Source organism: Ostrea edulis, chromosome 3 (assembly GCF_947568905.1).
Source record: "Ostrea edulis chromosome 3, xbOstEdul1.1, whole genome shotgun sequence".
Classification (NCBI taxonomy): Eukaryota; Metazoa; Mollusca; class Bivalvia; order Ostreida; family Ostreidae; genus Ostrea; species Ostrea edulis.
This window is the reverse complement of record NC_079166.1, coordinates 75,325,480-75,469,658: the sequence shown is the minus strand read 5'-3', so window position 1 is coordinate 75,469,658 and position 144,179 is coordinate 75,325,480. Positions and strand designations below refer to the sequence as shown.

General features: G+C 35.3%; 6 protein-coding genes and 4 long non-coding RNA genes across 18 annotated transcripts in view; 6 read left to right on the top strand and 4 right to left on the bottom strand.

Moving 5' to 3' along the window:
• The window catches only part of LOC125673342 (uncharacterized), a 28,574-nt gene extending 3,695 nt beyond the window's left edge, over nucleotides 1-24,879 (top strand). Inside the window, exons 2-3 of the long non-coding RNA XR_007369439.2 lie at nucleotides 22,888-23,112; nucleotides 24,609-24,879. This is a non-coding gene — a long non-coding RNA (uncharacterized LOC125673342). The remainder of the gene's footprint in view (nucleotides 1-22,887; nucleotides 23,113-24,608) is intronic.
• LOC125673338 (diacylglycerol lipase-alpha-like) overlaps nucleotides 1-46,494 on the bottom strand; it is a 71,132-nt gene extending 24,638 nt beyond the window's left edge. The window contains exons 1-8 of one of the 7 annotated variants that reach the window (XM_048909881.2): nucleotides 46,231-46,485; nucleotides 30,177-30,397; nucleotides 24,591-24,692; nucleotides 22,941-23,109; nucleotides 22,457-22,489; nucleotides 21,089-21,151; nucleotides 19,672-19,716; nucleotides 13,363-13,447 (exon numbers count right to left, since the gene is read on the bottom strand). In XM_048909881.2, the coding sequence (XP_048765838.2) occupies nucleotides 13,363-13,447; nucleotides 19,672-19,716; nucleotides 21,089-21,151; nucleotides 22,457-22,489; nucleotides 22,941-23,109; nucleotides 24,591-24,692; nucleotides 30,177-30,397; nucleotides 46,231-46,325 (813 nt within the window). In that variant the 5' untranslated portion in view covers nucleotides 46,326-46,485. Of the gene's footprint in view, nucleotides 1-13,362; nucleotides 13,448-19,671; nucleotides 19,717-21,088; nucleotides 21,152-22,456; nucleotides 22,490-22,940; nucleotides 23,110-24,590; nucleotides 24,693-30,176; nucleotides 30,398-46,230 lie in introns of all 7 variants that reach the window. The other 6 variants (XM_056161114.1, XM_056161113.1, XM_048909882.2 and 3 more) reach the window with 6 other exon arrangements.
• On the top strand, nucleotides 206-10,330 carry LOC125646390 (uncharacterized). The gene is made up of 12 exons (XM_048872635.2): nucleotides 206-627; nucleotides 1,158-1,280; nucleotides 1,500-1,619; nucleotides 2,156-2,242; nucleotides 2,574-2,865; nucleotides 3,048-3,330; nucleotides 4,593-4,826; nucleotides 4,945-5,021; nucleotides 5,134-5,238; nucleotides 5,400-5,617; nucleotides 7,178-7,342; nucleotides 7,906-10,330. The coding sequence occupies exons 1-12, from the start codon at nucleotides 431-433 to the stop codon at nucleotides 8,153-8,155; spliced, it is 2,151 nt and encodes a 716-aa protein (XP_048728592.1). The 5' UTR covers nucleotides 206-430; the 3' UTR covers nucleotides 8,156-10,330.
• LOC125646391 (P2X purinoceptor 7-like) lies at nucleotides 10,127-11,922 on the bottom strand. Its single transcript, XM_056161116.1, has 4 exons — nucleotides 11,654-11,922; nucleotides 11,182-11,352; nucleotides 10,749-10,988; nucleotides 10,127-10,633 (listed from the first exon to the last, which is right to left on the bottom strand). Exons 1-4 carry the CDS (start codon nucleotides 11,663-11,665, stop codon nucleotides 10,370-10,372), a joined length of 687 nt encoding a protein of 228 aa, XP_056017091.1. The 5' UTR covers nucleotides 11,666-11,922; the 3' UTR covers nucleotides 10,127-10,369.
• Nucleotides 46,495-63,577: 17,083 nt separating the features above from the next.
• Nucleotides 63,578-90,018, top strand: LOC125673340 (sushi, von Willebrand factor type A, EGF and pentraxin domain-containing protein 1-like). Of its 3 annotated transcripts, none has more exons than XM_048909887.2 (14): nucleotides 63,578-63,752; nucleotides 63,832-63,932; nucleotides 65,521-65,615; nucleotides 68,199-68,278; nucleotides 68,707-68,962; nucleotides 69,721-69,793; nucleotides 72,460-72,579; nucleotides 75,593-75,656; nucleotides 80,445-80,538; nucleotides 86,038-86,232; nucleotides 87,680-87,850; nucleotides 88,681-88,851; nucleotides 89,476-89,646; nucleotides 89,821-90,018. In XM_048909887.2, the coding sequence occupies exons 9-14, from the start codon at nucleotides 80,460-80,462 to the stop codon at nucleotides 89,958-89,960; spliced, it is 927 nt and encodes a 308-aa protein (XP_048765844.2). In that variant the 5' UTR covers nucleotides 63,578-63,752; nucleotides 63,832-63,932; nucleotides 65,521-65,615; nucleotides 68,199-68,278; nucleotides 68,707-68,962; nucleotides 69,721-69,793; nucleotides 72,460-72,579; nucleotides 75,593-75,656; nucleotides 80,445-80,459; the 3' UTR covers nucleotides 89,961-90,018. The 3 variants fall into 3 exon arrangements, with proteins under 3 accessions (XP_048765844.2, XP_056017090.1, XP_048765843.2); XM_056161115.1 differs by having other exon boundaries at nucleotides 68,199-68,387; XM_048909886.2 differs by lacking the exons at nucleotides 63,578-63,752; nucleotides 63,832-63,932; nucleotides 65,521-65,615; ... (3 more) ...; nucleotides 72,460-72,579; nucleotides 75,593-75,656 and adding an exon at nucleotides 76,054-76,242.
• On the bottom strand, nucleotides 67,166-69,375 carry LOC130053700 (uncharacterized). The gene is made up of 2 exons (XR_008802065.1): nucleotides 69,094-69,375; nucleotides 67,166-69,005 (listed from the first exon to the last, which is right to left on the bottom strand). It is a non-coding gene; the product is annotated as an uncharacterized LOC130053700 (long non-coding RNA).
• Nucleotides 90,019-96,729: 6,711 nt separating the features above from the next.
• Nucleotides 96,730-109,312, top strand: LOC125673343 (sushi, von Willebrand factor type A, EGF and pentraxin domain-containing protein 1-like). Its single transcript, XM_056161016.1, has 7 exons — nucleotides 96,730-96,900; nucleotides 98,580-98,670; nucleotides 105,501-105,725; nucleotides 106,840-107,010; nucleotides 108,311-108,481; nucleotides 108,798-108,968; nucleotides 109,139-109,312. Exons 2-7 carry the CDS (start codon nucleotides 98,592-98,594, stop codon nucleotides 109,210-109,212), a joined length of 891 nt encoding a protein of 296 aa, XP_056016991.1. The 5' UTR covers nucleotides 96,730-96,900; nucleotides 98,580-98,591; the 3' UTR covers nucleotides 109,213-109,312.
• Nucleotides 109,313-112,972: 3,660 nt separating this feature from the next.
• LOC125673339 (uncharacterized) lies at nucleotides 112,973-117,504 on the bottom strand. The gene is made up of 6 exons (XM_056161112.1): nucleotides 117,195-117,504; nucleotides 115,824-116,039; nucleotides 115,598-115,730; nucleotides 114,717-114,796; nucleotides 114,315-114,523; nucleotides 112,973-114,108 (listed from the first exon to the last, which is right to left on the bottom strand). The coding sequence occupies exons 1-6, from the start codon at nucleotides 117,463-117,465 to the stop codon at nucleotides 113,965-113,967; spliced, it is 1,053 nt and encodes a 350-aa protein (XP_056017087.1). The 5' UTR covers nucleotides 117,466-117,504; the 3' UTR covers nucleotides 112,973-113,964.
• An 11,975-nt stretch (nucleotides 117,505-129,479) lies between these two features.
• LOC130053698 (uncharacterized) lies at nucleotides 129,480-132,328 on the top strand. Its single transcript, XR_008802063.1, has 3 exons — nucleotides 129,480-129,701; nucleotides 131,666-131,836; nucleotides 132,221-132,328. It is a non-coding gene; the product is annotated as an uncharacterized LOC130053698 (long non-coding RNA).
• On the top strand, nucleotides 132,324-136,353 carry LOC130053699 (uncharacterized). The gene is made up of 3 exons (XR_008802064.1): nucleotides 132,324-132,356; nucleotides 134,577-134,747; nucleotides 136,222-136,353. It is a non-coding gene; the product is annotated as an uncharacterized LOC130053699 (long non-coding RNA).
• The last annotated feature ends 7,826 nt before the right edge of the window (nucleotides 136,354-144,179 follow it).

The following is a 144,179-nucleotide window of genomic DNA, read 5'->3' as shown; positions in this document are numbered from 1 at the left end:
ATAATATCTGAACTTACTGACATACCAGAAGGTCGTTGCTTTCTAGTGTTGTGATGTGATTTAATAGAAAATTAAGTAATGTTTTATGGACAATTTCAATTTGCATATGTGTGTGTAAATTGTGTTATGCGTTCAATAACTTAAAATAACACAAGGATTTATATTTAAAGTTAATTACATTAAAGCTGTATGGTCCGATGTTCATCCGTCATAAATGTATAGAAATATTTTAATGCAGCTGAAATAATGTTAAAAGTTATTAACTTTCCCTTAATTATATGCTTAAAAACATCTGCGTATAAAAGAAAACAGTACCAAGATTATTTATAATGTAAATAAATGTGGTACATATATAATAAAATTTGCCGCCAGGAGGCTTCCGTGTTGGGAACTTTGCGCATGCGTATCATTTCGATGTAAACAGCGAAGCATGGAGTCCGGTAAGAGAAAACGCGGTCGTCCAAGTTTGACGGAGTCAGCACGGAAGAAAAAGAGGAAAGAATCTGAAAAACGACGCAGCCAACAAAGAATTTCTATAGGACACCATCTAGAAGAATGGAATCGGCTTCGTGTTGCACTTGGCCTACAATCAAACCCACAACTTGCAGGCGTTCTCCTCAGGCAACAGTAAGTTTGCGACCTCGGCCCATGCGATGTAAACGCTAGTTCTAGTCAGTTACAGTGTGTTGAGTGCATTGAAACGAAAAAGATATTGGCAAGATATTGAATGTGTACTACAGATGTTTTCCGTCTCTGTGATTTCGGGAAGATGAAAGCTAAATTTTCTGTAGTAAGTTGTGGGGCCCACGAAGGGATAAATTATCTCTGCGCCCCGGCTGTTAATATGTATACATTGAATAGGGCTGATTTGGTAATTATTCTTGGCATATGCATCAAATTTCGAATTTGCCAATTAGAGATTTATGAAGTTGTAATTATCATAATGCAAAAGTTGTATATTACAATTGAAAATATAAAATTAAGTTACAAAACTTTGATCTATAACCTACATATATATACGAGTGAAGATGGTAGACTACATCTTGGGAAAGGTTTAGTTTCTTTTTATAGGCCTATATGATGTGTAAACATGTTGCATTGCTGAAGTGAAATACATTAACAAAGTACATTAACAAAGATAAATTTATTTTATTCAGCAAGCACTATGAAGGCCGTACTAGACGTATGTCAACTCCTGCAAAACAGGGCTTGCCAACAGGTCCAGAATTTACAGTGTCTGAGATTTCCTGTACAGACACAGGCAGTAAAGACAGTGAAAGGTGGATATTATTAGAACTGCTTTCTCTGTTTGTCTGTTTTATGTAGTTGCATTTTACATACATGCATGTTTGGATATGATGCAAATTCTTAATTCTTGAGAAATTTCATGTAGTTTTCATGATTATATTTATCCTTAGACTGTGTAATCAAGATGATAGATATATTTTTTCATCTTTCATCTACAAACTTTTAATATTTAAATTCTTTGAAATCCGTAGCACGGAAACAGCAGTGTCAGGAATAGAAGAAATGGAAAAATCCTTTGGGGATCAGCCAACAAGCAGCCATGTTACATTTCAGAAAAAAGCACTGTCATCCTCCTTCATAGACCCATTCAGGTATTTCATTGAACATAACATGTTCTGCTATCACTCCCATCCCCTTTCCAGCTAAACTGCAAAAGTTTGATTTAAGATAGTTGAAAAAGAAGACAATGATTAGTTATCATATTCATTAATTACAAAGAATACAAAATTGAAAACAAAGCATACACATACTCTGGAAATAGTAGGTACCTAGTTGGAGTAAGCTTCCCTATTTGACCACTCACATCTAACATAAGCCCACTATATTGATATGGTAAAAGATGAATCTTTACTCAATAAGTATGGGGGAAAAAGGCCTAACAATTGGTATGAAACATGTCAAACAGCATTCAAAGTAACAACAGACTATGCAAATGAGATAATGTCTTGTCTTTTAAAAAATCAAATGTATATCCAAGTAATTTCCCTAGTTCTTCATATTTTACTGATGTGCTTTTTATGATTTCAAAGAGATCTGTCAATAATATGGAAATTTGTAATCCTTGACTTAGAATTTGAATACTTCGAATTGATGACTTATTTATTTATTATTACTTTTTGTTATACAGTTTAAGTATTAGTGTTACCAAGGATTATGACGAGGAAGAAGATATGCATGACGACGATTATGTACCAGAATTTGATGTGACCTTGGGGTATGGCAATCTATTTGAAGTTCATAAAAGTTATATAGATTAATTGTAGTGCAAATTTCACAGCTGTATGCATTGAAAAAGCCCCTATCGGTGTGAAATGTATGTAATAGAGATCTCTATGTATGTGTTTTTATATTTGTGCATGAATGTATGTCATAAGCAGATAAGCACACAATTAGCATTAGAAATCTCACAAATACTAGATGATTTATATATAAAAGTGTTGTTAGAGCTTGCCAATCAGGAGAGGTTCCTTCTTTTCAATCTCTGCTTCATATTCTTTAACCTTAGATGAAATATTTCACCTAATTATCTTGTTCAAAATTAACAGGGAAGAGAATACAGATATTGAAGATGTAGCTGGCGGTGACATGGTCCTTGATATAGAGAATACAGATATGGAAGTTGAATCAGGAGAAAACTTCACCGGCCCAGGCATCACCCAAATATCATCAATGACAGAGTCTGAATCCGTTTTGAAAGCAGATAAAGTGATTGCATATGAAGAGCAGCTTCTGCAGTTAGCTTCCACAAAGATAAATGATAAATGCATAGTGAAAGGATGCTCGGAAACATTGAAACTTTCTACAAAGTATGTCGCATCTGCCATGTACATTGTTTGGGTATGTACTTGATATTTATTCAATTATTGTTGGAATAATTTATTTTACAAGCACATGCAATTTACAGATTTTTGTCAATCAAAGTTGATTGATTTCATTGGAATTTATTATCCTTTATAAAAAAAAAAAAAAAAATAGGAGTGAATGTGATATTGAGAAAATCCTTGTTTTTACTTTTAAAGTCCTGCGCAAATGCACACATTAGACATAGATGGTGTTCTCAACCAGTGCTCAACAAAGGACTTCACAGTGGAGATTTGATGATATCAGCTGCAATTCTTTTCTCTGGGAACAATTTCAGTAAGGTGGCACTAATGGCAAAGTTCCTCGATCTTCATTTCCCCAGCCAGTCATCCTTTACACGTATACAGAGGAGTTACCTTGTTCCAGCCATTGATGAGAAGTGGGAAACACATCAAGAGAGTATAAGGGCTGATCTTGGTGACAAGAATTTAGTACTACTGGGTAAGTTACAAAATAATTTTAAGGTGGCTCACTACACCCTGAATTAGTTTCTCAAATCAGTATGAATTCATTTTTATCATAAAATATATGATGATACATAATAAGAATATATGCCAAAAAGACCGAAAATATGCAAGTTTGGATAAAAACATGATTTTCAAAAAAATATTTCAATACATAGACTCTCTCTGATTTGAACCCGAGGTCTGCGGTTCACCAGCCGAATGCTTTAACCACTGAGCTACGATGATGGACAACAAATCGATCAGGATTGGGCGGTCAAAACCGCCCTCGGTTTTAACCAGTAGTTTTAACCATCCCGGTCAATACTCCCCAAGTGGTCAATAGTGATTTGAACTGTCCATTTTCCTATTTTTGTACATTTCTTGCAAAGATAAAGATAAATTAAGTCTTTTCATTATATGGATCAATTGTTGATTAATATTTTTCATTAGATAATCAAATGTAATTTCATAAGTTTAATATATTTGGTTTGCTGAAACTGACCGAAATATCTTCAGTACCTACCAGAGGGTCACAGTTCTATAGCATAGCTTGACGATTGGAGACAGACCTTTTACTACATGTACCTGGACAGATTAAGAATGAAAGGTAGCTGGACATTACCTAAGCACAGGAAGCAGAGTTGACAGGTGTTAATAAGCATAGGCTGGGACCAGAGATGACCAGTGTGCCTGTTATTGTTATGAAAACATCACCAACACCTCCCCCCCTCAAATGTTTATTCAACAGTTAAAATGAAGATTGATGAAACAATACTTATAGGTAGTTCTTGTTAAACTATGGAATTTGAACAGAAACTTTCACATCTTCCCCAATTCAACAGAGTCATTTGTACATTATTTATCTAATATTATGACTTATAAGTATATTATATACTGATAGTGCATGTTATGAATTACAGTATTTACCATAATGGTCACTTAAACATTTAAAATAAATAACACAGACTATAATGACCAAATAATCTTCAATTGACCAGTATTGACCGGTTTTAACCAGTATGACCACCGGCCAATCAATACTCATATTGACTACTTTTTTGTCAACACTGAAATCGATCGATACAAATATTTTCACAAAACATTTAAATCGCTATCTTGTAACGTAGTGTCATAAAGAGTATAAACTTTAGGGTAGTGAACTACCTTAAATAATTGAATAGATTATACATGTTGGCTATCATTTATCAGTGGATTATTCTTGATGTACATGTAGCTACTTGTTTTCTTCTTGTAAAGGAGATGGGCGTATGGACAGTCCTGGGCATTGTGCTCAGTATTGTACCTACACAATGATGGAGAATGACAGCAAAAAGATAGTGGCCTTGGAAACTCTTGACAAGAGAGAGACTGGAAGAAAGAGTACGAATCTTGAAAAGGCCGGCTTTCAAAGAGCACTGGAAGATGTTAAACAAAGTAACCAGGTTACCGAAGTTGTTACTGATGCACATTTACAGATTGGGGCATTGATGAGTAAGTAAATGTTCCAGATACACCCACTGCTTTTCTTGAGTAATAATAATTACATGTATTTCATGTAACTAATACTGATACAGAGGACAATCCTCATCAAACTTTATTATGTATTCAGAGAGACAGTATCCTGAGATAAAGCATTCCCATGACATCTGGCATGCTGCTAAGAATTTGGGGAAGAAAATAATTGCGGTAAGGTGGTTTCAAAATGATCATAATTGTATCTTGCTATTTAGATATTGTGAATTATTTTTAAAATAAAAGTGCTACATGTATCAGTTATGTTAAATTCACATCATTGTAGGCAGGCCAAGAAAAATCGAACAAAGACTTGTTGGCATGGAGCCAAGATATTGTGAATCACTTTTGGCATTGCTGCAAAGTTGCCAGCACCTATGAAGAGTTCCTTGTAAGTGATAAATAAATTTTTCTTTTAAATCTGATTGGGCTTTTCTCAGTTTGTAAATCTTCAATGGATTGAAGAAATTATATCAAACTATTGATAGATATATTTCCATTTATGTGAGGTTATAAAGATTGTTTTCTTTCATCACAATTGTTTTTACACAGGATGTGTGGGTTGGAGTTCTGCATCATGTCCATAACGAACATGAGTGGGCATTATCCTATGGAAGTTTGGCACCGGGATCATGTTTTCATGGTGACCTTGAAGAGACAGAACGAGATAAGAAATGGCTGGACAAGGGAAGCTCTGCTCATGCTGCCTTGACAAAAGTTGTTCTAGACAAACGCTTCCTGAATAATGTCCACTACTTTCTAAATTTCAGGTATATACATGTACTGCAAAAATGCACTGCTTTTTTTATTCTTGCTAGTCATTTTCAGGTCACCTGAGTATCACAGGTGACCTATTGCTATTGTTCTGTATGTGTCGTCCGTTAACAATGAAACATTCAATTTTTCTCTCAATAACTACCCTTCCAATTATTGTTAAATTTGGTATGAAGCATCTTTGGGACAGGGAGGGGGGGGGGGGCATAGATTTTAAATTTTAGGATTCCTGCATCAAGGTGTCTTAGGGGCGTGGCAAAAATTGTCAGTAATTAACCAATTTAGAATTGTCTTCTCTACAACCACACATCTGTAAGAACAAGATTTGTTTGTGAAACACGCCCCTGGTGGCAACACAGGACTATAAACAAGGTCAAAAACTTTAAGTACTAAAACAAAAGTTGACATTGGAGTCAAACTCCAGTTCAAAGATCATGGTATTAAATGAAAGAGCACGTGAAAAGCAATCTATTTACAAAATATGAGATTCATACCTTGAACAGTTCAGAAGACATTGCCTATGTTTGTTCTTCTTAAAGTAGGTCATATTCCAAGGTCAGGGGGTTAACCTCTTTGGTACCAAAAAAAAAAGGTTGTTTCACAAGGAATGCACAAATGAAATATGAGAATTCAACAAAAGTTATGAGTACGCTTTAAGTTTTGGACAGACAGAAAAGCAAATGTTACAAAAACAATATGCTCCTCGAATAGTGGCAGGGGCATAAATCATGTATAGTAGGAAGGTGTCTACCAAAATTTCCCATGGGGAAGAGGTTCTGACGTCAGCGTTTGGCCAAACTTGGCATATAGTGGTTATGTGCAAGATATTTCAATGACATTTTCTTAAGTGCTATTAATACCAAACTGATTCGTAATGGATATAAAAAGAAGGAGATAGCTCCTCACCAAACTTTTACATGATCCCAGAGGTTGGGGTTTGGTATCATGGTGGGGACAGAAATGGTAATGAAATGTATTGATCCTTTTATTCGAAAGAGTTCTTCATTTTGGTGGTACTACATAAAAACTAATGCATAATTCGGATTGGGAATTTCGCAACCATGGTATTTGACTCCAGGGCAGGTCCAAAATAGTCACATAATGTTAGTTTTTCATATATATTACATATAATGTTGTTCATCAGTATGGGGGCATTTGTGTTTCCTTGTTGTACCATATGTTGCTGCTGAATATTAGAAATTGGATTAGATATACAGAGCAAACAAAATATAGATTTTGTATCCATTGGGGCTAGTGATACTTTTAAATAATCCCCTGTGACTAATAAGGCCTGTGGGCCTCTCTTTGTTTACCGTTTTCATATTCAGTTCAACTTCAGTATCTTGAACATATGATCAACATTTCGAATACCATTGATATGTCAAAGTGAGTTGGAGGTCCCAACTGCATTTTTTTTTCTTAATGTATTTTAACGACTATACCTCAAACTTTTGAATATCTCTCAATTTTTCCCCTGGCCCCATTGAATTCAAGATAATGAGGTTTAATGAACTATAAAGATAATCTTCCTAAATTTAATCTGAATTTTTCAACAGAAGTACATCAAACTTGGAGATTTTCAACAACCACATATTGATGTATGCAACAAAGAGAATTTCTTATTCGCCACCAGTCTATAGGGCAAGGAATGTATTGGCTGCATTAGACTACAACCATAGTGTTGATTTGCCAACAGCTACAAATAAAGATGGAAGTATCAGGTAAAGATTTTGTTAGTACTTATAAGTTTATTTCTGAAACAATTAGTTCATTATTCTATCTTATCTGGTTTAGCTTCACAAACACCCTTCCGGGCAATGTGCTTTACAATGTCATATCGAGACGATTTTATGAAAGCATAACATGTACAGGATTTCCAGCCTCTTTTTATAGCTATTTAGTGAATTTTATTGATATTATATTTAAGGAATATTCCAAGTTATTTCATAAAGGTGAAGGTCCATTTTCTGGTATATCATTCTCTAATTTTGATAACTTCGTTATTTGTGTATTGTTAATTATCAGCCTTTGCATGCATGCATTCATAGTTGTCCATACTTTTTGTGGCTCTCCCTGCAGGATTTGAATTGTAAATAACATACATGAACTTAAATCAGTGGATTCCTTATCAAGATTGAGTCTCCTTTAAATACATGTAATTCCGAAATGTGACAAAGGAGAGTCCACTTCTGATGCTTGCCATGGCAATATCTACACTGTAGCTTTAGCTTTGCACACAACTGGTCACTTAGTCTTTGATTATATTTCATATTTTCTATTTTAGATATCAAAGGACTTTTTCAAAGAAGTCGGGGAGGTGGACAACTGTGGAGCGAAAGCAAAACAAGACTTATGCCCATATTGACAAACTTTTTGAAAGAGCTCTAAAAATGCGTTTGGAGTCTGATAGAGGGATGCATCATCCTGCAGAATTATCAGCAACAGACCCTCGACGGATTTCCAAAACCATTGCCCCAAAGTCTCCACCTCCAACAGCAGAACTTGTTTCCCAGAAAAAATCAAGATTTAAGTAGATTAAATAAACGTTTTCTTTTTTGTAAAGGCAGCTAAATGTTTCAATGGATATTACACATGTAAGGCAAATCTATTTTAGTTCATCACAGTTTATTGTCATTGTACATGTATATATGATACATACGAGTCCAAATAATGAAACTGTTTAAATGTACATTGTAAACTATATTGAATGAACTGTGATATATCATTGCACATACTGTATCATTTCTTTTTTCAAATCTGTACAGATGTGATTGGTTTCCTTACCATATAAAATCATTATACATATACTTTTTTCTCTCCAAATGTGTTAAGGATGTGTTTAAGTAGATATTCTTGTCCATAGTTTTTTAAGATATGAAGAAAGAATTTCCTCGAACTAAAACTAATTCATTATGATAAACATGATCACGTGTTTCTACAAAATTATGAACATAAACTGCACCATTATTCCCATTGATAACAAACCTTATACTAGTATTCCATTGATAGTTAGCTACTCTTTATGTTGTCTTAACCAAAATGATTGACCAAAAACCAAGGAATTTGGTAGCTGCCTGTTGTTTAATATGTAGTCATTATCTGTTGGGCATTTTTAATTATTTGACTTCTCATCAGTAAGTACATACATGTAGCCATATTTCATTTAATTTGATATGAGACTTATTAAGGGTAAGGGGTTTTATAATTGTTTATTTCTTTGTCACTGCACCACTGTGGCCTGAGGGGTGTCAAATCCTAAATGTTTTAAAGATATGTTTTAAATAAGGAAATCTGTCCATTATCTATAATGAGCAAAGATTTTTGTATAAAAATTTCATGGCTCCCAATCTCCAGCACTTGGTTGGGAACCAGATTGGTATTTAGTGAAACTACATGTGTGTCAGTTTTAATTCTGTGCATGTTTGCATGGTTATAAGAAGCATGTAGCTGTTTATCAAATTTTAAAAGTCCCTACCCCATCACCAGGTGGTCAGGTTGTCAATTGGGGCTCAAATGGTACATGTGTATATAGTGAAAGTACTTTCAGATTTTTTTGATTATCTCTTACTTGCTTCTGTGTATTGTGAATAAATACTCCTGCATTATTATGAAGAGTGGGTAGCCATATGCCAAATTATGCAGTTCAATGCAAATTGTTTTCTTGTGTGCTTACAATGATGAATCTTGTATACAAGTTCGAGCTTTGCCAAGGTTAAATTTTTTTGTTGAAAATGTTCTAAGTGACACTTCCATTGAGAATTATAGGGACATTTCTGCAATCAAGATAACTTGATTACCTCATTTATGTATAATAATGCAAATACAAATTGACAATAAAGAATGGCAATGTGGGAAAGGGTTACAGATCAAGTCAAAATGGGATATACACTGGTGATATAAACTACAAAAATCTCTAAATACATGCAATATAAGCTGCAATTGTTTAAAATGGCATGAAAGCAATTACATATTATTGCTCTATAATAAACAGATTAATTTTGGTGAACTAATTTTAGTGTACAATCCATCTTGTCATTTAGGATTAAAGGTTCAGATTTTATTAATCAGTGGTGTTAATTTGATCCATTAGTGCATTGCAGTCCACAAATTCTTGTGTATTTCTCTCCATCTTCGATGCCTTTTACTATGGTTCGTATTTTGATCATTTATTTTGGAGATGTGGAAGAAAATATGTTTAGTACTTTGTAACTAATCATAATTATATGGCCAATTTCAGTGCATTGTATACCGGTAGACTGGAAAGAAATTAAGCTTACTGACATTTTTTATGAAAATGCGTCTTGTGAAATTTGATTTTTCTATATTAGCAATATGTTGATACAATAAAGTTATTTAAGGGGCAAGATCTAAGAAATTGATATAGAAAGAAAACAATTAAAATTCCTGTGGGAGGGGGTGGGTGGGGTCAAATTCCATTAATTTTATGATGGGGGGAGGGGTCAATTCTACTTTTTTAAGGTACATATACTTTTAAAGATTACATATACACGGTGTGAATAAACAGTAGAAAGGGTACATAGAATGTTATTTATACCATGCTTAGTATTTGTAATTGAAAATCAGTTTAGATACTTTAGTTTACACATGGATGTAGTAGGGTCTAAATGAAAAGTATGTGAATTTTGTTTCTTGAAAGACATTGAACATTTGATCTTGCCCCTGAATATCAATTCTAATGCACACACTGATTCGTTGTTGTTTGTTTGTTTCGTTTTTTTTACCCAAGATTAATTTAGTCTTCCTTGGACAAAACCCACATATTGTCCTGAGGGTTCTGGGTATTTGTTGCGTATTTTCCAAACACAACAGCTTGGAATGACTTTTCTATGTCCTGCTCCAAGCTTTCCATAAGTCCAAAGGATGTACTGTCTGTATGCAGAGTGCCTGTTCCCCCTGTTGTAATCATCATCAGCTGGCAAAGCTAACACATCTTCTCTATACAGGCGGGCCAGGGCAAGGACAGCCTCATCAAGACACAGAACATGGAAATCCTAAATACAATTTATATATCAATTCATACAACACTGCAAAATAAGAATCTGATCAAAAATCTAACTTGTACATAGAAGGAAGAGATGTATATTAATTTAGTGGCAAGGTACATACTGGCAAAAGGGTTGTGCACTGTTCTGGACTTCTGCCACAGCAGATCTTTTCTTCCTCTGTAGGCATGTTCCGACAGCGGTTACAGGTACACCAGGATGGTACGTCGGGTACAGATGTAAGCTGACCAGGGGCTCCAGGTCTTGACTTGTCAATTATGTCCAAAATTAGACTTGCTGATCTGGATGCTACTTCAATGAGCATTTGCTGACATGCCTCATGGGTGAGGTTCTGCACATGTCTCTACAATATATATATATATATATATATTGCATTATATATATGTATATATAATTTTATAACATATATATATAGAGAGAGAAATAGATATCGTGCATATAACGTGCACATTAATTGCATTTGCATCATGCTGTTTTGCTCAATATAATTTGATACTCGATCATTGAAATGCACAAATTTGATATTCACTACTAACCTTCGCAATTTCTGTTCTTTGCTCCGTATGTTGGAGAACTTCCTCCTCTTTTCTGTTTGACCTGCCTCTTCTTGCTGCTGGCCTTCCTCTACCACGACCACGGCCACGGCCGCGTCCTCTAGGCCTTCCTCTACCTTTTACAGGGGAATCAGCACCAGTTGAAGAAGTTGACTGGAATTGCATTCAAAGTATATCAAAAGAAAAAAAAATTTAAATACACACTTTAGAAAAGATTTACTGGCATTATAACGTTCGTATCTTGCCGTTTTGAGTATACCCCTTTGGGGCCTCTTGATATTCGCGCGATTCTATCAAACAGCAAAGTGGAAAGAACTTGGATTCTCGTTATTTAATTACCTTTATTCATATTGTTTAACACAATATTTATCATGACTGCAATCTGGATATCGTCAAATGCGATATAGTATCAGAATACACAACTTTACGCGAATCATATTACTGGTGATCTTACCTCTGTATCCATGTTTCGTTGAAGTCTGAACTAGTCACGTGATTGTCACATGATTTATCTTCTGAATATGCATAAGAAATGGCCGAGATACAGTTGTTTGTAAACATCGATTTAAAATCAAATAATTCTGGTTAAAACAGGTGAAATGATGTTTAACCTGTCGTATAGCCCCATAAATACGTACGTACGATAGTTTAAAAGTGTTTTTACAAGGTGGACAAAATTAGTCGGAATTCGGACCATACAGCTTTAAGTCTGACTGGATAAAAATTCTGCACTATGAGTAAAAATACCCCCCCCCCCCCGCTGAAAACTGATTTAGAATCAGTCGGACAAGCCTTTGTAGGGTACGGAACCTTCTGTCGCAGCAGCCCCTGGTGCGGTACCAAATCTCCATTATACCGCACATTTACATATCTTAAAATCAGCCTCGGTCTCCGCGATTCGTGAAAAACTAGATGCAAAAAAGAGTACATTGTAAGTGTCAGACTAAAAGACTTTAAACTTTTCGACTTTTACATGTATGTATCAATTAATCAACAGAACCGTAAGATGTATAAAATGTTTGTAGCGTATCATTAACTTCTACCACCAAAGAGACAGCAGATAACAAACGATACCTACACTTCACTCAGCATTGCGACGAGCATAGGCAAAGCACCTTCTTTAGCATAAACATACATTTACATGTGTTTATATATATAAAACTCTTACAAAGTATATATATATATATATATATATATATATATATATATATATATACATGTATTCTACATGCATCTAAAACCCAGTTCATATGCACCTGTTTGCACACGAGATGCATTTTTAACATGTGCAAAATTTGCCTCAATTAGCACATTGTGTCATAAGAACGCATTTTCATGTGTGAAATTATCTTACTCACAGTTTCAGATTTACTCCTAGTAAAAAAAATGCATTTAGTCCGACAAGGTACACATAACTTTTACATGTGAGTAAATTTACTCCTGGTGGGCGTGTGTTTTCAGCCATGTGAGCACATGGAAAATTTTAGACAAATTGGCAAATTGTTCACATTGTCTATAAAACAATGCATACTTTTCTTTAAGATTTCATCTTGTCCTGTATTAGAAAGAGCAGTGATATTCTGCTGTGTCAGCAAGTTCAAATATAATTTGTGAATAGCATTTGAACAAGAAATAACAAAACCTATTGCATCATCAGGAGATATGCACCTCATTCCTTGTCAAAACACATTCATATTGCTTGGAAATAACCAATACTGACTTACAAACAGCATGTTAGTGCATATTATATGAACGCATCCCAAATATTACATTTACACACTAGGGGTAAAATTTGCATATGTATAAATTTACACCTATTGGTAATATAGGTGCATGCCAATGGGACTCAAATTTTCCTTCATTTTCACACTTTAATTTCAATTATTAAAACTCTTACAAAGTATCAATATATATAAAATCTTAATGGTTATATGAAACAGCATTTTCATTAAAAATGTATGCGGGGGGGGGGGGGGGGGGGGCAGTCAAAAGGGCGGTTTTCAATTGACAACTTAACAACTAAAATATTAATCCAAAATTCTCTCAATAACAGATAGAGTTAGCGGAGGGTAATGGTGGGCATTGGCATCACTCGGGAACAGATTTCCGCTTAATGTAAAATTATACACACGTGAATAATGTATTGGATAAATCAATGGTTACCCTGTTGTTATTCTTTCTATCTACACAGCAACACAGCAGGTTAAAACGCCGGTCCCAGCTTTCTTCATAAGCCCGTATCGTCTTTCTGTAAAGAATACAGATACTAACATACTGAAAATAGTCCACGTGTTTGGAAACTGAATCTATTGGAATACACGTGTATCATTTAGCACATTCTGCATTTCACAGAATAATGGTTATTTTGTCTGCATGCGTCTATATCCAATATATTCGCCTAAGTTTTATGCGGAATTTTCGCGTGCACTATATATCCTGTTTGTATGTATGTACATATACAGTGTATCGTATGTACATAAATCATATTATGCAATGTTTGTATGTGTGTATATGTATTATATGGGGCAATCAATGTGACAATCTTTGGTTTGGAGAATATTTTAAGAAATCTGGTGTTAGCACTTTAATTCACTTTCAGCGTCTTGACTATTGGTTGAGAGACAACTGTCACAAAGACATCATTTGAAATGAAACCACGGACAATGGAGGACGACGCCTGTCTAAGACAATTCTCACCATACGCAAAATCAATTATACGCTGACCAGACAAGGATATCTATTAAATACAGAAAACCCATACCACATTAATCTCAGGCTGTTACGTGTTGTTTTGTTTTTTTAATCTGGCTGTTTATAGATATTCTGATCGCTCCTTACACAGAAATACTTCCGCTAGATCACTTGAAATAGTTGTCTTTCTGTACTGAACTAAACTTAAATTGTAATTCAAACACACTGCAGCCAATCAAATGACAAGGCAGGCAGGTTAAACCATTTAATAAATTTCGGTCTATATGAAAAGTAATAATCTCATTTTTATAACTATATGCGATTACGAGTGTCGTTCCAACACAAAATGTAAAGTCTGAGGCAGGCGAAAAGCTGGCCTCTGTCAAATTCAACTCCACTCAGTGCCTAAAGCCTACTGTCTAATAAAATATTGAATCTTCATCGCCCGTCGGCTAGACAGTTAAAATTAATACATCGCTGCCCTCATCGAACCGGACACTGAGGATTTTATTTTACTTCATCGCTATTTCTATTTTATTTCAATACACTATCACATTCATACATCAATTAGTTCATTGTTATGAAAGGATTCTGACAAATTGAAATGCGAAATTTCGCTGTTCTCAATGTCATTAAATCTTTTTTATAAATAATTTCATCTGTCACAATATAGAAGAAAGTCTTCAATGTTTTGCGTTCTGCTTTTGGGTTAAGTACTATCTGAATGAAAATAAAATTTATATCTTATTTGTGAATCAAAATAGCAGTCCACCAATGCATATTCAACCACTCTAGAGAGCGATAAAAATTATAGTGAAGACATCGATTAATGTGTAGATACATGCATAGATATACCTCACTCCATTTTCCTTTCAAATTTTACACAAAGAAAACAAGAACAAAACAAAAACGGAGATGAAAAATTCCAAACAAGTCATACATGTACAGTGTACTTTGCAAACATTTCAATAATTCAGATTCTCTGGAGGGAAAAATGTGGACATATTTTGTTCAGAACAGTTTGTACAACTGTGACGTGGACAGTGGAAGCTAGCTAGAAATCTTTTCCGTTTGTCATTCGCGGCAATTACAATTTTGTCGTTCCGCAAAACTGTTTCCGCAATTGATCCATTCCTTTTCCAACGAGATCGCACATCAGTTTAGAAAAGAGTAAATTAAATCCGAGATTATCAGAATGCTTACATGCATCCTCTATTAGTCTCTTCAAGGTTAAATAATGAAACTAATTGAGTATATTTATTGGGCGTTATAATTTTTACTATATTATTACTTGTAAAGAGAGAGAGAGAGAGAGAGAGAGAGAGAGAGAGAGAGAGAGAGAGAAAGAGAGAGATTGTGCGGAAAGATTATCTATGGAATCAGAGAAATGTTGCTGTTTTCTTTTTCTTGGGCGGGGGCGGGGGGTGTCTTGAATCTCCGGAAGCGTATAAATTTTATTCCAGACATGTTCCGCACACTACACCTGTATGTTTCTACGTATTCTAGTGATGTGTGTGTTCATGCTTGTTTCATCTACACATTTAAGAAATACAGAAAATATTCAAAGGTCGTCCAATGAGTATCCTTTCAATGAAATATACATAATTTACTATCATAATGATCTATTACATTTATAGCATGTTTACACTGTACGGCTGCATGGTACATGTACATACCAGGAATAATTCAGTTACTACAGATATTTGGTATTTCCTGTTTTATTCATCTTACGATAGTAGGTTTAAAGTGCAGTATATCTAGCAAGAAAAGCAGCAGAAAACGAAAGCAAATTCAGATCCACAAAGCACATACTTTAACTTCAATTCTGTATACCAATCAAGCAAGAATGGTACTCACCTGAACAGATACAGCAATGTTTTCCTATAGTGTTTGATAATCAAACCCTACATCTTTAAGATATATATGCGCTCTCATTCTTAAATTATATTTACATTTTAATTTGGTTTTTTGCCTTTGATATCTGTATAAATTGTAATGATAGTCATTTCCTCTTGAATGAGTTGCAGTTGTGAACTATGCGCGTATGAACCTGAATAAATGTCCCCAGATTCAACACAAGTGTTGAAACACGATTTCGTTTTGAATGGAAATCGCTCTGTGGGCGAAGATTTTTAGCAAATATCTAGAAACCAATGTGTGCACGGGTTATCAGTTAGTGAAGTTCTAAACAGTGGCAGAAATAACGGGAGGCATTGGAGAGTTTGGGGGGATATTCTCGCCAATCGTATACATTTTGTATATACATTTTCAATTTTCTCAACAAGAAATCACGTTACTGTCGCTATTGATGAGTTGGCAGGTACTGCAGTTTATGGAAATGATATCTAACCACCTGAAATTCTCTACAGCGTGAGATCGGTTCCCAGTTGGTCAGTTGGTACGGGGATTCGACGCCTTCTATGATCTATAAATATACCCAAGTTGACTTGGTTTACGAGCTTTTCTTTGATATTTGCAACATATTTTCACTGATCGTTTAAATAACAACTTGAATATGCATAATGTGTAATAAGGAAATAATATAAATACACGTAATAGTAAAGTTTTCACATTAGAAATACCGATTGTTTGATAGTATATTGTTTAACGTCTCTCTCGAGAATCTTTCACTCAGAGACATTTCCCCCCAAAATAGCTCTAGCAAGTTTATCGTTATTTCGGATTTCAAACATTTCGGTTAAGCATCACTGAAGAGACATCATTTGTCGAAATGCGCATCTGGTGCATCAAAATTGGTACCGTATAAGTTTTACACGTTACCACTGCCGGTGAAGGGCTGCAAAATTTAGGTGTTTGCTCGACGCTTACGGCCTTTGAGCAGGGAAGGGATCTTTAATATGCCACACCTGCTGTGACACGGGACCTCGGTTTTTGCGGTCTCATCCGATAAACCGCCCAATTGAGTCGCCTCTGACAATAAGCAATAGATACTGAGGACCTATTCTAATCCGGATCTCCATGAAAAACCAAAGGTTAAAGAAGTTATGCCCGAGTAGTGGAGCCTATTCCACCTACGCATGCTTCAGATAATGAGAAGGTAAAAGAAATTTAGTTTATTTGAAATTATTTGGCTCAAATAGCAAGGACTCTTATTCATAGTTTGAACACCCCCTTTCTTTGAATGAAAAAGTCACATAAAGTAGACAGATTACATATTGCCCAAAACTCCTACTCTAGGAATATTCAATAGAAAACTCCATGTTTGCTTGCTCTTGAAATACATGTAGTAATGGACCCTGAATCCAGCAGGCAAACATTTCACAATTTGAGTAGACAACTCAATTCTCGTTATATTCATGGAAATATTTTGCCTCCTTGATGTCCAGAAGTAAAAAACAAGTTTTTTCGTTTCTAAGATACTGCATTTCCAATATACATGTATCATCAATTTAGCCCCACCCTGGGGCCTGAACCCTAAACCCAGGAGTCATGATTTTCACAAACTTGTTAGAGGGCTCATTGCTTATTATGATCACACAAACGATTTGACTCCTTGATGTCCAAGAGTAAAGAAGGTTGCATTAATTTTAATGTCCCTCAGGCTCCATTAAATTAAAAACAAAAATGTTCCTCTTTACCCATAGATACTATATACCAAAATTAGTTAGAATTAAATTAGCCGTTCAAGAGAAGATGCTGAAAATGTTCGCAAGTTTACGACGGACGCACAACGACAAACAAAAACAAATGAGTACACGTGACTCAGGTGAGTTACAAATAAATGAAAAATAAAATATTATTCTAACTAGATCGAGAAAAAATTTCAAAGCATATTTGTATATTGAATGAATGGATTTGAGGTAGAATATACCGATGGAAAAGGATGCTTCGAAATATTTTTCACCGTGTAGTAATATTTCCCCTTCTTAGTCATAGATACGAAAGAAAAGCTCTTAAATGATTCTTATCTCAGATACATTACTATAGAACATCAAATGCGTCGAATCCTTATACCCACTGGGAACCAAACCCACGCCCCAACATTGTGTTGTAGAGAAAGTCGTCTTTAAGTCATCTTCACTAGCCAAGGGTTTTCGCTCCACTCCGCTCCCCATAATGGGGATGTCTAAACAGTTCCAAGTTGCTAGAATCGCAGCACCTGTCAAATCAGCGACAGCAAAAGATTTAAGGGAGAAAAATCACAAGAATATACGATTGACATGGATAACATCCCAACTGTCCACGAATGATTTCCAATTTCACGGGTTATTTCTGTCACTGACTAGCATCTATAAAAAGATTACACTACTTGACAACCCGTGCACACATTGTTTTCCAGATAATGGTTGAATTAAGGTAACTCCATACTCGCAGTTTTATCTAATACAAGTTTTAAAAGTGTATTTATTTCCATTCATTAGAGTTAAAACTAACAAATTATCAAATAAAATATATAGGTCATCAAACTTTTTAAGATGTGAAATATACATACAATGTATACAGAATCATGTATCACTTTCAGAAAATTGCAATGTTCCTTAAACAGTGTTATCAAAATTTCAAAACAACTGGTTATGACGATATGATCGCATTCATAACAATTTCATGAATCTGTTCACAAAAATATACAAAATATATGTAAAAAAAAATAAAGGAAATCTATCGCGCAATAGACTTGATAAAGAAATCAATAAAAACAGAGTTATTGCCCTTGGGTTTAATATTTTAAAACTTATCGTTGATTATTCATCGATCATTTAGACTTTTGAAGTACTTTACTTTTAACAAAATTTTTTACAATAACTATCGGAAAAGATTCCAAAAGAATTTATGTTCCTATCATGCACAAATCTAAATAAATCATTGATTTTGCAAAATCTGATGACATCGCAAGAGGGTGGAATTACTTTAAGGGAAATATTTGCTAAAATGTTCATCCGCAATGATTTCCTTTAAAAAAAAAACTCATTGCAACAAAACCGAACCCACTTACGCTGTGTTGAACCCGGTGAATATAGTAGGTCTAATTCATCGACTAGAAATTCCGATAGAAATGAAAGTACACTGTAAACATCAAAACCTTAATTTCATTGAGGTATGAACTGCAACGCCTCACGACGACATCGCTAACAAGCACGCTTCATACGCGTGAAGCATTGCAGTTCATACCCTCATGCATTTTCAAAACAAAAACATATTTCTTTAAAAACTTTGCTTTTTCATTCAAGTCCTAATTTGTTGGACTGATAGAATATGTGTCAAAATGCAGCTGAATTTCAATATTATGGAGACGTATCTGCGCATTGTATACACACGCAATTAACCTTTAAATCCAATTTGCATGTTAGTATGGGTGAGGATTTTCGCTGTTCCATCGGGCATAACTGAATGAAATTTAATGGCAATACATCCCTAAACTAAAATGTTGGTTAATTATCCTCTTCCTTTACTAGTGTTCTATACAACATCGAATTATTGTTTGTATCTAGTGTCGATTAATCAGATTAATGGGTTAAACCTCATCACGCACTCTCTCTGTATAGCAGCAATGAGTTCTGAACTTCTTATGCTTATATCTTACATGTGTGGAGAGAGAGAGAGAGAGAGAGAGAGAGAGAGAGAGAGAGGGAGCAAACGCAAAAAAGCACATCTACTACATGTCATGGCAAATTGCATATATATTAGTTGAGCCGTAAATACATACATAGTAACAAAAGTGAAACTTGTTAGATTGGAAAACTACATTCTACAGAAATGGAGTACAATGAAAACATAACATTTTAAAACTGTGCAAAATAAAAACAACGAAAAAGAGAGTACCTGTGAGTTTTGAGATAGGCTGAAAACAATCGAAGGGCACTACTCCTAAATAATAAAAAAAAAAGAACAAACTGCATCAGCTATAATGCTATGTTACAAACAAACAAGAAAAGAATATCCATTACATAAGTTCTCTGGCAGAATTTTAAGATTGAAAAGAAATAAAATCAACAATAAAATCATGTAATTTGAAAGTTGAACTAGGATATCTTTTCTTATAAACGCAATCCGCAGCCAATAAAATGAATTCTTATAAACGCAGTCCGCAGCCGATAAAATGAATTCTTATAAACGCAGTCCGCAGCCGATAAAATGAATTCAAAATAGAAACTAAACGTAGGAGCAACCTTAACGTCATTCCAAACAAGCATGCTATTCAGATGCAAGTGTTTTGACTGGATTCTTTTCCTCTCTCTCACCAAACATAAACATTGCCCTACTGGATAAGTAAAGACATTAAATACTGGAGTTCAACATATGTTTAGAACAATTTTAGTACCACTTCAGCACAAGAGTCATGCACCAGTCAAACCGAGCAGAGCTGCAGAGAACAGCACAAGAGCAATCATCATGCACAATGGTTAAAGAAAAGCCAATACTATATCTATTTCTCTTTTAATTCTTAGAATTACCACACATTTTGAATTACTAGAAACTAATACCCATTCAGTGGGCATATTTTGTGGAAGTTTTTACAAATGGTGTAAGATTAATGAATGTCCACTACATGAATGCAATATGTAGATGTAATATCTTGGAGCTATCTAATTCTAAAGTCATAACTTTCATATCATTTTTGCCATACTAAATTTTGCATAATACTCTGATCTAACAAGTTAAACATTACAGTGACCAAGATGTATTTTGTCACATTATTATCGATGATGTCTAGTATGTATAATCTTGAATTGTATATTGTATAACTTTTTTCTGAAAATCATGTATACAGTATATATATATATATATATATATATATATATATATATACATATATATGTGTGTGTGTGTGTGTGTGTGTGTATATATATATATATATATATATATATATTTGTAACATTCAAAGACTTTATACCTTTCTCCATTTTTATGTTACCAGGACAACATTTTTGCAAACTTATCGATCTACTCTGTATTCCAACTCAACATGAACAAACAATCATGTTCTGCAATATGCATACATTTGATACTACAGCTCAAATCTTGCTATGGTGTTGATAAAAGCTATATGAAATTTCATGACTCAGTTTTGGCAAAACCAGCCATTCCATTGAGTCTGCCATGAGGCAAAGAACATTTCCAGTAATGTTGTTAAATCATCATATGCATGCTAAAACGGTCAAGTGTTACTTCCAGTGACTCCCAAATCAACGCATGTCGATCTGAACTTTAGATCTGTTCACTGTGCGGAACTCTCTACCTTCTTGCAGGAGGCGGTAACCACCCAAAAAATGGTAAAATTATTTCAATAAGTCCTGCATCACTGAAAATTAATAAACATCAGATTTTTTTCTTCTTCTCATTTTCAGGTGTTTTACAAACAAGAAAATATACGCATTGATATCCGTTTTCATTTGATAACCATTTCTTTATCCTTGAAGAGGTTCTCAATAACTCCCCAAGAATACATGCATGACGTCTTTGAATATCAATCAAATAATTCATACTATCAACCATTTACATGTACATGTATATACCAAAGCAACAAAACCTTACAGTTTGGGAAATCATGTGGTTTTATTTCCAACCTTTTACTTATTCTTGGCATGATCTGATTATATAATAGTATGTCAATATAGCAGATAGTTCATTATAACCGACTTCAATATAAGTGGAGTGGACTGTATTTCTTTTACTTTCCCATTGTATATCAACAGCTCGTTACAGAACAGATATATATGTAAATTACATGTTTCAGATATGAGACAAAATTATTAATTTTTACAACAACAAAAAAATCAAACAGCAACAAAAATGATATGATCCCAAGTTTTCAAATGGCCAGATGCAAGGCTAATTAATTACAAAAAAATGGAGTGAATTTTACAATTTCTTTAGAATATTTTTCATATTCTCTTTATTTGCAGAGTTCAATGTTTCTTTATTTACTGTTAAGTAAAATCAATGTGAATTCCACATAATGTATCCTATGATAATAAAATGCAAGCTTTACTCTGTATAATTCATGGTGATCCTCACAGAGATCTTTGTATTAACCTATAAACTCTTTCTCTACAATGCCTTGTTGTTTACCACCGGTTACTCTACCAGCCTCAAACCAATATTTCAACAAATGAGATGTATTTACTGTGTCTTGCCTGAAATCGAGTATAATGTATCTGCACTATTGACACACGTCATGCAGTACAGTGCTAAGACCACACAATGATGCTGGACTAATGAAAACGCAAAAATCAGTAGAATTATAACCTCAACAAATTCTTAAAATACTCATGAACCAATAAAACGAGAAAGAGTAAAATCTTTGTTGAGTTCCAATGGTCACCAATTTGAAGCATAGACGCTCCCCATTTAATTTCATAAATGACGAATGATACGTCTACATAGGCCTACCATTGATTTTATTATGTATAGATAGGTAAACCTACATGTAGACTTATCATTCATCATCTAAGAAATTAAATGGGGAGCACCTATGAGTTCAAGTAGAGATATATACATGTAAAAAGTTCAACCCCAATGAAACATATGTAAACAGAAATCAAACCAATAGTAAGGTAGGAAATGAGAACCGTCAGGGATTTTTACACAGCAAACTCTATAATACCTCTGGCACTGCTTCATCCCTACGACAGGTGTACTATTCAAATGATGTAATACAAGTTATCAATTGTTATGTAGATACAGGTAGAGCATTGTAGTTTTGATTTTGATTAGGTATCAGCAGCAGTCATATATGATTTATGTTATTCACCCCTTTTAATTCAAAATGAACTACTCTTTCACATACAGGTGTCCATTGCAGTATTTGTTTTGGATGACCCATCATACTAACAGCCATCTAATCTGTATCCACTTACAAGATTTACAGAGCTTGATGCCCAGAACAACTGATATTGACAATGACATTCATAATCTGTGTGCACAGACTCGTGTTCATTAATGAAAATCAATTCAACACTGTAAACAGAAAATTTCTGTATCTAAGGGACACTACTTTGCTTTGAAATACCTAAATTTGTGCATTTTTTCTTCTAGAGAGAGTTTGGATATATGGAAGATTTCCTTTTGGTGACTGATGTTTTGCTTACCTCTGTCTCCAGTTTCGCCGGCCACTAGGTCTCTTGTTGCGTTTCTGCCTCTCCTTCAAGCTCTCCTGAAATCGCTTCATCTTGACCCACTTACCCCCCGCATGGTCGTACGTACACCATACACTGATTCCAATCACCAACAGTATCAACCAGTTGCAGATATTCATAGCTGGTAAAAGAAAATCTTACAATTCAATACAAGCATGCAATACATTGTGGATATGAGGTCATCTTAAAATATACATACATGTACAAGTAACTACAGTCTCATATGTACATCACATGAATAAACAAGATGTGTTTGTGAAACACAGATGCCCCAATATTGCAACAAAGTGAATAATTTTCAAAGTAGGTCAGAGGTCAATTTGAATGTCAACAAATTTGGTACCAATGGAAAGATCTTCTCACAAGAAATGCACATGCAGCGCCTTATGGTTTAAAAGATATCGTTTATATCACAATTTTCTAAAAGTTGGTCAAGGTTAATGTAAAGGTCATCAAGTCAAAGATTGTGGTATCAATCAAAAGGACTACACATAATACAATGTAATATGAAAGCTATACCTCTTATGTTGTAGAATATATGACCAAGGTTAAAGTTTCCTTTGTAAAAGTTCCAAATCTAGATCAATGGTTAATGTCAAGAGGTCAACAAATCTGGTACCAATGGAAAGGTCCTCTCACAACAAATGCACATGCTTTATATAAAAACAGTACCTTTAATGACATGACAGATATGGTTTATATCAATTTTTTTAAAAAGTAGATCAAAGATCAGAGTTAAGGTCACCAGGTCAAATATTTTGATGTCAATGGAAATACACTTACCAAAATGAAAAGTCTTACCTCTTATGGTGTAAAAGATATGGCCAAAGTCAAAGGTTTTATGTAAATTTCCCAAAACTAGGTCAATGGCCAATGTCAAGGTTACAAGGTCAACAAATCTAGTATCATTGGAAAGCATTTCTCACAAAAAATGCACATGCTTAACATAAAAACAGTACCTCTTACAATTTCAAAGATAATGGCTCATATTCCATTTTTCTAAAAGTAGGTCAAAGGTCAATGTGAAGGTCACGAGGTAAAACAATTGTGTCAATGGAAAGGTCTTGCCATAAAGAATACACATGTATACCAAATGTGAAAGGCCTTATACCTCTTATGGTGTAAAAGATATGACCAAGGTTAAAGTTTTTTGCCGAAGACAGATGAACAGACAGACAAGACACACAGACGGACAGGCCAAAAACAGTATGTCCCCAAATCTTTGATTCAGGGGGCATAAAAATTTCAATATCACAATTTTACAATCTTGGATGTTCAATTTCATAGTACGTGCATTATGGGCGAATATAAATACATATTTGATGGACATTTAATTTGCAAAACTAGCAAAGCACTGTGTTTCCTATGTTTTATGCGTGTATCCCTCATAATACCAACAAACAAGATATTGTTCCTTATATTCATATCTTGTTATTTTCCTTCATAGATTTTATTTTTTATGTCAATTAAGTTGAATAGTCACTTGCATGTGTGTCAGAGTGTTTTAATGGAAAATTTTCAAAATACACAGCCTAGGCCTATATCACTGTCAGACAGATCAAACCTTGCAGATGTAATTTTTTTCAAATGGTCATGACTTACCAAGTGTCACTTTCTTAGGAATTTCTGATGGACAGCTTATGTAGTGCTTTGCTAACCAGACCACACCCACTACCTGCCAGGAGAGCTCGAACAGTAGAATTCCTGAGACAAAAAGAAATACCAGTGAATGAACGGAAAATGATATCAAGGAGTTATACTGTTGAAAACTATAAAGCATATCAATTATTTTATTAAAACTTTAGGCATGAAGCATTACAATGCAGCATTTTCATAGCAAAATACATTATTTCTCTTATTTCCATTGATTTACTACTGTAACATGTACGTTTCTTATTTCCATTGATTTACAACATGTATGGCTTTTCTCTGGAAATTACAACTGTGTGTTGAAATTTTCTGAAATGAAATTATTTCATAAATTCGCACCCATTGGGCCAGAAAGAATTGCAATATCATTGGAGACAAGTTTCATCACAATAGCAAACAGCTAGAACAGATGAGAATAAAACTGTTGCTATAAAACGATAAACAGGACCTGAATTAAACTTCATTTGGGAATTGGGTAAACTATACAAATTTTTGTAGGATAGAGATTATCACATCCATGTCATAATTGCTTGTGTGGAAAACCTCACTGAAATTATAGTTAACATGATTTTAAAAGTCCTCTCAACCTTTCAAAAACTGCACACACACACACACACACACACACACACATACAGTCCATTTACAGAATTGTATACAATGTACATACATTACAGGCTAAATTAATAGACTTGATGACTATATATTGTAAAAGCTTGTACCTATAAATTCCCGAGACACATCTTACATTTAGATATATACTTTAGATACATACACAATGTGAATAATACTGATTTATGCTATTGGATTGTGAGGGTTGAGTCTTTATCTTTACATTAATGTAATGCTCAGTGAGCTGACAGTATACAGCGATGCAGTTTGTACATATCGCCTTCGTACATTTAGTTTTAAATTGTAAATTTATGGATCAATTAAAAGAAGGAGCAATCAATAAACTGGAGTGTGTGTAGAGAGCAGAAAACAAACTATAGTTAGTTACCACACTAAAAACCATAATCTGCCAAGTCAAGGGTATCCTTGAACAAGTCAGCTCAGTGGGTCCTTTAAACTGTAACAACATTTTTGAAACGATAAAAATCTTATCAAGTGTGCAGATAAATGTATTTGTACACACACACACACACACACACATACGGATATATATATATATATATATATACATATATATATATATATATATATAGAGAGAGAGAGAGAGAGAGAGAGAGATTTAATTGTCCTTTTAAATTAATTATCACCCAGAAATAACGTGTGAGAAAATATATCTAAGCCTTAGAAGTCTTCATGTAAGTGACTACGGATCATGGACCACAAGTGCCTATGCTGTATGTTGATCTAGCCCTTGAAACCTTTGCACAACTAAAGGAATGTCAGTTTAAAAACAAACGCTGAATTTGTTATTCAATAAAAAGGCTGTAAAACCTGTCTGTTTTTCCCTTAGACAATCAATTTACTTCTGATATGAGATTTCATAATAAAACAAGACAGTGGTTGAGATCAATCAACAGAACAATTACATTTAATATTAGACCCCAAAAAATCCAATATAAAATATGATAGTTCTCACACCGCAAACTTTTTGTGGCCCTACATTCCCACTTCATCATTATGATTTGAGAGTCTGGATCAGTCCCATTCCGGACTTACAGTGTAAAGAAATCAATTCTTAGTTCAACATGGGCTTCACTCAATAAATGAGAAAATTACTATCAGTTGGTTTACAAAATTAATCAACGTGAACAAATTGTTATTTGCTTTCCAAGCTCGGCCAGGCACAAGTAGTACATTATAGTTATGGTAAATATTACAAGACTCATTCAATGTTTCAGGACAATACATCAATCAAATTTATAAACTGTTGTGAAAATAAATAAGTAATTAGCAGTAATTTTTTTTTTCCAATTTGGGGCCTTTAATGACAAGAAGTATTTGTGAAACATGTTTGTCCCCCACCCCCCCACCCCCCACCAATAATTGTGGCGATATCAATCTTGTTTGATACACTGTACATCACATAGATCTTAATATGAATTCTCTATCTTTTCAGCAGTTGACATATTGTTTAGAGTTGTGAATATATGCATTTACATGAAGAGAACATGCAGAAAGCTCTACCCACCCACCCCAAAAAAATTCTGACTTTAAACCAAATCTTTGAACAATCTAAATCAGTTGACAGAACCATAAGTGAAAAGTGCACCCATCATTAGTTTACCACATCCAACAAGTCAAATGGCAGTAATTCCAGCAAATCGATATTTGCTACAGAAATAAATGATACAGGGTTTATACATTTTGTAAGTCAATACCATGAAACTCCAAAAAACAAATTGAATGTAATTGGCTTCTCTCCACAAGTCTGCAAAAAACACAGATGTCATATACAGGAAAAAATGAGAAGAGGGTAATACAATGTTAGCTACAAGTCTAGAATTTAATCCTATATGTCAAGCATACATCAATTCATTGTAATCACCTATAATTTATATGATATAAAACCCCATCATCATGTCACTGTGATACTGTGTTTGAAGGGAACTTTCAATAATTGATAATTATTAAAAGCCTAGGGGAGACCTCCTCTTTTGCAGATGTGCAGTGTCTCTTACAATAGATACATGAATAATTTCTTTTGATTTGCCATGCAGGCTAAATCAATATCCCATAATGCAGCTGTTACACAGTTTCCCTGTTGATTTTGTGAGAGGTGTTACACTAGGAGATAAGACAGGGTGTACTGATTATCACTTAATGTTCCACACAGGGCAGATTCAAATCTCTGACACTTAGTACTGAGATTGAAACTTGACTCTCTCTCTCTCTCCTGACTTTCTCTCTCTCTCCTGACTTTACTTTCTTTCTCTCTCTCCTGACTTCATTCTCTCTCCTGACTTTACTCCTCTCTCTCTCTCTCTCCTGACTTTACTCTCTCTCCTGACTTTACTCTCTCTCTCTCTCTCTCTCTCCTGACTTTCTCTCTCTCTCTCTCCTGACTTTACTCTCTCTCTCTCTCTCCTGACTTTCTCTCTCTCTCCTGACTTTACTCTCTCTCTCCTGACTTTACTCTCTTTCTCTCTCTCTCTCCTGACTTTACTCTTTCTCTCTCCTGACTTTACTCTTTCTCTCTCCTGACTTTACTCTCTTTCTCTCTCTCTCTCTCTCTCTCTCTCCTGACTTTACTCTCTCTCCTGACTTTACTCTCTCTCTCTCTCTCTCTCTCTCTCTCTCTCTCTCCTGACTTTACTCTCTCTCTCTCTCTCTCCTGACTTTACTCTCTCTCCACCAGTTTACACCAGTGTTTCGAGTGTAAGCATGTATAATTTCCTTCACACTTTACACCTGTAAATAAATGTCTTTAAGGTCAAATTACAAAATCCATTTAGTACACTTTATACACCTAAGCCGCTTCATGTGAAGTATCAGTGAAAGTTTCTTGTACGTTCTATACTTACAGGCGGTATCAGATTTCAACCTAGAAATAAATTGTTTCTTGTTCCTTTATTCTGTGGTACTGATATCATTAATTGAGATTCAATCTCTGATTTCCAGTATGCTGACCAAAATTTTATCACAGCAGATTCAGAGATGCCAACTTCATACTAATTATTTCATTAACTAATCTCCTGCTGAAATCAAAGGTTTTTTTTAATTTGGTGATTCTTTCCACATATTGCTGAGATTTACCTAGTATGATATATATATATATATGATACTTCAATTATTTTTTTAAACAATGCCGCCAATTACACAAACGGGACAATTAAAATTCTGTAAAGCTAGAGCGCAAAATTAGACATTTGTTTCTATAACAAACCCATCAACAGCTCCCAGTACCTACTCAGACAAAGTGCACATAATCCATCAGTTTTCAAGGGCTTAATCAAAGGAGAATGCACTAGGCATTTGAGAAATTATACAAGAGACAAATCTGCACTCTGAACCACTTTAAAGGAATTTCAAAAACATTTGAGAAAGAGAGGTTTTAAGGAATCTGAAACTGAACCTATTGTACAAGCAACTATATGTCAGTTGATAGTTCAAAACTTCTTAAAAATGTGACAGAAAACTAAAGCAGTACATACCCAATGTACTTATCAACAAATTCATCCCTTAATAGTGAACAACAAAAGACTCCTTACCCTAACCTTTAACCCTAACCCTTTAACCCTAACCTTTAATGTTAGCCTTTAACCCTAACCCTGACGTTACATACTAGAAAATGAAATACGCAACAAACTTAAAACTATTCACGACAGTTCCTAATTGAACATTACATACAGTAAAACACAGGAACATCACCAGTTAGAATACAACAGGGGTGCAGTATGTGTGGATGGGTGGGGGATGCAGATTTCAAACCCGATATCGACCTTTAGTATAAAGTGTACGTGTATGGGTTTTACTTCCAACACAAAAACAACTTGTTGATGTAGATTTTGCCCTGATATTCTACACTTGAGGCTTGAGTGCAAAATGTTAAGATTTGTCAACGATATTTCTGGAAACAGGTTGCTACACTCAAAACATTGGTTCAAACTGATGGCTGCTGTCAGCCATTGTAACTTTCCAACCAATACATGCATCTCGATTTTCTACATATTAGTGCAATCTGCCCGTCTAATGTTGCAAACAATAGTACCCCCATCACATGTCAGCCTTTTGCAAATTCTATGGTCGTTTCAACAATCTTGTTTGCCAATACAACCTGTCATTGGGTCAAATGCTGTCTGATGTGTTTCATATATGTACCAAGTGTTAGGCCGCACTTTACACACTGATTGTGAGTATAGATTATTCCATTTGCCTGATCAAAACGGTCGACAGGGGATGCTTAATCCTCCTAGACACCCAATCCCATCTCTGGCATGTCCAAGGGTCTGTGTTTGTTAAACTCTTAATTTCGTATTCCATATAGGAGTTATGAGATTGATCATTGTTCGTTATCTTCACCTTATCATGTCAGAACAGATTTCAGTGTGTTAATCGACAGAATGATTGCAACTTAGGACATATTCACATTTCAGGTGTGGGGAAAATAACAGAAAGTGGTGTATCACTTAATATTTAACTGACTATAATAAACAGGATACTGTTATGGGTTATACTGTAAAAAGTGACTTCATTTATCCAAGCTTTCAGGTATAATTTGCAAAGTTGTTAACTACAAATACACAACATGATAACAGTAAAGAACCTGACTGGAGATTCAGGGGGCTAGGGTTAGATTCCTGGTCTGGTATGTTGCATTTTCTCCCTTCCAGTTACATATGGTGGCATTGAACACCCCTTGACTTGCAGGTGAAAGTCCTGTCAGGGGCAAAAAGAATTTGGATTGTTTCTTTCGAGAGCAAAGACAATTTAAGGAGGGAGGAATGTAGCAGTCGGACGGGTTTGATCGTCAGTGCCCAGGTATCTCAGCTGGCAGAGCACCTGACTAGAGATACGGCGGGCCCGGGTTCAAATCCCGGTCTGATCCATTACATTTTCTCCCTTCCTGTTATACAGCATTTACAGTCTCACCTAGTCTTATGTACAGGATGTATTGCACACTAACTCGTGGTGCTGGTTCCAAAATGGTCCCTCTCAAACTGACCCAGAAGAGGACCGTTTCTAAAACGAGCCCGACTGCAAGCGAGACTATGTATCCCAGGTCAAAGGATCTCAGGGATACGCTGGCGACAAAACACGAGTCGTCGTAGTCCGAGGCGGTCACACCCATTGTAATGCACAGGATCAGCAGCCTACAACACAGATACATCAATAATTAATGGTACTGCACACACAGAAGTGCTGGTCTTTACCAGTGTAAAATAAACTCTAAATATTTCATATCAATGCAAGGTTCTTCATTTGTAAAATTTTAATCATAATAATCATTTGTCCCAAGGAACGGACAGGTCGTCCTATATAGGATTTATCTAGTAGTTTGTGTTGTTGGTCAATTTTAAGTGCTTTAAATTTTAGAAATTGATTCGGTACAATTATAAATAGTTGATGAAAATCAGAATGACACATTCCATAAAAAACAATATGTTTACATATACAGCTAGGCCCGACCGCTTTCTCCATATGTCTCTATGGTTCGAGGCAGATTAAATACACAAAAATTAAGCATAAACTTTTGTATGTGTATGAACTGCCTGATGAACCATGTAGACACGAAGAAAGGATTGTTTCTTATGGAATGTGCAATTCTGATTTCCATCACCAACATACTACATATAGAGAGGTGGGAGGGAATTATCCTGCATGGATCATGTTGCAATAAAACCTATTGATAGCCTGGGAAAGTTTTTTTCTGCTGATATTTATAGGACGTACTACATTGCTAGCAGGCAGTTCATTATATACATACAAAAGTTTATTTGATCTGCCTTTGAACCAAAAAGACATATGGAGAAAGCACTACAATGCATGATAGCAGTCAACTATAACATATACAATTGCTTTTTATGGAACGTTTTATTCTGATTTTCATCAACTATTTATTTTAATTAGGAATATATATATATCTATATATATATATATTAAAAATCAATACTAATCTGACAAAACAAAGAGGAAGTAGACCCTGATCAGAGTGTTGATCTAGCTGATACAAATGAGAGTGCACAGTCTATCAATCTGCTCTGCTTCAGATGTTCTCCACTTGGATTAGCAGGCATTCTGGTGTTGGAAATTTAGTTTTGTTGTAAAATCAAGATTTACTATATTTCAGTGACAGAAAAAAATCAGGTTTATAAACTTTTCTTATTTAATATTTGGGTTAGAAAACCTATATATTAAGAGCTTGTCTACGAGAAAACCATGCAAATATATAAAAATGAAGGAAATGGTGGTCATCAATATCATTTCTAATCATTTATATCATTGGAGTATATGGTTGGAATAATTATAATTTGAGGTCAATTTATTGATAGGTCGTTTCTATTTTTAGTAACAGCACATTCTGTATTTACACGTGTATTAGTCTTTGAACACAAGAAAAATCCTTAAATATTAGGGTTTTATTTTTTCAAAAATGCAAATCAATTCTGAAGACTTATGAAAAGAATGGATTTTTTATGATATTTCCATGTAAGCCACTTATGGAGAAATCATGTTTGACATCATAAGTGTCCATATAGAGATTACATGGAGCCTGTAATTTGGCATTGTGCCAAACTTTTTCATTTTGTGTTATATGGTCAATTTTGAAATAGGTGTTGCTGCAAAAGTAACGCTTAAATTTCTTTAAAAGTGTATAATACTTAAATATCAAATCCTTGTCTGTAAAATATAAAAAATTGTACTTTGGATTTTTGGCTGTTCATTTGCAATTAAAATTTAAAAACTGACAAAAATGAATATTTTCAAGCATTTAAAATTATCTTTTAAAAGATTAAAGATTTAAAATTTGTGATATTAGATGCATAAATTGTTTGGAAATTTAATTTTATTTATAGATTTAACATTTTCTAATAAATAAATCCCAGTAATCTACTATTTTATATGAAAAAGGGGGTCTTTTAATGAAATAGACCTGTTGCTGGAATTACCTCCCCTTTGATGCACTCTTCATACGTAGAAGGTACAAAATGATAGCAATATTATGGAATATTATGATTCCAACTTGAAATGGGATTTGAGAATTTGTACATCATGTTTATGTGATATCAGTGAAAGAAATAACAGTATCTGTGAATGTAATCCAGAAATTTCTAAATATTGGCAGGGTTTAAAAAGTATCCGGTACTTCGTCCTGTTAATACTGCAAACTAGTACCAGTGCATGATCAGGCATTTTGTCATTGAAAAACTGAAAGCGTTCTTTCCTTGATAATTCATGCATTAACCGAGAATGCTTAGATGTTATATGGAGGAAATCAAAGAAAATATGCATCTATAGTCAGTCCAGATGGAGCTTGTGAGGATCTAGTGCAACAACAACAACAACCCATGTTATTAGTTTATATATATGCACTAAGTAATGAGGACAGGACAAAATAACAAAAGTGTGAAACAAAAATGCATAACGTGTTCTCAATTAAGAATGTATACTGTAACAGTTTGCTGGTATCTTTCTTTCTTCTTCAGTACTCAATGTAACAGTAAGACATACTCAATGTTTAATCATAGGTTACGCTTCAACATGCAAAAATTTACACCTTTCTCTATGTTACCAACAACAAATATATAGATATTGCAAACTGATGGTATTACGTATATGTATACATGCTAATGTAGTTTCTTAAAGTCATTGATGTAGGTAGAGTTTGGATCGTCACTATACCTTGTTCATCATGAGAAATTGATTGGGGAAAAAATTGGAAAAATCATTTATCTGACAGGGAAACCGAAGATTATTTCGATCAGGTCTCTTTAGCTAAATCAGCCCCCCCCCCCCCCCCCCCCTCTACTTTTTATGGCAATCAATAAACAATTGAAATGGAAGCTTGAACTGATGAATTAAATCCTTAGAACCCCCCCCCCCCCATTATTATCATTATCAAGGATTTTGAGCTTCGGGTTGTGTTAAAAGTAATTTTTAGGGAGGTTGGGGGGTTCTATAAAAATATTTGCCACCCACCCACACCCCCCGCCCTGGTGATGAGTGCCAACTACGGGGCCTCTCACCTGAGCTACACTGTATGTGTTTAGACAGGACAGACTATACCAGTCGGGTCAGGTATAAACAATACATTTCATTACAAATTATATTTCTAATTATTACAAGCGAACTTCTTTACTTTTGTGCGAATTCGGACGTTATTATTATCTGACTTTCATCTTCAGTGCAATTTATGTGATTACTGGTTAGGAGTGCATGGAGTGCGAATGCAAAGAATATTTCTGTATTTAGATATATTCAACATTATTGATTATTTTATGATTTTAACAAGATCATTCGCTATCTAAGAGCATTTTACCATTACCACCCCTCTCCTCTCAATATAATGTTTATAATAATTAATTTCCGGTATTGAATATGGCTGCTTCGAACCCTTTCGCATGGATTTAGAATGTAGAATAATGTAAATAATACGCTACATGTAAGAATAAAAAACAAAAGAAAGACAAGAAAAGAACATGCACATTCCTTTTAGCTTCTAAACCAAGGGGGTAGGGTTTTGATATACCCTTATTGATTCCCCATGAAGAGACCTTTGATGTGGTACCAAGACTTTCGACCTTGTGACCTTGACCTATTTTTTAAAAAAAAAAACTTCAACCTGGGCTATGTCTTTTGAACCAATAGGGATAAGGCTTTGATATATTACATATATAGATGCCTCATGAAGAGACCTTTGTTTTGGTTTGACCTAACGACCTTTACCTTGAACTTTGACGTACTGTTCAAAAACTTTATCTTGGTTACATCTTTTGAACCAAGAGTGATAGATCTTTGATGTTTCAAACATAGATGCCATTTCTTTTGTTACCAGAACTGTCAACGTCGACCTTGGACTTTGACCTATTTTTCAAAAACTTTTAACCTTTTGAACAAACGGTTAGGTACAGTCATCTGACAACTCTTGTTTATATGTCAATATTGTGACTCTCATACAACTTTTCAAAAGTTACATTGCTGTCTGGCTTAGTATTTGCGATTGAGTTTGATTATTTCAGAATGTTTTCAATAACCAGTCAGATTTAAAAAAAAAAAAAAAAAGATTTATCCTTATTGTATCCATGGGAAAAGCAAATCTATGAAGAAATATGATCCAATTGCTTGTGGTATATTTAAATCTCTGAAGGACCACAATGTAAACTAGTCATTTGTACTAATCGTGCTATCCTGTCTAAATAAAGAATTTATTATATATAACATAATATAAATTGGCATGAAATTTGTTTTTAAAAATTGCATCTTAAAAGTACACATATATCAATTTTGTTAAATTACAACTATTCATACGATGCATATTATTCTTTAAAAACGTTATTTTTTCAAATTTTGCAATCTGTCACCATGGCAACCAGGACCCATAGCAACAAAAAATGATTGATACATACTTCTGGTCATCTGATGTGAAATCATAAAATTATATAGGACTTAATAAGATAACAAGGACCATGCATGGCAAACAGGTTTAGGTGGCTACCAGAATAAAAGCTCTACAAGCAGGAAAAAATGCCCAACTTGAAGTATTAATATATTTACTATAATCGAAAGTCCAAAGACAGATTTTTGATATATCGTAAATATACTTCTTTTCTATAAGATGAAAGTAATTTTGAATAAATCAAAGCGTTACTTTTTGACTACTAGTTGATTCAAAAGTTATCATTTTCTGCAATTTATCAAAATCTGGAATCGTGCCAAATTTGTGACCTTTGTGCACTTAAACGGAAGTAAAATTTTAGAGTCCCACTAAACAATATGAATATGTATATCCAGTTGTTTTACAAACTGTGTCAATTTTTAAAAATCCATTTTCAATAACCTATTAGAATTTTTAAATAGAAAGGGTAAAATATACATAATTTTACCCTTTTGTCAGAACAAAAGTGCTATTTTTAGTAACATGGCTGCAAACCCCTGTCCAATGACTACACTCCCGAAAAAAATATGCCAAAGTATTTGATATTGATGTACTTTATTACACTCAAAATATGTTGTTGATCCGACAACCTTGCTTCCATCACATTTTGCATGGTTTTCTCGTAGACAAGCTCTTAATTCATATAAGCCTCTGAATGAAGCAAGATTACATTATTGTCATCCTATACAAAAATTGATTTCTATGTATAATGTTATATATCTAATAGATCCGAAATCTATATTTAAGTTTGATAAAACATTGAACTTAAAAGTTTTAATTTTATTAATGTTTATATGGTTATAGATATTTTACTTACAAAACTATCACAATAGCACATTTACAAATTTTTTTTTTCAGATTTAGAGCTATTAATGCTATACATACATGAAAAAAATCTCCAAAAACTATCTTGAAATATATTGGTCTTCTTCTTTATTTCAAGACCAGTTACACAGCCGAAATATTTCAAGAAAGTGTTTACAGTTTTTTCTTTTAATTTTACTCTGATAAAAGAGACTTTATATATATATATCATCTAAAATAGATAAAAAAAATTTGACCCCTTCAAGAATGTGATGCTGAGATGGCAAAACAAATATGGTGATGGTTCTTCAACTTTGACTGACAGTCAGTGTAAACTATCCATACATTCCATTACCGGACAAGAAAAACTGCACACTGAGTGGTCTGTATTATGATAAATAGCTTGCAAAGAAACCAAGAGAAAATTGAATTCATGGAAAAATTTTCTCCGCCAAATCAAATCAATATTTCAAGACAATGAAATTAACATGCGTGATCAGAGCCCACGCTGTTCTGCCAGAATCATTTTATCAGCTAGATAAACTTGGGATTTTAAAAAAAAAAATCAATACAAATCTGGGAGAACAAAGAGGAAGTAGACCCTAATCTGTCTGATGCAAATGAGAGTGTGCAGTCTATATATATATAAATATATATACTGCTTCATATTGCATCCTCCACTTGTTATTGACCTCAGTACAATAACATAATTATGATAATTCATGAAGGTTAGCAGAAGTCACAAATGAATCTGCATTGCTTGGTACACAATTAACTCCACTATATCTCCTGATATACTGCAACAGAATCGGCACAACGCAGTAATAAAACGCAATACATCACTGTCCATAAAAACAAATTACATATCATATGGCAGTATGAAGTAACTACCAATGAGAGAATGCAGCTAGCATACTCAATGTTCCAGCTGAAAATTTATCAGGGATGTGACTGAATTCCTCAGAAATCAGAGATGCATTGGTCAAAAAGGGAGGAACACACCTCACCCTACCTGGCAAAATACCGTTTTCTGTCACTTAATTTAGATCAAACTTAGAGTGTTTCATTTTTTCGAAAATTAATTTAATAAGCGAAGTATACTTTTTTTTTGTAAGTCAAGTACACTTTCCATATGTAATTTCTGTAAGGGTTGAGTCAATCAGAAGATTTCCTCTGAAAAGGGGAAAAATCACACCCCTAATTTATACAGTTACCATACTCAAAGTTCCAACTGAAAATTCATACAGCTACAAATTGTACCATACTCAATGTTCCAGCTGAAAACTCATACATGTGCCATACTCAATGTTCCAGCTGAAAACTCATACATGTGCCATACTCAATGTTCCAGCTGAAAACTCATACAGGAAGGTTGTGGGTTCATGGAACAGACTTACATGTATCGATTCATATGTACATGTTAAGAACTGCCAATTCATATGCACATGCATGAAAAGAATTTACTGTCAATTCATATATATAGGGCCTACATGTTAAGGACTGTCAATTCATATATAGGGCCTACATGTTAAGGACTGCATGTCAATTCATATATAGGGCCTACATGTTAAGGACTGTCAATTCATATATAGGGCCTACATGTTAACTTAGGACTGTCAATTCATTTAAGAAATGAACATCATGCACTTTTTAGCTGTTTATGGTCAATTGCAATATGAACGGATTTGGATTTGAGGCAAATTCTGTGAATCGACCTAGCGATTCAGAGAGAGTTTTCCTCAAATCAAAATCCGTTCATATTGACCATGAACAGCTAAAAAGTGATGTTCATTTCTTATATTCATATTGATTTACTAAAACACCGTTTGTTTATATTGCTTCTATTTTGTTGCATAAAACGAACTCCTAGCCTCTGTCATAATCGTATTGTGACGTACGTAACACATTGACATGACGTCACACTTCTTTTATCAAGATTGGGGCTAGGAGACCACAAGATTGGGATGATAATCCACGCAAGTTTACAATATTAATCCGAGGTGTGACTTGCGAGATCTTTGTAACACATGTTGTATTTTTTCAAATCATTACGCTCTCTCAGTTGCATGCTTAATTAAGCTAGTTCATATAATCCATTCATAGTCAATATGAACGGATTGTGTCGCAGGCTGAAATTGTTTGGTGCATAGAGGAAAATGAGAATTGTAATATAAATATAAGCTAGTACCTGTTAAGAACTGTCAATTCATATGTACATGTTTTAAAGAACTGTCAATTCATATGTACTGTACATGTTAAGAACTGTCAATTCATTATATGTACATTATTTAAAGAACTGTCAATTCATATTAACATGTACATGTTAAAAACTGTCAATTCATATAAACATGTTAAAAACTGTCAATTCATATAAACATGTTAAAAACTGTCAATTCATATAAACATGTTAAGAACTACCAATTCATATGAACATGTAATTCTAACCTGTCAATTCTGGGAGGTTAAATGAATGCTTATAGTCGGATGATCTGCACTCTCTTAGCATTTAATGTTATATAACTATCCTTGGTGAAAGAAGATTACTTATAAACTTGTAAAGATCTGTATAAATCTATATAATTATATGGTCATATAATTACACCATGTGAAGGAAAACAAGCTGGGCGTTATGGATGCACCTTGCCCAATAAGATAAATATATGCAAAATTCATTTATAGCTATAATGCAAAAATAATTGAAAATATTACTAAATGAATAACTGAAACCTTTAAACTCTAATGTCAGATAAAAAATATACAATGTATTTACAGAAATTAAGCTATTCAAATACAAAATGATCTTGATTTTAAATTTCGACTCTCACGATGAGCTGACCTATCACGGTTCACTGATTCTCCAATTTCACGCTTGACCGTAAATATCAAAGGAAACGTTTTAAAATCAATAAAACATGATAAATTCAACAGTTAATGAAAAGATCAATATATTGATATATCTGGACTAACAACATGCACCATTACCAGATCAAGTCTTTAAACTCATAATGCGATACAGTTTCCCACACTCATATAATCAGAGGGAGGACAATACCATAATTGAAGAGGGATGGTACATAAAAGAAAACAAAATTTGCAAATTGCATGCATCCCTTTTTACTTGGGGCTGTCTACTGAAAAACAGTTCTAGACATTGTAGGGTTGTAATTGAGCAGTACCGACTAGCAATTGGAGGCCATCATCTTGATGAATCCCTGCAGAAATCTCCAATGATCACAGACCGCAAAACACAATTTAAGCACAGACCCAGAGGTCTCGCATTTACATAACTCTGGCTGGAGTCCTAGTGCTTCTGGCATCAGAACCAAGTTAGTCAATACATATAATTTAATCATACATTGGCAACAGAAACCAACTGTAATTTGCTAGTACGATGACCTCCTCTCTACTCCCCTCATTCCTACAACTAAGAGAACGAAGATTCCAAAAATGTTCAAGTACTCCTCCAATAATCACGAAAACAACTACAGATAATGAATGCCATGGCTTCCGATTAAATTCATCATGACCTGAACCATCGGGAAATTTAGAATAAACCTGTTCCCATAAGGCGTCTATGATTCTCACTTCAAGTTAACAATGATCACATCAGAAACATTGAGCCATATTGCAGCAAAGAACAGGTGCCCATATATTGCCATACATGTAATCATTTTCAATACACTGGATCAAATATGATTTCCAAACATGTAACCAATAAAATTGTCTTAATAATTGTGATTCAGTTTGATAAAATTTTATGAAAACTCCTCTCATCTTTCAATTATAGAGACTGCATGTTATCAGATGTTGTGTCTCAAACTCCACTTCCTAATCTGGCCCCAAGAACAGACTTTAAAAGTAAAAATTTTGATTATACTTATATCTGAAGATTTATCTAGCACAGATGTTCTAAAAAAAAAAAAATGCAGGTTTATAAAATCAAATCAAATGCAAACATATACTGAAAATTTTATTGTTTATGAAAATTATTTCAAAAGAATTAGCTGGATTTGAAATTTAGACTCAAGAATATTCTCAGTTTATGATCTTAAGGCCTGCCTTCAAGTATCTAAATTAATTAAAGCTAGGCTACCAGGTGCTTTGCTATATCCTAGTAGTATAAAGTTTCAGAACTCGATCACAGTCGCTTCATGCTCAACTCAAAGAGTTTGATCAGTAGACATCTATGCACAGACACATTGATTTGTCATTTTCACCTTTCCATGCAAGCACTATATGCATGCATTTACATATTTAACAAATATGTGTTAATTAACCCAAACTGATTTATTAAATATGCTTTTGCCGATCTTTTGCCGATCCTCAGATTTGTTTTTATTGTAAGATATTGTTATCTTTTCATGTATTATTTGTTACCTTCTTTATAATTAACTCTCATTCTGGTTATGTTCTTTTTCTCTGCCCTTTATCTCTCCTTCTGCATCTCCTTTCTTATTGGCTAATTGCCATCTCCTTTCTTATTGGCTAATTGCCATCTCCTTTCTTATTGGCTAATTGTTGCCCCAAGGTACACAGAACTGTCCTTCAATGCAATTGGTTCACTTAATTTGAATCCAAAGTAATAAGATTGTAGAATCTAATTTCTCATTACTTAATTGTGATTCACATGACTCCCTCCACTTTAACGTAACCGTATGTGCTTGAGAAAGAATTAAAATAACCAGACAAGGGCAATAACTCCACCTTTATCGAAATCAAGTCACTGAAACATTAAATTTGTCCTCGACTCTACTTAAAACTTGGATTAATATTAGCTAAATATTTTTCCTTTTTTCTTCTTCCTACTTCTTTGTAGTCTTAAATTTTAATAACTAAATCATTAAAAAAAATTCTTGTGAACCATTTCTGTAACCTTAAGGTGGCTCACTACACCCAGAAATAGTTTCTGAATCAGTATGAATTCATTTAATCATAAAAGATATGATGATATACATGTATAATAAGTATATATATGCCAAAAAGGCAGAAAATATGCAAATTTGGATAAAAACATGATTTTCAAAAAAAAATATTTCAACACATATAATGAACAAAAGATTCTGGCGAATTTAAACTTGAGATCTGCAGTTCACCATGCAGTCCACTGGGTTCAGCAGTCCAATGTTTTAACCACTGAGCTACAATGTTAGACAAACAAATTGATCAATACAAATATTACTTTCACAAAACATTTAAATCGCCATCTTGTGATGTAGTGTCATAAAGAGACTGAGAGTATAAGCTTTAAATTAGTCTAGTGAGCTACCTTAAAACTGATAAATTCAAAAAATTAATTATGTATGATGTTATCACAAGCATCTAATATTTGGAGACCTGTCTAAATCCTTGTAGTCTGGCCTGTGTCACAATTTTTTCTCTTAAAAAGAAACAGCAGTGAAACCTATAGTATACAGGTCTAAGATATGAGGTTGCAGCCTCTGAAACAGTGTGATGGGAACTTAACTCCAGCTTGATCATTTCTAAGCATTTGTATTTTTACTGATTGTAATATTGGTCATGGAGTCAGCTCATTGGTAGAATTTTTCTCTTCATGACCAGGTCAAGTCCCGTTCAAGTCATAGCCGTATCAAACCTAAGAAGTAAACATAGGCAGTGATTGCCCTTCCCCAAATGCTCCGCAATTAGAAGGAAGTGAGAATTACAGGTCTTGTGGATATAATGACCTTAATTAAAAACGGAGTTCCCCTTTCATGGCACACATTGGTATGTTAAACAGCTAGTAGACTGAATTTCAAACCATAGCTCACTGCTACGGCCCTGAGCACTATATCTGCATACTACAGCTGGTGAAGTATGAGTGAAAAATTCTCAAAAAGATGTAAAACAGCTTATTGCCAATCAATTTAAGTTGCACTTCAGTTAAAATAGGCCAGATCCACATATGTATTCTGGTACATCGAAGATTAAGGGTTACTGCAATCTATTGACAAATTGTCTTGAAGCATTATGCAGTGGGTATCATATATTTGTAACCTGTGGTATGCAGGGTGCTTAATACTGTTAAACATAAGGCAAAGCCTATATCAAATGGCATTAGGATCACTGATGAATCAGGAAAAGGTGTCCAAACTAAAACCAATTTATCAGCTATAAATCAGCTATCTTTGAGCAATCAGTTAACTATGTTTCTGCCTGTAAGTAATCTACTCCTAGAGACACTAGAGAATGATAACGGTTCTATTAATTATAAGGGATAAATCATGACTGTCTCATAATTGATATGTTACATCAGCATGTATTAATTCTGCAGTACCCGGAATTAATCAACCCTTAGGATAATTAGCTATTCTTAAGCCTTATGCTCTGGGGATGAATGGAAGGAAGAAATATTCTCTCGGGAGGAAAGGCATTTCTGTAATAAGGAAAGGTCCCTGGTTAAGTGGCCATAATGCTGCTTGATTTCATTTTGCAGCACTGTATACAAACAAAGCTACAACGTGCTTTATCTCCTGGGTTATTATATGCTGTACCTACTTAGAAATGAAGGTAGCCAGTGCAGGCTGAGGGTTACAATCTTATGTTTACACGGTTTGAGTGTAAACTTCTGATGAATAAATAATCCATACTGAGCCTTCAAAATGTACCTCTCAATACAATCATTATTCTGTTAACTCCTTCCAGATTTTTTTTCCATATATTTTCTATAATTTGTAACTTGTAAGGTATTTTGGCCTACATTTCCTCACAGTCTTCAAACATTACTGTCAATTAAATTCCTGAAATTATGGTGTCAAGAGGCAAATTTTTATACTACAGGTCCTTTAGGAATAGTGCTCTTTATAGTATATATACATGTGTGTACCCTGTCTCTGTAATTGGATAACTACATATGTATATTGTTTGGTTGTATAACCCCTTGGACCTAGCTGTCCTGCTGTTACCTACAGAAATGTCCCCACCCTTCCTTCTCTAACTTTACAAAAATTTTAAAAAGTTCTATTCTTTCATCATTTAAGACAACCGCTTCAAAGTATATTCTCCGATCATTTCTTAAGCAGATAAGGGAGATCACTGGGCAGTGATTGGAAGTGTCAGGTGTGGAAGTATAGTGGTAATAACACTGGTCGTGGGACTCTGAATTAGTGAATAACTGAATATCTACAGCAGTTCCCTCATGTCTATACCCTCCATCCAGACCTCCCTGTTGCCATCTTTTCCCTTCATTAGGGTCTTTCAATCCTCCTCTTTCGTTTTGGATTCTTAGGAGGTTTTTCAAACTATTATGATTTCATATTTCTTATGCCACGTTGTATATAAGTTAGAAAATTTTACGTTGTATTTTGTTATATGCTATTTGTAATCAAATTTATGGCCAAGTTTGCTGTTTTTATTAAAATTTGTTGACAGGATAAATTCTCCATGCAGCTTGTATATATATATATATATATATATATATATATATATCTTTTTTATGCCATTACACTTAGTAAATTCATTGTGTAAATCAAAGGTTTTTAAAATTACATACGTGACATGAGCAACATTTGATATCATTCTTGCAAATGTCTACACAGCTTTCATGGTACCAGCTCAGAGGTAGGGCATTCGCTTCATATACACCGGAAGGTTATGAGTTCGAGCCCCCCGCTCGTGCAATGGCCATTTCATACCTTAAGATGTTAACATTTGTATATAGGTAACAGTGATTGCTCCTTCACATTGTGCTTACTGCTTAGCGTTTAGAATTAAGAATCATGGGTCTTTTGGATGTATGACCTTGGGAAATGGAGAATCCTTGCTATAGCAGGCATCGGCACGTTAAGGAACCATCAATGCTATGACCCTAAGCGCTATAAGCAAAGCTCTAAATTTGTGATATTTCACCTACGCTGGTGATACAAATCAAATCTTCTCGAGGGGACGTAAAAAAAAATACACAAACAAACAAAACATGCAACAGGTATTGCCACATGTGTTATTTCACATGGAGAATAAAAGTTTCTCTTGCAAATTAAATGTGAATAATACTTAATAAAACGCAGTATTAAGTCTTCCCCGGAAGACATGTGTCGCGCCTGCTAGTTCATTCTATATGTAATATATCACGTATAATGTTGAAAAAGTAATTCTAAGTCCCGGCAAACAGGAAGTTGATAAGCGACAGATTCGAAAATGTCTTACACAATACAGTTGGCCACACTGATGCTCTGTGCCAAATATCAGGGAGTTGCCCCATGTGGTTCTTGAGAAAACTGTGACAGAAATTTTTTGTAACGCCGACGCCGCCGACGCAGGACGACGGATAGTGATCCCTATATGTCGCCACTGCGTGTAACGCAGGCGACACAACAATTAACACCCAGCCCTCAATGTAGTATTCAGTGTTTACCTAGCTGTTGTCACTATATTGTGTTTTTACTGTCACTATACAATATACAAGACATGGTGGCCTATACCTACAATTTAAGTAGTGTTACGTCTTAACACTGTTTAATTGTCATTTGGGGAGAGATACCATTTCTCCCATTTTTTTTTTTCAGTCATAAGTTCAACATTTTATACTTTTTATGTCAAACGACACGCTATAGTCACATTATCTTGATTTTATTTAGAAATGATTAATCTATCGTATATGGATGAAATCAAAATTAACTTTATACCATGTTTGATATGTATCTATAACAGAGGCAAACTCATGCAATGTTAATATTGAAACAACTTCTTCAAGCTATATGTGTGAAACAGCTGAATAAGAGTGAATAAACCAATCCATCTCTCACTCATTCTCAATCCATCCTTCCCCCATGCATCCTTTTTCTTTCTCTCTCTCACTTTATCTCTCCCTCTCATTTTATCTCTCCCTCCTCCATCTCTTTGCCCTTCCTACCCCCCCCCCCTTTGCCCATCCCCCTTTTTCCTTTTACAATGATGATATGTGGACCACTGTGGGCATTAACCCAGCTGGATAGAATGAATTCTATACATTCATTATTTACCTGAGATATTTATCTACATGCGAAAATATTTATACAATGATTACAGACACCCACTACAGGGTAAGACTTTAGTAGACTATGCAGGTGTTACATTCTTCAGAACTATCAAATGACTGTTGTTACCAACACTAAATACCACAACACATTACAGGTATATAAACAGTGTGTTCACGTCACAGATATATATACCAGTTTTATGAATCATAACAGGTCACCCATAAATGCAATGTTTCAGATCGCAAAACACTATACTTCATAATAAGATTTCCCATCTCAAATAATGTGGAACTCCATAAAACTAAATGCAGTTTTGTTGGTTAAGTACAAAATATTGAGACTAATTTTAAGGTAGACCTGCATTGACATGATAATGCATTAAAACAATTTAGTAAATTCTAAGAAGAAAGTTATGTATACATAAATACAAACTATAATAAATTACAACGTAAATCAATAGTCAAAGGGACAATAACCTAACTTTAATTGGTTAATGATTAATTAAAGTTATTTGATAATGAAAAAAAAAAATCATGTGAAAATCAAATCCAATTCCTGGAAAAAAAATGTTTTAAATTAACATCATTGCATGCTTAGGGGCGAGATCAAAAGATCAATGTCAGATAAAAATTTAAATTCAAATACGTAGGGGGAAGGGGAGTATAAAAAAAAATATGTATGTTTCTGCATCCGACATCGATTACACTTTAGTGGAAAAAACGGAAAACGACAAGTGACTGTTAAGAACCGCAGTATAATATTTCATTTTAGTGAACATTTAATAGTTTTAATGTACACTTTCATTTGTGAATAAACAGTAGAAAAGGAATACAGTGTTATTCATACTCATTTGTTTTTACTTGTTAATCAATTAGTTTCAACATTCATCATATATTTAGTTTTAAGGGGGTGAAAACTATGTGAATTTAGTTTTTCGTCAGACATTGAACTTTTGATCTCACCCCTTACATTGTAACCAGTGTATGGTGAACATACAGTATTGTCAACCATTTATATCTGTTAATGTTATAATACAATATTAATAGAGAATTTGGAAAATTTCAAAACTAATTATATTGAGAATGATTGATGAAATAATATAAAATATTCATTTCTAAAAATCAATTAGGTAATTCATTAATAAATAACCACATGTGTGATTGAATGCTCAATAATTGTAACACAGCCTGCACTGACATTAATTCATTGTTTTTATGTGTCTTTATCACCCTGCACACAGCAATCATTTCCATCAAATTTTTGTATTGAATGAACGAAATGGGGGTTTCAACCCCCATAAGACACACACCCCCCCCCCCCCCCCCCCCCATCAGATATTATAAACAATATAATGACAATTGATTTGTTAATTTGTTAAAACTTAAAGACGAAAAATTGAATACCTTCATTTCAACTAGCTCTATGCTTGATTTCTTGTTCATTGAATATCATTTTCTTAGTTCATGAAAAATTATTTAATAATATATTGTTTTCTGTTGTCAAAAGAAGCGGTAACCTAAAAGCCAAGCAGCACTCCAAGAAATGGGAAATACATGAATTCTTTATCACAACGTAACTAATATTTGATCCGCCACAAAGCTAAGAAAACAAACACACATGTGCTTGTAATTTAAGAAAGGTGTGAAATCGGGCTTATCAATGATCGCAATAAATAATTCCCCATGGTTGGTATATCTAGAAAATACACCATTTTATCCTCTTTCTTACGTACGTGAAATTCAATTTTTAAGCCATTGATTGAATAAGTCTATTCTATTGTGTGGATACCCACCATATTACATGCAGAATCATTAGCAATAGGGCTGGTAGAACGAAGTCATCCGATCCCGCCGACCATCTTCTTTTGAACACAACAATGCCAGGCATCTTAAATCCAGCACAAAATAATTCATTTGTGTCTTCTCTAATTTCCCCAAATAAATCCCATCACTTCGACATAACGAAAGTAGGTCTCCGCGCTACTCCATCGTCACTTTTCCCGGAGAAATCGACAGACGATGTTTGTTCATTCGGCTGGAACGTGGTCAGGCTAAATACAGGAATGCTGGGAACGTAGGTAATATGGAATAAAAATAGTAATTATCTCTTGTTGCAAAGTGTATTATTTTTTTAATGTACAGCGAGGAAAAGTTACAAAACATCAACAACCTAAAAAAGTAAGTTTTTTATGCATTTTACTCTCTCTCTTAATGCAAACACAATAAACCTTATTCCGTCGATCAGAGAAAATCGTGACTTCAAAAGAGCTACATATACAGTTTGTGTATGGAAGTTTCATTTCATAAATAATAATACACGTAATTCGTCAATTTATGAGCGTAAAACAATCACGTGCCTTTTATATGTCTTTGATTTTGCTGTTATTTGTGAGCCAGGCGGTATTGAATTCATTGTACATTCTCTTATCTTTATTTTACTTAGTGCGACTGAAACACATAAAATCATAATCTCCCTTTTCTTTCTTGAATTCAGCATTTTCAATTTTTGTTTTTCACCGACAGTCGTAGTATCCCTCCTTTTATATTAACTACACACATGGATACTTGTACATGTATTTCAAACTTACTATTTCATCACTAAATTATATCAAATTCACAATTTTGCCTCATTTTAACCAATATTTTTTTTCTTCTCTCGGTTAAGTTGGACGAGTAGCCATGCATGTCCTCAAATTCACCCCACCCCCGATTTGTCCTGTTTTATCCGGCTACATGTAGGCTTGTGGTGTAGTGCGTTAAATGTCTGTGTAGTTACATGTAGTTCTATTTTACTGGTATCTCCACTCACCTTTCATTGTATGTGTCACCTTCAAAAGTTGATCTACGTTTGATTTGAACTTGCAATATCCCTATATGTGTTTAGGTAAGAAATGAAAGATTATGTCTCTTTCCTAGGGGAGATATTCAAGAAATTGTTAAAATATATAGTGAGCCGAGGTGCTTAAAAAAAAACGCTCTGCTCAGTCAGAGATGTCAATACATGCAAACATGAGCACCCAAGCTAGGGTGGGTCATGGTCAGTGCCTTTTCTTCTTCTTCTTCTTCTTCTTCTTTCTTTCTTTCTTTCTTTCTTTCTTCCATATAGATATGAATATGGGACAATAATTATTTAAAAATCTTCTGAAGAGCAAAACAGGGGTACCGACATATACTCACAGGGTACCGACACATACTCACAGGGGTACCGACATATACTCACAGGGGTACCGACATACTCACAGTGTACCGACATATACTCACAGTGTACTGACACACTCACAGGGTACCGACACACACTCACAGTGTACCGACATACTCACAGTGTACCGACATACTCACAGTGTACCGACACATACTCACAGTGTACCGACATATACTCACAGTGTACCGACATATACTCACAGTGTACCGACACACTCAGAGGATACCGACATATACTAACAGTGTACCGACACACTCACAGTGTACCGACATACTCACAGTGTACCGATACACTCACAGGGGTACCGACATATACTCACATGGGTACCTACACACTCACAGGGTACCGACATATACTCACAGGGTACCGACATACTCACAGGGTACTGACATACACTCACAGTGTACCGACACACTCACAGTGTACCAACACACTCACAGTGTACCGACATACTCACAGTGTACCGACACACTCACAGGGGTACCGACAAATACTCACAGGGTACCGACATATACTCACAGGGGTACCGACACACTCACAGGGTACCGACATATACTCACAGGGGTACCGACATACTCACAGGGTACCGACATATACCCACAGTGTACCGACATATACTCACAGTGTACCGACACACTCACAGGGTACCGACATATACTCACAGTGTACCGACACACTCACAGGGTACCGACATATACTCACAGGGTACCGACACACTCACAGGGTACCGACACACTCACATTTTTCACACCTGCATCACATTCATGAAGAAATGGCTTAGTAACCTCATTATAATTTGTACAGAGATATCGAGGGCAAAAGCAGTGGAAATGTAAATATTACATTTAATAGAGGTTGAAGTTTTACATAAGGATGTTCAAGGGTGCGGTGTTGCAGGAAAAATGGCATTTGATAAAAATAAATTTGATTATAATATTATTATACATGAAGTTGCAAATACCACTGGAGTTCAATGCACAATTAAGTTTATCGATAAAATTCAAAATTAGATATCGAATCTAATAAAAATAAACTGTTTCAAGTTCAATGATTAAATGTCGTTTGAATTTGTTTTTAAAAGGTGTAATGGAAACTTTTAAGTAATTAGAATAAGAAAAATCGTGTTTCATGTTGAATGAAACTTTCACTGCGGTTTGCTGTGTTAAATTCCTCTTGACATCAGACATATACATCTGTATATATCTTCAATGTAGGTTGTGTATTCGTTGTATTTATGCAGGTTGTGGGAGTGACCTAAAAAAAACTATATAGCGTCTTATATATGGAGGAAATGAATACTCCCCGTCAAGACGAACTCTGGCAGAAGTTTGGAAGAAAACGTGCATTTCTCACATGATAACCATTGCCAAAATGAAATTAAAATTACTTTATTGGAGAATAACACCATCCCAAGGCCAAGCTTTGAGTTTACAAGTACTTGGATTAAAATTTTAAAAAACAAAACAAAAACATAACCATATCTTCTAATAGTTTCCAATGAGATCGCTTTGCATACGAACAACGAATTCTTTACAATTTATTTTTCTTTCTTTTCTGAATCATTTGATTTCTAAATATTGTTAATATACAAAACATTAAAACATATTTCAATATTTCACCCGTTTATATACTGGTTTCATTTTTGAATACAAGCGCATGCTATAACGCCTTAGCAAACATGGAAAATTGGCATGTCGACAAATCCATTTCTCCTGAAAAGTAAGGAAAAATCACGCACTGTAAGCCCCCAAACATATTTCATGTGATCGACAATTAGAAACAAATATAAAAGTATGTTGACGTTAGGGCGAACACAGGTACGTATGTACCTAAGAAACTCAAGAATCTTTTCCAGAGAGGGGTGGGGGGCAACCACGGGCAACATATACATTTATTTTCTACCAAGCTCAGGGGGGTGTTGTCTTAAAGCAACCTCCCCCATCCTTCTAGGTATACACGCCTAACACAGCATCTACCCTACAACAATATAAATCATGCAGTGTATTGATACATGAAATGCATCAATTAAAAGATTTTAAGACTTTAGTTTTGTGTAATGTTTTTCGCCTTGAATTTTTAATGTTTGTGAATAATGCCCCCCCCCCCCCCCAAAGGGGGGGGGGTGGTTTCTTAGGAAGATGTGGTGGTAAATATGGGTTTTAGCAATATTAAAACATTTACAAATAGTCCCATTTCCCGTGAAATAGTCTTATGGGTTTTAGCAGTATCAAATTATTTACAACTAGTCTTACAAAAAATAAATAACAATGTTGTAGGTATCCGATGTCCTCATCAAATATTTCATCATCGACATCTCTTAAATGAATGTACACGTACACTTTTTTGATTTGAATTAAACTTATTTTGTTGTATATGATATATACAAAAGGATCAGAAGCAAGTCCTTACAACTTACGAGTTCTTCTCCTTATAATCTAATACATGTTACACACTATTGTCATTGGGGAAAAAACAATATACAGAGAATACAATCGTGGTAATTATTCTTTAGATAAACAATGCAATATGATATGATCACCAGGTAAATCTTTTCGTTTCATGAATGACTTTATGTCTGAACATAATAAACAAGAGTACCCCAAACGGTACAATATACGCCCGTTGGTCAGTGAGATTTAACCTAGCTGGAAGCATAGTATGCACTCTGAATTGATACAACACACATTCTGAACAGAAAAGTCTTAAAGTGGGTCATGGTGCACCAATCCATCTGACATGTGAACTGATTATGTATTTCTCTGAGAGTGAGGTTGTGACAATATGTCGGTGCAATATTTATCTATGATGGTAAAAAGTCCAGGAAACCATTTGATTTACTTTTAACCCTAAAGTAAGTCATGGTGCACCAATTAAGTTGAAATATTTGAAATGTGAACTGATTATGTATTTCTCTGAAAGGGAGGCTGGGACTAAATTTCAGAGCAATACCTGTGACAATACCCCCCCTCCCCCCCCCCCCAAAAAATCTGGAAAACTGTTTGACCTACTTCTACCCCTAAAGTACTGTAGGACGTAGTTCGCCAATCCAGCTGAAATGTTCACTGCACTTGTCTTTCTCCGAGAGGAAGCCTTTGACTGAATAACAAGACAATATCTGTATCCGTGATGAAAAAAGTCCAGAAAACTGTTTGACCTACTTTTAGCTGAAAAGTAGGTCAAGGATGGACCAATCCAGCTGAAATGCAAACTGAAGTTGTATTCCTCCACGAGGAAGCTTTTGACTAAATTTCAGGACAATTTCTGTATCCATAATGAAAAAAGCCCGGGAAACTGTTAGTCCTAATGTAGGTCACAGACGGACGGACCAATCCAGCTGAAATGCAAACTGAACTTGCATTTCTCTGAAAGGAAGCTTATGTGTAAATTGCAGGGCAATATCTGTATCTGTAATGAAAAAAAAAAAGACCGGAAAACTGTTTGACCTACTTATAGCCCTAAAATAGGTCAAGGATGGACCAATCCATCTAAATGCAAACTCACTCTTACAATTCTTAAGGGAGATATTATGACTGAATTTTAAAGTTGTACATGCATGCATCCGTAGGGAAAAAGGTTCGGAAAACATTAACCGGGACGGACGGACGGACGCACGGACAGCGCCATAACATAATGACGGGCGTATAAAAATATAGTTATTTAATTCCGTAGATAAGACATTATCACCCCAAAGTAGAAGATGTGTATCAATAATAACCAAGTCATTTAACCTAAGCAATCTATCCATTAATGTGTATTAAATAGCAATTGAATATTTCTTACAAATAAAACAAAAAGTGGTATGCGTATTCACGCATGCCACAGGAACATAATGAAGAATCAACTATACTGCATCTATAAAGATCATTTAAGTCAAAATACAGGTGTATCTCAGTTTGGATGAATTATATTCAACAAACGAGAACCATATGGAAAGTTTACAAGGGGGTTGGGATTGTTGAGCTAAGAGCGTCTGGTACAAATAGTTTTTTGTAAACTTCAAGTCTGCAGTTTGGTACTGCATAGTCACCTCCATAACGGAGATTATTCGTGGACGTATTGTATATTTTACTAGGTATTGTTTCTTTTAGATACTGTGGAACCTCATTATTATGAATCTTGTACATGATACCTAACTAATTTAGCATTTACTCGCCGAGAAGATAGAGGTTTTTTTAAAGATTAGCAATATAATGAAGGCTAGTGGAAATGTACGCTTGTGTCCCTCCCACTTTCACAATTTAAGAATTTTGAGGTCTGAACAGATATTATTTTTATCGGTTATCAAGAAGTCTCAAACAGTTAACGTAACAAACTTATCCAGTCGCTGCATGCATACACGCACGCACGGCTGAATATTTGGACTGAAGGCACGTGCACGCACCCTTAAAAAGTGCTACGTGCCCTATACATGTACATGTATTTACGTATTTTGTACGTACACAACAAGAAGTTGTGACGTGTAATGCACATGTACATGGTATATTGTCCAGGCTCGCATTTCTTGTAACAAACGAAACGGAACCTCGTGTACATAAGATGGCCTAAATGTAGAATAATTTTCCCACCAAGTTTGAAAGTCGGATCGATATTCCCTGCTTAAATCGTGATTTTCTAACCTTGTAAATTAGCTTAGTCGTGAACTTTAATTTTCACTTTGATTGCATGATATTTTATCGCAGTGTCGCCTGCTCTTGACGTTTAAATACGCATCGTTAACAATACCTTTGTACATGTTTTTTAAACTTAAAATTAGAAAATATTTAATATCAAGAGCTATGTTTTCTTTGACTTATTTTAAAATTAAACGGTAGGTGATGGTCGCTAACGTCGCAGAAAAATGCATAATTCGCGTTACAGTGTTTGCGACCCTCATCTCCCACGCGTTTACCCAACCCCCCAAAAAGATTGACATGTTATATATTTATCTGTATTTTTATTTAAAATGCATATGAGTTGCGTCAAGCAAAAATGGACCTTCAAAAACGTCACAATCGGTTGTTGTACAGCCGATAATTGCCGGGGAAAATTATGAATGGTATCAAAGGGAAATGTTTTACTTATATAAGAAATATGTACATAGGGTTAAAATCAATTATTAAGATGAATGATATGACCAGTGATCTTTTCACATGCAATGTTGGAGTAAGATAAGGGGAGAATTCATCTCCTTTTCTGTTCGCATTATACATTAATGATCTTGACATATTTTTACAAGAGAAAGGAATATTTGGCCTTCAAAGTATTTCTGAATCAAGTGAAGAGGAATTAATGATATATCTAAAACTCTTAATTTTATTATATGCTGATGACACAATTATTTTGGCTGAATCTGCTGAAGATTCACAGCACGCGTTGAATGAATTTTCTGTGTGTATTGTACGCAGTGGAAATTGATTGTTAATGTGGAAAACACAGAAAATATTGTACGAGACCAAATGTAATGAAATTTTATGAAATCTTATCAACGAATAATGTTAAAAACCTTAAAAACCTGTGCATGTTTATCTTAAAGATATACGAATTAGTCTGTTCTCCTAACACTTAACTTCGAATTTTTGTACATATTTATGTATATATTTCACTTTGTTTATTTGCATACCTATGTACATTCCTCTGATGTTACTAATATTGATACATGAAATTTCTGTATTGTACCTCATGTGTCATTTCCATTGTGGTTTGAGCGAATAAATGAATGAATGAATGAACATCTCGAAGGCTGATCAATTTTAACAACAAATCAAGTTGCTATCCTTGAAACATGGTCATAGACATGTGTTTTGATATTCTAGGTTGAAAATAAATAATTTTTTCATTTTGAAACATGCAAATTTTTCATCCTAAGAAAATAACAAAATATGACTGTTTTTTGTTTTAGAATATTGAACTAGGGGAGAGGGTCATTAGCAGTTCCCGTCCGCCACAGCTACGAACAATCAACATTGTTGAAAAAGTGATATAAATTATGAATATGAATAATTTCCTAACTCAAACATACGAGGCAGGTTGGTCTTGTACTTCCAATAACGAATACAGCTTAATGTTGTAAAACGTTGAAAAAAAATGCAACGCGTGTCGGTGTTCAATGCATTAAGATGAACTCTTTGCAGTATTATGTCACTGTTCAAAATCATCTTACTATAATATTGGATGAGGATATTTTCATCTTCGTGGTCATTAGCCAGATAATATTTTTAAAATCACTCTCCATCTTTACAAAATTCTTACATGATTTGTTTATCATCTGATTAAAAATAACCCTTTCTTCTGTTGCTATAAATGATAACAATAATCATTCCACTGCATTGCATCTAAGGCAATATCTTTCATCATACCGCCCCCTTTCAATGTCAAGACTATGTGCTTATGTAAAAGAAAGAAAAAAAATATGTCAGACGACTCCTCTGCTTAAAATTTTAATTGATCTTGAAAAATTCTCAAAATCAAAGTTTCGTTTAAATGTAGAAAAGGAATTTAACCTTTTTATAAATCAGAATTTTGTTGAAGGTGTAAATGTCACTCTTTAAGAGGCCGTCCACGGAGATATCAGGCAGTAGCTATAATATGGCTGGCACATGCAATTCCCCAAAATTTTATTCATACCCAATAAAAGTTAAGGTCATACGCCAATTTTATCGTATGTAAAGTGAATTTCACAAAAAACATTGTTAGATGCCAAAACTTGGCCTATTTCATAAATTCGAGGACACTATATAATCTATAGAAAATGATCATTTTGTAAAGTTAAATAATACCCAATACAATAAAATTTGTCCAGAAAGTATAAACAATATTTGAAGGAAATTCCTTAATAATTAAGATGAAACAATAAAATTGCTGGGAAACAATGCTGTTGTTGAGCATTTACTGACAGAAGTAGCCAAAAAGCCAGTAATTTGAGTTACCTCCCTTGGCGTAAAAAATGTAAAATGATCCGAAACTTGCATAAATTGTAATTTTCGAAGAAAACAGTATTTATTTAGAACATTTTTCACTTATCTCGATTTTTTTATCAAGTGTAAACGTGGAATTAATTTTTTTTTTTAATTTGATGGTGAAAAATAAATATTCAGCCCGGACCTTATCAAAGTTTCGTGGGTAAACAGATATGGCTGACAAGTGATAGAAACGTGAAGTTTTTCTAGGAGTGGTCCTTATTTTAGGGACTTGTCAATCCTTAATAATTGTTCAAACGACATAAGTGGATATTCAAGATATTTTAAAGTTGGAACTGCGTGTAATATTCAACCGAGATTGACCCCCTGCTGTACAGATCGGGGTACTTCGAATTCGACGTAAAAGTTTAACTGTTTAAACTATCGTGCACGGTGCAGATGCTTACTAGTATGCCGAGGTCATTGCGATTCTTTTGGGATTTACTGGAGGCAACCACCACCAAATGTTGTTATCTACTACACAAAGGAACCTCAATGTTTCAAGGGAAATATTTGTTCCCGTTGGAAGTGGTAAGTATAAATGTCGAATTTTCTCTGTTATTTTTCTTTGAAAACTGTCTTTGATTGCTAGACAATTTTGATGCAAGTTCTCATGATGTGTCAATGCAAACAATTCATTTGATGAAATGATTCTTTTTAAAATAATAATGATTAAAATGATAAATCCCCACAGTAAAAAAAAACCATTAAATCAATCTGGGGGGGGGGGGGGGGGGGGGGGGTGTTAATGTAGGGATTTTTAAAATCTGTACTACAACACAATGTTTATCCACAAATCATTGAATTAAGAAACAATAGAATCACACAAAAACAAGATGAAAGTGGTGAAAAGTGTTTATTGTCTTGCAAGCTATGTACATATCAGCATGCATGCATAAAAAATAATATATATCAAAATTACATCATATTATTTTTGACTGATTTTTTTTTACTAGCTACTTTTCACATGTGTTTGTTTTTTGGATTCCTAGATTTAATAACTATTAAAGGATGAATGAATCAGTGTGAGAGGGTAGTATATGTACATGTATGTATGTGACAAAAACCGAATAATAAATTATATAAAAAAAATAATAATATATATTTATTCATGTAATTATGCAACTATAAGAACCATTATGTGTGTGTGTGTGTGGGGGGGGGGGGGGGTGTTACAGGTTGATGTATATCATTAATTTCTCTAAATTTAAGCTGAATGGATTATAAAATTCAGATGGTTTAACATGACACAAAATCTGATGATTTATTTGCATGCACACAGGTACTAAAGTGTATTAGTGTGACATACATGTATATACCAATTACCAAAGCTCGATAATGAATACAACGCCCATTTCATTACAGATTTGGAAAATAATTATAGTCAAATCACCCCTACTGCAAGCCAATTATCAGACTGTATCAGTGAGTATATTTATTTATTTCAAACAAAAGATTTTAAATTCAGAACATGGTACATCTGACCTTGTCATATTGTCATAATTCATAAATTATTTAAGTTTAGAACTATTACAGATATGAGCTTAATTCCACATTTGACATGTATATTTCTTGAGACAAATCCTGACCAAAGGCATCCAATGTTATGATGTCACAATCCTTTTGTTTTAACTCACTTGACAGACATACATGTAGAATATAAAAACTTTAACTTTGACAATAACATAAGAATGGTTAGAGATGGGGGTTGGATATTTCAGAAATGTGTGTTCCTTCATGTCATATGATAGTAACATTTTTACCTTACGACCTTGACCCTTCATATTGAAGTTTTATGTGATGTCACCATGCCACACACAACACATACATGCATTTTTAATTCATGACTGTTATAAAAGATTTTAACCCACTCGACAAGTTTTAAACTCTCTTCAGACAATTCTTGTTTAGATAATTTCAAATACTAGCTCATATATATATACATATATATATAAGTCAGAGGTGATGTTTTGAAATCAGAATGTGGTTTAATTTTTGAATCAATGAATATATAGTTTTTTGGTTTTTTTTTTTTAGCTCACCTGAGCTGAAGGCTAAAGAATTAGGGTATGGAGGAGATCAAAGTATGATGTGGGAATATACAGGAAATTAAAACAAATTCTTTTCAAGGTTAGCAGGGCCACACTAAATCCTTTCAAACTGCAAATGGTCCTAATTTGTGTTGATTAAATTTTCATTTCTATGCACCCATGACGGGGGGGGGGGGGGGGGGGGGGGGGGGGGGGGGGGGGGGGCAATATCTGTCTGGAACTTGCTCATGTTAGTAATAAGGCTCTCATATTTTTATTCCTTATTATTTTGGCACACTGATTTTGACTGCGGATAACTCCGTTTACCTGATCAGGATATGGGGCTCACGGCGGGTGTGACCGGTCAACCGGGGATGCTTACTCCTCCTAGGCACCTGATCCCACCTCTGGTGTGTCCAGGGGTCCGTGTTTGCCCAACTATCTATTTTGTATTGCTTGTAGGAGTTATGAGATTGATCACTGTTCGTTATCTTCACCTTGCATAATAAGACATTTCTTTTGATATCAATTTTTTTTTTTTACTTTTCTGCTTGGCCTACTTTTAACAAAATTTAACCTACAGTAGGCAATTCTCCTGAACTATATATAAGGTAGTCTAGCCTTTTATGTTTAGTATTTAGATATCTTATGGCAAGAACTTTCATTTGATACCATGCTGTTTGATATTGTGACCTTGGTTTTGAAGTTTAACCCAGATTTTATTATATTGATGTTTTACATAAAGATATACAAAATGTGTATATTCTTTATTACCAGACTTTTAATTTAGTACCTGACCTTAGTCTTTAAAATAGCATGATTTTCAAAAAATTGGTATATAGTTTCTCAGCCACTTTGGATTGGGCTTTGATATAGATTTCACATATTATAGATTACTAATGAAAAGAGCTTTACTTTTGAACTTCTGACTTTGACCATGTTGACCTACTTTTGAAAAACATTCATTATTACCAGATCTGTTATATCTTGAGGGATTAGGTATTGGCTTAGTTTGTTTCACATGAAATGCCTAATGACCAGAATTTATTTTATATCATGACCTTTGACCTTGTGACTATATCAAACATATGATCTTGACTTTCTTAGTGCATCGCTTACAGTGCTATTTAAACATGTTCATCATTTTATTTCCATTAATTTACACAACTGTTGTTATTTAGATCTCAGCTGAGTCCAAGATAGGAAGAGGCTTTGGAGAGAACACAGAATTACTACAGACAAAAGACTTGTGAAGTTATAAGGGAATTTCAGAACTCATAGCTCCACTTCAATCTAGATATGTTGACAGTTATTTCACAGAAACACTTTGCAGCTGACAAAGATAATCAAATGATGACCACTACTTTAACTCTATGGTTGCAGCATATTTCAATTTTTGAAGTGACAAATTTTATTCCTGTTTGTGAACCAATATTCAAAAGAAACACTGCTATGGCATTAGACATAAATTAGAAGAGAGTGGTGGGGTGGCAAAATAAGATTCCATACTGTGAAATGTATCAATTGTTAATATACATGTATCAATATAAATTCAGTGCCAATTTTCATAATTTCTAGGGGAAAAGTTTGTTGGTAACAAATGTCAGAAATATGCACTAGCTCTTACTTTGCAAACCATGCTACTAAGTACCAGGCATTAAGACATGATTTGTTTATTGTCATTTGTTAAACAGAGACAGAGACAGTGATTTGAAGGGGGGGGGGGGGGGGGGTGGTCCAGAAAATGATCTAAAATTCGCATTAGGTCATATCCGATGAATTGATAAAGTAAATATGTTTATTATTGATTGCTAGTTACATGTAACCTTTTATGCATCAGTTGAAGATACTTTATGAACATTTTCTGTCACTGGGTAAAATTCAACAAACATTTTGTGTATCTGGAAGTGGTCAATATATATTTCAGCATCAGAGTAAACATGCATTAAAGCAAGTCTGCCAATCTGATGGAGGCAGAAAATGGAATATGGCATGTTATTTCATGAATGCAAAGGGAAATGCTTTACAAGAGAGTCAAAAAATGTCTGGTTAATGCTAAATAACTATCTAGATGTCCCAGAGAAAAGGAGAGGGTGTTTTCTACCCCTACCCCCCCCCCCCCCCCCCCCCAACCCCCTCGGGATCTGCCAATGTCAAGTTTGTAATGTGAGTGAATGAATTTAGATTCTTCATGATAGGCAATTTATTAAAATTTGATATACTGATAATTTTAACTTCATATATGTGTGTTAATTAATTGACTATTATCGCAAATCCTGTCAGAAATGACCTCTAAAAATCAACATTGTAAAATTTTATACAATGAATTACATAGGCATTTTTTTTGCCTTTATTATATAGAATGTATACAAAGACATGAAATTTATTTCTGAATGTTCATATGTTCTAGTAATTTTTCATGAATTTTAATCATTTAATCATTGATTTGTTATATCTACTTCATATTTATTTCTATTTATGTAGTTCAACAATCATCATTTAAGTAGTTGACCTTTTTGCACTTATTGAAAATTTTGAGATTTCAGTTCAACTTTTCACCATCAAACCTTGCTTTTCCCACTGAATTTATTTTTGTAACTTGAAATACACCTCTTCAAGTTTCTGGTTATACATAATCTATTTCTTTTGAGACATTGTATTGGGTTTTGTGAGATCTTATATTTTGATCATTATTTTGTAAAATATATTGGTGTGAAATATGTGCAATTTTAACAATTAATAAATTCATTCATTGGATGAATATACACACAAAAACCCTCTTAGTTATTGCATATAGTGTATATCTAACATATAAAATATTGCTTTTCTCTATTTTTTAGTTATATGACATTTTAGAGCTGTTCAAACATAGCACTTTTTTCCAATATTTCGTGACCTTTTTGCACCGAAAATTATCTCAAAGTTGTTTTTCCATGTTGAACCCAAACTAAACATGATAGAAACTTTTTATTCGGCAAATTTCATATTGGGGTCAGTAGGAACCTGTGCACAAAGTTTCATGAAAATCTGAGAGATAGCATGTGCCGACCTCTGCCTGATATCATAATGGACACCCTCTTAAATTGACAATATTTTTGAATAACTTATTTCTTATTACACAGTTGCAGATCCAGGATTTTCGAAAGGTGTGTATGTGTGAAAGTCATCTGTCTATTGATTCATCTACAGATATATTCATCTGTAAATATTGTCATTCTAAACCTGATTCAAGCCATCCTCACTTTGAATCGGGTTTGATATTCAAATATATGAACTCAGGCATCACCAGAGGGCGTATTACGCTGCGCTATAACACCTCTGTCAACATCTGAATGTCAAGATTCTTGGCAAAACCTATTTCTACCTATTGCATTATAAAGTATGATTTTACAAGTTTTAGTGTTAAGCTTAAAATCTTACAGTAAGTTCACAAAAACAACGAATTCCATAGTTATTCTAGTATTATTGGATGAATGAATATTTATATAAAACCTTTTAATTCGCTCAGGTGTCTCATATTTACCAGCTTCTGCGTTTATAAAATTCAGACAAGTGTTTGATTTGCTTAGATATGATCATTACAGTTTGATATGCTAAGTTAGTTTTAGTACGTTTTGATATGATTTTTAGACGTTGACAGAGGTATTAGTGGAGCGTAGCGGGAACGATAACTCTGGGTAGAGATTGGGAAACACCGCGGACTCGGAGAAGGTAAAAGGTGAGAGACTTGCTGACGGTACACCTATAACTAAGATAGCAAAACCGGTGAAAGATGAAATGAAACAACATTGTTTATTTCTAAGGATGAGCCAAGCTTTATCCAAATTTGGTTCAAATCCTGGTCTGGTCTATTGCATTTTCTCCCTTCCTCTTGAATGATTTTAGGCCTGTCTGTGTAGATCATGCCATTTATATTTTCTTCTTCCATTTTGGTACATTACCGCTCTTGGCGTAAACTCATACCGGCGCATGAGGTGCAAAGACGACTGTACAGGTGCAGGTTAAAAACAACAGTTTTACAGTGCAGTTAAAAACGACCCGTAGGTTTAACGTCTGATGGTGGTGTTCTGTATCTGGAACTTGAAGCTGTCCACAGATGTCGCACATACTGCTTCGGATGGTAAAGCATTCCAGATACGAATTCCATCAGGAAAGACAGATTTCTGGTATATTAGAGTCCTTGCATACCGTACGATGAAGCTGATGTTGTTGCCTCTCAGCGAGTTCGTCGGTTCCCGGATAGGTGATGATGGTATGTCTATCAACTGGTTGACTACCCTGCGTCTGTGTGGAACTTTATCGAAGGCCTTCTAAAAGTCCAGCAGTATTAAATCTGTCTGGTTCCGGTTGTCGATGTTCATAGCAAGGTCTTGAATTGTAATTGAATTGTAAGTATGAGCTGGCTTTCACAAGATCTTCGTTTGCGGAAGCCATGCTGAGCGTCATGAAGGATGTTGTGTGTATCTAGATGTCGCATGATGCTACTGCATACTATGTGTTCCAGCATCTTACAGGTTACTGAGGTGAGGCTCACTGGGCGATCATTCTCTGTTTTACTCTTCTCCCCCTTTTTGAAGATCGGTACCACATTGGCTGTCTCCCATTCCTTTGGTAATGTTCCCTGGTCTAATGATGCTTGGAAGAAGAGTTGCAGCATGGGCGCTATTTGTTTAGCCGTCTCCTTCAGTAGTCGACATGATATCTTGTCTGGTCCAGTTGCTTTGTGTATTTGTAGGTTGGTCAAGATCTTGTAAACCTCCTCTACTCCTACACTAATGGCAGGTATGTCTTTGTGTGGACTTGGTCCCTTGTCTGGTATTGTGTGTCCTCTCGTTCATCCTTGTTAAAAACAGAGGAGAACTGAGAGTTTAGAATATCTGCCTTCTTACTGCTCTCAGACTGTGACATCCCCTTGATGTCCTTTAGGAGTGCTACTCCAGCACTGTCGGTTCGTAGGCTCTTAACAAAACTCCAGAATCTTTTTGGATTTGATGACAAGTCTGGGCTGATGATATTGGTAACGTAAGAGTTGTACGCTGTTCTGCAAGTTCTTCGTGACAGCTCTTTGAGATGTTTATGACGCTTGATGTCTTTAGCATTTCCTGTTCTTCGTGCCTTCCGAAAGCTTTTCTTTTTCCTCCTCGATACTCTCTTCACTTCTTGTGTTATCCACGGCTGTGAGAATCTAGTGGATGTAAATTTAGATGGTATGTGATGTTCTTGTATGGCCAGTAGTCGCTCTTTGATGAAAGTCCACATCGTTTCGATAGGGCTTGTGGTGTTAAATGTCGAGCAGAATTATGTGGTTAGTGCATCACTGTCCTTCTGTATGGCATCCATGTTGGCTTTATTCCATAGGAAGATTTTGCGGGCAAGTGACTTATTCCTTCGTGAGGACACACTGGCTGCAATCTGCACAATATCGTGATCTGGGGAGCATTTATCCACCAAGGTTGGGCGGTTGGTAAGGAATAGATCAAGGGTGGCGATATCTCTGGGATTTTATTTCACCAGAGAGTCTGAGAGAAATTCTTATTTCAACACACGAATTGGCAAACAAAAACAAGCTGTTTCAAATATAATTTATCATGGTAAAAATTGGTATGTCAGAAATGCAATAAATAAATGGATTGTTTTCCCCTATACACAAATAAAATTTCATGAAAAGAACTGAAGGCATTAATCATGGTCTTGTGATGAAAGTTAGGAACACCTTGAGGAATTTAAAAGCTCTTAGAAAGTGCTGAAATCACATTTTATTCACAATAACATTATTTACGTGTTATTTTGCGAGAGTAGTCATTTACGAAAATTTAGTTCTTGAGAATAAACTCTTGCACATAGAAGATTTAAGTAAGAAATATAATGATTCACAAAAGTTATGTCTGGTGAATAAACACATTGTATTCATGCATAGATAAGATTTCGTGATGATATTTGTAAGTGTATGTGTTGATATTTGTAAGTGCATGTGTTGATATTTGTAAGCGTATATGATGATATTTGTAAGTGTATGTGTGATATTTATAAGTGTATGTGTGGATATTTGTAAGTGTATGTGTGGATATTTGTAAATGTATGTGTTGATATTTGTAAGTGTATGACTTGATATTTGTAAACATACAGCTTTTTTTCCTGTTTGAAATTTGCCAATGCCATATTCTAGGATGAATATAAAATATTCAAACTTCATGTTTATTATCCTCAAGTTTTGTAATTCTGCAAGTATGTTTAACGATTTTCAGCACATTGAATGTAAATACCAGTCATTATTCAAAGCAACATCACTGTTTTTCGTCATGCTATATAGTGATCTAGTCTCAAGCCTGATATCTTTACAAGGAAATGCCAAAGAATATATCATTGTATCATCTATCTAAAAATGAAATAGGCAGACCTTTACAAAGGATGTTACAGTGAAATGTTTGATGCAATGAAGCATCTGTTTTGAAGTCAATAAATTAATTAAACAAATAGCATACTTAATATTTTCAAATGATTAGACACTTATTAAAATATCAAAAACCTGTAATTATAAAATAGGTTTACAGCATCAAAGTAATTAGTATGGACAGAATTTAAACAGTCTTCATAGGAATTTCATTTAGATGTCATTCATTTTCAATTGACAGAAATTGGGTTTTTAATTAGCTTGGGGTGTTCAGATACTTGGCATGATAACCTGTCGATAATTAATTATTCATTAGCTTGGAGTGTTAGTTTACAAGTATGTTATATGGAAAGAGAAGTAACTCTTGTAATGGATACTTTATCTCCCCCGAAGATAGTCTGGTCCCCCTTCCGTATCACACCGGTAATTTAACCAGTCGAAATGAACTCAATTGTAGTTCAATACATTTAAAAGAAATACTTTTTTTCGTGCGCAATTTTTTTCATTTCCCCATTATTGTTTTTTCTTAAATTTTGTACCCCTGATTAGGAAATTTTATCTAATATGTAGAAATAATCATTTGCTTACAGGGGAACTATATGCTGTGCGTTGATAAGACGACTTCCTGGGGCGCACACGGTTTGTTTACAAGCACATGGAAAACACGTGGATTTAAGGGTGGTCCTGTTTGCGGACAAAAAAACTTGAAAAAATGCCACGTAGGGTATCATTTTTCTGGTGTCGGTAGACGAGACAGGTAACATATAACAATCCTTGCTGAATTATTGGACACAAATTTGATAAACTGAGTTTTAATGATTTTCTTTCCTTCATAGGAACATATAGTGAAAATAATTACCGGTGTGATACCTACATTGAGGTCAGGCACTGGTTGATTGGCTGTATGACATTGCGCCATTTCAAAATGGCGGACAAAGTAAGTTTTCATCTCGAGAAAGATTACACAAATCCTCTTATCTTATTTCACCATTTCTATTTGTTAACCAAGTTTTTTTCTTTTTATTTCCTGTTTCATTTTATTTATTTTTGGCGAAATTGGCTTCAAAATCACCGAAATGAAAATTGTTTACATTTTGGACACGTGGAGGTAGTCAAAATTGACCCCCAATATTTACAATGTCTTGTACCGACATCGGAATTTTATTGTCGCATCCCGTGCATATATGACTGATCTGTGTACTGATATATAGTTTCGTTTATGTCGCTCTCCATTTAATGTAGCAGAACGACCTGAATTTTCGTTCGGGATTCAACACAATTACCTAGCTATTAACCAGACTTGTGGGTTCAAATCCCACCACTGCTGATGCTTATTAGTCAGAAGTATTGCTAATTTGGTTGGTCACCATGGTCTAATACCTGTACTAATTTGGTAGGTTACCATGCTCTAATACCTGTACTATCCTTGCATGCATACTTATCTTTTTTTTTATTTTTATGATTACCCAACCTATGTTTTGATATTATATACAGTTGGTAGTTTCATTGAATGTTGTCGAATTTACTAAATCTCTATTAGATGGTAGTAAATTTTGCAGTATTTTTCTACCAGGTACCTACATCGAAATTTTAGTGTGCCATCAAATACAAGTAGAATCAAACTTTTGATTGATGTGTTGGATTTCATTTAGTCGCATTGTGAACAATATGAAAGATAGGCCTAAATTAAAATTATTGCATTGTACTCTAACACATGTAGGAACCAACCCCTTCTCCTCAATCTATCACAGTTCATGTTAAATATTACTATCTCTCAAATCTTTTACTATAGAGAGTCGTGGGTTCAAATCCCACTACTGCTAAAAAAAATCAAAAGCAGTCAATGGTTAAGTCTCTATAAATTTCCTTAGTTCTGTCCTCTCCTTACCTTTAAAGATTCTCTCAGCTGTCTTTACATCTCATCACGAGGGGATAACAACCGAGATTCCATACAGGAAACAAACATTGATGAAATATAAAGGTCCCATAAGATGAAAAATTATAAAATATTTCAGACCCATGAAATAATTAAATATTAGATTCCCACAGACATGGTATTTGTACCCAAATGGTAGTGGCTGAAAAACAGACCACTACGCCAACAGATTAATAAGTACAGGTTGGCTAAAAACTATGGTAGTTGTAGTTTTACTTTATTACTTATTACATTTATCAAGACTTTGGGTCAAAAGATGAAAGTAGAAAGTTATTACAAGACTGTATCCTACACAAGAAATAAAGAAAAGGGATGAGAACATGAAGAATTACGGACATTTAAGATAAGATGTAAATAAATCAAGTGTCATTTAAGCAAAGAAACAGTAAAAGACATATTCACACACACACACACCTTCACAGAATATCAACGGAAGATAAAAAATTTCCAATTGATACTTTGAACGGATTTCACTGGCAACGTTTATTATGTTGCCTCCAGTATTACGTTATTTTATTGGGGGAAAATGAGAAATGTAATAATGGGGTTTCACTGTGTTATCAAAATTCATTTTTTTCTCTCTCTTTAGGCTGGTATTTGCAATATATCATGGCGGGTGTGACCAGTCAACAGGGGACGCTTACTCCTCCTAGGAACCTGATCCCACCTCTGGGGTGTCCAGGGGTCCGTGTTTGCCCAACTATCTATTTTGTATTGCTTATAGGAGTTATGAGATTGATCACTGTTCGTTGTCTTCACTTTGCATTAAGGAGAATATTAAATTCAAAATAGGACTGTAAATGTTGACTTTGCATTGTGGTTCAGAAATAATTTTTCTTAAATCAAAGCAAGTTGTAACAATCAAAATTGCTTATCAATGTTACCAACTGGCTATCCGAAGTCTTTCATATTTGGAGTTGTTCCTTCAGTGAACTTTCCATTATATAATACACAGTGCTTAGTTGTACTAATATGTCTATTGAATGATAATGAGCTATGTTGAACATATATTGTAGTAGATGAATACCACATGGTTCCACAGTGGGGAAGGAATTTAGATTTATGTTAAAAACATTTGCAATATAAAATCCATAAACTCAAACTTCATCGCTGTCTTAGTTTTAACAACCACTGTTTCTGTAAAACTTTAAAAATAAAGAATTAAAAGAAAATTAAAAAAAAAAAAGAACTGCTTCACAGCTTACTATGAGAAGGCCTGTGATTCTTAGATCATTAACTGTTCTTAAAGATGAGAATTCAAGAAAGTCCTTCTTCAACAGGGTGGAACAATAACAGACAGGGTTTGGTGGTTCAAACTGCCCCTGGTTTTCACTAGTGGTTTTCACTGGTTTTAACCGTCCTGGTCAATACTCCCCAAGTGGTCAATACTGGTCAATTGTGATTTAAATTGTCCATTTTCCTATTTTTGTAAATTCCGTGCAAAGATAAAGATAAATTAAGTCTTTTCATTATATGGATCAATTGTTGATTAATATTTTTCTTTAGATAATCAAATGTAATTTCATAATTAAGTTTAATATATTTGGTTTGCTGAAACTGATCGAAATATCTTCAGTACCTACCAAAGGGTCACGGTTCTATAGCATAGCTTGACAATTGGAGACAGACCTGTTAATACATGTACATGGACATATTAAGAATAAAAGGTAGCTGGACATTACTTGAGCACAGGAAGCAGAGTTGACAGGTGTTAAGAGCATAGGCTGGTGCCAGAGATGACCATTGTGTGTGTGTGTTATTGTTATGAAAACATCACCAACCCACCCCCTCAAATGTTTATTTAATGTAAAACTTATACGGTAACAATTTTGATGCACCAGATGCGCATTTCGACAAATAATGTCTCTTCAGTGATGCTCAACCGAAATGTTTGAAATCCGAAATAACTATGAAGTTTTAGAGCTAAATATAGCCAAAAACAGCGTGCCAAAAAGTGGAGCCAAATTCGTCCAAGGATAAGAGCTATGCATGAGGGAGATAATCCTTAATTTGAAATGAATTTCTAAATTTTGTAACAGCAATTAAATATACATCCGTATGTTCAAGCTAGTAACGAAGTACTTAGCTATTGGGCTGTAGAGACCCTCGGGGACTAACAGTCCACCAGCAGAGGCCTCGACCCAGGGGTCATAATGTAAAACTTATACGGTATCAATTTTGATGCACCAGATGCGCATTTCGACAAATAATGTCTCTTCAGTTAACAGTTAACAGTTGAAATGAAGATTTGAAACAATAGGTAGTTCTTGTTAAACTATGGAACAGATCAAAACTTTTATACTTCCCCAATTCAACAGAGTCATTTACAGTACATTATTTATTTAATATTATGACTTATAGGTATAATTTAAACTGATAGTGCATGTTATGAATTACAGTATATACCATAAGGGTAACTTAAACATGTAGAATAAATAACACAGACTATAATGACCAAATAGTTTTCAATCTACCAGTATTGACCGGTTTTAACCAGTATTGACTTGTATTGACCACCAACCCGATCAATACTCATACTGACCACTTTCTTGCCAACCCTGATAGCAGAGTCTGCTTATGATTACATTTACAAACCTGTTTTTCTTAATCCTCTAATAAATGCAAATTATTTCTTTCTTATACTCCAAGCTGAAATGATGTGCCTACAATTATCACCTCAATGTAGAGAGTACGCGAACAGAATTGTGGGAAGGGGGACCAGACTACCCCTAAGAGCACTCTTTATATTGTTTATCTCCCCTTAAGGGAGCTCTTCATATTGAAAGTCTGATAGTGTTTTTATTGATGCTGAATAAAGCATAGTCTAACATGGAGTCTGTGTGATTAAAAAGACTAATCCGCCACAGCTAACCAGCTAGTCCCCGGATCTTCCAGAAGACCCCGTCCCCATTCCCAGGGGACCCGAGGGTTGACCACCACCGACACCTCAACATAACAAAGTATAGTACTTAGGGACCCTGCTGGGCAGTCTGCACTATAAATCTCCACCAAAGTAGCTAACCACCAGTTCTGAGACATCTTCACTACAGAGATGCCTAAAAGACTCCATTTACCAGAGGAACATTTTTTTTATCTCAAAGCAAGCAAAAACTGCAATACATACATGTACATGTATATGCAGGCTGTAGGGGAGATTTTTGAAAACTGTGTTGAATTGTTACACCGAGAAATGAGCAAGATCTCGCCCTTTATCACAATGAATTTATGACATTTATGATAGAGGAGAATATTTGTCATTATTTTCAGGCTCCCAATGGACACATATTTCTGGAGTCTTTTCACCAGTTTACAGACATGCACACGATTTCTTGATCGCCATCTCAGAGGTTTGTTTCCACTTCACGAGAAGAAGAAAAACGATTCTAAAAAAAGAACAACAACTTATTAATAAAGTGCTTTTCCTTTCTACATGATCAGACATGTACTTTCTCACTGGTAAGCCAGGTCATTCAGTTTTTGAATAAGTAACAAAAGAATGTGATTGTTAGATGTATAGCTCAGATTTACAATCAAGGGAAAGAAAATCGAACAATGTACATTTTATATACAACATGTACATTGATTTCTGCATTTTAAGTTAACTCTCACATTTTATGTATTCCTCTCTAGCACTTAAAAGTTCTATGTCTTGTATTTCACGTATTTGTGACTGTTACTTTACTCTTCATAGCCCGTGTGTCGCCCGAGTTTATACAGAGTACAAGTTGTTTATTTCAGATATCCGTGACTTATATTTATTATTTACTCTTCGTAGCCCGTGTGGCGCCCAGAGTTTATACAGGAGTACAAACTGACAGCTTACGCCCTCTACTGCCTTACTAATGTATGTCTAAAATTTCGTCTGCTACAACTTCACCCTGGTCATCGGTGATGCGGAATTGTACCTACTGCTAGACGATGACGTTAGGCTTTAGCAAAAAGGTCATTCACAGGATGTATGGGCGATGAGTCGTCAAGTTGCATTAAGACCTACACACCGCACTGCCTCCGTGTCACAGCAGCCATAAGGCGTAAGTTTATGTCGGGACATCGAAGCGAGGCGTCGTTAATAACCTATTACAGAAATTTACCGAGTCAAGTGAGCGTTCAGTGAGATCATGGTTGTCAACAATTACATATCCAAATCCAAACCGTCCCTTACCTTCGTGCATTTCCACATTTTCTGCGATGTTCAGTGCCTTCCGGAGATTCATCTGCGCTGTGTCCTCTGTCCTGTGTATAAATGATTTGCCTACACCTGACGACTGCCGCCCTGTTCTTCATGTTCCTCCACCTCAGTGTTTTCTGTTAACTCTGTAATATCCACAGAATATCTTTCAAAGTGAAAGCGCATCACAACTGTAAGTGTAAACTTGCGCGTTCCCGTTTATATCATACCCCCCCCCTAAAATTAGACATCTGGAAGAGTTTTCAATTATATACTCCCAAATATATGGATATGTATATGTTGATAAACTTGCTTTTTAGTGTCTTAATAATTAAAACAGTTCTTCATTTGATGGAACTATGTTTTGTATTTTCGTCATTTTGAACATATATGACACTTCGTTGTGTAGGTCAACAATGTGGAATACATGGAAACGTGTTGTTAACACAATTTAGCAATGTTACCGATTAAAAATGTAAATAAGGTATCATTTATATCCCGATAAATACATGATATTTCGTGATGAGTGTACTCTTGCAATGTATCAGACTATGAGATTTTTTTGTAAAAACAAAAACGAAACATTCCCGTTATTGACAGTTTCATTGCGTCGTTTTTCAGTTTCAGTTGTGGTCCACAGCAGATGACAGTATCATGTGCAGATTTACTTCTGATGCCAAGGATAAAGCAATAGGTGTGGTGTTAATCATGTATCTAACGACAGATTCATGTATCTAACGACAGACTCGTGTATCTAACGACAGATTTATGTATCTAACGACAGATTCACGTATCTAACGACAGACTCGCATATCTAACGACAGACTCACGTACCTAACGACAGACTCATGTTAACCAATAGATGGGGTGTTATCATGTATTTAACGACAGATTCACGTATCTAACGACAGACTCGCGTATCTAACGACAGACTCGCGCATCTAACGACCAACGCACGTACCTAACGACAGACTCACGTTAACCAATAGGTGTGATGTTATCATGTGCAAGGTAAAGATAACGAACAGTGGTCAATCTCATAACTCCTATAAGCAATACAAAATATATAGTTGGACAAACACGGACCCCTGGAAACACTAGAGGTGGGATCAGGTGCCTAGGAGGAGTAAGCATCCCCTGTTGAACGGTCACGGCCCTATATCCTGATCAGGTAAACGGAGTTATCCGCAGTCAAAATCAGTGTGCCAAGAACGGCTTAACAATCGGTATGAAACATGTCAGAGAGCATTTGACCCAATGCGGGGTTGTACTGACGAACTAGATCGTTATAACGACCATAGAATTTGCGAAATGCTGACTTCAATTGAGATTGTTGAAACCCCTGTACCATCAACTTGTTTGTCAGTAGCTTACCTCGATTTAAAAACTGACTATACGCGGAACAAGCTCTTCCATATCGAATCAGTTGAGATATATCCACACCATATGCAGGTGATAATGGAATATTGCTACATAAATATGAGAAGTTGACGATGGAGAAGCTGAAATCATCCCGTTTGTCATACAATTGAGTTGTCAGTTTGCCCTTAATGTGTACTTTCAATTCTTGGTGTCTAACGACATTTACGTAAACCAATAGGTGGGGTGCTATTATATGTCTAAGGACAGATTGACGTTAAGAAATAGGTTGGGTACTATCATGTATATAACGACTCACGTAAATCAATGGGTGGGCTGTTGTCATGTATCTAACGACATATTCGTGTAAACCAATAGGAGGGGTGCTCTCATGTGTCTAACCACAGATTCACGTTAACCAATAAGGTGGGGGTGCATTATATGTCTAACGACAGATTGACGTTAAGCAATAGGTTGGGTACTATCATTTATATAACGACTCGCGTAAACCAATAGCTGGGGTGTTATCATGTATCTAACAACATATTCATGTTAACCAATAGGAGGGTGCTCTCATGTGTCCAACAACAGATTCACACTAACCAAATGGAGGGGTGTTAGCATGTATCTAACGACAGATTTACGTTAGCCAATAGGAGGGGTGCTATCATGTATCTAACGACAGATTCATGTTAACCAATAGGAGGGTTGCTCTCACATGTCTAACGACAGATTCACGTTAACCATTAGGTGGGGTACTATCATGTATCTAACGACAGATTCACATGTAACACGTTTAACCTTTTCCTCTGGTTTTGGTATTTCATGCTTGAATGAAAAGCTTCCATGTGCTTCTATTTGTTCCTGTCTTGCATATTATTCATGGGTAGAACTACTTCATGGGACATTTTTTATTGAATCAAAAGAGAGTAAATTTTCAGATGTTTGACTTTCCCTAAGTGCTTCTTTACTAGCTTGAAAATACGGATGGATATCTAATTGCTGTTATAAAATTTAGAAATTCATTTCAAAATTAAGGATTATCTCCCTCACGCATAGCTCTTACCCTTAAACGAATTTGACTCCACTTTTTTGGCACACTGTGTTTGCCTATAATAGCTCTAAAATTTCACTGTTATTTCGGATTTCAAACATTTCGGTTGAGCATCACTGAAGAGACATAATTTGTCGAAATGCGCATCTGGTGCATCAAAATTGGTACCGTATAAGTTTTATATTATGACCCCTGGGTCGAGGCCTCTGCTGGTGGACTGTTAGTCCCCGGGGGTCTCTACAACCCAGTAGGTAAGTACTTCGTTACTAGCTTGAAAATATGGATGTATATTTAATTGCTGTTATAGAATTTAGAAATTCATTTCAAAATTAAGGATTTTCTCCCTCACACATAGCTCTTATCCTTAAACGAATTTGACTCCACGTTTTTGGCACACTGTTTTTGCCTATAATAGCTTTAAAACTTCATTGTTATTTCGAATTTCAAACATTTCGGTTGAGCATCATTGAAGAGACATAATTTGTCGAAATGCACAGCTGGTGCATCAAAATTGGTATCGTATAAGTTTTATATTATGACCCCTGGGTCGAGGCCTCTGCTGGTGGACTGTTAGTCCCCTAGGGTCTTTATAGCGTAGTAGCTAAGTACTTCGTCACTATAGCTTGAAAATACGGATGCATATTTAATTGCTGTTACAGAATTTAGAAATTCATTTCAAAATTAAGGATAATCTCCCTCACGCATAGCTCTTATCCTTAAACGAATTTGACTCCACTTTTTTGGCACACTGTGTTTACCTATAATAGCTCTAAAACATCATTGTTATTTCGAATTTCAAACATTTCGGTTGAGCATCACTGAAGAGACATGCTTTGTCGAAATGCGCATCTGGTGCATCAAAATTGGTACCGTATAAGTTTTACAATATTGTATATTAGAATGAGAAATTGTTTAAGCATTTAATCCCATTGTGATGTATATTTTAGGATCTTCCATCCGAATCAGTCCCTACTCAATGTTGGCCCATTCCACCAAACGTTCTTGGGAAGCAGAAAAGGTTATGGAGTGGATGCAGAGTCAGGAATGGGGAATAATGATTCTGGACGGTAAGTTTGCACTGAAGTGAGGAATCATGATTCTGAATGTTAAAGTGTATTGGAGTTAGAGATCATGATTTTGGGTGTTGGTGTATTGGAGTGAGGAATCATGATTCTGAATGTTAAAGTGTACTGGAATCATGATTTTGGGTGTTGGTGTATCGGAGTGAGGGATAATGATTCTGAATTTTAAGTTTATTGGAGTGAGGAGTCATGATTCTGAGTGTTAAGTGTATTGGAGTGAGAGATCATGATTCTGGGTGTTAAGTGTATTGGAGTGAGGAATCATGATTCGTGGTGTGAAAGGATTGGCATAAACATAGGTAGTGATTGCCCCTTCGCCAAAAGTTCGGCAATTAAAAGTGAGAATCGCAGCTCTTTTGGATATGAAATTTAAAAGGAGGTCGTGACAATTGTTGTTAATTTACATAACCCTCACTGATACACGGCCCAGGACACGATATACTAAAGTGTATAGACGTAAACGTCAGATTGAGCATTCACAGCATTGAACCATGAGAGTGTTTTGCTAAAAGTAGAGAGGGAAAAACACCATCCCATGAGGTTCCCATCCTTAACCAATTAAGAAAAACTGACGAAACAGAACCTTATATTGTCTATACCCTGAATTCTCTTCACTAATTGTAACAACTCAAAAGCAAAGGGACTATCCACAGCTCGTGCAATATGCAGGAATCTGTTATTTTAGAAAGGTTTATGATACACTAGATGGAAGTGTCATAGATGCAGTTATCACATTTGTCTTTTGCGTGTGTTGTTATATTGCTTTTTTGTACTTCGATGTGAGTTTAAATACCTGTATAATGGAAACATGCAATAGATAAAGTATATGAATTTCGCGTGAAATGATTAATATCGAGCCAAAAATATATATATAAAATATTCATACATTAATCAGTATGCTATTCCTGTGTTTGACTTGTGTTGGAAAGAGGTTTAAGTGCATCTTGTTGTATATATTAGGGACCACGGTCTACTTTTTGATGGATTAAAGAACAACCTTTAATTCGTTTTGTTGTTGTGGTACATACTTCCTTATAAAATCCGGGAGATTGTGTTGACAGAACTTTAGTATCTCATTGAATTGAGATGTATTGTTCTCCCCTATAGAGTTTTTCTTTTGTTACCCTGAATTATCTCCCCTATAGGTCTTTTCTTTTGTTACCCTGAATTGTTCTCCCCATATAGGTCTTTTCTTTTGTTACACTAAATTGTTTTCCCCTATAGGTCTTTTATTTTGTTATTCTGAATTGTTCCTTTCGAACCTGTAATTGCAAGTCTCTGATTGATGTAAGGAAATACTGACACACCGAAACAAATATGATCCTCTATAATGCTTTTAAAATTATCATCACATCTAAAAGTATAATGAATTAAAACAAGCAATCTTCTCAAAGAAAAGTATGTCCCTTTAAAAGAAATATTGATAAATAACTATTGCGATCTGTAGCCAATCTCCACTCTAACGACTTCTTATCGTCTCTTCTGTAAAATTATACAATTGTGATGAGATAAATTTAAAAAAACCCAGTTTAGTTCAATAAATAGGTTCTAATTCTGGAACTAGAACTAGTATTTTACCTTCACACCATAGCATATTTAGAAGATACCCATCCACAGAATATATGTTGTCAAACACTAGGTGCTAGACCTTTAGAACTGTTTCTCTAGTACGAAGTATCTCAGATACTGCCTCGTCATGTATAGGAACGACTTATTTTGGTCTTCTCATTTTCTGAACAATTACACCTATTTGGATATTTTCACGACGTCAGATGGGTGTTGGGTGCGAGGTATAATGGAAAATGACAACTTCGCGGTTCACATATTGAAACTTTAATGGGAACGAAAATTTCAGTGAAACCCGGAACCCAATTCAAATTATGAATTGAAAGTTACCGCCGGAATGCAAAATAGTCGGAAAGTTAATTATGCGACACCGGTCAGCAAATGACAAATAAATGCATATCTTACTTGTAAAATATGCTTCAAATTATATCATGTATACATCAGAATCTTTGAGAAATAAAGAAATCTTACGATTTGCAAAATCATCAGGTGCGAACGTAAATCCTATTTGAAAGTATCTTTCAACTGTGAAGGCAGTATTACGAGAATAAAGTAGCTTAAAGCTTCATTACAATGATGATCGTTACAGATAGTTTCCATACGCCCCATCAAGTTTCAATCGGTAATTCATTTACACTCTGTTGCTCATCATGAGTGTTTCATTTTTTAAAAATAGATTGTGCAAACGTGTTGTTAGAGACTCGTTTTGAAATCCCTGTATTTAGAACGTCCGCATACAATCGTGAAAGAGCTTTTCCATGAATTCTAATTTTAGTACCACATAGTGGGATAATATTTAAAACAATCATTCTTATATATAAAAAAGATATTATGATGCAGGGCTGGTGCACAAGTCCATGATTGATTTATAAGTATCGTACAGGCCCTGTCAGAAATTTGAATTTGCAATTACTTATGATTGAAAATAAAGAAGTCGTTATTTGAAAAATAATCTGTCCGATTCAATTCCAACATGCTCGTGTTTGCATAATTATATCATTCGTTGAGAATTTATCCTCTATACACGTAACCTTAATTTCTAGGTAATCCGATAAAATAAATTGATTATTGATTATAATTAGTGATGTCATAGTAAATTTCCAATCCATATACCCATTCCTGTAGGTGAGGAGTAAGAATAGTTTGATGTGGTATGGGTTATTGATCCACTCGTTTGTCCGGTAATCTGATAATCTAGCAGGTGTTACTATGTCAGACGAATATAGTACTGGTAGAGTGTGTGTGTCGTGACATGCTATAAATATCTCATCTTCTTTATGATTAAAACCTCATTTATCAATTAAATTTAGTTTTTAATTATTTAGGTATATCTCACAGGTAAACTACAGGTCTTTCTCTTATATAGGAGGCATTTGGTTGCATAAATACAACGTATGCCTATTGTTTTACACACTGTACTTGATTATTACAGATGTGAGGAAATTCTATCCCCTGTCGACCGGTCACACCCACCGTGAGCCCTTTATCTTGATCAGGTAAACGGAGTAATCCGTAGTCATAATCAGGGTGCCAAGAACAGTCTACCAATCGGTATGAAATATGTCAGACAGCATTTGACCCAATGATAGATTGTATTGGCAAACTAGATCGTTTTAACGACCGTAGAATTTGCGAAATACTGACTTTAAATGAGACTGTTGATAACATCCCTCCGCCTTTGTCGAGATGTGGTGAGCTAAAGTCAATGCATGATGAATGGATCTTGTAAGTCAATGGCGCATTCATGAAAACGTCATTTTCATATAACACGTTAACTTATTTTGGTTAGATGTACTCGTCATAATGCCACATTGATAATTTATTGCATTATATCAATAGTACAGTGATAAATCCGAATACCATATTGTGACACCGTCTGCAGCTATCAAGTACATTACCATTGGGTTGATGAATACTAGTCTACCAATCAAAGTGCATGTAATTGCTACACTGAAAATGAGTCTCTGACTGACACAATGAAGACTTGATTCTGTGTATATATAGCGTAAAGAACTGAATACTTGTGCGGATTCTGTGCTTTACATTTACCTAGGAATACGTCATCTAGCACTGGCGATAAAGGTAGGTGGGTTGCTGCGGAAGCACCTGCAAAATGTATTCATATTATGCTGACCAAATTTCAAAACTTTCTTAGAATCAAATTCAATTCAATTCTTTTAACACGTGTTAATGAAATGCATTGTTGACCTTGGAATGCTAAGATTTTCGTGAAAGAAAATCCTACAACGAGGCCTTAAAGGAAGTGAACATGAAAAAAAAAAATTTGTTGCATTATAAACTTGAAAGTCCTCCTGAAACTGAATAGAGAGGCCTAAATCTAATTTGTCTGTTTCCATTATGAGATTTGATCAATTAAACACTCCAAGATAAAGGTTTATGAAGGTCATCCATTATTTCCCAGCATGCATCTGTGCTCTGACATAGATGATACACATTGCTGTTGACTGGGTCACTGATATACAGCAGCAGAAGTTAGAATTGGTGGATAAGGTTTTGGAGCAAACAGAATTGAAATTAAATCTAACTACAATGATTTAAGAAAAAGAAGAAAACACTCTCACAAAATATTTTCAGCTCCTCCAACTTCTAAACTTACTCAGAAACACTGTATTCTCACAGCCAAATTGTAAATACTTCTTCAACAAAAGTTATAAAAGCATGTGTCATAAAGGTACTGTAATATAGCCATGTGATTTATATATTTTATAATAATTTATGCACATGGACCACAGATACATTTTGGAGATGCAATTTACAATTAATTATTTTCTTTATCTACATTTTAAAAAATACTTATTTAGAATCTGTATCAGAGCCTGAGATTTTAAGAAATCCTTCATAATTGCAGTGCTCTTTAGGAAATGATTCCTTAATTTATGTCACAACAAATGAGGGTAAAACTACTCTGATTTCCCCCAAAGAGTCTAACCGCGTTTGACTTAGTTGATGAACTCTCTGTAGGCCATAAATCTTGATAGCATATCTGCAACAGAATTGTTACTGTATTATATCACGTGTGTGTGTAATTGGAAACGTTTACACACAAATGTCATGTTGTGTTTAGATTTTAATACATGTGAATACAGAAGATATTTTTCATTTTCGTGTTTTTCTTACTTGTTAAACAAGTTGTTATCCAAGTCCTCTGATACCCTTCCTCTCTGGACAGGACTTCGACACACTATGTTAAAATATGGGTGTACTCAGAGAACTGCACTTTATGTGTAGATCTATTTAATCTGACACAAAATGTTTAAACTCATGACAACAAAGACACCCCTTGAATGTACATAGCTACAATTTCCACAAGCACACCAATCAAGGAAAATTCCCCTCTCATTAAAATCAACTGCTGATGAAGAAGTATTGTTCTGAGAAACAATTTCTTCCTCTGTAACATCAAGTTCAAACTGATATCCCATATTTAATTCACTTTCTATCGTTGATACTTACAATGTGTCCTACTGACGTCAGCATCAGTGCTGGTGGATGCTAAGAGATTATTCAGCAGGGAGGTAATGATTTTTTCCATATGGCAGCTTCCAAGGATTGAAAAGATTAGTTAATCTTTGTGAAATTTCTCCCTACTGAAGAAAGCTATACATCTTAGTGATTTTCAGAATTCATTATATACATCAAAATGACAAATCTGAACCCTTTCTCACATTTTCATGTTCACTTGCTTTAAATTTAAATCAAAGTCAGTATTAAGGTAGATAGATCCTCATTTAATGTCATAGGTTTCTGCAAAAATGTTTATCAAATAAAACTTTGCACATGATAGAAAATTATTTATTAGAGGAATTTTATTCACTGGATGAAATAAAAAATGTGGTAAACCATTGATAGTGAAAAAGTTAATATTTTCCTTAGATAATCAATTGCTAGTATTTACCATTAAAAAATGTTGTCAAGGGCAATAACTCCGATGCTGGTATTTCCCGAATATCCACAATTAGATTATAAGCAAGGTGAAGATAACGAACAGTGATCAATCTCATAACTCCTACAAGCAATACAAAATAAATAGTTGGGCAAACACGGATCCCTGGACACACCAGAGTTGGGATCAGGTGCCTAGGAGGAGTAAGCATCCCCTGTTGACCGGTCACACCCGCCGTGAGCCCCATATCCTGATCAGGTAAACGGAGTTATCCGCAGTCAAATCAGTGTGCCAAGAACGGCTTAACAATCGGTATGAAACACGTCAGACAGCATTTGACCCAATGCGAGGTTGTATTGACGAACTAGATCGTTATAACGACCATAGAATTTGCGAAATGCTGACTTCAATCGAGACTGTTGAAATTTCTGTACCATCAACTTGTTTGTCAGTAGCTTACCTCGATTTAAAAACTGACTAATTAGATTATAAATATCGTTAACGAGGAAGTCCATTATCTTTTTTTGATCAACTTAAGAGATATAATGCCTAGATTCAGAATGGACTCCGTCATTAACGTTAAATACGTAGGCTATGGTGAACAGGTCTTCCAATAATCTCTACCCAGAGTTGTCGTTCCTTGCTCTAACTTACACCTCTGTTAACGTCTCAATATAAGCAATGTTATTCCACACGTAAATCCACTTTTTTTTTTTTTTTTACGGCTAATGAAACTAAGAAATATTTTATAAAATATCGGGAAAATGTAGGACAAGCAACTATTTGTAGATTTTTCCCCATTACTATATATTCGTCATGTACCTATGTATAGGCCTAGTCAGGCTGGTGAAATAGAACTACCCAATATCCACGTTTCAATCCAAATCAATGCTTCTTGTGTCACGAAAACATTTGACATCTGCTCAATATTTATTTATTTACGTATATTTTTGTAACTGAAGTCTATTTGAGCATACATGCCATTTTACAAAAATCTTGTAAAACCCTTGAGACGTTGACAGAGGTGTAAGTGAGTGTAAGGAACGATAACTCTGGGTAGAGATTGGTCTTCCAACACTCTGTCGGATGACTTGTGCTCTTTTATTCGCTGATCTGGGTTTTTTTTTTGTTTACGTATCATGAGGCAGGATTGATTCAAAGGCTTCTACTTGAAAAGAATGATTTTCAATTCGGTATTTAGATATATCAATAATGTCTTATCTGTTACAACTGTAGCAATATTTACGTTCATTGATATATCGATGCAACATATCCAAATGAATTCAGTATGAAAGACACGGATTTGTCTTTAACATCTACGACATTTTACCAAGTAAACACGTGAATTGGACAGTTATAATATCATATGCTGCTTTGTTAAGACTTGTCAAGCAAAACCACACCGTTGCAGAAATGTACCTCAGTGCACATCACATGATTTTGTAATGAAAATATGTGTCAAACTTTTAGAAAATGTGTTGTGTTCTTATTTTCCACTGCTATGAATTGTTAAGCTGTGTAACGGTAATTCTGCTTGTCAAATGATTATTATGTTTCTAAGTATCTAATATCATTGTGACTTTGAAAGCATTTCTAATATGCGTTAGGCATAAGAAAGTCAATCATGTGTAAACTACAACTTGGTGGGGGGAAAGATGAAGATCGTTTGCTGATATTTTGTGTGAAACCAGGAGAGGAAACATGTACATGTATTTCTGCAAACCTCGCTGGAGGAAGATACGATTTGTTCTGGTGCTGTTGTTGTAATCAATAATCGTTTGCAAACAAATGGTCTTAAATTTGACCATGTTCGACGCTTTTACTCAAATATTAACGATGCTAGGAATTTTTATGACATGCCCTATCATTATTTCAAGTAGCGAACTTGACTACGTTTACTTTTCTAATTACTTTATAGTTCAATGCTATTAAATCAGCTTCTATAACGATCCGAGGTGTACACCAACTATCGTGTGAAATTGCACCTGAAATTTGCAAGTGTAATTGTTACGGTTAAACACAGAAAAATTGCATTTTACATATTTGATTTTTTTTTTTAGAAATATTCGAATACATTGTTTGATATCAAAAGAAAGAAGCTCAAAAAGAAAACAAACCAATGAAAACCTTTACCACCAGAATCCACTTCAAGCTGTTGCTGATTTTTTTGTTTTTTGTTTTTTGTTTGTTTTTTTTTGTTGTTTTTTTTTGTTTACCACGGGCATTTGTAAAATATTTTTTTAAATGGATGATCCCAACGAATTTCGTTTGGACACTTCATGAAATATGTTACATGTATACAGAAAGGCCAAAGAAACATTTCATTACTTTTCATCAGAAACGTCATTAACTATTCGAATATGGAATAACGTTTTTGTAGGTTTAGTAGCTGATCATGGAAAGGATTGGACAAGGAATATGTCTCTTTGCTATAATTCTCGTTTTCCAAGTCAGAAAAGTCCAGCTTGATACAGGTAATAAAATATAAGGAATGGCTTTTCTATCATGAAAAAGTGAGGATAACAAACATCGACCAATTGCATTACTTCTATGAAGAATACAAAATTAAGAGTTGGAGATATAAGGGCCCAACTATATATTTTGTATTGTTTATATGAGTTATGAGATTGATCACTGTTTGATATCTTCACTTTTCATCTAGGCTCGTTTTTTGCAAATCTTTATGATCAAGAAACAGGTTGACTAATTTGGGTAAAGTCTCCACTGATACCCCATTTTGATTCTCACCTAAAGCGTATTTGACGCATTTATAGCACAGTATTTGCAAAATTACATACATATATTATTATTACAGCAAAATAATGCTTTATCGTACAAGCATAATTTGCAATAGAGAAAAGTATTGGCTGTGATTATATTTGTAATATTTAGAAATTTGATTTCAGTGGTTTATGTGAGTAAGGCATTTTCATTCTACACACAAAAGGACATTCATTTGTTTACCCTGCACTACGCTACTAGAGGCCAAGATATCTAAAGTAGCAGGTTTCTAGATCATGCGAAGAGGAAGTTGATATTTTTACATAATATCATGAAATATCTTTAAATATTCATAGTGTACAGTGAATATGACAACCCTCTTTTAATCTTCACCTAGGGTACCACGAGCACCTACGCGTACATTTATGATACAGTAATTATAAAATCATGTATTTCATATATAATTATTTTTACAGTAAAGATATTTGCCTAATTTACAAATTGTTTGAGAAAACGAAATATGCTTTTACATGGTTTAAGATGTATAATAGTCGCAGATCAAAAGTAAAAAAAAAAAGATTATACTACAAAATACAAGCTAATTCATTCCAAAATTGAAGTGGGAGTAAGTATTCATTGTCCTCATATACTAAATAACAAAACACGCAAATATAAATTTTCGACAGCCCGCCATAGCATTTGGAATATGTCAAACATGGCGGGACCCTATTGTAGAAAACTCCCAAAATATTTATATAATATTTTACATTAATTTATTTATGCACAATAAATTCCAAGTAGAAACTTCCAAACGTTTCTCAACTGAGTCTGCGATGTGGCGATCCTTGCTACTATCCGTCTTCCAGCGCCCATGACGCTTCAAACATGTCACCCACTGACAAGCATTAACAGCTTGTGTAGCACCGCCTGGCCACATAGAATGCAAATGTAATTCTGCAGACCCCCTACCAGCTTCAAGCTTGATACCATGCTAGTTCTGGCTGCCGTGTAACTGATTTCATCAAATCTTAAAAATCCTGCAAAGCACAGCAAGATCATGGTAAAGTCTAAAACTACTAACATGTCACTGTTAGATTCCAGCATTTTACAAAGTTTTATAAGCATCTCTGGAGTGACAGAATCCTGCGTGTCTTAGGCATGGCGGATTCATTTAAGTTTTTAATGAACTGTAAAATCAATGTAACCATTCAAACCGTGCACTCACTTTATACAATAGACTGTAAAATTAACGCTATTCAATGATGCACCGGAATCTAGGAGATGTGTTATGTACAGTGCAATATGAACAGCTGAGCGGGAAGCGCGGGATGCCCATGCGCACAAAAGAAACTGTCAGCACATAATATGACCACTCGTACTTGCGGTTAAAGAATGTAAGTAGGACCCTTCTTTTACACCGCTGTCCGCAACCACATTGTTTAGAAGTTTATCGAGTTCTATTCCTGAAAAAATAAACCGAAAACTCATGTAATCTTAATGTAACAAAACATACAATTCTGAATTTTCTTTCCAAAAAGACTGTTCTTGTCTCGACCTTTATGTGTGAAATTTTCACCACTAAAGAAGATATGAACAGATACTTCAGATTTGAATTTACTGTGCCTAAAAAGCGATAGTCGAAAAAGGTCTGATTTTCAAACTGGAATGACGAGAGTGGTATGTACCTTTTCTTTGAGAATTTTTCTCAGAACCATAGTAATGAACGCTGGAGGTGGGACCAACCAATCCTTGCCACTCGACTAGCACCGTGGCATTGCAATAATGCCTGGACAACCTTCGCACCAAATTTGTGAACTGAATTTATCACATTTTCTGCAGTATGAAGATGCAAAACGGTCATAAATATGAAGGTCCCATTCCTGGTCTAACTTCTTGAGTACCAACCAACACTTTTCCTTTTGAATGTTATTTAATAAAAAATACTGTGCTATTCACATATCAAAACGAGATTATAATATATTCCAGTAAAATGTTTAAGTATGATATGTATATCACTGCGAAATGTGGTCATTTTATTAACTTATCAGTCCCATTATGAGTCATTCTAACAGTAAAGGATCGAACTAAATCGACCAACGACATGAATTGTTCATTTACTAGCTGTTTAATCCTTTCATTCTTCCATTTCATAAAAAAATCTCACTTCATCAGGAAATTCCCATATGAAATACCTTTCCATGTCCCGTTCCTTCTAGAACTGTATATATAATATCTCTAAAACTTCATTGTTATTTCGGATTTCAAACATTTCGGTTGAGCATCACTGAAGAGACATTATTTGTCGAAATGCGCATCTGGTGCATCAAATTTGGTACCGTATAAGTTTTACGTTATGACCCCTTGGTCGAGGCCTCTGCTGGTGGACTGTTAATCCCCGAGGGTCTCTACAGCCCAGTAGCTAAGTACTTCGTTACTAGCTTGAAAATACGGATGTATATTTAATTGCTGTTAAAAAAAATTGAAATTCATTTCAAAATTAAGGATTATATCCCTTACGCATAGCTCTTATCCTCAGACGAATTTGACTCCACTTTTTTGGAACACTGTTTTCCCCTAAAATAGCCCTAAAACTTCATTGTTATTTCGGATTTCAAACATTTCGGTTGAGCATCACTGAAGAGACATTATTTATCGAAATGCGCATCTGGTGCCCTTGGGCACTGCAGAGGTTTAGTCAGGTGCCTAGGAAGTGGTCACATACCCTTTTGATCGGTCGCACCCACCGTAATCCCTCTAATTTAATCAGGCAAATAAGAATAAATAGAAGGATGACAGCTATTTTGTTACTTTTCAGAAGAATTTACGTTATACATTAATACTTATGGCATCCTACATGCATATTCTTATAAATCTACTTTTGCATAATGGAATTATTTAGAAAGATAATCTGTCTTTTTGTTATTTGCCTTTCCAAATTAAAAAGTATCTGGATTTATTTAAGATTATCGAAACAATGGTTTCTATTAAATCGAAAGAGAGAATGACAGACAGAACAAGAGCGAGCGGTAATTAACGTGTTCAAGTGTCGTATACAAAAAATAAGTTACACAGTGGCAAAATTGATTTTCATATTAATTCTTAATAATTCATTATCAGGATCGTGTTAATCTACTTTTGCGTTGCTGTTGTCATATATACTTGTTTTAGATAAAGGTAATCCTGTTGATAACAATAGTCAGCTGATCCAAAAAAAAGACCCCAATTTCTTACTCATTCACCTCTGTACGTGCAAATCATCTATATTTACTGGAATCGAATCTAAGGATGTTGATTTTAGGAAGTAAAATTTCAATTCGGAAGAAACGACACTTAGTTATGTATGTAGTTTAATGTATTGGTGTAATTAATTCCATCGACAAGAATATTAAGTATAATTTATATATGTTTACATTTGGTAATTATCCCATACTGTTTATTGAAAAATCACTTTAAGTTTAAGTTTTGAATGGTAAATGAGAATGCAATTGCTATCCCTACTCATGAGACAGTGTATATGAATAGCTAATATCATTGTATGCATTCAAAACGCATAGTAAAATGTCGTATGAATTAGAAAGAAAGATAGCTGACATGTTTCTCATTCATTAAGAATGCAAATTATCACCGTCACTGACTGTTTTGTCGGTTGTTTTACGGTCCATTCAAGACCCCGTCACGTGTAAGTGAAGCGCAATAAATTTTGACATGCATTTAATAGGACATCACATCTACAGTATGTAAAACTTATACGGTACCAATTTTGATGCACCAGATGCGCATTTCGACAAATAATGTCTCTTCAGTGATGCTCAAGCCGAAATTTTGGAAATTCGAAATGACAAAAACTGCATTATATATTTGTACAAAATGGTGGCGTGCTTACGTTCACGACGAAAATAGGTCAACATTATCACTCGTTTATTGAATGATTTAAAAATAACTTCCCTAGTATTTGGTAAGGTGACTTTTTAAGTGTATTACATTTAGTAACCGTCTCGGAATGGTCTGGTACAGGCTCTTGACATAATATGGTGTTATGTCGGTCCAGATGCGCGGGATATCATGGAAGAGATCATCTTTGTTCTCCATTCTCCCTATCCTTCCTTGAAGCTTTATATTTACAAGGAGCCACATATTTTCAATCGTGTTGATATTGTTGTAATGCTGTTTCTGTGCAAATAATTTTGAGTTGAACGCGCACGGTGTACAGGTGCATTGGCGTATTGAAAAATATAATTTCCTGTCGGAAAATGACGGATTCCATGTAAAATTGGCCAAATATTTTCGTCAAAGATTTTCTAATATTAATCAGCATTTATATTTCCATCCACAGCAGAAATAGTGCCGTCTCCCGACAATCTTGCCCCATAATCATTTGGAAAAAAATAACCTTTCTCCAGAAGTTGTCAACTGTCACTTTTCCTTTATTCTCGACACCACGACAAGCGCTTTCTCCTTTTAACTTCTCTAATTGTTAGTTTTTTCTTCGCAAACGGTCTTACAAATCCATGTTTGTGCAAATGTAATTATACAGTTCGTTTAAATATTGGTCGTTCTTAATTCCCGGTAAACTTTCTCTTATGTGAGTTTTACGAGCCTTTCTAGATAGTATCGGGCTGTCACGATATGTGTTCTGTCTCGTCTGTTTTCTATCAAACCTCGGCGTTCTACACGTTTTTAAATCTTGTGATTGTAGTCCTGGACACATCTAATGTTTCCGACACGTAGCTGATAGTTTTCCCTTCTTTTAATGATTTCCAAGCCATTTCTGTTACCTCGTTGCTCATCTCCTTGCCTTTGCGCCCCATCTTGCCTCCGCCGGTTCAGATTTGTTTACAAAACAGACAACAAAATCATGTGTTACATGAAAAGTCACATGATTAAACAATGTTACAATTAACTACCGAACTTCCTATTCTAATTATAAATTACTCCATTCCCCTATAAATATGTAGGTTGAAGTGCGAACGCAAAAAAAAAAAAAAAGGCACAAGTTTGTACGAATATGATATATTATATTGCATCATATTGTATGTTAAATAAAATTTCGAAATACGAAGCAGATGTGGAAGAATATATGGTGTCTTTTATTTCGAGTTCTTTAATGTATTTACTGATGCGCACACGATCCCGTGCTCTTCTGGTATAGCGCAGTTAAAATCCAAATTACCTTCTACATCACCTTCTCAGGAGGGCATGCAGTTCTTTCTTGGTCTTGTTGAATTGTAACGCCATATTTCGCTCAATTACAGCACTTTGTGGAGAACCGCCTAAAATTAAAGGAGCCACCATACATGCCATCATGCGTATGCCTTCTGCAGATGATGAAGAGAGCACCGTTGGTCTTTATTTTTGTGATGAAAACCCACTTGCAGGAAGCTCAACGATCACGTGTGGTCCGGACGGACGATGGGGACAATGGTCAAACAAGAACCTTTTCTGCAGGCGTTTGTATAGTTTCCTCAAAATGCAAATATCTATATGCGTTAGGGTTGATTATGGAGCGCCAAATTAACATAAACTCAAATAATTGAAGATATCTTCAATTATTTGAAGATATCATCAATTCAATTATTGCTCTCTTTAATTGAATTAATGCACGCATTAAATCAATTATTGCTCTCATCAAATGAATTAATGCGCGCTTCAATTCAATTATTGCTCTCATCAATTGAATTTATGCGCGCATCAATTCAATTGAAGAGAGCAATAATAGATTTGATGCGCGCATTAATTCAATTATTGCTCTCTTCAATTCATTTGATGAGAACATCAATTTAGTAGAAATATTGCTCGCAATAATTAATTTAGAGCTCGGTATAAATGATTTGATGATCTCTTTAATTCAATTGAAGATATCTTTAAATCATTTACAATGCTTTTGTATAAGGAATTAATGCGCGCATCAATTCTTTTAAAGAGAGCAACAATTCAATTAAAGATATCATTAATTCAATTGTGGATATGTTGAATTGAAGATATCTTTAATTATATAGTTGCTCTCTCTAAAAGAATTATTGCTCTCTTCAAATGAATTAAAGATATCATTAATTCAATTGAAGAGAGCAATAATTGAGTTAATGCGCGCATTAAATCAATTGTTGCTCTCATCAATTGAATTAATGCGCGCATCAATTCAATTATTGCTCTCATCAATTGATTTAATGCGCGCATTATATCAATTATTGCTCTCTTCAATTGAATTGTAGCGCGCATCAATTCAATTGTTGATATCATTAATTCATTTGAAGAGATCATTAATTCAATTAAAGCGCGCATCAATTCAGCTGAAGAATTAATGCTATCATCAATTCAATTAATGCGCGCAATAATTCAGAATTGAAGATATTATTAATTATTTGAAGAGATCTTTAATTCAATTGTTGCGCGCATCAAATGAATTGATGATATCTTCAAATAATTGAAGATATCTTCAATTATTTGAGTTTATGTTAATTTGGCGCTCCATAGTTGATAACATTTTAAGAAGACCAAGGGTTTAGAGGCTATACTTTCAATTCAAATTACAAGACATATTTCTATACTTTTTCGATTGTTTGAATCGTAATATGCATGATACAATGAATAGTTATTGGTTATTTGTACGGTTAGGGTAGCAATTTCCTTCTCCAGTCCCACAGCAAATGTAATACTTTATACTGTCGTCATAGCAAATCTAGAGCTTGAATGTATTCTGAAATAAATCTATTATAGAACAATAAATGTATTTACCGAATCATCAAAATACAAAGATCTTTGTTCAATAACAGCATGGCTAGAACAATAATACGTTTAGCGACGCATAAAAATGTATTATGTCGTTTTTACATAGCGTCAGAGTATCAAATATCATGATAATATGATACATCTTACTTAATTGATGTTGATTTCCAGCGTCTTGTGGACCACCACCAACAATACCGCGAGCTACGATATCTGAAGGTGAAAATCTCGAGGGCACAACAAGAACATACTCTTGTCTTCAAAACACGGTCATCAGAGGCACAACAACTATCACGTGTGGCCTGGATGGACAGTGGTCAAAGACGAATTTGCAATGCCGATGTAAATATGATATATTTAGATATACACCACAATCATTATAAGTACATTTCTATGGTCGGTATTATGATTCAATGTGCATATACAAACTTGCATATACAAGCTGTCACTGGGTCTAGTGATGTCAGACGTAATTCAGATCAGATGTTAGGCAGCTCTTTACAGACTGATTTTGACTATGGTTTACCTGGTCAAGATGTAGGGCTCGGGACAGGTGTGACCAATCAACAGATGAAGCTTACTGCTTTGAAGCACCTGATCCCAACTCTGGTATCTCCAGTGGTTCGTCTTTGGCCTTCTCGTAATGATGCATCTTTCATAGCTTCATGAGATTGATCATTGTTTGTTATTTCCACTTGTTCGAAACGAAGCAAATCAATTCACCACATCTTAGAACTTGGAATCCATTTCACTACGCTTTTTGACCCTCATTTTTATTCTTAAATTCATATTGTCATTGCTTTTACATATTCTTTATTCCGACAACCTGTGCATGCCGACAACAAATATGTTCATTTCGGAATAGACGTGTTTCACTGTCAGAATGAATAAAATCACTGGGGCAATGTGATGCCTGTACCTGCTGATACGGACACCCCAAGGTGGATGACGCAGATACGGGATAATGATATGGATATATGTAAAACTTAAATCATAGTTACTGTCCGTAACGTGACAAAGATAATGTACGTAACTTATACTATTATGAAAGGTATAGATAACGAACAGTCACCAATCTCTACTTACCTCCTACATCCCAAACATGGGGGATTATATATTTATTTTTGTCTTTTTGACCTGTAATACTGCTTGTATATTTCACTCTTTTACAGCAATATGTGGAGAACCGCCTAGAATCGAAAGAGCCACAATCTCTGCTGGAGAAAATGTAGAGGGCACCACTCGTACTTATGCCTGCAATCAAAACACAAGTACAGAAGGCAATACATTGATCAAATGTGGTCCGGACGGACAGTGGTCAAGCACGAACCTTTACTGCAGGCGTTTGTATAATTTGATTAAGATTTTAGTTGTGTTGTAAGCTGACGTAACTGTAGCAATTCTTATGCCCAGTTTGTTTTAGCAAATATCTTTCTTTTGTTTCGAGTCAGATCAAGTCTATCGCGTTTAAAGTCAGCAAAGTTTTCCAATACAACCTATCATTGGGTTAAATGCTGTTTAACGTGTTACATACCGATTGGTAGGCCGTTCGTGGCACATTGATTTTGACCACGGATAATTCTGTTTACCTGATCTAGATATAGGGCTCACGGCAGGTGTGACCGGTCGACAGCGGATACTTACTCCTCTTAGGCACCTGATCCCACCTCTGGTATATTCAGGGGTCCGCGTTTGCACAGCTCCTTATTTTTTATTGCTTAAATAGGACTTATGAGATTGATCACTGTTCCTTTTATCCGCCTCTCATGCATAGATAAGCATAATACTATAATCGCATGGTGAGATTTTGTTATACAGTAATATTGTGTTTTAAGAATGCAAAGATCTGTTGTTCAAATAACAGCTAGTAAAGTAATAGTTTTCAGTTTGCATGACATTTGAAATCATACCTTTACTGAAAAATGATACATGGTGCACAACTGATTTTAAATAACATTTATTTCCAGCGTTCTGTAGACCACCACCAAAGATATGGGGAGCTACGATCTCTAAAGGTGACAATCTCCAGGGTACAACAAGAACGTATTCTTGTCTTCAGAACACCGTCATGAAAGGTACACCAACTATTACCTGTGGCGTGGATGGACAGTGGTCAAAGACGGATTTGCATTGCCGGCGTAAGTATCATACCTCTGAATAGACATTTCTATCATTTTAAGTACACTTTTGTATCAATGAATTTAGACAAGGCCTCGGCTACTTAACATGCCCTTGTAAGGAGCATATTTGTATTCCGAGTCCGTTGAAAACACTGGGAAAAATTGTCTGATTCGAAAGTCTTCTGATTAAAGGAAAAAGAAGAAGATTCATCAAGAGCTTCATCAAGCAACTCATCCGAATCTGCAACGGGCAGCTCATCGGAAGAAGAAGACTCTTAAACAGATCTCTAACCCAGAACCATATCAGAAGGCCCTCCTTATGTCAAATGTAGAATAGTCACAGTAGTTTGTTTCCTATTACATGTACATTAAAGTAAATTCTTGTTTAAAGCATTCTCTATTTTCTGAGCTTAAAGACAGCAAATAAGGCCGCATATTTATTGCAATTATTTTATGAACCTCGTTGCATGGTTTATGATCGTTAAAATTCAAGGTTGACTCGCTATTATCGGTTATGTTCAGTGCTAAATTACGGCACGACTATTATCACTTAGTTTTAGCCTTTAGTTTCGACATTGAACCATCTAGTCATACCATTATCATATTGTTTCAGCCTTGAGTTTCCACCTTGAATTTTCAAGTCGTATTATTATTGTATTGTTTCGGATTCTTTCGTGTGTTCATGTCTTCTAAAACAGTCATTCATTCAAGTCCCTGTTTGGTTGATTACCTATTATTTGATTTATTCAGAGGTAAATATAATACGAGTTAACATGCGACTTACCTTATTCAGCTCAAGGCGGGTGTGACCGGTCAACAGAGAATACTTACTCTTCCTGGGTACCTGTTCTCACTCCTGGTATGTACACGGGTCCGTGCCTGTCCTATTCTTAATTTCGTATTTCTTAGAGGGATTATGAGATTGATCAGTGTTCATTAATTTCACATTTTCATCCATAACCACATATCTCATCATGCATATGTATTCCGGTGTTAAAAATGTTATGCATGAACAGGCTTTGACCTCTCCAACCTTTGAACGGAGGAGTTTTGCGTGAAAATAATGTAGATCGAATTGCCTACATTGGTGGGATGGATCACTGTGGGATTGCTCACTGTTCGTTACCTCCATTCTTGTATGTAAACCGTTTTCATTTACCCTGGGGAAGAGACATATTCATCTAATTGCTATGTATATGAAAGGCGAAGATATTGAACGGTGATCAATCTCATAACTTCTATAAGCAATGCAAAACCGAGAGCTAGTCATACAAGGATCCCTGGATACACCTGAGGTGGGGTCGGGTGTCTAGAAGGAGGAAACATCGTCTGTAGACCGGCCACACCTGACGTGAGCTCTATATCTTGATCAGGTTAACAGAGTTATTCATAGTCAAAATCAGTGTGCCAACAACGTCCTGGCAATCAGCATGAAACACGTCAGACAGCATTTGACCAAATGATTGGTTGTATTGGAAAACTAGATAGTTATAATGACCATTAGAATTTGCAAAATACTTTAACCAAGACTGTTGAAATCCCTGTAACATCAATGTATTCGTCAGTAACCTGTCTCGACTTAGAAACTGATCATACGCAGCACATCCTCTTTCGTATTGAATCGTTGAGAGACATGAACACCATGTGTGGGTGAAATTGGGATATTGCTACATAAATATGGGGAAGTTGACGAAAAAGAAGCTGAAGTCATCCTGTTTGTAAGGAAGTTGACTTTTAGATTTCTGTTCAATGAAGTATGAAGCAGATGTGGAAGACTCTGTTTCTTATATTTTGGGTTCACAGCGATATAGCGAATCGATATGTGAATGAAAAGGATTATTGTGAATAGATAAAACGTTGTCGATTTGTCTCAATGTCGAGTTGAAGGTCACAGAAAAATACTTTAGTCTTCTCATGTACACGTTTTTGTATAAATTCGGCCCCTAGGAATACAGAACAATTTAGCTAACAAATCGTGTCCATGGGATTCCAGCATATCGTTGAAAGATCTGATCACCAAAGACCACGACGATATTGTCGTTGAGGAACTCAAGCATACTTTTAAAATGATATGAATATTTCCTTTTTTCTATTTTTGTCGAAGAAGCAACTGTCCATGATGTCAGTCACTCTAGTCTTTAATTGATCGTGAGGAATTGTCGTGTAAACTGTTGCAAAGTCATACGTTTTGATATTGTTGATTTGAGAAAAGTTTTGTGATTTCAAATTTACTAAACAAATGTTTTCGACTCCACATTTGATTTACAAAATATTACACGTTTCCATCCATCCCTACCCAATGTTTCGCCAAAGATGTAATGAATTTCACCATTTTCGTAGAATTTTGTGTGTTCATTACAGAACGTTTTGTATCCATTTTGTCTTCAGAAATATATATATTAAACTGTCAGGGGCCTCTGTGGCAGAGTGGTTAGAGCATCGCACTCAAAATCACACGGCCTCTCACCTCTGTCGGTGCGGGTTCGAATCCCGCTCGCGCCGGTAAGTGAGAAGGTTTCCGAGTTTACTTTCGGAAGGTCGGTGGAGACCACCGACCTTCCGAAGAAACGTTCCCAGGTACATTTTATCTGGGTTCTCTCTTTCACCAATAAAAACTGGGCGCCCCCAGATAACTGAAAAATTGTTGAGTGTGGCGGAAACCATCGATCAATCAATCAATCAATTAAACTATCATCTCCTTGAATATGAAATATCACCACGAACAGCCGCGGACGGTTTTAGAAAGAGCGGAAAGAAAGAGTAAGAAAGTAAGAAAATAATAACCAAGAAAGAAAATGTCTCCAAACTGGGTTTGGGAAACTTCATTAGCTTCAATCTTTTAATTTTTTTTTAAATTCCCTGATATACATGAAATTCATAATTATAAAACACGTCAGTTTTTATATGAAATTATCAATGGTACCCTGATTTATTTAGAAACGTTATCGGAAAAACCAAAACCTCAACTTTATGACAAATAACAAATGGGATGTCTACAACTTTTCCATCAACACCTTCCTATATTTATTCAATGACATTCCATAATCACCCACATATATTGTTTATAGTGCCTGAAACGTTCTATTTTCTTACTTGAATGATGAAAATAAGATTAACGCACGGTGAATCTAAGATGTTTTCCTTGCAGTGTACTTTTGTCAAAATATGGTAAGAAAAGATATATTTGTATCTAAAAAGGTTCGCTCCTGATATTTGGAGTAATGTCAATTTTTTGGGAAGTATATTTTTGATTTCTAAATGAAAGGAGATTTGGAAAATTAAAAAGAAACACTGGGGTCGCAACACTTGTTATTAAGCCACAGTGTTCTCAACATGACCTTTTTGCACTTAAAATTCATTCAATTAAACTTGATTTGTCTGTTGGTGTCAACCAAACATAAGCATAAGCAATGCAAATCAATTATTGCATAGAATAGATACATAATCATGTCTTCTAACAATATAGATTTAAAAAGATTTAATACAAGTAGTGGAAATAAACAATGACCTTTTTGCTCTTGATATATGAAAAACTTTATGACATCAAGTTTGACAGTTCAAAAGGACATATTGGGAGTAATGTCAATTTCTAAAATTTCACACACGTTTCAAGATCTTGTCTTCAAATTTATAATTATAATATAGTGATAGTGTTTTCTTATTCACGATACAGATAAACAACAGGCATATATCTTGCATATGATTATATATAATTACCATCAAAAGTAATTAATTTTGTTTTATTCCCAATTATCACACATACGAGGAACACACTGATTGACTTCATCTTTAATTAATCATTAAAATTCCATTAACCTGATTATATTTACTAATGGACGTGTTTCCACTCTGTCCTTTTTTTAATGGTTGATTGAATAGAATATTTCCTTAATGACAAGGACAATAGTTTATTCTCAGAACTGCACATCGTAAAACTATACTGTAACAACATATAACCCCAGTGTAAACTCTCATAAAATCCTTTATTTCATTGACGATGTGGGGGCATCATTAGTCCGCATCAAATATGACAACACACGCCCTGTCCATTAGAGACAAGAATGGCAATCTTTTTCGAATAAAGCTCAATACAAACCTTAAACTATCTCACAGTTTCACTGTAATATAATCAAACAAATACACTTCCTCTCATTTGAAAGTTACTTCCAAGCGCTGACTAAAACACGAATATTTTAAAGTCTCCCGTTGCTTTTGTGGTTCTAAATCTGACCCCTTTACAACTTATTGCCATTTCGCACTAAAATTCAAATTTTAAAAGATAAACACCTACCTCTATAATTTCTTCTGCTGTGTCTATTTTCTGTAATACTTCCAAGTTCATTGTTTATTTCAAACCCCTACAAATGTATATTTTTACTTTTAATCAAAAATAACTTCATTCCAGAATTGTACCGACCATGTAATACCTACCAATATCTACCTCGACTGTTCGTGTGTATGCATCATACGTGTACCTCATCGCACTTGTACAGATGCCAAATATCAATTAAAAGAACTTTTACCTGATCATACAACCATATACATGTATTAAACACGTGACTGATCACGGACGCCACAATGGTTATTTACACCTCTCTAGATTTTTTTTTTAGTTTTGTTAAGAAACGCTTCAGTTTTGTTAAGAAGCGTTTCACAGAAACATGCACGAAATTCAAAAACATTACCCTAATTTAAACTAATTTAAAATTTGTCAAATCGTCATGAAAATAAAGACTATATCTGAAGAGATGATTGAAGTTAAACTAAACATATCTTAATATGAAAAAATAGCTTGCTGTGGTCTTCAATTTGACATTCAGATGTATCGACGACGTTTTATATATTAAGAATAATAACTTTCATTCATTTGTCGATTCGATATATGCATGTGAGCTCGAAATAAGAGACACCAAAGAGTCGTCCACTTCTTCTTTATACTTAGATATTTTATTGAAAGTAGATATTAACGGCAAACTAACAACTCAACTTTATTACAAACGAGATAATTTCAACTTCCCATATTTATGTAGCAATATTCCATTATCACCTGCATATGGTGTTCATATCGCTCAACTGATTCGATGCGCAAGGGATTGTTCTTCATATGGTCAGCTTTTTAAAATCGATGCAAGCTACTGATAAACAAGTGCATGGTACAGGGGTTTCAACAGTCTCGATTGAAGTCAGTATTTAACAAAGGCTATGGTCGTTATAACGATATAGTTCGCTAATACAACCTATCATTATGTCAAATGATGTCAGACGTGTTTCATACCGATTGTTAGGCCGTGTGTTTCAGTGTTCAACTTTTGTTGCCATGTGGCCGTGAAGTGTCATGTATGTTACCATTTTTTTCCACATGCTTCATATTGATAACATACACAACGTTAAAATCTTGTTTGCATACTACTCTTGCAAGTACGAGCCCTACGGCCCTTTTTAAGAATGATCACTAATGTTATTTTAACAGGCGAAATTATTCATTTTTATATGAAAAACAAGGTATATTTAGTGATCCTAATTTTTCTCGGGTTTTCACGATTGGACAACATAACACATCTGTTGAATTTTTTAGCTTGTTGACAACATTAACCAACTTCCCCACCCCACCCCCTTTTGAAAAAAAAAACGATGCTACGAGGCTTTGTGGTTAATCGCAAGCATTCTCAGAATAAGTATTATAAATTTTTCGTATTCTAAGTCATTTCATTTGATATTCCTTACGGCTATATGTAATATATACACAATTCTCTTATTCCAAATGATGATATAAATTTGTGTTTGATCATGTAAAGTACAAACAATATAACACCCTGTAGGTCCTAGACATAAACTTGCACAAAATAATTGATAACCGTATCATCATTATCTGACCTCAATGTTTGTCTCAAATTAAATTGAAATGTTGAATTATTAGAATTCTAATTTTGCAGTTCCAGTTCGGATAGTAGATCGGTTCTATAGACTACTTCTTACATGTTTGTACGCTACAAGTATACATGACTGTACATAGATCTATATCGAAATAAATCAAATACTATGATTATCAATGTATATTTAATCAAGAATTACAGTTGCATCAATACTAGAAACAATATGCAAGGTGAAGATAACGAACAGTGATCAATCTCATAACTCCTACAAGCAATACAAAATAGATAGTTGGGCAAACATGGACCCCTGTACACACCAGAGGTGGGAGCAGGTGCCTAGGAGGAGTAAGCATCCCCTGTTGACCGGTCACACCCGCCGTGAGCCCCATATCCTGATCAGGTAAACGGAGTTATCCGCAGTCAAAATCAGTGTGCCAAGAACGGCTTAACAATGGGTATGAAACACGTCAGACAGCATTTGACCCAATGATAGGTTGTATTGACGAACTAGATCGTTATAACGACCATATAATTTGCGAAATGCTGACTAATATCGGTATTACTCAATATATAAACAAATTTGAGTGGTGTATAACATTTTCATTTGAAAACCTCTACGAATTTACTAGACCGTACCATTGCTTGTACCCATTCAAGGAAATTAATTACATGTAATATTTTACTAAAAGTCTTCTCAGACATATGTAAATTTCAGGTTGGAACTGTCATATAATTATTTATACTACCAATGCACCCAGGATGTAAGCAAATACAACCACCAATCTAAGCTTTGTTTTGGTTTTTGCGTTTTCACGATTTTGCCTTTGAAGTTCAGGAACTTTGAGGTAGTTTTCTGTGAATTTTGACGTCGAAAGATAAGGATTATTTTCTCATGACGCCAGTATGCAAGTTTTGACAGGGCAGAGTTTTAAAAGTTTAATGCGACGTTGCGACACCGCCATGCTGCCAGGAGTCGAAGATTTTACCTATCACTGTGTTTCTCGTGGTAACTGAAAATTACTGCATGATGTAGGAATCTCAGAGGTTAATAAGGCTTTAACGAGAACTTCATTTATAATGGGTAGTCAATTGATGAATGTTAGACGTACTAATTGCTACTAATGACACATTAATAGCTCATTAGATAATCATCATAACTTGCTACAACCGATTAACGTCTGGTGACACCGTTTGCTGCCGTCCAGAAGCAAGCATATCTTTACTATTCTTTTGGTTCTAAGAATACGATCTACCAATCAAATTGGATGATGCTACAGAAATGAGACTTTCCCACTGATTGACATCTTGATGATTTGATAATGTATAAATAGTGTAAGGAACTGAGTACCTGTGTGGATTCTGTGACCTAGATTTACCTGGAACTACGTAAGAGACAAAGGTAGGTGATCTGTAGTCGAAGCAGCTGTAGAATCATGTTGCATCAAATTCAATACGCTTTATTCGTGTTAACGATACGCCTTATTGACCTAGAAATGCTAAGAAGTGTTGGATTTTCTATAGTATTTGTTTTATCCAAAATATCACATATGATGAATAACACGGTTCGTCTGGACTTTTTCCCCATTCGATAATATCCAATTACTATGACATATAGAGCTTTAATAAATGCTGGATTTTCTCATTGGCAATATCAATGAGGGCTGTAAGACAATTTTTGAGACATTTCCCCTTAACTTCTTTAAAAAAAACCTGACAAATTTATGAAATTTCACCAGAATTTAATCAAGCACATACGAAACAAATATGATAAATTTCTACTTCATAACATAAGAATTTGTAATTGTCAATTGACCCGGAACAACGAATATAATTGTTTCGACGTTATTGTCACGTAACACAAATGCTATATGTTTCTGTCAAAATTATTCGTTTTCAAAATATTCTTCATTTAAACGGACGCATTTTCATGCTTAGCCGCCAATTTTTCATCTACATTTTTGTACCAGTTGCTATCCAGGGATGTTACAAATCTTAGATTAGCTTGTTTCATTTCACTGAATTCACAGAATTTATTGCCTCACAACTCCTTTGATCTTACGTAAAACAGCTACATGTAAGTCCACCGGGACAAGGTCCGGACTGTACGGTGGATGTTGAAGCTTTTTGAATCCAAGGAGCTCGATCCAACGAGCGAATCGAACACTGCTGACATTAATTCTTCAGTGATAACTGATGGCCGTCCAGCTCCTTTTTTACTCTGATTTGAAATTATCTCTATAAATCGCCAGCGATAAACTAAAGTCCTCAACACAGATCTTCCTCACTCCGTTTGTTTTGAACGGGAATCTTATCGAGCTCTACATAGAATGTTATGAACAATCGTTGCTCCGCCTTCACCTAAAAATTCATTGTCTTATTTCAAGTCTAAGTTATATATGAATAATCAATTATATGTTTCAAAATATTGAATCTAAAGGCAATAACTATGTTTTCATTAAATTATTTGTCAAGTCCATTATGCAATATATTTTCTTTATTTTTCACCAAGATTTTGTACATTTGTTTAAAGAAAGTTTCATGAAATTGTTATGAATACTATCATATCGTTACAACCAGTTTTTGTGAAATTTTGATAATGTTGTTTAAAGAAAATTGCAATTTTTTGACGGTGGTAACAACGTCAGATTTATCAAATGTATTAATTGATAAAGGTTTTATTGATACCGTAACATACTTATCTTATCAGTTTTATTTCTTACTAAGATACATTATTTGAAGAATCACCAATCAAATAAAAGATTTTACCTATCATTCTAGAAGGTGGACTTACCTTAAATAAATCAGCCCAATAGATGCTTATTTCTGCAATTTGGTTTAAAATGTACATGTCTAATTCCATGAAGAATGAATCGAATGTAATTTGCACTACTGATGGATATAAAATGTCTCCAAATATGTAACTTTTCTTCCAACTTGAAAACGCTAGACTTCACAGTACAATTATGCAAAGAAACCCATGGTCAGTTTCCGATTATGCATTTGGACGTTTCATGAACATTACCGTAGTTTCAGAGTAACTGTTATTAACCATTAAAACATGGAATAATGTTGTTGTAGGTCCAGTAGCCCATGATGGAAAGACTCGGAAAAGTAATGTGTATCTTCGCGATAATTCACGTCAGAAGTGTCCAGTGTCAGAATGGTGGAGGTAATATGAGTAAAATATTAGTAGTAGCTTTTCTATCACATCTATATAGATAGTGAGAAAGTGGTAATATTCCTCTTCCTTATCACATACTAATACGTAAATTGTACATTGTATAATGAATTACAAAACACCTTTCCTTAGAAAATATTTAAATTTCTGAAATATAATGTAATGAGTAAGAGCTTGTTCTGTGTATGGCCAGTTTTAAAATTGAGGCAAGCTACTGACAAACAAGTTGATGGTACAGGGGTTCCAACAGTCTCGATTGAAGTCAGCAATTCGCAAAGTCGTTACAACGATCCAGTTCGTCAATACATTCTATCATTGGGTCAAATGCTATCTGACGTGTTTCATACCGATTGGTAGGCCATTATTGACACACTGATTTTGACTACGGATAACTCCGTTTACCTGATCAGGATATAGGGCTCACGGTGGGTGTGACCGGTCGATAGGGGATGCTTACTCCTCCTAGGCACCTGATTCCACCTCTGGTGTGTCCAGGGGTCCGTGTTTGCGCAACTATCTGTTTTGTATTGCTTATAGGAGTTATGAGATTGATCACAGGGATTTATGCATTTGTTTCTTTCTTTTAAGTCTATTCAATTTTTTCTCTCTGAAATTCAAATTTCGCACGTAATAGTTGAAGTGTCACAAAGTTAGACCTATGATTCGCTCTGCGGGCTGTTAGAGACAGGTTTCTCTTATGTACCAAATCCTTCGCGACACGGAATTTTTGTTTTTAAGGTTCTATTCTATTGACCCATGACCTCATTTCTTAATGGTGACCATTTGGTGAAAAGATAATCGTCATCTATCTTTACTTCTTTAATTTGACGTATCCATGACACGAACGGGACTTGAACTCACGACTTCCGATTATACATGTATACAGAACAATTTGACCACTGAGCCATAGCGACTGGTGATAGTACAACGCATATACATGCAGGATAAGAATATATACTAACGGCCTTTAAAACTGCAACACCTTTTTCTTGTTCCGTGGGGATCGGGATAGAATAGGTCCTTAGTATCCTTTGCTTGTCGCAAGAGCCGACTAAATGGCCCCGTGACACAGCAAGTGTGGCACGATAAAGTCCTTCCCTTCTCAAAGACCGTAAGCGCTGAGCGTAGGCCTAAATTTTGCAGCCCTTTACCGATGTTATCGCTAAACAGAGTCCAAAATGGGATCACACAAAATCTGGTCGACCATTGGTAACAACACAACGTTAAAAGGCCTTCTTACGGCAAAGTCACTTATGGAATATGTTTACGGCTGGCTGATGATGGCAAAGCAAGTGCGATGGTTGGGCAATGCACCGTAGAACAGGTTCCCAACCATCAAAACGTCATGGGACAAATTTGGCGTTAGTATCGTCGTGTTTGGGATTCGTTTAATACAAATGTTTGCTCCCAATTGGTCATTTTGCACGGAATCGTAACTTCTCAACGGTATATAGATGACATTCTGCAGCCTGTGTTGGCACCATTGATACAGCAGCATAGACAAGGCAACATATTAGTTTTTTCATGATGTCAATACGTGCGCACATATTGCGAGATTGACAGATAATTTTTTTAAAGAAAAATCATCAATGTCCTTGATTAGTCTGCCATGTCTCCAGACCTTATCCGATTGAAGAAATTTGAGACGAGTTTGGTAGACGTGTATGCAGCCGCAGAATCTACAAGAACTGGAAAGAGTGTTGTTGGATAGATGGCAGAATATTCCTCAAAGAACTATTCGGACCATTTGTTAGACAATGGAACGTCGCTTACTCGCCATCATAATTGCTAATGGTGGATGCACCCTGTATTAGTGAACCAAGCCAGATTTTTTTTTACCGTTTTTGACGTCATGTGTAGCCTCTTGGGAAATAGCAATGACGTCTTAGATTGGGGAATATAAGACGTTGTTTATCAACGATTATATATATCAGAAATGTCATGTTTTAAATTAATGAAATAAAAAAGACAAACAAAAAGACAAATGTTTTGTGTTACACTTGGTTCAAGGGTGTGGCTCTCTGTAAGATAAGCAGACATGGTTGAAGGGACAGGGGTAGGCTCTATCTTTTTTGCCATTGTTAAAATTAAAGCACACTTTGGGGTGTTTGTCATAGGATTTGGGACGAACGGTGGAGCGAAATGTTTGCTTGCTAAGATGAATTGTATATGCAGAAACCAACAGTTCAGAAAGAGTTCTCTGCCATGGGAGTTGATTGTATTGTCGCAATTTGCAAAAATTGTCGCCATAATGCCGCCAGACAGCGTCCCCGTAGCTAGATGCAATTTCCCTGCTAACTGAACCATATTTTAGTGAATGAGGAGTATCACGGTTTTTTTTTCAAGGTAGATGGCCATGAATTGAAAAAAAAAATGGCTGGAGTCCCTTGGTTAATGGAAATATGATATTGTGCTTTGGAATCATTTCTATTTAAAAAAACTTAATGTATTTTGCTCTATATGAATTGATACAGTGTGGTCTTTGTGCTTTGGCAAAAGTGTCCTAAATTCAATGAATTGATCAAACCAAATGTTTTGTTTGATCGTAAGGGGGATGTTGGCACCCAAAGGAATACCATCATTAAGAGAAATAGGAACACTAGACTGACAAGATTCATAGCTGTTGTTGATAGTTGATAGTTGACTTGTTGCAACAGGTGTCACTGTGGCTGCTGAGGTGGATTGTTGTGAAGAAGTGTCTTCACTGACAGTTGGAGACTGATTGAATTGGATATCTCTATCTGCATCCAAGGTGTTACTTGGTGTTGTTGGAAAACTTTGTAATGATTGGGTTTTCTAATAATTGCGTCCGCTTACAATTCGTAATTTATCACCGGTTGGTGCATGTGAGGGATCACTGCCTTCACACGTTTTGGTGCAGGTGGAGCGTTATCAAGCACTGGATTTCTTTTTGTTTTTGGGCACATATTGCACAAATGACATTAACTGAAACGAAAGGTACCGAGACATCAAATAAAATGAAATTTAAGTCTTACATACATTTGCAAATTATTATTATCAATTAAGCAAGTTAAGTGCTGATGTTATCGGTTAAGTAGACAAGCAACATCTGTCTTTAGCTTAAAAGCTTTTGATAAAACATAGTATTTAATAAATAAATACTATCTATGAGCCATTGTTTGTAATAAATAAGCAACCCATCTGATAGAGCAATGCTTAAGTGTAATCATCAAAAATTATCAACAAGCAAAATTTTGCCCATTGTATACAATGGAAAAAATAATATGTATCATAACAATAGTGACCATAAACGTGACAAAAAATGTTTTTGTCACCAGCGTGACACAAAACCGGCTAGATACCGAATAATCATAATCATGCTTTATTAAATATTTCTTCACTTAGGGCAGTTATGTTCATTTAAGAGTTCATTGCTATTTCTGTGCTTTATATATAAAATACGTTGAATGCAATGTGTATCATGTATGATCCTCTTAAAGTATACGTTAAATAACTGTATTCCATTTCCATTCTCAATGACCGTGTAGCGTGTGACAGCGTGGCGAGAATTCCATCGTCATTGAAAGCAAGTTTTTTTTAGACTTGCCTAGATGGTCGAGCGGTCTAGCGCGTTGGTTACACGCTGCTAGGATATTTGGTTCCGCAGGTCGTGAGTTCAACCCCGGGATTGGGGCGGAAGTGAGTATCCAAATAAAGTGAAATTTTCTGTGCTTTATATATATATATATATATATATATATATATATATATATATATACATATATATACCTGGACCTCTACTTTTTTTTTTACTTTACCGGTATGTTAATAATGTTTCCGAAAGAAAATTTATGTTATTGTGCAGACTATGCAGACTATAATTCTATTCAATACCGATTTAAGCATTTCACAGAAACTGAGTACGATGTCAACCATGACTTCTTCACTTTACATAAATGGACCAAACAATGACTTCTTCAGTATAGCCTCGGCAAACTAAAACCGTACTTTTGTTTTCGTCAATGAAAAGAAACAACTACCAAATTAGAAAGTTTGAAAAAGAATGAATAGCTGTTCCGATCTCTGAAACTGACCTTGAGTGATCACATAAATCTTACTCTTTATCTGTAAAAAGCATAGATCTTGTCCTTGAGGAAAACTATACAGTTCCGGGGTATTCACCAGCCGATTAAGTGTTAATCCTCTTCCCGTATAAAAGGAAACACAAAAGTTATCTTGTAACAAAGGTAAATTGTAATTGTCCTCTGTAGATTCAATATAATCCCGTAAACCTTGAATAAATGAGAGTCCCAGTACCGCCAACTTTAGACCACACGCCGTCATGCTACCCACGTTATTATTGTCAAAGCGTGGTTTTAAGTACCCACGCCGTAAAAGGCGCTGAATTTTCACAATACAAGGCACAAAATTCACAGATTAAATACACATCTTAGCATGAACAGGTAGTTTGTACTATGAATGGAATATGTAGCACTTTTTGATCTTCAATCAAAAGTGTAGAAACGTCGCTGACAAAATTCTGCCTATTTTCAAACAAATGGAAAACCTTTAAGTGACCGTATTACTGCTTTCTGATTGGTTAAGGAAAGAGGGGCACTTATAGGAAAATTTGTAACAGAGTGATATTGAGGTATTTGAAGGAAATGTTAATTAATGTATAAAATTCAGAATATAGAACAATTTAATGTTCCATTAAATATTTATGTGTAAAAGTGAATAAAAAACGAACATTGATCAATCTAAAAAAAATCTCATAAAAACAGCAACATTCAAAGTAGAGCAAATACACTTACCAGGAACTTTAAATTATCAAGGCCAAAAGAGAAATTCTCCCATGGCCTAACTACAATTCAAAAGACTTCTAGCAGTTACGCAGAATCTGTCGACATATACCATGTGAACACAGATTGACTTATTTATCAATATTGGTCCTTTGACATATCATGAAGTTGATGGTCTAATTTTTCCAATATCTGCATAATTCATTTTCAGGAAACTCCTGCATATAGATTGCGTTACCCATGGTGATTAGAACACTGGAAACAACACCAGTTCATTGTTTCCATCTTTTAATTGAGCTCAATAGTCAGTATATCACGTGCGGATGTAGCTTCTACATCTAACATCATCTGCTTATTGTGATAAATCGTGAATTATAATCGTCAATACCATCAAAAACACATCCATATTTATTAACTTTCATTTTTATTTATTCCTAAACTACATAAAAACCCTTACAAACAAAGATACATTGCTGGATCCAGTAAGTGCTCTACCAAGCCCCATATCTTTGCTCTTCACGAAAATATTAACAGCTGTGAAGGAGAAACTTCAATCTTACTGTGCGACTACATATGCCAGAAGTGGTGTTAATCAAATGTGGATTCTAAAAAATTCTAAAGAACTTTTAGTTAACTTGAAATCGCAGAATTTTTCCCAAATCAATAACATTAAAACCTATAACTTTTCAACACTATACACGATCATTCCTCACGGTAAATTAAAGACTAGATTTTTTGATATCATAGACAGTTGCTTCTTCAACAAAAATGGAAAACGGAAATATTCATATCTAGTGTTCAGTCATTCAAAAACTTACTTTGTTAAACACCACTCTGATTCCACGCACAAGTACTCTGAAGTTGAAATAAAAAATATGCTAGAGTTCCTCATTGACAATATCTCCGTGGTCTTTGGTGATAAGGTCTTCCAAAAGTCTGTTGAAATTCCCATGGGCACGAACTGTGCTCCTTTGTTAGCTGACCTGTTTCTATATTCATACGAAGCAGAATTTATTCAAAAACTTCTACGTGAGAAGAAAAAATATCTCCCTCTGGCCTTCAATTCGACATTTCGACATATCGATGACGTTTTGTCTACCAACAATAATAACTTTCATTCATATGTCGATTTGATATATTCTTGTGAGCTCCAAATAAAGGACATCACAGAGTCGTCCACTTATGCTTTATACTGAGATATTTTATTGAAAGTAGACATTAACGGCAAACTGACAACTTAGCTGTATGACAAACGGGATGATTTCAGCTTCTCCATCGTCAACTTCCCATATTTATGTAGCAATATTCCATCATCACCTGCATATGGTGTTTATATTTCTCCACTGATTCGATATGCAAGAGCTTGTTCTGCGTATAGTTAGTGTTTAAATCGAGGTAAGCTACTGACAAACAAGTTGATGGTACAGGGGTTTCAACAGTCTCGATTGAAGTCAGCATTTCGCAAATTCTATGGTCGTTATAACAATCTAGTTCGTCAATACATCCTATTATTGGGTCAAGTGCTGTCTGACGTGTTTCATACCCATTGTTAAGCCGTTCTTGGCACACTGATTATGACTGCGGATGACTCCGTTTACCCGAACAGGATATAGGACTCACGACGGGTGTGACCGGTCGACAGGGGATGCTTACTCCTAGGCACCTGATCCCACCTCTGGTGTGTCCTGGGGTCCGTGTTTGCCCAACTATCTATTTTGTTTTGCTTGTAGGAGTTATGAGATTGATCACTGTTCGTTATCTTCACCTTTCATTTATCTATCTAAAAATATCTGTATCTTTTTGGAGAAATGCTAGTTAGGGTAAATATTATATTGTATGGTCCATACTACTTGTTTGGCATTTTTGATACTGATTTTGACTAAAAGATCCTCCAAGACATATATTGGTTGTAACCGATCAGCTGGGAATAATTATATTCCTATACTTGGGCACCAGTGTTTTCAGAGGTATTGGTTCGCCATTCCTCGATTATCAACTCTTTATGGAATCAGCTATATCGATTACAGCCCGGTTTTTTTTTTATCTTTTTCATTTTAGTTAATGGAAATTGGGGGCCTTGGTCTCAGTGCTCTCAAACCTGTGGATTTGGTTTGCGATTCCGACAAAGACTTTGCGACAATCCATCACCTAAAAATATTGACAACAAATGTGTCTCAGCTATGGAAGAAGATAGGTGTAACATCGAGACCTGTAGCACAACTCCTTCTCCCAATACAAGCTCTCCAACAACACCACTAACCAGCACCACAACACCAATACCGAGTAAATCGTTAACAATATCTCTGACAATATTTGTTATAACAATTACAATGATTCAGCAAAAAGCAATAACTCAATTTAAGAATCTAAAAATCTATTGACGATTATTTACAGTAAAGCATATCGATGAAAAAATATTATTGCAAGATAATCTAAGTTCGAAAAGCAGTTTAGGTTGACCACTGCTGAACTGAATTTTCGCATGAGAATGATCATTTTTATAGCAATGTGAAAATTGGCTGTTAAACCAGTCCTCAGTAATTTAAATTACAATGTAACTGTACAGAGCCCAACTTACCACGAAATTTACAGTCTTTTTATGCTATAAAATTCTAGAAAGTTCCATTCTAACAAATTATGAATAGGTTACTTATTCATGTTTCCAAACCCCTGGTTTTAAGAATAGAACGTTGTAACATTGGGTCACAATTGTCAATAAACATCTAATACGCATGTACGTAAGTCTTAATAACGTTTGCAAACTAAATGTTCTCCTTATATATAAAATGGTTGGAATTAAACAAAGATGTTCACATTTGTTGTTTCCCGACATTTCTTTCCTTTTAATATTTTAGATGAAGAAAAAAAATATGTCAAGCAGGGCATTGTAATCAAAATTCGAAAATGCAATCATTATCTTATGTGACACTGTCGGTTGTATATCAAGTTCATCTTGCATAGTCGTCAAATATGTACTCTTTGTACACTTATTCTACAAGAAATTAAGAGTTTATTTTTCGATATGTTATGTATACGCATTATCTTTACGCACAATTCGAGTCTAAACCGCCATTTTATATTTTAAGTCCTTACCCGGTATGTAACTTTGCTGCTGCCTTGTATATTGTAGGTAAAATGTAGAGCTCCAAATATTTACTGGAAATGAAATAATAATCTCGATGAAATAACTTTCTCTAATATTAAATAAATACTTACATGTAGCTATACTTGGGTTAAATTATTTGGGTCTAATTAAAGATGCTCACATTTTCCCGTGCTCTTCGAGTATCCTAAATTTAAAACTCAAATTTTCTCTTTAATCATTTCATGGGGGATTGGGTTACAGATCACGTCTGTGTAGTTTTAACCTATAATACCCTTTTTCGTTCACTTTCAGTAATATGTGGAGAACCACCTAGAATTGAGGGAGCGACCATCTCTGCTGGAGGAAATGTGGAGGGCACCACTCGTACTTATCTCTGTAATCAAAACACAAGTACAGAAGGCAACACAACGATCACCTGTGGCCCTGACGGAAGATGGTCAAGCACGGACCTTTACTGCAGACGTTTGTATAAGTTTATCAAATATTTAGATGCATTGGGGATGCTGGATGATTTTACAACCTGGGATGCTTCATTGTTTGACATTGTAGATATACAACGTTAATTTATTGGTTATTTGAACGGTTACTGAAGCAGTTGTTGCAGTCCACACAAAGTATACTCTGTACTGTCATAGCATAATAGCATATGTAAAAGCAATAGTATAAGAAAAGTATTATCCTCAATAGATAGTCAATGCTTGAAAGCTTAGTGATGCCTGTCTCAGTATATATCATTGCTAGAAAGCTTAAAGGTTCCCATAACTATATCAACTGAATAGACAGTCAGTATTAGAAACCTTAGATGTTCCTGTAACGATAGAAGATGAGTAAATAGTCAATATTTGAATGCTTATTGAATGAAAAGGTGAAAATAACGAACAGTGATCATTCTCATAACTCCTTTAAGGAATAAAAATTAAGAGTTTGGACAAACACGGACCATTGGATATATCAGAGGTAGGATCAGGTGCCTAGGAAGAGTAAACATCCTCTGTCAACCGGAATAACCCGCCACGGGTCCTATATCTTGATCAGAACAACGGTGTAATCCGTAGTCAAAATCAATGTGTAAAGAATCCTAGGGCTGTAACAATGCAAACGGAATAGCAGATCAACATTAGAAAGCTTAAAAATTCCTCTGACGATGCGATTTGAACAAATACATGGCGTTTTAAAACGTGCTTCCATGTATTTAGCATTCCATGTAGCTGGTGGACATGTCACGCTGAACAGGAAAACATTATCACGTGCTGGATTAAATGATTTATGTTTAGTTTCTTGCTGTGGCGTTCAACTTGATACATCGACGATGTTACATCTATTAACAATTAACAACCTAATTTTGTGACATATACCGTTATACTATGAGAAGAGGACAGAAAAGCTTTTATTCCCCTACATTGAGACTGGATTAGAAGTTCCCCTTCTACAAAAACAATATGGGGGTTATAAGATTGATCATTATTCGTTATCTTCACTTTGCATGCATATCATGAAAAAATGCTTTTAATACACATCTTGCAGAACTTAACAGTGCAGTCAGTCCACTAACAGTAATTATCAGCATTTATGAGCATAAAATGACACTGGCCGTACTTTTCGCGTAAAATAGTCTACTTTACATGGGATATAGTCTTTGAATTTACCGAATGATACGTACATTAAAATGAAATTCCTTCTTACCTCCAGGTTACAAATATGGGGATTAAAGATTCCTTCTTTGTATTTTTGACCTGTAATAACATATTTCATTCTGTTACAGCAATATGTGGAGAACCGCCTAAAATCGAAAGAGCCACAATCTCTGCTGCAGAAAATGTAGAGGGCGCCACTCGTACTTATTTCTGTAATAAAAACACAAGTACAGAAGGCAACACAACGATCACGTGTGGTCCGGACGGACAATGGTCAAGCACGAACCTTTACTGCAGGCGTTTGTATATTTTATTAAAATTCCAATATGTATTTGTGTTAGATTATGGCGTAAGTGTATGCCTCTTTTACAGCAACTATGCTCTATGTTGTCGTCATACCAAATGAATAGATAAGCATTGCATTATAATCGCACAGTGAGGTTATAAAGTAGTGTTCTTAAAATGCAAATATCTGTTGTTGAAATAACAGCTAGCACAGTGGTAGTTTTCATACCTTTACTGTATTATTTTGCCTTTACTTGTAGTCGCTGTATCAAATATTCTAATGAAATGAAACATAAAGAATAACTGATTTTGATTAGCATTGACTTCTAGTGTCTTGTGGACCACCATCAACAATACCGCGAGCTACGATCTCGAAAGGTGACAATCTCCAGGGGACAACAAGAACGTATTCTTGTCTTCAGAACACCGTCATGACAGGTACACCAACTATAACATGTGGCGTGGATGGACAGTGGTCAAAGACGGATTTGCATTGCCGGCGTAAGTATCATACCTCTAAATAGTCATTACTATCATTTAAGTACACTTTTGTGTTAATGAATTTAGAGAAGTCCTCCGCTGCGTCCCATGTCCTTGTAAGCATCATATCTGTATTCCGAGTCCTTGTCCACCCGAGAAAATTGTCTGATTCGAACGTCCTCTGATTAAAGGGAAAAAAGACGATTCGTCAAGACCCTCATCAAGCAGCTCATCAGAATCTTCATCGGAAGAAGACGGTCCTTAAACAGATCTCTATCCCAGACCCAGATCAGAAGACCTTCGTTATGTCTAATGGTGTATCTTGATGTAGAACAGTCAGAATATTTTGTTTCAAATTACTTCTACATTAAAGTAAATTCTTGTTTAAAGCATTCTCTCTTTTCTGTGCTTAGAGACCGAAAATAAGGCCGCATATTTATTGTGATTATTGTATGCATCTCGTGGCATGGTTTATGAAGGAGAAGATTCAGCGTTGATTTCCTATTAAAGGATATGTTCAGTGCTAAATTAGGGTACGACTATTATCACTTCGTTTTAGCCTTGAGTTTCGACATTGAACCTTCTAGTCATACCATTATCATATTGTTTCGACCTTGAGTTTCCGCTTCGAATTTTCAAGTCGTATTATCATTGTATTGTTACGGATTCTTTCGTGTGTTCATGTCTTATAAAATAGTCATTCATTCAAGTCCCTGTTTGGTTGATTACCTTTTATTTGATTTGTTCAGTGGTAAATATGAGTTAAACATGCTCAAAGTGGGTGTGACCGATCAACAGAGGATACTTACTCTTCCTGAGTACCTGTTTCCACTACTGGTATGTACACGGGTCCGTGCTTGTCCTATTTTTCATTTTGTATTCTTTAGAGGAATTATGAGATTGATCACTGTTCGTTATTTTCACCTTTTCAACCGGAATCACATATTTCAATCTGCATATGTATTCCGATATTGAAAACTTCATGTATGGCCAGGCTTTGACCTCTCAAACCTTTGAACGGTAGAGTTGTTTGCCAAAATAACTTTCATAAAAGTGTCTAGATTTGTTATATGGATCACTGTGGAATAGTTTACTGTTCCTTACCTCCATTTTTGTATGTAACACGTTTTCGTTTACCTTGGGAAAGGGGTAGATTCATCTAATTGCTATATATATCAAAGGTGAAGATAAGAAACAGTGATCAATCTCATAACTCCTATAAGCAATACAAAATAAAGAGTTGGACAAACACAGACCCCTGGAAACACCAGAGGTGGAATCAGGTACACAGGAGGAAAAAGCATCCCCTGTCGACCGGCCACACCAGCCGTGAGCCCTACATCTTGATCACGTAAACAGAGTTATCCCTAGTCAAAATCAGTGTGCCAACAACGTCCTAAAACTCGGCATAGAACAAGTCAGACAATATTTGACCCAATGATATGCTGTATTGGCAAACTTGATAGTTATAACAATCATTAGAATTTGCGAAATACTTTAAACAAGACTGTTGAAATTCCTCTAACATCAAAATATTCATCAGTAACCTTTTTTCGATTTAGAAAATGATCATAAGCAGGACATACACTTAATGGGCATGTCGTATTGAATCGTTGAGAGATAGAAACACCATATACAATGGAATGTCCCTACATAAATATAGGAAGTTGACGATAAAGATGCTGCTGTGGTCATCCTGTTTAAATGAAGTTGAAATGTTAGATTGCCGTTTACATTTATGTTCAGTGAAATATGTAAGTATGAAGAAGATGTGGAGGACTTCATTTCTTTTATGTTGGGTTCATTGCGATATATCGATTCGACATATGAATGTATAGATCCCTATTATTGATATCACTCGCGTCATGAGAAAAGGCCCTTATGGTAAATTTTTCAGGTTTTTAGTTTTTCCTAGATTTTTACTATGTATAATTTTTTCTTCATAAAAATGCAAATTGTATGATGATATTACATTATTTAACGTTTAAATGACAATTTTGGGACACATCTGTAAAAATGATAGCAACGTTAAGGTAAAGAAATTGTAGCGTCATATGACGTCTTATATTATGCTGAAAAATTGCTTGCCAAGAAATTGATTAGTGTAATGTATTCATTCAAAACACAAATATTTGATCTTGTATTGTTTGAAAATGAAACATTTCATTGAAATGGTAAGCATTTCAATTTCCAACAATCTGGAACACTGGTAAAATCGCACAAAAATGACACATCATCAACTATACCATTCCAGATTAAGTTCACATTTACGCAATCATTTTACATATACGTTTAGAAATAACTTCGAACACAAATATACATGAATGAATAAATAAAGTTGAATAGTAAACAAATAAACATAGTTCAGTGACAATCAGCAACATTCCATTCCTCAGTCAAAGCGAGGCACGCTACATCTTTGACTGGGTCTTTAGCAAACGATCTTACCCGACGGTACCTGTAATTCTGTCTTATGAATCCTAAGATTTACAAATTCATTGCTTGAACCAATGTTGCATAATGTCAAATATCCAGCTATTTAACCTTTAGCCAAAACCAGAGGCAGTCTCCTGCAGAATAAATCAATAGTGGAATCACGTCACAATGTAATGAGCTTCTCGTCATCAGCAGAAGTCTCTTTGACAAAAGCTTGAGTGGAAATAATTGCACCAGAATGGAAATGGTGGTACTTCGAAATACTCGACAGATTACAAATCTTCTCAGAAATAAAAGTATTCCAGTCCCACCACAAGAACGTTTTGTCAGCGACGACTAAGCGGTGCTTCTCACTTTTACACTCTTCAACTATATTTTAATTCTGTTCCGCTATTAGTTAGATACACAAAAAGTCGGACGAATTTAAAGCATAAAAACTTTTGCCGTTGAGAGAGATTAATGAATGTAAGGGAATCCAGTATCAGCTAGATATGATGAAATTTTTATATGGTCCGATCAAAATGCGCCAACAAGAGTAAGACTCAATGAAAGAACAATCAATTTGTATGCACAAAGCATTATCCAACTCCAAATATATAAATATGTTCTATGTATAATGTTAATTCTATTTTGTATTGCTTATAGGAGATACGAGATTGATCACTCTTCGTTATCTTCACCTTTCATTCATTTATTAATTAATTACCGAGAAGGTATATGTGATTCAACTATTGCAAATGGATATGATATGGCATAATTACAACCTTATTAGGGCCGTGGGACAACATTTTAACCATCAACGCCGATCTCATAGTCTTCATCAATAACGTAGTGATTGCACTGCTTTGCTGCTACATATGTACTTCCATAGATGTTCTGAAAAGGTGATTTCTTCTTGATGACGTGACCTATAGAGGTTCTCTTGTCCAGAATGAATGGTCTGTGTATGAATTTGTGATGATTGATAATATTATATGATTAATGTGCCCAAGACTGTTGTTTTGAGCACGAGGGACAGTCCATCCGACGGTGCAAGTATAAGTGCTGTTTTCTCTAGGGAGATTTACACATTCACTGTAAACTTCATGTTAACTGTTGAGGTACAAAACATTTATACATCTAGTCATGAGGTTAGATTTTTCAATTTTAACAGTTTACATTCCGTTATCATGCAATAAGTTGTTTGTAATATTTGAAAACCGGTTTTCAAGCTAAGAAAAAGTCATGTGAATAAAAATAAAAAACAACATATAGACAAAGTCACACATGGTGTGGTAATTTGAATGTCTTTTGAAGCGTTTGAAGAAGTTTTTGCTTTGGTATGTGAGTGTACCTTTAAAAGTTTCCATTAAACGTATATAGTAAGTTTTTCCTCCTCTGAGACAGCGGTTACCACGCGGCGTCGATTAGATTATGTAAACATTCAAACTGAAATACAGCAAAGTCACATATGGTGTGGTAATTTGAATGTCTTTTGAAGTGTTTTTGTATACGAGACAAAGGCTACCACGCTTCATTGAATAGATTCATATTTACGATAGACATCAGATCTGAGGAAGGCGATTTCAATGTAAGAAAAAGGTAAATTGTTGACAGTCCCATCCTTCTATCATATTTTGCGGTATGGATATAGTTACAATGTTTTACAATATAACAACGTAACCACCAGTCATGCAGTGGTAAAAGGAAATACATGTACCGGTTGTGTAGGATTATGTACTGTTCACGCTTAGTGGTAATATCATAATTTGTATATCCAAACAGCATCACAACAAGTCAAGCCTAGCGACTATCATTATTCTCAGTACTTTGATTTAAAGAAATTGTTTAGATAATCACTTTTTAAAATGTGTAGAACACTACTAATATAATCATTCGAGAAAAAATGATTTAGAACAGATCTACCCCCACGGGTAGAATTGTATCTTTTACAAAATCATATATGTTCGAGGATGCTGGCAGAACTGGGGTGTGGGTTGTATATTTGACATCAGGTATTGCAGGTAGTGGCACGTTTTATTCCTCACTGTATCGGAAAATGACGTGCGTAAAGGAAAAGAGGTGTTTCGGTTTTTAACCTTTCTTGCAATGTGACTTAGAGACTGGGCCGTCAGGTTTTTATATGTTACCACATTCTTCACATGCTTCATATTGATATCATGCACAACGTTAAAATATTGTTTGCATACTACTCTTACAAGTACGAACCCTACGGCCCTTATTCAAAATGTTCATTTATGTTATTTTTACATGCAGTTATTTATTTTTACAATAAATACAAGATCTATTTAGTGACCCCATTTTTTCTCGGATTTTGACTTTTGGACGAAATAACACATCTGTTGAATTCTTTTGGCTTGTGGACAATACTAGCAAACTCCCCCACCTCACCCCTTTTGAAAAACGATACTACAAACCTTTATGGTAAATCGCAAGCATTCTAAAAATAGATTGATAATTTTACCATACAAATGAGGAACTATCAGCTTCAAGTCCTTAGCTAGCTGTGTTGATTTTCCACTGTTTTGTTTCACACAGTATATGAAACACCTTTCAATATGTAACCGCACTCTGTTGTTTTTCAGTGCTTTGTGGGTTCTATCAGACTCCCTGTGAATCCTTTCCTTGTGTGATTGCTATCAGACTTTTTCTTGATAGTTGGATCAACAGTGGCTTTCACCCTTGCAATTGTTGTTGAGTCGTTGTCCATGACTAAAGTCTGCACCTATATACAAAGCAAAAAAATCTTTTTAACAAATTTGATCATTTCATCTTAATCTTCATCGGTACTTGCAATATTTTCTTTAAAATGTTACCTTTCCACTTATTCAGACAATCAATTACACTAAAATAAGAACTTTTTATCATAAACAATTTGTTCCACCGGGTATGTTATAAATTGGATTTATTCTAATCTGAAAAATAACATACTCTCTGGTCTTGGTCAATTACATCCTGGAACATCCCACATGCCATCGCAGGTTCCATAGACTTTGCTGAACCAGACCAGTTGTGACAACAGTTGTGTTTTCTAGGAGTAATGCTTCTTTTTCGGGCAGACTCACAAATCCTGCATCTCTTGCTCATCACAGATACACCTATGCATTTTTTGGTTTTCTCGCCAATAAGGGATGCATGTCCTAAAAAGATTCAAACTATTGACTGGAAATAATCCAATTACCTCTATTAAACTTATTATACACACGCACTAACTAAATTGGCATATTTCATTGTTGAAAAAATAATGGAATGCACTTTTTCATATAGAATTTTGTTATAGTAATTTTGCAAATTCTATCCTGAATATGTATCCATGTCAAAATTTGCATTAACCTGTAAAACTGTTATAGACTAAACCAGTTCTTCTTTTCTGCCAAGCACCGTCAAATCCAGCAGTGAGGTCTCCATCACATCTACAATGGAGGATATTTGAAAATACTTTGATATTGATCTATCATGTATACATAACACTATAACAGTCTGTTATAGATAAACAAAACTATCATCAGTAATCAGATTGACCATGTGTATTATATGTCTTCAGTAATGTGAATGTTCACAATAGCTTTATAAATATTTATGAATTTCATTTTTGAAAATATACATAAGGGTATGAACTGCGATGCTTTATACCAGCATACATCATGAAGCATGTTTGCGCTTCATACCCTCACATACTTCCAAAACATGAAATTTATTTCTTATATTTATAGTTTACTTTCATTTCTGTTGGGAACATTTCCTGTCATTAAAATTAGTCGTACTATATTAGATTATTTATCAAGATTCATACACATATTGATATCAATATATAACACTTGTGCTAAGGCCTAATAAAATAATATGTCTGGTTCCGGTTCACTCCCTTGAAAAATGGGTAGTTATGTAGAGATTTTATTCTATATTTTTCATAATAATTTTTTAACGATAGATTTTAGATGAAAACACAATTTTCTTATACTTTCACTTCTTTGCATGTACCATTTATATATGGTGTGATAGATACCTATCAAAATTGGTAGGGATCACCCTAGTTTTGACAATTCTTACATATATATTTCAAAGAAAAAAATAAATACAGGGGGGTGGGAATCAATGCATTTGCCAAAATCATATTACAAAACTAGGGACAGTCGGGTAACTGGAAACACACATTTTTTTATTTGGCCTAATTGGACACAAATAGTTACATAGTGTTAATGCATTGCACTTACAATCTAATTTCCTCATCAAGATGTTTACTGCAGCTCTGGTCAACCATATCATTAAGATGAGTTGCGATTTCACGCTCTCTGGACTTCAAACTCTTCTGTGTTATTGTTGGTATATTCAAAGCAGCTAATAGACCTATAAAATTTAGTATATCTTGGTTTACCTGTGGGTCTTAGAAGAAAATAATCTGGTTTAGATATATGATGAAAAACAAAAGCCATTTTATACCAGCAGCCAATTTAGTGTTGACATCCCAAGCGCTCGTACATGTACTTGTCTTGTGCCTACTTCCAGTCGGTACATCATTCACCAGGCCACATTCTGAATAGCAACATTTCACTAACAGGATATGTGCTAGTCCAAACTTTTTCTCTCCTACACATTCCTTTAAATGGAGAGGACTGCCACACCAATGGCAAGCTTTAAGACCATCAGCAAGAACCACTGCATAGGAAACAAGAGAAATACTTATGTATGCCTAAAAGTTATCTTCACAAATGTGTCATTTTTTATTAGAAAGGTGTTTATCAATCAATGTGACTCACTACAACCAGAAATAGTTTTTCAAATCAGTATGAATTGATTTAATTATAAAAGATATGATGATATACAGTAAGTATATATGCCAAAAAGACAAAAAATATACAAATTGGATAAAAACATGATTTTCAAACAAAAAAAGGATAATTTCAACACACATGAACAAAAGATTCTGGCAGACTTGAACTCGAGATCTGCGGTTCACCAGTCCAATGCTTTAACCACTGAGCTACGATGATAGACAAACAATTCGATCGATACAAATAATTTCACATGTATGTTTAAGAGTTAGCATATATTTTAATAGTACCTGGTTGTTGCAAGTAAAAATGTAATATCAGTTCTTGCATATTTAATACAGTAGGTTGTATTTGAATTTGTAAGGCAGGTACCATTAGGTGAGCTTTAGAAATTATCCTTTGGCTTTGTACTCTGTTGGTATATATTATAAATATATAACACTGATGTTATCATTTTGGAAAAACATTATCACTCCATGGAAAGGACTGGCACGTACTGCAAGCTACACATATGCAGATGGAGATACAGAGGAAATATACACTAACCCACCCCCTTCCCCAGTAAAAATTCACAAAAAGTATACACATGCTTTCATTAAAACCTGATCTAAAATGTTTACAAATGCATTAATCATGGTGAATTAAGTTACACAATGAATATACCATCTACATGCATCAAACTTAAAGGCTTAATGTTTATCATCAAAGGGTCTTCAAAGAATATCCTAACAAGGATTCCTCTGATAAAATAAAACATCCCCAGACCCAAATGAATAGGGGCTGAAATACTGGCTTAGAAAAATCATATATGCAAAATAAAGATCAGATGTTAATCTCTGTTGCAATTAAAGGTAAATGACGGACACTTTGATAGTGTTTATGTGTCTAGTGAAGTATTAGTAACAGTCAGTAAAGGTTCAGGTTATATTGGATTGGTATTGGCTTATTTCCTGGCTATGATTGTTAGAACTTTACAAAGTCCAAGTTTTTTGTCGTTATATTTTAAATGTTTAATCATACTATGTGTAATTGTACCTACCTAACTCAACTATTCTACGTCCACATCGCCAATCTGATTCCTTTCCCTGGTCGTCTGCTTCCTGTTCGATCTCCGTTTGTTGACAAACGATGAGATCGTCGGTGCAGGTATACGTATGATCGTAGTTGGATATAGGCGTTAATCTAGTTGCGGTGGAAGAGTCTGACGCGTGTTGTTTATCCCATCGTGCGTCTCTAGCCCGAGATAAATTGTTTAAACGTTTAAGTTTCGCTTCTTTACAATATTTTCCTTGAAGTTTATGCCGCGCCATTGGCTACAGCTACAGTTGACTGCAGGATACGCTTTTTGCACGGTATAAATCAAACCGATCACGGTCAAAACGGTAAAATACGAAATGGTGAAACTGACCAATATTGGTTCCGTCTTTTACGATCGCATGTGACGTGCAGGTTGCACCACTCTATTAATTTTGCCTATATGTTCTTACCGAAATTACTCACCTTTGACCTGACCCTGCTGCCTTAAAGTAAACTTTTCAGAAGTTGTACTTTCACATCATGTAGTACAGTTCTTAATGAGCATTTTCATACCAAAAAATACATACACATCCAGCAAGGCGTGAGAGTTTGTTTACATCGAAGTCAAGCACGTGCAAAATCAGCTGGTCAAAAACCAAATCACCCACCTCTACAACAAAAATTCAAACAAATATTTAAATCCTTCTTTCATGGTTTTTACTCACAAAATTTCAAACACAATACTTGAATTTACATCTCATAAAAAATTAGAGAGCCTACCTCATAAGAAAAGTCCCATAAAACATGCAAAGTTCCAGGAATTATTTTCTTTCGGCCATGATTCGACGTGAACCTCCACATAAATAGATTGATGCAACCTGCAATAAAAATATGGTTTCTTTAAATTTCAATAAACTTCATAAAAAAGAAGTTGAATGCTATGTGTGTGTGACTGTACATTCATTTTTTTTTTTATTTCTGATCTTTATGAAGTGAAACAGGCCTTGGGTAAATGAGGTGTGTTTGGATGAAATTGAGTCCATTTTGAGCAATTCTGATAGAAAATGTGTGTGTGTGAAATTTGGATTTTTCGCCTATTTGTTTGTAATGGATGACAGTGATTTTTTTGTATATTGTTGTGGAAGGCCTTACCTTGTATATAGGAAAATTGTTGGTGATTTTGTGTGGTATACTTATATTTTATTGAGATTTGATGTGTAAAATTGCAATTGAAATGTGATGATGTTCTTGATTAAACTTATCAAATTTAATTAATGTGTTGTTCAATTCCTTTGAAATATAGTTGGTATCATGTAGAATTATCTTATCTTTAATTGTAATGGGAAGATGGGGAACATTACTCACTGCACCCAGCAAGGCATTCTGATTTTCCTGAACATGGTCAAGTTGAGCTGTCAAGGGGGGTCCTGTAGAAACAAGATAATACATATTGTCACTTTGGGAGATGTTAAGCATCCAAACATCAAACTCAATCATTAGATTTCAGATAACAGAAAGAGAAAGACAAAACTAGCATTACAGTAAAAAAATTGGTAAAAATGGAGGGAAAAAGTAAGGCAAAAAGTGGATATTTCAGAGTAAAAGATGGCCGCCGCAGGGGGTCAGCCCATGGAGGATGGGAGAGAAGGGGAAAAGAGATTAAATACACCAGGAAACAGACTCTGGAGGAAGTCAGTAAAACGGGAGCATGCATATTACAAGACCATGCAGACAGTAGGCAGCCTTTAAGCACCATCATGCAACTGTGGCCAAGGGGCACCTGTGACGAGACCAAAACTCCCTGCATCCCCGACAACGAGAAGAACACATACAGACTTTTTCACATGGGAAAACTGTGTGAAATGTTCAACTTAGCTTACCACCAGCACAAACTAGAGAGCCCAAACTGCCCAACCAACCTTCAATTTGACTACCCAGCTGAACAACAAAAGGGAGTCTGCTGGGTAGAGAGCCTAAAGTGCAAGTACTGCACTTACCACAGCCAGAGTACCAAACTCTACGAGGAAGTCGACACCGGAAAACGTGGACCCAAGCCAGCAAAGCCAAACCTATCTGTGTGGGTAGCCCTCCTGGACAATCCCATCATGGGAACTGGACTGCAGGAAATTTTCCATGCCCTCAACTGTCCAGCACCCTCAGCCAATTGTTTACAACAAAATGCAAACAAGGTTGGGCCCATGATTGTGGAAATGGTTTAGGAGGACTTACGAAGAGACAGGGCTCACCTCAAAGACCTCATCGAGAACTGTGGGTTCCCACGGGAGACACCAATACCTGTGGAAGGTGATGGGCGGTACAATAATCCTCTGTACTGGTCTCGAGACAGAAATCCTTTTCAGCCAGCAACCCAGGCATCATATACCATGTCTGAAAATGTAACGGAAGAGAAAAAAATTATTGGCTGCATCACCAAAAACAAGCTCTGCAAGAGAAGATCACACGAAATCCCATGCCCGGAACACCCTGGAAAATGCACAGCCAACCTACAACTACAGGATCCCATAGGGAGGGAAGACAAGGCAACAGAGGAAATCTGCCGGGAATTTCTCAACGATCAAGAGCCCACACTAATCAGCCACTTCACCACAGACGGGGATAGTGCTGCTTTCCGGGGCGTCGAGAGGGCCACGGCCGAGTCTGGTCTAGCGGTAGAATCCTTGAGGGATACCCGTCATCTAGCCCAGTCCCAGAAAAAAGCAGTTGACAATGCCAAGTTCAGCGAGGAAATGTTTCCTGGACGTACAGCTGCCCAAAAACTGGCCGTCAAAAGAAAATTCTCGGTGGACTTCATGAAGAGATGCACCGCAGAATACGACGTAGCAGTCAAGAAGTTCCGAGGTGACGCAGGAAAGCTGGTCAACACCCTGAGTTATGCCACGGATGCCATAATACACTGCTACTCGGGCAGATGTGGCAAGACCTGTGCCGAACACTCTCTCGTCTGTGGCGGCACACCCGAAAGACACTGGGCCAAAGACTACCTCCCAACCCATGCCAGAACACTGAACCCGACTGATGACGATGAGGAAACCTTACGCCAGCTCATCAACTTCCGATTCAGCCGGACAACACTCATAGCCACCAGATATGGAACCAACACTCAGAAGTCTGAGGGACTACATCGAGGGTATTCAAAATCCAACCCAAAGAATGTTACCTGTTCTCGGAACTTTGAGCCTCAGATCTTCTCCTCTATACACCGGATGAATCATGGACCCGGAAAATCGACTGCCCTCAAGTGTGCTGCGCTCGGTTCATCAATTCCTGAAGGCACTCGTCTTACGCGGCAACTGAAAAGAAAGCAAGAGTTGTACGAACACAGCAAACAGAGGAAAAGATCTAAGACCTATCGTACCAGGAGACAAGTCCTTGTGAGAGAAAAGTTCAAGCTATATTTCCAGAGAGGGGCCGAGACTCAAACAGGGTATCTGAAGGGCATGAGTGACCCCCCCCCCCCTTACCACAGTGTAGCCCAAGGACAAGTAACGAACACTCCTACAGTAAGCAGGAAAAAAAATAGTGTCGAGTGAAATTTGACTTACCTCGATTTAACTTTCAAAAAGACAATCTGGATATCCCGGGTGCTTCAGACAGACTTTAGGTACTAAATGTGTACATGTTTGCCTTTCGTTATTTATGTGTGGTGCTTCTAAACTTAAATGAAGTGGATTAATGCAAAGACTGTTGTGACATATGTGTGATACATGTTTATTATGTGGAATGTGTAATGCATTTGTATGTAACATGTACATGAGCCTGTGTGCCAATAAAACTTTACGTGTACCCTCTGGAAATGTTATTTTAACTCTGCCATAGATATTCCCCCTACCCCGTCTGTTTGTAGCCAAGTTAATATCATAAAAATTACACCCCAACCCATTGACCCTACTCCTATCTAGCTTCTCTAATAAAACTGCTAATTTCTCTTCTCGCCACGTGGCATCCATTGTTTTTTTTAAATATGTCTATGTAATTACCCAGACTCCCCATCTCGATTTAAAAAAGTACACCAAACACGTGTATATGTAAACATTTACCTCCCGGATTGCCTCGCTGCAGGTTGCACCACTCTATTAATTTTGCCTATATGTTCTTACCGAAATTACTCACCTTTGACCTGACCCTGCTGCCTTAAAGTAAACTTTTCAGAAGTTGTATTTTCACATCATGTAGTACAGTTCTTAATGAGCATTTTCATACCAAAAAATACATACCTATCCAGCGAGGCGTGAGAGTTTGTTTACATCGAAGTCAAGCACGTGCAAAATCAGCTTGTCAAAAGCCAAATCACCCACCTCTACAACAAAAATTCAAACAAATATTTAAATCCTTCGTTCATGGTTTTTACTCACAAAATTTCAAACACAATACTTGAATTCACATCTCATAAAAAATTGGAGAGCCTACCTCATAAGGAAAGTCCCATAAAACATGCAAAGTTCCAGGAATTATTTTCTTTCGGCCATGATTCGACGTGAACCTCCACATAAATAGAGTGATGCAACCTATAGCGAGTATGGCATTACTTTAATCATGTAAAGTACATACAAAGTTACACCATTTAGGTCCTAGACATAAGTTTCACAAAATAACTGATATCCGTATTATCATTATCTGACCTCAAATGTTTGTCTCAAATCAAATTGAAATGTTGAATTATAAGAATTCTAATTCTACAGTTCCATATATTATATCAGTATATTTGGATAATAGATCGGTTATATATATTTCTTCTTACATGTTTGTACGCTACAAGTATATATGACTGTACATAAATCTATATATGCAAGATAAATCAAATACTATAGTTATAAATATATATTCAATCTATGATTAATGTTGCATCAATAGTAGAAACAATATGCACTAAAATAATTAAACAATATCGGTATAACTAAATACATAAATAAATTTGAGTGATGTATAACATTTTCATTTGAAAACCTCTACGAATTTAGTAGACTGTGCCATTATTTGTACTCATTCAAGTAAATTAATGACATGTAATATTTAACTAGAATTCTTCTCAGGCATATATAAATTTTATGCTAGAACTGTCATATAATTATTTATACTACCAATGAACCCAGGATGTAAGCAAATACAACAAACAAGCTAAGCTTTGGTGTGGAGGGGTTTTTTTGGTGTTTTTTTTTTTAAGTTTCCGCGATTTTGATATATGAAGTTCAGGAATTTTGAGGTAGTTTTCTGTGAATTGTGACTTCGAAAGATAAGCACCCTTTTCTAATGACGCCAGTATGCAAGTTTCGACAGGACAGGGTTTTAAAAGTTTAATGCGACGTTGCGACACCGCCATGCTGTCATGAGTGAAAATGTTTACCTCTTACTGTGTTTGTCGTGGTGACTGAAAATCACTGCATGATGTAGGGATCTCAGAGGTTAATAAGGCTTTAATGAGAATTTCATTTTTAATGGGTAGTCAATTTATGAACGTTAAACGTACTCATTACCACTAATGACACATTAATAGCTCATTAGGTAATCATAATAACTTGCTACAACCGATTAACGTCTGGTGACACCGTTTGCTGCCATCCAGAAGCAAGCATATCTATACTATTCTTTTGGTTTAAAGAATACGATCTACCAATCAAATTGGATGATGCTACAGAAATGAGACTTTCCCACTGATTGACATCTTGATGATTTGATAATGTATAAATAGTGTAAGGAACTGAGTACCTGTGTGGATTCTGTGACCTAGATTTACCTGGAACAACGTTAGAGACAAAGGTAGGTGATCTGTAGTCGAAGGAGCTGTAGAATCATGTTGCATCAAATTCAATACGCTTTATTCGTGTTAACGATACGCCTTATTGACCTAGAAATGCTAAGAAGTGTTGAATTTTATATGATATTTGTTTTTATCAAAAATATCACATATGATAAATAACACGGTTCGTCTCGAGTTTTTCCCCATTCGATAATATCCAATTACTATGACACATAGAGCTTTAATAAATGCTGTGTTTTCTCGTTGACAATATCTATGAGAGCTATTTGAAAATTATTGAGACATTTTCCTTAACGTCTAAAAAAAACTGATAAATTTATGAAATTTCACCAGAATTTGATCAAGCACGTAAGAAACAAATAAGATATTTTTCTACTTCATAAGATAAGACTTTGCAATTGTCAACTGACCCGGAGCAACGAACATAAATGTTTCGACGTCATTGTAACGTAATGTAAACGTTAACTGTTTCTATAAGAATTATTCGTTTTCAAAATATTCTTCATTTAAACGGACGCATTTTCATGCTTAGCCGCCCATTTTTCATATACATTATTGTACCACTTGCTATCCAGGGATCTTACAATTTTTAGATTAGCTGGTTTCATTTCACTGAATTCACAGAATTTATTGCCACACAACTCCTTTCATATTACGTAAAACAGCTACATGTAAGTCCACCGGGACCAAGTGCGGACTGTACGGTAAATGTTAAAGCTTTTTAAATCCAAGGAGCTCGATCCAACGAGCGACTCGAACACTGCTGACATTAATTCTTCAATGATAACTGACGGCCGTCCAGCTCTTTTTTTTCACTCTGATTTGAAATTATCTCTATAAATCGCCAGCGATACACTAAAGTCCTCAACACAGATCTTCCTCACTCCGTTTGTTTTGAACGGGAATATTATCGAGCTCTACACAGAATTTTATGAACGATCGTTGCTCCGCCTTCACGTGAAAATTCATTGTCTTATTGTAAAAAATCCTGTGAACCATAAAATATTTCAAAAGTCTAAGTTATATATGAATAATCAATTATATGTTTCAAAATATCGAATCCCAAGGCAATAACTCTGTTTTCATTAAATTATTTGTCAAGTCCATTATGCGATATATTTCCTTTATTTTTCACCAAGATTTTGTACATTTTTTAAAGAAATAGTTTCACGAAATTGTTATGAATACTAATATATCGTTACAACCATTTTTTGTGAAATTTTGATAATGTTGTTTAAAGAAAATTGCAATTTTCTGAATTGATAACAACGTCAGATTTATCAATTGTTCTAATTGATCAAAATTTTATTGATACCGTAACATACTGATTTTATCAGTTTTATTTCTTACTAAGATACATTATTTGAAGAATCAACATTCAAATTAAAGATTTTAATCTATAATTCTAGAAGGTGAAATTACCTTAAATGAATTAACCCAATGGCTGCTTATTTCCGCAATTTATTTTAGAATTTACATGTCTAATTCCGGGAACAATGAATCTATAATTGTTATTTGCACTGCTGGTGGATATACAATGCAAGGTGAAGATAACGAACAGTGATCAATCTCATAACTCCTACAAACAATACAAAATGGACTACACAGTACAATTATGCAAAGAAACCCATGCTCAGTTTCCGATTATGCATTTGGACGCTTCATGAAATGAAGTATACAGAACAGTGTAAGAATGGTTTTTTTTTGTTTTTGTTTTTTTTTTTACATTACCGTAGTTTCAGAGTAATTGTTACTAACCATTAAAACATGGAATAATGTTGTTGTAGGTCCAGTAGCTCGTGATGGAAAGACTCGGAAAAGTAATGTGTATCTTCGCGATAATTCACGTCAGAAGTGTCCAGTGTCAGATGGATGGAGGTAATATAAAATAAAATATCAGTAGCACCTTTTTTTTATCACATCTAGATAGATAGTGAGAGGGTGGTAATATTTCTCTTTATTATCATATATTGCTTCTCTTAATTATCACATACTAATACGTAAATTGTATATTGTATAATGAATTACAAAACACCTTTGTTTAGAAAAAAAATATCCTTCTAAGATACAATGAATTAAATTCTACATGTATGAAATCCAGATATGTGCAACATAACATGTAAAAATCCCTGTAAATATTGCACGAGTTTATACACATTTTCTTCTAGTTGAAAATTGTACGTTTTTTGTTTAGAGTCATTATTTTTCATCACAATTATCAACATTTCCACGGATAATAATAAGTATGTATTCAAGGTGTTCGTATCTTACAGTTGATAGTAAAACTATATTAGAAGTGATGTCATCCAATACGCTAATCCAATGTATGCAGCATGCCTGGATGAACGTAAAATTCAGATAACGAGAATCAATGTTAAGAGAAATGACCAGGTGGACTTCTATTTTTAAGAACAAAAAACCATCCTCTAAATAAACACATGCATATATATATATATATATATATATATATATATATATATATATATATATATTATATATATACAAATAAGCAAAAAGAAAATAGATATTTGGGCAAAAACGGACCGCTAAATATACCAGAGTTGGGATCAGGTGCTTAGGAGAAGGAAGCATCCCCTGTCGACCTGCCACACCCGCCGTGAGCCGCATATATTGATCAAGTAGTGTAAATAGACATGATGAACAGGTTCCCTTATTTCCAATTTTTTAAATGACTTGAGATCGATGTTAGCACGGGTATCCAAATTTCTGAAATACAATTTAATGGACAAGAGCTTGGTCTGCCTATGGTCAGTGTTTAAATCAAGGCAAGCTACTGACAAACAAGTTGATGGTACAGGGGTTTCAACAGTCTCGATTAAAGTCAGCAATTCGCAAATTCTATGGTCGTTATAACGATCTAGTTCGTCAATACAACCTATCATTAGGTCAAATGTTGTCTGACTTGTTTTATACCGATTGTTAAGCCGTTCTTGGCACATTGATTTTGACTGCGGATAACTCCGTTTACCTGATCAGGATATAGGGCTTATGGCGGGTGTGACCGGTCGACAGGGGATGTTTACTCCTCCTAGACACCTGATCCACCTCTGGTGTGTGCAGGGGCCCGTGTTTGTCCACCTATCTATTTTGTTTTGCTTATAGGAGTTATGAGATTGATCACTGTTCGTTATCTTAACCTTTCGTGTATGCATTTGCTTGCTTCTTTTACGTCCATTCAAGATTTTGTCTTCCTGAAATTGAAACGTCGCCCGTAGGAGGTGAATTGTCACAAAGTTAGACCTATAATTCGCACTTAGGGCTGTTAGAGACAGGTTTCTTGTATGTACCAAAACTTTTGCAACACAGAAATTTGGTTTTTAAAGTCCTATTCTATTTACCCATGACCTCATTTCTTAATGGCGACCATTTGGTGAAAACATAGTCGACAACTATCTTTACGTCTTCTGTTTGGCGTAGCCATGACACAAACAGGACTTGAACCCACGACCTTCCGGTTATATAACGAAAAATGTGAGCACTACGCCATAGAGACTTGTGGCAGTACAACGCATATACATGTAGGATAAGAATATATACTAACGGACTTTAAAACTGCAGCACCTATTTGTTTCTGTTCCGTGGGGATCGAGTTAGAATAGGTTCTCAGTACCCTTTGCTTGTCACAAGAGCCGACTAAATGGGGCAGTCCTTCGGATGAGACCGCAAAAAACCGAGGCCCCGTGTCACAGCAACTGTGGCACGATAAAGGTCCCTCCCTTCTCAAAGGCCGTAAGCGCTGAGCGTAGGCCTAAATTTTGCTGCCCTTTACCGATGCTATCACTAAACGAAGTTCATAAATGATCACCCAAATTCTGTTCCACCAATTGTGACAACATAACGTTAAAAGGCCTTCATCCGTCAAAGTCACTTGTGGAATATGTTTGCGGCTGCCTGATGACGGCGAAGCAAGCGCCATTGTAGAACAGTTTCTCAATTATCAACACTTCATGGGACAGATTTGACCTTGGTATCGTCTTGTTTAGGGTTAGTTTAATATAAAAATTTTGCTTCCAATTGGCCATGTCTCCAAACCTTAATCAGATTGAACAAATTTGGGACGAGCTTGGTAGACGTGTATGCAGTCGTCAGTCTCAGCTGTAGAATTCATAACGACTGGAAAGAGCGTTGTTGTTAGGATGACAGAATATTCCTCAAAGAACCATTTGGACCATTTGTCAGACAATGGAATGTCGCCTACTCGTCATCATAATTGCTAATGGTGGATGTACCCGGTATTCGTGAACCACACCAGATGTTTTTTCTTCTTCTGCTTTTGACGTCCTTTGTAGCCTCTTGGGAAATAGCAATGATGTCTTAGAGGGGATGCTTACTCTTCCTAGGCACCGGATCCCACATCTAGTATATCCAGAGGTCCGTCTTTGCCCAACTCTCTGTTTTGCATTGCTTTTAGGAATTATGAGATTGATCACTGTTCGTTATCGTCACCTTTCATTGATGAATGCAAGACTTTTTTATCAACGATCATAGGCCAAAAATGTAGTATACTTCAAATTAATGAAATGAAAAAGACAATTAGATAAATTCAACAGTTTTGTATTTTAACGTCCCTCAGTATTTAACAATATCATAAGTATGAGAATGAGGTATGGTCGTTATAACGATCTAGTTCGTCAATACAACCTATCATTGGGTCAAATGTTGTCTGACGTGTTTCATACCGATTGTTAAGCCGTTCTTGGCATATTGATTTTGACTGTGGATAACGCCGTTTACCTGATCAGGATATAGGACTCACGACGGGTGTGACCGGTCAACAGGGGATGCTTACTCCTCCTAGGCACCTGATCCCACCTCTGGTGTGTCCAGGGGTCCGTGTTTGCCCAACTATATATTTTGTATTGCTTATAGGAGTTATGAGATTGATCACTGTTCGTTATCTTCACCTTGCATTTATATATTTGATATATTTTATATATGAAATATCTTAAAGTTAAAGTCACTAGACTTTTAATTATCAAATCAATATAGTTTGTTTTCTATTCTCAACTTTTTATTCAATTTTCAACTATATACTAGATGTGTATATTCGTGTAGCACAGAACAGGTTCCTCTTCAGACCCTTTCATAAAACAAAAAGCTGAACCTCATGGACTGTCATTATTTTGTTCAATAAATAGTTATATAACATTGAATTTAGTTTGCATTTTGTGTGTGCTGATGATTTAAATGGCATTTCTGTTTCAATATAATTTATAAACTTTTAATTTTATAAGTTGTATGGAAAGCATGCATGTCTGTATACCTACATCAGAAGAAGAGAAAGCAAACATGCCATATCCAGTGTGATCTATTATTTGTATGTATGAAAAAATATATTGATTTTTTTAAATTGTTTCTCATAATAACCTACTTTAATATTCTTCTGAAATATACTTATTTAAGAAATGAACATCACTTTTGAGCTGTTCATGGTCAGTATGAACGGATTTGGATTTGAGGCAAATTCTGTGAATCGCGCATTGCTTCTATTTTGTTGCATAAAACGAACTCCTAGCCTCTGTCACAGTAGTTATTGTGACGTACGTCAACACATAGACATGACGTCACATTTCGTCTCACCCTGCCTTTTATCAACATTGCAAGGTGCACTGTATTTTGGAGGTAGGAGACCGCAAGATTGGGATGATAATCCACGTAAGTTTACAATTTTATCCAAAGGTGTGACTTGCGAGATTTTTGTAACACATGTTGTATTTTTTTTTTCAAATCATTACGCTCTCTCAGTCGCGTGCTTTAAGCGAGTTCATAATCCGTTCATAGTCAATGTGAACAGATTGTGTCGCGCGCTGAAATTGGTTGGTTCATGGAGGAAAATACGATTTGCAATATAGATATAATGAAAACGTCTTATTGTTGCTTATAAACGTATGGGGACCAGGGTTAGAATATGTCCTCAGTACCCATGCCTGTCGCACGAAGTGACTACAAAGTGTGGTCCTTCATATGAAACCACAAAAACCGAGGCCCCGTGTCACAGCAGGAGTAGCGTGACAAAGACATCCCTACTCAAAGGCCGAGTATAGGCCTAAATTTGCATCCCCTCATCGGCAATGGTGACGTCTCCATATGATTGAAATATTCTCGAGAGGGACGTTAAACAATATTCAATCTATCGGGCGTCTGGGACGTTAAACAATCAATCAATCATGTAAACGTATGTACGTATGTATATTCAGCCTCGCATAAGCATACTACCAACTTTCATATCATACATGTATGAGTGACGGCTCCTTGGTGGATGGTCTCGAAATGGTAGATCACAAGAAGTATTCTAGCCACGTATTAACTATTCCAATTTAGTTTCCATTCACAGCTAAAGTTAGCAGTCGGCATGTGTAGTTGTTGTATTTCTCATTAACAGCTGTTTATTGTGATGAGGTGGAAAAAAAATACACTCCTAAACAAGTCCACACGCACCATTTTTCAGCATACTGGTCAATGATCTTTGATGTAAGAATTATGTTTCAGTTGATGGAGGTAGTAGCGACTTTGGACCCTGGTCTGAGTGGTCTTCCTGTAGTTCTAGCTGTATTCAAGCCAGAAAAAGACAATGTAATAAGAAAAATACATCATCAGGAAATGAAAGTGGAGGCTGTATCTCTGATACGATAGAAGCGAAAGTCTGTGATATTGATCGCTGTTCCCCATCTACCCCTCAAACTACAAAATCCCCAACAACTCGACTTCCTCCCACCACAACCACATCATCAGGTACTCTTCTGAAAATAGCTAATATAATATTTAACATTATTATATTTAACATATTTAACATTAATAATATAACATTAACGGCAAACTGACAACTCAACTGTATGACAAACGGGATGATTTCAGCTTCTCCATCGTCAACTTCCCACATTTATGTAGCAATATTCCATTATCACCTGCATATGGTGTTTATATATCTCAACCGATTCGATATGCAAGAGCTTGTTCTGGGTATAGTCAGTTTTTAAATCGAGGTAAACTACTGACAAACAAGTTGATGGTACAGGGATTTCAACAGTCTCGATTAAAGTCGGCATTTCGCAAATTCTATGGTCGTTATAACGATCTAGTTCGTCAATACAACCTCACATTGGGTCAAATGCTGTCTGACGTGTTTCATACCGATTGTTAAGCCGTTCTTGGCACACTGATTTGACTGCGGATAACTCCGTTTACCTGATCAGGATATGGGGCTCACGGCGGGTGTGACCGGTCAACAGGGGATGCTTACTCCTCCTAGGCACCTGATCCCACCTCTGGTGTGTCCAGGGGTCCGTGTTTGCCCAACTATCTATTTTGTATTGCTTGTAGGAGTTATGAGATTGATCACTGTTCGTTATCTTCGCCTTGCATTTACTAAAACGATTAAAACGATATACCGATCTAAGATGGATCTCGGAATCCCATATTGTTTATACATTCCGTGTCTGCAAAATGAAATGATTTAGCTTTTCAGATCTAATGGGAAGATAATATTTGTAGACGTTCGATATATTCTATCGTCAATTCCGACGGTGATATCAAACTAGTTCCTGGTTTGTTGTTCACTGTATATCTTTATCTTTTTATCAAATGTCAGTATACGTATACTTATTGTTTTCCCTACAAGTTAGAAGAAATAATATATTGTTGTGGCCTCCTATTCAACATTTAGATATATCGACGATGTTTTGTTTATTAACAATAATAAATTTCATTGATATATCGATTCAATATATCCCTGCAAGTTCGATTTAAAAGACAGCACAGAGTCGTTCACCTCTGCTTGATATTTAGATGTTTTATTGAAAGTAGACATTAACGGTAAACTGATAATTCAACTGTATGAAAAAGGGATGATTTCAGCTTCTCCACCGTCAACTTCCCATATTCATGTCGCAATAGTCCAAAATCACCTGCATATGGTGTTTAAATCTCTCAACTGATTCGATACATAAGAGCTTGTTCTGCGTATGGTCAGTTTTTAAATTGAGGCAAGCTACTGACAAACAAGTTGATGTCACAGGGGGTTTCAACAGTCTGGGGAAGTTTACTCCTCCTAGGCACCTGATCTCACCTCTGGTGTGTCCAGGGATCCGTGTTTGCCCAACTATATATTTTGTATTGCTCATAGGAGTCGACGCAGGCTACTGACAATCAAGTTGATGGTGCAGGGGTCCAACAGTCTCTTTTAAAATCAGCATTTCGCAAATTCTATGGTCGTTATAACGATTTAGTTTGCCAATACAACCTATCATTGGGTCAAATGCTGTCTGGCGTGTTTCGTGCCGATTCTTAGGCCGTTCGTGGCACACCGATTTTGACTACGGATAACTCCGTTTACCTGATCAAGATATAGGGCTCATGGCAGATGTGAACGGTCAACAGTGAATACTTACTCCTCCTAGACACCTGATCCCACTTCTGGTATATCCAGGGGTCCGTGTTAGCCCAACTTTTTATTTTGTATGGCTTATGGGAGTTATGAGATTGAACACTGTTCGTTATCTTCGCCTTTCAAAACAAAGTATAAAAACAAAGTTTTTTTTTCAATATTATATAAAGTGGTTATAAAGTTTTATACATGGGGTGTAGTTTTCGAATGTATTGAATGATCTTCATTTGACCCGCGTATTGTACAGTTAAAATCCTGATTACTTCGTTCTTTGTCTTTTTGAATTCTAACGCCATATTTCGCTCATTTACAGCAATTTGTGGAAAACCGCCTAAAATTGAGAGAGCCACCATCTCTGCTGGAGGAAATGTAGAGGGTGCCACTCGTACTTATGTCTGTAATCAAAACACAAGTACAGAAGGCAACACAACGATCACGTGTGGTCCGGACGGACAGTGGTCAAGCACGAACCTTTACTGCAGGCGTTTGTATAGTTTCATAAGAATTCCATTATCTCTATGCGTTGGGGAGTTTATAGGATTTTGAAAAAGATCAGGGTATTGAAGCTATATTTAGTTCAAGTTGCAAGACGTGTTTCTATGCTTTTTTAATTGTTTGAATTGTAATTGGCAAGTTATAACGTATATTTACTGGTTTCTGTACGGTTATTGTAGCCCACAATAACTCGCAATGCTTTTTACTACCGTCATAGCGAATGCAAATGTTTCAACAATGATCTTTGTTCAATAACAGCATGGCTAGAACAGAAAAACTTTTAGCAACGTATGGAAATGTGTTGTGTTACCTTTACACGGCGTCAAAGTATCAAATATGCGTCCTATTTAATTAAATTTTTTGCAATTTCTAGTGTCTTGTGGACCACCACCAACAATACCGCGAGGTGCTATCTCTAAAGGTGACAATCTCCAGGGCACAACAAGAACGTATTCTTGTCTTAATAACACCATTATGACAGTGGTCAAAGACGGATTTGCAATGTCGATGTAAGTATGGTATACATGTATTTAGACATCACTACCTCTATGGTCCATACAATAATTTATTTGTAAATACATGCACAAGCTATAATTGGATCTCATATTGTTTGACGTATTCAAACAGAGGTCCCGTGTCACTTGAGATGTGGCACGATAAAGATCCCTCCCTGCTCAAAGGCCATATATAAACGCTGAGCATAGGCCTAAATTTTGCAGCCCTTCACAGACAGTGGTGACGTCTCCATATGCGTGAAATATTCTCGAGGGGGGGGGGGGCGTTAAACACTATTCAATCAATCAATCATAGCATTTGTTATGACGCTCTTTAAATACTGATTTTAACTATGGAATACACCTTTTATCTCGGCTCGCAGCGGATTTGACCGCTCAACAGGGGATGCTTACTGCGTCGAAGCACCTGATCCCACCTTTGGTATATCTTGTATAGCTTTATGAGATTGATATCTGTTTGTTATCCTCACTTGTGCGAAAAGAATTGAATCATTTCACCACCTTTACAAAACTAGATACAGTGGAAAATGTTTAATCCAACACCTGTGCAAGTCGTTTCATTAGACATTCTGACCCTCATTTTTATTCTAAATTTCATATTTCCATTGGGTTTTTTTTTTTTTACACTATTTATTCCGACACAATTTGTATTCCGACAAAACAATTGTTTTCCAGTCGGATTAGGCAGGTTGCACTGGCAGAATGGATAAAAAGTATAAGAGGAATAAATCCATGTATCAGATACATCAAAACAAAAGTACGTACAATCTATCCTTCCCTGTTTAGTAAACCAGAAGTGATAAATGAACGATATAAGTTACATGAGAAATAAGTTTTGACTCCAGCTGAAAGAGTTTATAACAGCATTCTCATTGTTTGTAAGGCTCATTTTTACAAATGTATTTTTAAACGAATTTGACACTAATTCCACATTTGGTAGTCCCATTTATACTCCAATTTAACTGCCCTTTTAAGGTAAGGTTTGCGAGATTTTGACATGTAGTGAACAAAGTCATGTTGCATATAACTATGCTCAGTAGTAATTTATCTTATAAAAATTTACACAAACATTCCTCCAGATGAATTCAAGACTAGACATTTTGACATCGTAGGCAGTTGCTTCTTCAACAAAAAAAGGACGAAAGGAAATATTCATATCTAGTGATCAGTCATTCAAAAATTACTTTGTTAAACACCACTCTGACTCTACATAAGTACTCTGACGATGATATTAAAAATGTGTTGGATTTCTTCATTGATAATATCTTCGTAGTCTTTGGTGATCAGGTCTTCGAACGAATTGTTCTTCTTTATTAGCTGACTTCTTTTTATATCATTACGAGGCAGAATTTATTCAAAAGTTTCTACAAGAAACAACAAGAGATATTGTATAGAGCATAGAAGTTAATGACAAACTCACAGCTCAACTTAGTGACAGATGGGATGGTTTTAGCTTATCCATCGTCAACACCCTGTATGTATATAACAATATTCCATTATCACCTGCATATGGTGTTTATGTCTCTCAACTGATTCGATATGCAAGAGCTTTGTTCTGCATATGATCAGTTTTTAAATCAAAACAGGCTACTGACAAACCAGTTGGTGTTACAGGGGTTTAAACAGTCTTGTTTAAAGTCAGCATTTCGCAAATTCTATGGTCGTTATAACGATCTACGTTGCCTTGCGTTGGGTCAAATGCTGTCTGACGTATTCCACGTCAATTGTAAGGCCGTTCTTTCCATGTTGATTTTAACTGTGGTATGTGTTACCGGTCGACAGGGGATGTTTACTCCAACTAAACACCTGATCACACCTCTGGTATATTCAGGGACCCAATTTTTCACAACTCTTATTTTGTATTCCTTATAGCAAGGTGAGGATAACGAACAGGGATCAACCTCATCAACCTTTTCATATAGCAATTTCCTTGTCCAATCTATCAAACATTTACGTTTTATAGTAAGTAAGGAATTAAAAACTGTAGCATTGAATACTATAGTATAATCAAATCGTAAAATAAATCTGTTAAAAGAACCTGCCATACTTGTATTAAGAAACAGAGAACTATTGTTGAAGTAACAGCATAATAAACACTGTGATATCTTTAGTGACGTATGGAGTTATACAGTGTTGCCACTGTATCAAATATTTTTTAGAACGACATAACGGATTAACATGATTATTATTGACTTCATTACTATTGACTTCAAGTGTCTTGTGGACCACCACCAACAATACCACGAGCTATGGTTTCTGAAGGCAATACTCTCATTGGCACAACAAGAAAGTACATTTGTCTTCGAAACACCATCATGACAGGTACACCAACTATCACCTGTGGCGTGGATGGACAGTGGTCAAAGACGAATTTGCAATGCCGGCGTAAGTATCTTGTATTCAATTGAGTATGAGTACATCCCCATGTTAAGTAACGGAAGAGTGACTTCAGTTGCATATCATGCACGTTTAAAGGGGCATGGACACGATTTGAGCAGAAAATTTTCTAATCTTATTATTTTATTTTTAATGTTTAGAGTGCTTAACTAAGGTATTACTAATGATCAGCAAACTTTTGAATGTCAGTAGGCAAGGTACATGGGATATACAGAGGTCACAAGTCCTTGCTATGTAAACAAGGCTCGTGCCATGTTTTTGTTAACATAGGTTAAATAAACTAGTAAAAGTTTCGTTTAAAGCAGATTTTCTTTTAACTTAGAAATGGATTCTTAACACAATTAAATATTTTCTAGTGTTGATTTTGTTTTAAACACGCTATTTCCTATTACACAGTCTAATATAAACAAAACATGGCGCGAGCCCTGTTTACATAACAAAGAATCCCGAGGGCTAGCTGTATCTCACTTATAACTCAACAACTGATATTCAAATTGTGATTGACCATTAGAAATACTTTAGTAAAAGGACACATCTCATGTTTTCAAAGTATACAAAATTACATGCATGTTGTCTTCTTTATGCTTATAGTAATTAATTCTGATAGTTTGTTCGCAGAAATTTTGCGATAATCAACCGCAATACAGAGTTAAATGTAAGCCCCGATTTCAAAAAATCTAGTTAATTAGTTTAGTAGTCACGTGGTACAGTGACGTCACATGTACCCTTCTTCGATCAACTGATTGTGAAAGTAATGCGAGATATTATTAAAAACTCAACTTTAGAGCCTAATTTATTTACCATGAGCAACATTTAAATTGATGTTGACAAATTTTCCGAGCTTTATATGTTTTTCCCACCAGTGCATACATATAGTGATGTAAATACCCAACTATAGCAAGTAAAGAATGTATGAAATCGGCAATACTGCGAGTAAATAATGTTTATATAGGTCGCTGTCTACAAACTGTTTGGTAATGTTCCTTTATACATCTGTAATTGGTCCTGTTTTTCTAAATGAAACAGAGCAATTATTATTTATTTTTGGATTAGACAAATTATAATAAGTTATATTTTATGAAAGGTTAATAGATGTTTTCAAACCCGAAGGTACATATGACGTCACACATAATGGCGCATAAAATAGTGAAAGTAAATATGCATATCGCAAGATTTGAATTTCATCGCTTTCAAACTCGAAAACTACGCACAATATTCAAACTCGAAAACTACGCACAATATTTCATTCAAAACACATTTAAAGTAGTTTTAGGCATGAAAGAAATTAATTTTTACTGGAAAATGAAAAGTTTAGAAACATGCGTTGTGTCCTTTAAGCACTGTAAACAATAAGAATTGAAAATTTTTAGCTCCATCCGTGTCCATGCCCCTTAAAGTGTCTGTAATTTGAATCCTGATTGAATTGTGGAAATAATCTCATTAAAGTATCCTCTGCTTTAAGGGAAAAGACCAGATCCGTCAGAAACCTCGCCGGACAGCTCATCAGAAACCTCCTCAGACAGCTCATCGGACGATGACGACTAATCCTCAGATCCGTAATCCTGATCAGAAGACCATTTTTATGTCGATTTGACGCAGTGTTGCTATTCTAATGAACATCTTTTATTGAATACAATACAATTGGAGTGGATCCAAGTTTTTACCATTTAAAATATCCTCTCCATTATACAATGCAATTTATATATCAAAGGATTGCAACCCAAACACACATTGTTCAAACTCTGTTATAGATTATAATGACAATTGTTGATTCCAATACTCAGTGGGGATCCGGGTTAGAATAGATCATCAGTATACCCCTTGCTTGTCGTAAGAGGCGACTAAATGGGGCGGTCCTTCGGATGAGACCGCAAAAACCGAAGTCCCGTGCCACAGCAGGTGTGGCACGATAAAGATCCCTCCCTGCTTAATGGCCATAAGCGCCGAGCATAGTCCTAAATTGTTCAGCCCTTCGCCGGCAGTAGTGACGTCTCCATATGAGTAAAATATTCCCAAGAGGGACTTTAAACAATATTCAATCAATTAATAAATCAAATATTACCTCAAGTACTAGGTGGGGTTTGTTTGAATAAGTAGGAAATACTGTGGAATCATCATTGTTCGTGGGGGACTGATATTCGTGGATTTCGTGGGTCACTCTTACTCATGAATTTACGTGTCCTCGAACATCTTTTTAAACCAAGTAGAGTTATCTCACCTAGTGAAATCATATCGCTTACCCACGAAATTACGTCCCCACGAACCAGGACAATTTTGTATATCCACGAACATTGGCCCCCGCGAATTAAAATGATTCCACAATAGGTTGTTGTGTGTCTTGGACTAACAGTAGCTGTGAGTTTTGGTTTTGCCTTCTATGTGTCCATCCTCTTTTTGTGTGAAGATATAATACATGTAGGTAGTCCTGTACCAATGCTAGCAGCATGATTTGAAGCCCAGTAATTTGTCTTCACGTACAATAATATTGTCAAGCTCAGACCAACCTAAGTCACTAGAAAATACAATTCTAAGGTATTTGCGGGATGAAACATGTTCAACGTAACACTGTTGCAAAACTAAATTTGGTAGTTTTGTTTCTTTTCATTGACAAAAACAAAAGCACGGTTTTAGTTTGCCGAGGCTATAAAAAGTTAAGAATCTTGAATTATTAATGGACAACGACGGACGATAACCAATTGCAAGCATAGGCAATTGCAATTATAAGGAAATTCAAGAATGAAAATGCCAAAAAAAAAAAAAAAGAAAAAAAAAAAAAGAACACCCCCCCCCCCCCAGCAAAACAAACAAACAAAAAACAACAAAACACGTTGATGACGTTAAATATATTTTAATCTAACTAAGAACATTATTTCCAATTTTAAAAAAAGATATAACACAGATAATTTCGATATTGTATCCACGAGTGTTTTATTCCACTCCGAGAAACTTCAACAGTCTTCGTCGCAGTCCGTGCTTCTTTGGTTTAGGCACCTGTAATTTATACGATCTTTGTTGTAAATTCATGACATATAGAGCTATCCTAAATCCTAACAGACCAATATCCTTCCACATCATTGGAGTACAATCAAGTCGAGAAATACTCAATGCATATATTCAACTCCGACTCGGGGTGCTCTGCACATTTTACAATCCAGGCATTGACAATAAAAACGTTTACAATAATCCTTTTTTTTTTAAATTCGGCCAGCGTAATACTGGGCACACCTTTTTGTGACAGACACCTGCACTATACATTCCCAATATCTGGAAATGTGGGGATTTATATCCTCTGCATTTACAAAGTCATGACCCATCAAGAATAAGACTACATTACAATGTTATATCTCAAAGCAAACTGTGATCTGTTAGGGCGAGACAATACAATATCGATATTCCGGTGTATTGCAAGACATTATATGTATGTACTTTGTGTTCTTTTTCCTGACAGAGTTTCATATAACTGTATCAAGGACCAATGCCCTGACTTTTTACAACATAGATAATGCAGTATGCGTTTTTCCATTACAAATTATCCCTACAGTGCTACTCTCGAACTTTCTTATAATAGAATTAAACGTTTATGAATTCCTAGAAATATTTATGTTAATTCAAGTTATAAAATGAATGTAATTTGTAAGCATATTTACCAGTTTTACATGTACATTGGTGACAGGAGAACTTTGTGACATTGACGGTTTTGTGTTGTCTTCCAGTTCTTCATGATCAACAGTGTCCTTTTCTCTCTCCTGATAAAAAGCAGCTTATTATAATACATATCCTTAACACCCTAAATGACAATCGTGGTGTCACTCGTATCACAAATGCAACGAATAATAAAAATACCTGAATCGGGATCTTAAAAGTGTCGATGTTAAACATGAATAGCTTCCATGGCAGAGGCTCTTCATTGTCATCTTCACTGTCATCTTCAGTGTCATCCTCGGGTATGTTTTCCTGAACGTGGAAGTTCTATAACAGACATGAAACTTATTTCAGATTAAAACGCATACTGTCTAGTGTCACTGTTCTACTAAGTACTGTGTATCAGGAAGGGAGAAAATACAACGGACCAGACCGAGATTCGAACCCTGGCCCCCTGAATATTTAGTCAGGTGGTCTTCCATATTGAGATATCTGGCCATCGGCGATCGAACCCGGCTGACTGCTTTATTTGCATTACATTAGTTATTTACTAATGTACATTTAACATTGCCAGCTATGTTATAATACTTATAACATATGATTACTATTTAAGTTATATCACTAGCATTGCATGACTAATGTAAATTACTAGTATTACATTGCTGATAGAACATTATAGTGTTAAATTGCTAATTTTACAGTACTAATTCTATATCACTAATGTTGCTAACGTGTGGATCAAAGAAAAAGCAAAACGTCAGCCTTCAGGAATATAAAAAAGATTAGTTCAAATCTGATGAACTGGTGATGTACCTTTGTCTCCTGTTTGTGAAGGGATTGAAAATAGGCGTCTGTCGCCCAAGGTGGCAGAAACATCTGGAAATAAAGATTTACATACAGAATCTGCAATTCAATTTCACCTCATAATAACACACTGGACTGTTTATCCATTAAGCATCCAAAACTTACGTTGACGCCTGCATGTTTTTCTTTGATGATTTCAATTCTTTGGATCGTTTTCAGGATCGTTTTCCGCCCAACAAACTCACTCTGTAATAATTCATCAATACATCAGTTAGAAGATAATAACCATTTTATAAATATATATGCTAATAAATAATAATAAGAAAAGCATTTATTCCAGAAGTATAGTTCTTACCATCTCCTGTTTGTTATCGGCAGCGATGTCAAAAATGGTTGAGTCCATTTCAATGTTAATTCAATCAGTTTCAGATCTAAAATGATGGAAAAAATGAATTTAGTTGCAGAACACCCCCCCCACCCCCCACACACACCCCCCACACACAAAATGGTAGTATGTTTTTTATCTCCCATGTCAATAGTCAGCTGTTAAATTTGACACCAAGTGAAGAAAAGTAGGAGATCGCAGACTAATTTACAAATAATGCGGTCTGGATTCCCGAACTTTCGTGTGATACACTGAAAAGTCTACTCACTGCGCTTTGCCAGATATACACCTTGTTGTAGCAACAAAGGAAATGTTGTGACGTTACACTAGTATGACGTCATCCCATTGTTACGTATGGAGAATCGCGGTTTGGAACACGCGGACAGTCACGGATCACGGAACTCTCGGATTACGGGAAAAAGTCAATCTGATTACAATCAGCTCCTCGATCCGCTCCTTTGTCTTTATGTTGTCGTTATACGACTTAATTTTAATCAGATTGGGGGAAAGTATAAGAAAAATAAAGTATGAATCATTTTTACACAGAAATGCATAATTCGTTTTCTTCAAAATTCACTTTGGTATCCGTGAATTTGTTACTTAACAATCTTTCAGTGATTCATGGAACTCTTCTTTAATTTTGTATTCCTTCTATGAGATGGATCACTGTTTTAATATATTCATCTTTTCTCAGCAGATCACCATTTTATTTTAAATGATGATTATGGGTTACTCCCTTTCCAATCATCATATTCTATAGACAATCAAATTACAAATTAGACAAAAAGCTGAAAAATTATTAAATATGTGCATTATATATTAATTGAAAATATTGAATGATCGTACTATTTGGTGATATGTTTGGCAAATACACTTGTTTTTACACCAAATGGCTGTAGATAGCACAGTATATATATGTGTATGTTTTGGCTTCGAAAAAATACTTTCAACTAACTATATTATACATGCATTTCAGAATCTCCAATTTTTTACCTACATTTTCTGATCGTCATTGCTTGTTAGAATGGTCACCGCCCGATATTAAGGATACTAATACCCATTCAACATCACCAAACTACACTCGGTCAGATGAGTTACACGCTCCCTTTTTAGGCAGCCCTCAATTCTGTTTACAATCAATTCTTGAGAACTCACAAATTGTTAGTTGCAGGTTGTAAATTTATATATTACTAAGAAACATTAGATATCATTTTATTTAGGTAAAGAAAGCCAGCAAATGTTTAGAATGATCGAAAATGTTGCGGGAGTGAATCAGATTTAAGAATGTAAGCTTGAAAGTTATGAATGAAAATTACTGAACGAAGTATGAAACTAGCAAAACACTCCACCCCACCCCATTCCCACGATTTAAGACAGTGAAGATTGGGAGAAAAACTTTTTGAGGCAGACATGATAGAAGACTATCTATCCTACAAATTAGGATTTCGGAGATCGCCCAAAACACCTTGTTTTCGTTGTTTTTGCTTTTCTTTGTTAACATATTATTACAAGCAACTTCCAATTTTACTTACGACTGCCCCCCCCCCCCCCCCTCTCTCCCCCGAAACTTTGAAATACGATGAAACTTAACTGAAAAGTACAAATTTTAGATGCAGTTTAAAACCCTGTCTCGGTGACAGTCTTCGATCCCCGTTCCAGATTGTTTTTATTCAATAAAAACAGAATATATCAGAATATTTAAGTACCATTTCTCGTCATCTTAGATTCTGATAGTTGATTGATCATATTATTTTCTTATTTCGTAAAATAATATGTGAAAACTCCGGGACCTGTGAGATCGACAAATAAAAACAACGCTAAAAGCCGGTGTTGTATAGTAGCCTTTCCTACATAGTAGATTTTCCCCCGGAAAAATGGCTATATGGTAGCCTTTCCCCTAGGGGGAAACACTACTATCTAGTAGATCTTCCCCCATGGCAGGGTTACCCCCCCCCCCCCCCACCCCATTCTCTCACCAGAGGGCGCGTTACGCAAGCTTCAGAAGAGCGCACGGAACTCTGGTTAGAGAACAACAAATATTGATATTGCATAGATCTGAGTATCGAAAAGTGTATGTTGCCGATAGCTTGAATATAGATACATGTACATGTATTTTCAAATATAGACAAATATAGATACATGTATGTATCTTAGATTTAAAGTATATAACAGTATACGAAATTATAAAAAAAAAAAAAAAAAAAAAGAAAAAAAAAGATGCATTCTCATTGAAAAAATGCTCAAGGGTAGGATATCAGTATTTTCGAGTGCAATTTAGAGAATACATGTACAATATTGATTTAATTTATTGACATCTCTAATATTACATTCATGTTTGAACACATCTGATGAAAAGCGCATAAAATTATTAGATTTTTTTTTTTATTATTAATGGACAAATTATACGGGCCTCTACGAGGCGGGTCGGTATGAATACACAAGTTGTAAGAAGCTGTGCGTTTCTACTGCGCTATTTTAACACATCGTTTGTGAATTAGAAGTGTTTCTTAGCAAAGAATTTGTTCATATATTAAGAAAAAACTTATAAGTAAGAAGAAAGAAAGAAAAAACGTTTTTCTGATAATCATTGCTAACGTAAAGTCTGAACTATAGAACAAAAGGCATTATGTAAAAAAAAAAAAGATTGTATGTACATCATTATACGTACCTTTTATATTCTCATGAGGATTCATTTTCAATGTTTTGAAATGATGAATGTACAATACATTATTATTGTCTAAAACATGTTTACTTCGAATTTTTAGATGAAACAAAATGGTTTTGAGGCCGTTCTTTTCGGTACACTTTGGTCATTTTGCTTTTTCGTTTGTATGTGTTGATCATAAGGGCAACTGCAAAACCACAAAACGAAATCGAAACGACCTAGTCAGGAGTGGATCCAGGTAATATTTCCAGGGGGTCCAAATATTATAGGTATATATAAACTCAATTTTTAAAACAATCTAGTATCTTTTAGGATAGCAGATACATGTAGTTATACATGTATGAACATGTATATGTAATAAATTGAGATGGCAAAATGAATAATAGTTAAGCTTTCAGCTCAGGTGAGCTAAAAAGTTTTAGGAGTGCATGTTAAAAATCAAATATTTTCCATCAAAATAAATTCATCTTTGGAGAAATTTTGTAAACGAATATATATAAATCAAAGTACTGATTACTGATAGTACAGCTGGGAGTTACACCGCCTGGAGTAATTACGAGTATATCGATAACATGTTCACATCTATCAATCCACCAATGACCCGAGAACAGTTGGAGGGTGGGGTGGGGTGTTCCTCTCACAAACCTCTAATTCAATTGAAAAATCTCAATTTCTCCCAATGAAGTGTTAAGAATCATGTCTAGCGGGAAAGCGAGTTGATTCCTTAGTAGCAGCAATTTGGAATCAGGGGTAGACAATCAACAGAGTTGTAGAAATTAATTTTTACTCCACTATCTGTATGAAAAGCTTTTGTGTTAATCTAATGGAGAGAAACAATTTTGATTTCTCGCTACGATAAATACTTATTTGTTTAACTAAGAAATTCTGAGTTGCCTAAATAGGTGCTGTTTAACAAGTACGAAATATTCTGATTTTACATTCTAAATATATAATTGTTTTACATAACATTCGACTGAATGAAATGTTTGGTTAAATAATAAATATTTCCAAAAAAAAAAATCCTATCAAGGGAATTCGGAAATTAACTCTCCATTTAGGATAAAAATAAAAGAAATGAATAGCCAGAAAAGGATTAATTTCAGAATGGAAAAAATATGTATGGGAATGGTCCGCTGTAAACGTAACCGGAATGAAAAGAGGAGGGGGGGATCTACTATATACATGTGTAGTAGGTTTTCCTAGGGGGATAATCTGGCTATAAAAGGGGGAAATCCTACTATATAGCCACATTTCCGTGGGGGGGGGGGGGGAGATCTACTATATAGCCATTTTTCCGGGGGGGGGGAACTACTATATAGCCATTTTTCCAGGGGGAAAGATGGCTAGGGGGAAAGGCTACTATATAACACCGGTCCCGGTCTTGACATGTTCCATTTATAGCCGCTTTAATCTACCTTTTCATCAACAACAAAAAGATAAGGGTGTTATACTCATTGACATCCCTTTGTACATTATGTATAAGTATATTTCTGATTTATTGTGTATGTGTTTTTCAATTTCAGTTTACTTATTTATGTCAAAATCAAACTCAACTACGTGACAGTTTTCCCTGAATGAACCACAGGCACTTGTTTCATACATCCCCCTCTCCTTTTGAGGAGGGGGACTCATGTATGAAACAAGTGGCTGTGGAATGAACGCGTTACACATCCTAAGGATGTAGAAGAGAAATCAAATATACATGTATGTACTTATCTTGACGTATTTGTTTATAATTTATGGTTACATTTAGTTTTTAAAAATTCATTTCATTTTTTCCCATTCAGTTCAGACACCTGACCACACAGTTGATAAAATTTTCAAATCAAATGCAACAGGTTGGTGTAATTCCGAACCCAGTGTATACGGCTGACTGCCCCCCCCCCCCCCTCTCTCTCTCTCTCTCTCTCTCTCTCTCTCTCTC

Coding starts and splice junctions, on each gene's coding strand:
- LOC125646390 (XM_048872635.2), top strand. CDS start 431: ATGGAGTCCGGTAAGAGAAAACGCGGTCGTCCAAGTTTGACGGAGTCA. Junction 1,620..2,155: donor TCCTTCATAGACCCATTCAG/GTATTTCATTGA, acceptor TTTGTTATACAG/TTTAAGTATTAGTGTTACCA. Junction 5,022..5,133: donor TGGGGAAGAAAATAATTGCG/GTAAGGTGGTTT, acceptor ACATCATTGTAG/GCAGGCCAAGAAAAATCGAA.
- LOC125646391 (XM_056161116.1), bottom strand. Junction 10,989..11,181: donor AAAGAACAGAAATTGCGAAG/GTTAGTAGTGAA, acceptor TATATATTGTAG/AGACATGTGCAGAACCTCAC. Junction 10,634..10,748: donor AGTGCACAACCCTTTTGCCA/GTATGTACCTTG, acceptor AATTGTATTTAG/GATTTCCATGTTCTGTGTCT.
- LOC125673340 (XM_048909887.2), top strand. CDS start 80,460: ATGGAAAGGATTGGACAAGGAATATGTCTCTTTGCTATAATTCTCGTT. Junction 87,851..88,680: donor GACGAATTTGCAATGCCGAT/GTAAATATGATA, acceptor ACTCTTTTACAG/CAATATGTGGAGAACCGCCT. Junction 88,852..89,475: donor CACGAACCTTTACTGCAGGC/GTTTGTATAATT, acceptor ATTTATTTCCAG/CGTTCTGTAGACCACCACCA.
- LOC125673343 (XM_056161016.1), top strand. CDS start 98,592: ATGATGGAAAGACTCGGAAAAGTAATGTGTATCTTCGCGATAATTCAC. Junction 98,671..105,500: donor CCAGTGTCAGAATGGTGGAG/GTAATATGAGTA, acceptor TTTTCATTTTAG/TTAATGGAAATTGGGGGCCT. Junction 105,726..106,839: donor CACCACAACACCAATACCGA/GTAAATCGTTAA, acceptor GTTCACTTTCAG/TAATATGTGGAGAACCACCT.
- LOC125673339 (XM_056161112.1), bottom strand. CDS start 117,465: ATGGCGCGGCATAAACTTCAAGGAAAATATTGTAAAGAAGCGAAACTT. Junction 114,797..115,597: donor CTTGATGAGGAAATTAGATT/GTAAGTGCAATG, acceptor CCTCCATTGTAG/ATGTGATGGAGACCTCACTG. Junction 114,524..114,716: donor AGTCTATAACAGTTTTACAG/GTTAATGCAAAT, acceptor GAATCTTTTTAG/GACATGCATCCCTTATTGGC.